Raw genomic sequence first — 103,777 nt, forward strand, 5'->3', positions numbered from 1 at the left:
AATCATACAAAGAACTCAGACAACATCAAAAAACAAACAAACAACCTGATTTAAAAATGGGCATGGACTTCCCTGGTGGTCCAGTGGTAAAGAATCCGCCTTACAATGCAAGGGGTGTGGGTTCAATCCCTGGTCAGGGAACTAAGATCCCATATGCCTCAGGGCAGCTAAGCCCACGTGCCACAACTACTGAGCTTGCGTGCCTCAACTAGAGAGCCTGCATGCCGCAAACTAGAGCCCTCACACTTTGGAGCCTGCACGCCACAACTAGAGAGAAAACCCACATGCCACAACTAGAGAGAACCCCGTGCACCACCATGAAGAGCCCACGTGCTGAAACAAAACATCCCTCACACCTCAATGAAGATCCCACGTGCAGCAACTAAGACCTGATGCAGGTAAAAATAAAAAATTTTTTTAATTTTTTAAATGAGCAGAGGACCTGAATAGACACTTCTCCAAAGAAGACACAGATGGCCAGAACAGACACATGAAAAGATGCTCAACATCACTAATCACCAGGGAAATGCAAATCAAAACCACAATAAGACACCACCTCACACCTGCCAGAATGGCTATCATCAAAAAGACAACGAATAACAATTGTTGGCGAGGATGTGGAGAAAAGGGAACTTTTGTGCACTGTTGGTGGGATTTGGTGCAGCCTCTGTGGAAAACAGTATGGAGTTTCCCCCCAAAATTTAAAACTAGAACTCCCACATGATCCAGCAATTTCACTTCTGGGTAATTTACCCAAAGAAAACAAAAACACCAATTCAAAACAATATATGCACACCAATGTTCATTGCAACATTATTTACAATAACCAAGATACAGAAGCAACTTAAGTGTCCGTCGATAGATGAATGGATAAACACGTGGTGAATGGGATATTACTCAACCAGAAAAACATCTTGCCATCTGTGACAACATGGATGGATCTAGAGGGTATTATGCTAACTGAAATAAGTCAGACAGAGAAAGACAAATACTGTACAATCTCACTTATATGTGGAATCTGAAAAACAAAACAAACAAAACAAAATGGAAACAGACTCATAGGTACAGAGAACAAACTGGTGGCTGCCAGAGGGGAAGGTGGTGAGGGTGAAATAGGTGAAGGGAAGTAAGTGATACAAATCTTTACTTATAAAATAAACAAGCCATGGGATGGAATATACAGCATAAGGAATATGGTCAATAATATTGTAATTACATTGTATGGGGACAGATGGTTACTAGACCTACAATGGTGATCATTTCCTAATGTATGCAAATGTCAGATAATCATGTAGTACACATGAGACTGACAATATTGTACATCAACTATATTTTAATTTTTAAAAAATAATAAAATAAAAAATAAAATTCTGGAAAATGCACTCTTACAGGGACAAGAAGCAGGTCAGTGGTTGCCTATTGGGGAAGAGGTGGGAAGGAGTGGAAGGTTATAAAGTTACATGAGGAAACTTCTGGGAGTGATAGATGTGTTCATTATCTTGATTGTGATGATGGTTTCACAGGTGTATACATGTTAAAACATTAAATTACATACTCTAAATATGTGCAACTTATTGTAGGTCAGTTATACCTAAGTAAAGCTCTTAAGAAAAAATAGAGCATGCAGAGAGAACCAGAAGGCCTTAAGGGAAGTTTTGAAGGAGTCATATAGTAGTCATAGGGCACAGACAGCTGAAGACCAAGACCTGGGTCTGATGGTAAGGATTATAGAACCACAGCACCAGTTGGAATGCACAACCTACCAGGTCTCTCACATTACAGAAAACTGGGAGGGAGGGAGGAGCCCCTGAGATATGGGATGGGGCATTTTAGCATACATAAACCAGGCTAAAAACCTTGAACCTTCTCCACTCTTCTAAGTGTGGGCCGTACATAGTGACTTCCTTCCAAAGAGGACAGTATGGAAAGGGGAGAGGAAAAGAATCGTTTGATGGCAGAGAAACCTGACAAACATGACTCAGCCAGGTGATCCTGGTCAAGATCAACAGTAAAAAGTCATGATGACAGTATGTATCCTTGATATGATGTAATGAGAACAGCACTTTACCTCTGTGGTCTTCCTCCCCCAAATCCACAACTCCAATACAACCAGGAGAAGAACATCAGACACCCCAAATTGAGGGACATTCTAAAAATGTCTGGCCAATACTCCTCAAAACTATCAAGGGCCTCAAAAACAAGAAAAATCTGGGAAACTGTCACAGCCAAGAGGAGCCTAAGGAGGTGTTAAATGCAATGTGGGCTCGTGGAACAAAGAAGGGCATAAGTGAAAAACTGAGGAAATCTTTTAATAACTAAAGGGTGGACTTTAGTTACTAATAATGTATCAACGTTGGTTCATCAACTGCAACCAATGTGCCATACAAATGTATTGGGTTGGCCAAAAAGTTTGATTGGGTTTTTCTGCAATGGAAAAACCCGAATGAACTTTTTGGCCAACACAATAAGTTATTAATTAGAGGGGAAACTGGGTGTGGGGTACATGAAAACTCTCTGTACTATCTTTGCAACTTTTCTGTAAATCTAAAACTATTCTAGGGAATTCCCTGGTGGTCCAGTGGTTAGGACTCTACGCCTCCACTGCAGAGGGCCTGGGTTCGATCCCTGGTCTGGGAACTAAGATCCTGCATGCCACGCAGCATAGCTAAAGAACTAACTAAAGAACTAACTAAATCTATTCTAAAGTAAAAAGTCTGTTTTATGGCCCGGCAGGATGGCTCCTGCAAAGAAGGGTGACAAGAAGAAGAAGGGCCGGTCCGCCATCAACAAGGTGGTAACCAGAGAATACACTATCAACATTCACAAGCACGTCCACGGAGTGGGTTTCAAGAAGGATGCCCCTCCGGCACTCAAAGAAATCTGGAAGGAGATGGGAACTCCAGATGTACGCATTGACGTCAGGCTCAAAGCTGTCTGGACCAAAGGAATAAGGAATGCCCCATACCTTATCCGTGTGCGGTTGTCGAGAAAATGTAATAAAGATTCAAACAAGCTCTGTACATTGGTACCTATGTACCTGTCACCACTTTCAAAAATCTACAGTTAATGTGGATGAGAACTAACTGCTGGTTGTCCAATAAAGTTATAGAACGGTAAAAACATTAGTTTCATTTATTGAAACTAATGTCTCTCTTGGAATTAGTTTGGGCTGGGGACATTTGCAGATTCTAATGTTGTAGGGCGAATAAAGTTTCTTAGTGTCTGAAGTAAACCTCTGAGGCTCCAAATTCCCCTCAATACATCACCTCCAACTTTCCCAACCCTGCTCAATCCCACCTGCCAAGGAGTAAACTTTTCTCTACGTAAAGTCTGTAAGATGGCTGTATCTGCAATAGCTGATTGTCTCACAAGCTGTCTCTTCAGGCTCCACCTCTCTTCGCCTCCAGGCCCAAGATGAGACCCTAAGGTAACCCATTCAGAGAGGAGCAGCCCTATATACATCAAAGAGTTACAAGATCTTGCTAATCTATATTAGCAAGAACCTAGGGGGATACACATGGGAGTGAATTACCAACATGTAGGACTAGAAGGGATGGAATAGAAGGCTTGATCGAGTCAAACTCAGCCACATGGGTGCGGTCACCTAATATTTTGGCTGAAACAAACTCGAGTAGCACTTATCGTTTGTTAAATTGCCTAATTAAAGCCTGGACTTATTGGTGACCTACAGCAGGGGTTCTTAACTTTGAAGTGTGGTCCCTGTACTAACAGTATCAGCAGCACCCTGGAAGTTCTTAGAACTGCAGAGTCTCAAACCCCAACCCAGACCTCCTGAATCAGAAACTATGGGGGCAAGGGCCCAGCAATTTGTGTTTTACAAGCCCTTCAGTTGATTGTGAGAACCACCTGCCTACAGTTAATGAGGTCGAAATGCCAGGTCTTCCCCGGGCATAAGGTCATCAATAAAGGAATCCTGAGGATCCAGGAAATGAATGAATTAGAATGGATCTGTTAGATGCAAGCTGCTCAGCCTTCCCTACCTGTACCACCTGTGAAGGCTAAAAGACGCGCCCTTCACTAAGGTATTAAGAAATGAATTGGTGAGATGAGACGAGCATCCTTGAAGAACTCCATCACAGCTGCTGGAGAAGACAGTGGGGGTGTTGGAACTGGGTTCCCTAAATTCAGTGGGAATAATGGAGACTGAGTGGCAAAGGACAGGTGTTTAACCTTCAGAGACAGGTAAGTGCAGTTACCACAGTGAGCCACAGAGCCTAAAAAGTCATCCAGTGTTTTGAACCATGTGGATCTGTGGCCACAGCTAGATGATCACAGGGTCTCTACTAAGATACTGCAACCTTTTAAAGTGCTGCCTACATAGACTTATGGCCTCAGGGAGTTCCTCATGACCGGGTAATGGAGGACTGTGCCTGTGTCGTAAAGGTCAATTCCAATAGGCCTGGAATCAGCCTGAGGTGTTTAGTGTCCTTTGCATGGCACTGATCCTTGGTCAAAGCATGGAACGGTGACTGCGGACAAAAATATTTTGCCTGCCATTTCAGTAAACAATGAACGTTGCCCACCCACAAGCCATCAGCCACTGTAGCTGGCCTGACCATGTGCCCTGAAGGGAATTCGGGGTGGAGAAAGACAGGCTACTGGCCTGCTGGGCTGCACCCCACAGGCCTGCAAGCCTTGTAGTTGCCCAGCCTCGAGACCAAAGAAAGAACCTGGAGACAATGACAGAGACATCAACGGTTTATGGGATGGGGGCTCTTACACGTCTGAAGCAAAAGGTCCTGGGGCAACACTCCACTGCGAACAGCCGGCAGAGGGCGGAAAGGAGGCTACCATTTATAAGGGGAATTGACGTAATGTTGGCTCGTCAGTTACCAGGGAAACCAGCACCTGGGGCAGGGGGCAAGCATGTAGGTAGTTACTGATTAAGCCCTATGATTAAGAGGACTGGATAGTCACGTGAGTGAAGCAGGGCCTGGTTGAGCAGGGGATGTACAGAGAGCAAGAGAACAGCCATCCTGAATGGCCTGACCGTACACTCCACCCCTACACACCCTGGCTGACCCTTACGATCTTGGTTCCCCCTCTTCTGAGATATTCCTGGGGTCAGGTATGTAGGGGGCCCTGCAACCAGATACCACAAAGGCAGTACAGACACCAGCAGCTAAAGAGTACAAAGAAAAAGCCAGGCACTTACCGGGTTAGTTTTTCATGGAAGTCCAAAAGCAGAGGACAGTGGCGTCTTGCCGTAGACCCAGCAACCGGACTCATTTCTCAGTGAAGCCACTGTCACCCAGTCCATGAACAGATTCCCTCTGCTCAGACGAGGGACAAAATGTAAGATGTTTAACAGGCACAATACAGGGATGACCATGACCATTAAGCAAAATCCAAGCAGTAACAGCACCCTGAGATAACACCGTCCCTGCCTGTGGTTTTCGTCCTGGCCTGAAGTACCACACGGCCTGTCCACTCGGTCCCCACGGCCAGTGCCAAGTGGAGAGGCGCTGTAACAACGGACCCCAGGGTTACTGTAATGGTGCCTTTCTCCCGTAGGGGCCCCGGGTTAATTACCTCTGTAGCCTCAGGCGGGACCGAGAAGGAGACAGGTGTAAGTCCCTTTCTAAAGCTAGTCCCCACAGGGCAGCAAATCCAAACCGCTGGGGACTTACCTGCCAGTTCCAGGGCCATTTTACAATGTATCCTCCTGGGGGTAGGTCCTGTAACAAGGACAAAAGTGAGTTATTGACCTGATCCATGTGTGACAACAGCCCTTCGGTGGTCAGCAGCCGAACCTGGGTTGTGCTGACTAGTTGCCTCCAGGTTAACATAGAGTAAGCACTGGGCTGACCGCTCCTGGGATGGTCAGTTGTAGTCTGTAGGGCTTGAGTTAGCCTCTGGTCCACGAGCTGAGAGTTTCCATCTCAGTTGTTGACTAAGTAGTCCATTCGTCCTTTCAATTAGCCCGGCAGCAATGTGGTTGTAGGGCAGGTGGAAAAGCCAGTGTTCAGCATTTTTAGCAGCCCATTCCTGAACCTCATGGCCGGTAAAGTGGATTCCTTGGTCGTGATTGATGTCCATGGGGGTCCTGTATGTTGCACACAGCCGTTCTAGACCAGAATAGTGGTTTTCTGCATTGCTCGACAACTCGGGTAGGTATTTTGTAAGATCTTCTACCTATTGTGCTGCATTGTAGACGGCATATAGCTGTTGGTCCATCACACTGTATCATTGCTCTGCCCCCTTCCATAGCTGGGACCAGAAGCCCAAGGGTACTCTTATTATTTTGCCATTGCAACAGGCCCCAGCCAAACCCTCCTGGGTAACTGGCCATGTCCAACTTACAAATCTGTACCTGAGCTAATATCACTAAAGCCTGTGTCTGTAATTGTTTAGGGGTTGTGGGTTGGGAGTATGCTTGTATTTTGTAGATAATCGAGGTCCTTGCCAGCCATCCACATGCAGTCAGATGAACCACCAGTATGGGGCTGCTACTTTAAAACTAGACTCCGAGCTTAACAGGATATTATCAATATAATGGAAGAGAAAGACATCTCCCATGGTAGTCAGCTGCCACAGGGCACCATGTACTAGTGGATGGGATTGTCCCCGCAACTTTCCATTCCCCGCCCCTCTTTCCTGACATCTCAGTGCTCAAGGGAGTTTCCTCGGCCTCCTGGCTGACTTGACAATTGTTGGGCTCCACACTGCAGGCTTGCAAGCCTTGTAGTCGCCCAGCTTGGAGATCAAAGAAAGAACCCGGAGACAGTGACAGAGACATCAATGGTTTATTGGATAGGGGATCTTACACGTTTGAAGCAAAAGTCCTGGAGTGACACCCTACTGTGTACAGCAGGCAGGCAGGCAGGCAGGCAGGCAGGCAGGCAGGCAGGCAGGCATGCACGCAGGCAGGCACGCAGGCAGGCAGGCAGGCAGGCAGGCACGCACGCACGCAGGCAGGCACGCAGGCAGGCCATAGCTGTAATCCTCAAGACTCGGGAGGAGAAGGAGGCTACCATTTATAAGGGGAATTGACGTAAGGTTGGCTCATCAGTTACCAGGGAAACCAGAGGCTGGGGCAGGGGGCAAGCATGTAGATACTTACTGATTAAGCCCTATAATTAATAAGATTGGATAGTCATGTGAGTGAAGCAGGGACTGGTCGAGCAGGAGATGTTCAGAGAGCAAGAGAACAACCATCTTGAATGGCCTGACCATACATGACCTTAGATAGTTAAGATGCATAAGTAAGGAATAATTTCCATGAGCCCAGACTCTTGCATCTTCCCATATAGAGAAAAGCACTAAAATCATTAACTTGAGATGGCTGTTTTCTGTGATTAACAGTAATATTTTCATGTTCAACTACATGCTGTTGTTGTTGTTGTCTTTTCAGCAAAAACGCCTATATCTCCCTCATCTCTTCGGAGCAGTTCCTCCGAGCTATCTGAAAGGCTATAGCCCTCAATAAGGTCCCCGAATAAAACATATCTTGCAACTTTTAGGTTGTGCATTTTTCTTCCTTGACATGATTAATTGTGCTGCTTTATGACCATGGTTCTGATGACTTTCTGGGAGGTTTGCGCTGGCTGCCAGCCTTGTTTATTGATTACAGTGAGATTCATGATTTGCACCTGGTCTCATTGAGCACCTGGAAGACTCTGCCTTGATGAGGTGGTGGAATTATCTGCTGAGAGACAGCATCCTCCAAGATTAGGGTGCCGTCCTGCAAGATACAGTATATGCCTTAAACTTGTGGCCAATATATGGGGCCATTTCCCTGTAGTCAAGATGCGTGGGTCCAAGAACCAAGGGTGGAGGTGAGAATGGCCCCTTCCACTATTCTTTTTTTTGGCCTCACCGTGTGGCATGCGGGATCTTAGTTCCCCTACCAGGGGTCAAACCCGTGCCCCCTGCATTGGGAGCACGGAGTCTTAACCACTGGACCGCCAGGGAATTCCCCCTTTTTCTTTCCCCTTTCACTATTATTCTTAATAACCCACTAGAAAAATGTTTGCTTCCTGTCTCCCCACAACCTTGAGATTGGTGAGCCTGGTACACAGAGAAGAAAAGCCATTACCAGGGAACACAGTCATGATTCTGATGAATCAGAAACTGAAACCACCCCATCTCATCTGGGGCTCCACATGCCACTGAACCAACAGGCAAAGAAAGGGGTCACCGTACTGGGTGCAGTGATTGATCCTGGCTACCAGGGTGAAATGGAGTGGCTGTCCCTGTGAATCGGGGCAGGGAGGACAGTGTCTGGAATGAGGGGCACCACTGAAGCACCCCTTCATCCAATAGTCCTAGTCAAGGGAAAACTGTGGCAACCCCCAAAATAAGGTAGCCAGGGACTCAGAATCTGCAAGAATGAAGATTTCGGTCATCACATCAGGTAAAGAACCCTGTCCAGAAAGGTGCCAGCAGAGGTTAAGGAAAACAGAGAATGGAAGGTGTAAGAAGGCAGCTAAGATTACCTTGGCCTTGGGGTCAGCTATAGAGATGGAGATGTAGCAGCCACATTTGATGAACCTCAATTGTTTCTTTTTCTTACCTTATCTGAAGAACACCAGTGATTTCAGCTGGAGCATGATTAGCTGGCATCATCCCATGATGACACAGTAGCTGGTGAGACTTTACAAGTCCCTTGTGTTGGAGAGACGAGCCTTTCCCATGAACAAAGGTCTAGAGTGGATGCTAAGGGCCAAAAGGGTGGAATGTGACATTTACCTTTTGTTTGCTCCTCCAGAACCCCCTACCCACCTCCTGACATTGCCTCTGGCCCAGGAGGCTGATCTGTGTGGTCCACATCCTGTGTCTTGAGTGTCCTGGTGGAGCCCCACAGGAGATCAGAGAGAGAGAGAGAGAGAGAGAGGAGCTGAGGTCAGGTTATTTATTTCCTCTCTGTGAGCTGGCTGTGTCCCTCAACCAATGACCACGTCTTCTCTCCCCGTGGCCTTGAGGCACAACTCTCTCCCTGTGGATGCCAGCAGCTATTCCCCCCAACCTCCCTTCCAGCCTCATGATGGCAATGCTTGGCTGCCGCTAAACTTGGGTTACTGCCTTATCCTTGTGGTTCCCCGACACCCATGTCTTTTTTTGTAAATAAACCCTCCTCAAATTATCCTATTTTGAATGTGCCATCTGTTTCCTGTTGGGAGACTGACTGGTGCAGTGGGTTTTATGCCAAAATTTCTCTGCTAACAGTTTCATGGTTGAACTTCAACTTGTGGTGTCCTGGTATCTTTTCCCCTTAAATAGGAGCTGCTCTGAGCCCCCTAGGAGTGTCTGCACCATGGGAGGCAAAAGGGTGAAATAAGACAATGTAATCACCTAGAACAGTGATTGGTGCAGGCTCAATAAATGCTAGAAGAATCCCTCTCCCCTCCCACTGCCCCGTCACCCTCCCCATCACACCAGACTCCGCACTGCAAACAAGGCTAGTGGGGTTTGAAAAACTTTTGTGTTCCTGCCATGCATGTTAGTGATTTGAGTAGAGAAGGGTTAAACTAGAGAAATTTTGCCCCAAATGACTATTTTATTGAAGTCCTGCTCAATTCTTAAATTTTAATACACCTACAAAAGGCAAGAAAGAAACATATCTCATTTAAGATGTTTGGAAATAAACAAAACTGGACTCTAGGCAGGGCAAACCTAGTCTTGGTCAGCAGCGGAGGATTTCCTGCCAAGTCAATGACACGTAAGCCCAGGGCCCCTCAACAGCTCTGCACCTAGCTTTGTGTTCATAATTTGATTCTTTTTCTTAAAGAAGGACTCCAAATTGTTTAAGCTTCAGGCCCCACAAAATCTGGGGATCCAGCCTGCTGGGAAGTTATTACATTTGGGCTCCTCTCTGGGACAGGTGGAATGCTCTTTGGGGCACCTTACAGGTCAGCTCACACCACTGGAAGTCACATGCGTTCTGGATGAACACAGACAAACCAGGGGCCTCGGGCAGATGTGAACTGTGCTGGGGACAGTGGCGCAGCTGCAGCTGTTGCCACCAAGAGCTCTCAGTCTCAGCTTCGCCCACAACCAAGACACATGAATGTGTGAGACCGTAGACACAAACCCTTCCCCAGCTTCTACGGGGCAGGTCGTGCAACCACAAGCACACACTTTCCAGAGCGTGAGCATTATTTGACTTTCAAGTGAGAACGAATACCTCACCAAGGCCATTACCACCTCTAACCACTGCTGCTTCACTTTATAGCATGAGAATTGTCCTCTGCTATACAGAAGGTCAGTTCATTTGTATCAAAAGCCTAATCTTTTGTGAATTCTTTGACCCTCCAATTCCATGTCGAGGAATTTATTCTGAGGAAATAATACTACTGTTTATAATGATATCAGTACAAAGGCATTCTCTCTAGCATTGTTTGTTATTAAAAAAAAAAAGAATGAACTTAAATGTTTATGTTTATTAAGTGTCTGGTGATAAAGCATTGGTTGAATTAAGTTATGGTACATCCATATAATAGAATGCGGTGAGGCTGTTAACATTACTTGGAAGTAGAATACATAATGACATGGAAGGATAAACACATTGTGGTGGAAAGACCCTAGGGTGGGCCTCATGATTCCTACTCCCTGATGTTTGCACCCTGTGTAATCCACTCCCCTTGAGCAGGTCCTGTGACTTGTTTGTAGCCAATAGCATGTGACAAAGGTGAAGGGATTTTGCAGATGCAATTAAGGTCCCAAATCAGTTGATTTTGAAGTAGTCCAAAGGGAAGTTATCGTGGATGGATGGGCCTAACCTAAACAGTTGAAAGCCTTCGAAAGAGGGTCTAGGCCATCTCAGGGTTGGAGACTCTCTCTCTAGTGCTGGTTTTGAAGCTTCCATGTTGTGAAAGGGCCATGTGGCAAGGACTACCAGGACTCTCGAGGAGCTGAGTGCCACCCAGCTGACAACCAGCAAAAAATGGGGACCCTACAACCATAAGCCAACAACCTGAGGGAGCTTAGAAGGGAATGTTTCTCCAGTTGAGCCTCTGATGAGACCACAGCCCCAGCCAACACCTGAAACAGAGAACACGGATAAGCTGTGTCCAAACTTATGACTTACAGAAACTATGAGATAATGTGTGTTGTTTTAAGCCACGAACTTTGTGGTGCTTTATTACACAGCAGTAGAAAACTAACACACGTCACGTGTTGTTACATGAAAAAAAAAGATTATAAAATAATGAGATCTTGATATCTGCTTAGAAAAAAGCCTGAAAGAACAAATGCCAAAACATTGCCCCAGGGGGCTTCCCTGGTGACGCAGTGGTTAAGAATCCACCTGCCAATGCAGGCGACACGGGTTCGAGCCCTGGTCCGGGAAGATCCCACATGCCACGGAGAAACTAAGCCTGTGCGCCACAACTACTGAGCCTGCGCTCTAGAGCCCGTGAGCCACAACTACTGAAGCCCACGTGCCTAGAGCCTGTGCTCCGCAACAAGAGAAGCCACCGCAATGAGGAGCCTGCACACCGTAATGAAGAGTAGCCCCCGCTCACCGCAACTAGAGAAAGCCTGCAGGCAGCAACGAAGACCCAACGCAGCCAAAATTAAATAAATAAATAAATAAAATTTTTAAAAAAACAAACATTACCCCAAGATAGAAGTATTATAGCATATTTTCATTTTGTTTATTTAAATGTTTCTAAATTTCCTACAATGAACATGTAAGGAGTTACTTCTAAAGAGAAAAAGAACTTCAGTAAATGAAATTAATATTTTTCATTACTTTTAAAAAATGGAATGATAGACAATGGAGTAAAAAAAAATCTAGACTTCTGTTTCTGAAAATATCAAAAACACTCCCACAACAATTGCCTAAAGCTTTGGATAAAATGTAACAAGGATCCTTTTTTATTCCCACTGAGATATAACTGACCTATAGCATTATATTAATTTCAGGTATACAACATAATGAATCAATATATGTATATATTGGGAAATGATCATCACAATAAGTCTAGTTAACGCTCATCACCACTCATAGTTACAATTTTTTTCTTGTGATGAGAACTTTTAAGATCTACTCTCTTAGCAACTTTCAGATATACAGTATTATTAACTATAGTCACTGTGCTATACATTACATCCCCATGACTTATTTATTTTATAACTGGAAGTTCGTACTTTTTTATCCCTTTCACTCATTCTGCCCACTGCCCCTCATCAGATCCCACAGGTTAAGGGCTCAGTCCCACAAGACTGCCCCCACCACACACACACACACACACACACACACACACACACACACACACACATACACACACACTTCAGAGGCAAGTACTTCCAACCAACTGGCTATAGATATGAGCTTCCAATGACCCCCCCCCCCCTTGGGTTTAATTAATTTGCTAAAGAACCTCCCAGTGTGTTCACCAACTGGAAGTTCTCCAAGCCCCCTACTATTGGGATTTTATGGAGGAATACTCATGTAGGAATGATCAACTACTAACTTCATTTCCAGCCCCTGTCTCCTTTCTGGAGAATGATGGTGGGGCTGAAAATTCCAAGCTTCTAATCATTGATTGGTCTTTCTGATGACCAACCCCCATCCAGGAGCCTCCAGGAACCCATTCAGAGGCACTTCAATAGAACAAAAGATGCTTCTAGTGTTTTTATCACTTAGGAAATTACAAAGGTTTTAGGAGCCATGTGCCAAGAACTGGGGGCAGAGATCAATATATAAATTTTCCATGATCTCACAGTGAGGTTTTTGTTTTTGTTTTTAGATTCCACATATAAGTGCAAAGATCCTTTTAAATATATACCCGATCTCATGAGAAAGGAGGATTCACCAAGGGACAGAAACAAAATTACCCTGCAGGGTAGTAATCAATACAACCCAAGGGCTGTGAAGTGGAAAGGTGGAGCTGAGTCCTCACCTAGATCCAGAATCCTCAGAGAGTTACAGCCTCAGTGAAAAGGTGACCTAGGGAAGCATCTTTTCCCTAGCCCAGGTAAATTGCAAAGAAATATGTCTCAGCTTGGGCTCTGGGTAGAAAATGAAATTCTCCCTTTTAGAATTTCTAAACACAGTTCTGTGCTTCATGTTTGGGACTTGAGTTTACACTACTATCATGGTTATTTAAATGGGATCCAGCAGCAAGGGAATAACATAAAAAAAAACTTTTCATAGTGTGTGATACTGTTGGGGTCCTTGAAAGAAGCAATCACAAAATAACTTTGGAATATCATGCTCTCAACCCAGATCACATGGGATTCCAAAGGATAAAGCCCTACTGAACATAAGCTTGCAATCCAAAATTACAAAAAAAAAAAGAAAGAAAAGGAGAAAGGGAGAAAAGAAAGAAAGAAAGGAAGGAAGGAAGCAAGGAAGGAAGAAAGAAAGAAAGAAAGAAAGAAAAGAAGAGGGAGGGAGGAAAAGAAAGAGAGAGAGAAAGAAAGGAAGGAAGGAAGAAAAGAAGGAGGGAGAGAGGAAAAGAGAGAAAGAGAGAGAAAGAAAGGAAGGAAGGAAGGAAGGAAGAAAAGAAGGAGGGAGGGAGGAAAAGAAAGAGAGAGAGAAAGAAAGAAAAGAAGGAGGGAGGGAGGAAAAAGAGAGAGAGAAAGAAAGAAAGAATGAAAGAAAGAAAGAAAGAGAAGGAGGGAGGAAGGAAGGAAGGAGGAAATAAGGCATCATTATGAGCAAGAGTTAGCAGATGTAACCTCAAAATTAGACTCCCAAGAACTTCAGACGTTATATGAAGACTAAAGATATTGTAGAAGAGATACGATTAAAATGCCTGGATGCATGTAAGGCACTGAAAGCATAAGAAAAGAATAAAATACTATGAATAGACATGTGTGGAAAAGAACCAAATAGAACTTCTAAAAATGAAAAAATGGTAACTGAAATGTAAAGTTCAAAAAAAAAGGCTAAACAGCAGATTCAACACAAATGAAGAGACAAAGAGTGAACTGGAACACTGATCTAAGAAAATTACCCAGAGAAAGAAGAAATAGAAATTATGAAAAACAGGTTAAGTGACACAAAGAATAAGATGAGAAGATCCACCATTTGTCTGACAGGAATTTCAGAAGAGAGAATGGCTGAGGCACTATTGAGAGATAATGGTTGAGAATTTTTCAAAATTAATGAAAGATATGCCTCTTCAGGTTCAATAAGCACAGTAACACTTCTAAATTATGTTACTTTGTGTTTTATCCATCTTTGTAAATGGTCTTAAATCTTTTTTGGAACAAGATCAAATAGAAACAAAAAATTAAATGAATTAATTTTAAAATAAACTAAATGAAGATATGAATGTAAAGTTTCACAGAGGAAGGACATCTATGTCAGGCTGGGCTGGGACACATATCAGTTAGTACTCTTTCACTTGTAAATGACATAAAAATCCATTTAAAACTGTCTTAAGAAACAAGGAGCAATCATTGCTAACATTACTGAAAATATAATGAGTAGGGTTGCTTTTAGGTGGGGCATGATGCAGGTTTCAACCATGCATTCAGGATCTGCTTTTCCCGAAGCTCATCTCTGCTCTTCTGCATGCTAGCTTCGTTCTCAGCCTCTGTCCCTCACTTAAATGGGGGACATAGCCTCCCCGTGAGGTTAGAGTCTTTCTCTTTTTTGTTCACTGTTTAGTCCCCGACACTTAGAATAGTATTTAGCACATAATAGGCACTCAAAAATATTTGTAGGAGTAAAAAGGAGGAGAAGGCAGAAGTAGTATCAGCACAATTTCTGAGCAGGAAAAAGAAAAAGGAACCTATACCAGATATGTTTTAGAGAAACTGCAGAACAGTAAAGACAAACAGATTATCTTAAAAGTCACCTGACAGATTACCTACAAAGGAAAACAATTCGTAGCTGACTTCTCAACAGCAGCCACAGAAGAAAGAAGTCAGAGGCATTCTACATTCAAAGTGCTGACAAAAACTAACTCACCCTAGAGTTCAAACTCCCCTAAAATACCACTCAGGAGGGCTCCAGTTACCTATTGCTGCAAAACAAACCTCTCCAAAATGTAGTGGCTTAAAGCAACCACCACTGTATATTTGCTCACAGTTCTGTAATTTGGCAGGGCTGAGTGGGGACGGCTCATTTACGTTCTGTGTGGTGTTGGCTGGGATGGCTCATCTGGGACTGGAGGAAACAAGGTAGCTTCACTCACACGCATGGTCCTCAGCGGAAGGGATGGGAATGGCAGGTGGCTGGTGGGCCTCTCTTGCCCTTGGTCATCTTTCATCCTCCAGGCCCCCTCTTCCTCTGTCCAGTGGGGCAATTGGACTTAGTTTCATGGTGGCTGGACCCATCTGGGTGAAAGTGGAATCAGTCAGGCTTCTTAAGACCTAAGGCTGGACCTGGCACAGGGTCACTTCCACATTCTACTGATCAAAGCAAGTCACGAGGCCAGCCCACATTTAAGGGAAGGGAAAATAAACTCCATCTCGATGGGAGGAGTGACATGTGCATCACAGGGATGGACAGAACTGTTGGTGGCCCCCTTTGCTGACAATCCAACACAACAAGTGAAAGTGAAATAAAGACCATTTCAGATGAAGACTGAAAAGAGTTCACCATAACATCACTGGTGTTAGAGCTGCCAACACATCTATTTTAAGAGAAAGGAAATTGAACTCAGAAGGTGTGAGATGTGCGTGTGTGTGTGTATGTATCTGAATCACTTTGGTGTACACTTGAAACTAACACAACATTATAAATTAACTATACTTCAATTTTAAAAAAAAGCAATGAAGAGCAAACACACTGTAAACCTGTGGGTAAATGGATATAAGCACCAACTGAGGAAAACTGCAACAGTGATGGTGATGAATTGGAGGTGTAGAAACTAAGGCAGACCCGCGATGCTGGATGGAGTTATGGAAGGTGGAGGAGGTAATCAGAGTTAAAGTATTCCAAAGGCCCTGCCTCCATCAGGGGATAATCACATTTCTGATTAATTTTAGAGTTGGCGTACATGTGAAAAAAAGGGGAGAGAAGCCCTAAAGAATAGGAATGAAATCTATAATTTACAAGAAAACAAAGGAATGAAGGAAGGAATGAATACAAGTAGAAAAAATAATAAAAGAGGCTCGGACTTCCCTGGCGGTCCAGTGGTTAAGACTCCGTGCTTCCACTGCAGGGGGCACGGGTTCAATCCCTGGTTGGGGAACTGAGACCCCACATGTCACGCAGCATGGCCAAATAAATAAATAAAATAAAAGAGGCTCACTAAATTTGATAAATATAGGAAACAAGGGAAATATAGGAAACAAAAGAAAAAGTAAAAAGAAAAAACCATGAGGAAATTAAGGAGCACAGAATAAGATGGTAAAAATAAGTTCAAATAATGATAACACTTAAACTTGTAAATTAAAAGATACAGATTCTCTGGGGCTCCCCTGGTGGCGCAGCGGTTGAGAACCTGCCTGCCAATGCAGGGGACACGGGTTCAAGCCCTGGTCTGGGAGGATCCCACATGCCGCAGAGCAACTAGGCCCGTGAGCCACAACTACTGAGCCTGCGCGTCTGGAGCCTGTGCTCCGCAACGAGAGGCCGCGATAGTGATAGGCCCGCGCACCGCAATGAAGAGTGGCCCCCGCTTGCTGCAGCTAGAGAAGGCCCTCGCACAGAAACGAAGACCCAACACAGCCAAAAATTAATTAATTAATTAATTAATTTAAAAAAGATACAGATTCTCAGATTAGATCTATGTATTAACATGGTGGAATCTCAGAAACATACCAGCACCAAAAAAAAGAAAGCATCAAATTGCCAAATGATACAGTACAAATACCCTCCATATACAGTACATAAGATTTTAAAACATTCAGAGCAGTACAGGGGTTCCTGAAACAATTAAACACAGAATTACCATATAATCCAGCTGCACCATACGATCCAGCAATTCCACTTTTGTGTACATCCCCGAAAGAACTGAAAGCACATACTTGAACGGATACTTACACACCCACGTTCACTGCAGCATCATTCACAATAGCCAAAAGGTGGAAAGAACCCAAATGTCCATCAACGGATGAATGAATAAGGAAAACATGGCGTACATATGCAATGAAATATTATTCAGCCTTTAAAAGGAAAGAAATTCTGACAACAACATTGAGGAAATATGTTGTTAAAGCAATTCCTCTACAACATAGAGGAACCTTGAAGATACTATGCTAAGTGAGATAAATCAGACACAAAAGGACAAATATTCTATGACTCTATTTACACAAAGAACCATAAATTCAGAGAGACAGAAAGTAAAACGGTGGTTTCCAGGAGTTGTCGGGTAGGATGGACTAGGGAAGTTATTGACTAATGAGCACAGAGTTTCAGTTTTGGAAGATCAAAAGTTTCTAGAGCTTGGCAGTGGTGATGGTTACACAACAGTGTGAATGTACTCAGTGCCCCTGAACAGTACAATAAAAAATGGTGAAAACGTTAAATGGGAAATTTTATGTTATGTGTGTTTTACCACAATAAAAAATAACATGCAAAGCAATACTACACGTAGTTTGTAAATATATACAGCAAAAGTATGAAGGCGCGCATGAAAGTGAGAAACTGCAAATTCAGGAGAGCAGCTACGCCTCTGAGGGTCAGGAATACAAGCGGGGACCTGTTATGTTTCAGTTCTAAAAACAAAATCTGAAGAAAATAGGACAAAGTCAAGTCGTTAGGCATATGCGTGTTTCTTACCATTACACTCTAAGCTTTTCAATACGCTTTGAGTTTCCCGTAATCTGAAGGACAAGGTACCAGGAACGCCTGCTAAGGAGGAGTCGCGACGCAGCCCCGTCTGCCCCATGCAGCCCCATCACCTCTTCGGAGACTCAACCCTAAGAATAGCCTCCTCCCTCCTCGTGTCCAGAGCAGCCTCTACTGATTTGCCAAGTGTGGAGCAGAGCCTGGAACTTTTTTTTTAATTGAAGTATAGTTGATTTACACTGCTGTGCCAATCTCTGCTGTATTGCAAAATGACTCATACACATATATACATTCTTTTTTAAATATTCTTCTCCATTATGGTTTATCCCAGGAGATCGGATATAGTTCCCTGTGCTATACAGTAAGACCTTGTTGTTTACCCATGCTAAATGTAATAGTTTGCATCTACCAACCCCAAATTCCCAGTTCATCCCTCTCCCTCCCTCCCTCCCCCTTGGTAACCACAAGTCTGATCTCTATGTCTGTGAGTCTGTTTCTGTTTTGTAGATAGTTTCCTTTGTTCCATATTTTAGATTCCACATATAAGTGATATCATCTGGTATTTGTCTTTCTCTTTCTGACTTACTTCACTTAGTATGATAATCTCTAGTTGCATCCATGTTGCTACAAATGGCATTATTTTGTTCTTTTTTATGGCTGAGTAGTATTCCATTATATATATGTACCACATCTTCTTTATCCATTCATCTGTCGATGAACATTTAGCTTGTTTCCTTGTTTTGGCTATTGTGAATAGTGCTGCTATGAATATAGGAGTGCATGTATCTTTTTGAATTATAGTTTTGTCTGGGTATATGCCCAGGAGTGGGATTGCTGGATCATATGGTAATTCTATTTTTAGTTTTCTGAGGAACCTCCATACTGTCTTCCATAGTGGTTGCACCCACTTACATTCCCACCAACAGTGCAGGAGGGTTCGCCTTTCTCCACACCCTCTCCAGCATTTGTTATTTGTAGACTTTTTGATGATGGCCATTCTGACCGGTGTGAGGTGGTACCTCACTGTAGTTTTGATTTGCATTTCTCTAATAATTAGTGATGCTGAGCATCTTTTCATGTGCCTACTGGCCATCTGTATGTCTTCTTTGGTAGAGCCTGGAACCTTCGACGTCAGAAGATCCTTCCAGGCCCATCCTCTCCAGGCTGACCAAACCACGTCCTTCTTGCAGAAAACCCCAGGAGTGGAGGAGCAGAGAGATGGCCTGAGGAATGGAGCTATTAACAAGCCATGCACCTGGGCTGTGGGTGTTGCAGGCAGCCTTCTGTAGGGAATCTGGAAGCTTTCCAGTCCCGGGTCTGCACTGCCCCGTGCTGAGCTGCAGGCCGCTGTGGTTGGCTGGCTCTGAGCAGCCTCTCTTGCCCCGCTTCACTCCACCCAGACTGTGGCGAGGCTCCCAGGACGGTCCTCTTCTGTTGCCTGGAGGCTGGTCTTTGCTTGTCGGACCACCAGTTATCCTTGGAATAACGTTCAGCTGGGCGTCTGCTACCCTCCCTCCAGCTGCAGATTTGTGTCATACAAGACACAAATCTCAGAGCAGGAGGGTCTGGAAGGACAGCCTAGTGGTGAGTGGCTGACGAGGAGGTCCTCCTGGGGAGGCCTGACGGTACCTTAACCGAGCCCTCGGGGACGCTATCATCCAAGTGGCGTGAGGCCTGCGAGGTGGCGCGGAGGGAACCGTCCTGCTCCAGCCCCTCAGCTGCTGGAATGGACTCAACTAGGGTGTCTCTACCCACCAACAAAGCAGCCGCTGCCCTTAGCTGACTCTCTGTGTACCTGAAACACGCCACGTCTAATTCTTACAACAAGCCTCCAGGAGAGATAATAGCCCCAACTTCACAAGTGAGGGCGCTGAGGCTGAAAGAGATCACCTGACCTGCCTGTACTCGTGGAGACCGTGTATGACCAAGACTGCCCCCAGAGGCGGGCACGGCCCCGTGGTCCTGGGAGCTGAGCGGGGCTGTGGGTCACAGGCTCGGTGCTTGGGCCCGAGCCCCGAGTCCCCGCACGTATGAGCAGTACTGACTGAGGAAGGTGCGTGGGCCGTGACAGACAGTGGCAGGCGTCTCAGTGCAGCATGTTAGAGGAGAGTTTGCTCCTTGCCTGCCCTTTCATTTGTTTTTTTAACTTCTCACCACAATAGAAACTGCTGATCTGCAGGTGTGCAGCTATTCTAAGAGAATGAACGGCTCATGTTAGATTCCACGGACGGCACGGGGCCCGCCCGCCCCTGCCCTGCCCCTCGCAGGCAGCATCATGCTGTGGCTCTTCAGGCTGCTGCTGCGGCCGTCTGGCCTCCCCTCCTGTCCAAATGAGCCAAACCAAGCAGGCTGATGGACTCCGAAAATTTCAAATGATTTTATAATGAACTAGGGTGCAACACAGGAACGTCCATAAACTATGCATGACAGTTGAACAGATCACTGTAGGGCAAACACCTTGTAATGGATCATGAAATAGAACATCACCAGCACCCCAGGAGCTTCAAATGTCACTTTCCATGTACAGTCACACACCATCCTGGCTTCACTGCCCATGAGGATGCCAGGAGCTGTTGGCACAAGTGCTGATGAGGACTCTGGGGCTCTGGAGTTGGTTTCCGAAGCTGTGAGGAAGGTGGGCCAGGCACCTGACCCAGATAGATGGATCGATCTGCCTCTCACACCCAGAGCCGGACTGAGGTTAGGCCAGGTGGGCAGGATCACTGCAACATTGCTGGGACATTAGGACACTGTGCTGGGAATGAAGGAAAATGTACTGACCAGAAGGCCTCAGAAGAAGGACCTGCCAGAGACTCCATTCAGCCAAAAGGGACAGAAATCTGAACACCAGTGGTTTAAACAACTAAGGGGTTTGTTTTTTCTCATATAAGGGGAGCCCAGGGCTGTGTGACTCACGGTACCATCGAGGGGCCAGTCTCTCTATCTTTCTGCTCTGCCATCTTAAGCCTGTGGTTTTCAGCCTTGGGTTCATTGCTTTGTGGTTGCAAGGTGGCTTCTGCAGATCCAAGCACTTCATCTGTGCTCAAGGCAAGAAGGAGGGGGAAGGGCAAAGGGCCAAGAGCAAAGCCGGCTGAGTCTTTCCCCTCCTAAGGAGTTTTCCCAGGAGCCTCTTCCAGTGGCTTTCACTTATAGGTGTCAGAACTGGGTCCCCAGCTCACCCTGACCGCAGGGAAGCCTGGGAAATCCACCTTTTTAAAAAGCTGGTCACATTGCTACCCTGAGAATAGATATCGAGAAGGAAACCAGTAGTTTTTCCTCAAAGAAATACTTTGGGTCAAGGCAAGGAGACCCCTCCTCCTCCCACTCACCCCCATCCCCGCCAGCTACCTTCTAAGGATGGGGGGTCCAGCAGGTCTTTTACTGAGTGAGGGTGTAAGTGCGGGCCAGAGCTGACTTACTGAAGACTAAGAGAAGGCTGGGCTGCCTCTCGGGGTCCCCCTCTCAGTCCTTCCCCCACACAGCTGATTTCACAGCTTCACCACGAAACCAAAGCTGAATAAATATTTTAAAGTATTATTGAATATTTTTCCCACCAGTGACACATCTGCTTGTAAATGTGCTAAGAAAGACTAGGCAGACAAGCTAAGTGGTGAGACTTGGGTGAGAACATCTAAGAAAGTCAGGGCACAGACACCCGGAGGCAGGGGGAGCTGTGTCCTTGTGGGCTGAGGCCCAATCCAGATCCAGAAAAAGAACGAACAGAGCATTATATTTATCGACCATCCATAGTTAGTCTGTAGATTTTTTTCAAGCATAACAATATTATTTTTCCTTTTTGATTTGTAAGAGATCTTTACATATTAAGGATCTCAATATGTACAGAGTATCTCACTGCAAAGGGCACCACGTGACTAGGAGTCAGCACCCAGGCTGAGGGCTCATTCAAGGGTGGGGCACTGGACACTGTGGGGAGAAGGGGGCCTTGCAGTGGGGTCAGGTCTCCTCCTCCTCACTCCCCCCTCATACACAGGCATCACTCCTAGATGTACATTCAGAATTTGGGACATTGAGACACTTAAAAATTGGGATACTTCACGTAAAAATATGGATCTCCGCCTACGTTGAAAAGTTGGAAGATCTAGCAAACAAGGAACCCACATTCCCTTACATCAGCCAGCTTCTGCAGCGGACACCCCAGTTACACAAGAATGTGCTTCCCGGTCACCCCAGATCCCACCAAGCATCTTCCCCCTTGCATGGTTAGTTTTCTTATTCTCAACTACGTCCCCCGATTGCATCCTGGAATTTGAGTTTGCAACCCCTAACGGCCAGCAAAGCCTTCAATTGACATACAGATTACCTGGAATGGCAGGGGGAACTGCCCAGGAGCCCACGGCCTCTAATGGCTTCAATCAGGGGCTCCTGGGACCCAGTTCTGATTGAAATCCTCTCTCATGGAGATTTATAAACATCGCTAACGCCATTAATTACAGGGCCTGGGTGGGAGAAAGGGTGTGTGACTTGAGTTGAGGTCACCTGGGAGCCTGTGAATTTTGCTGATCCTGGGCTGTGGCCCTGGAACTCCTGGCCGGGCAGGGAGATGCCCAGTCTTCTGGGTGTGGTGGGAACCCATGTTCTCACGGGGAGAGGAAGCCACCACGGTGGGTGAGGTGAGAACAAGAGGTTGGGCATCCTGGGCGGGCAGAGGTGGCTATAGGCAGCTGCCGCAGGCTGGTGCCTGGCCCAGATGCATCCTCTACGCCCTTTCTGCAAAAATTGCTGTCATGTGCAGAAATGTGCAGTCTGAGAGTGGGCGCTCAGAAGTCCCCCCACCACGTGTGTGCAGGCAGCCCTCGAGTCTCAGCCCCAGCCCCAGCCATGTACATCTTTCAGGCAACTGAGGATTTTTAAAAAGAGGTGTTTTTGATCTACAGGTGGCTGTGGTTTGAGCAGGGTGGTGGGAGGGGCCTTGAGGCACTCTTGTCTTGCTCCAGGCCTGGCCAGGGAGCTGGGCCTGCCTGGCAGGAAGAGACAGTGCTGTGGTGCGCAGGCTGGTGGCCAAGCTGCAAAGGAGCAAGTGCCACAGGGTCTGCCCTCCCGCTGCTGGCCCCTCCTCTCCTGCTGCCGGGACAGAGCTCTCCCACATCTCCCCTCATAGCAGCCCCCATCCCCAACCTCAGTGGTGTTCTGCCTGTTCCCTTTGCCCTCTGGGGTGTCTCCTGCCCCAGGGATGGCCCAGAACAGGGCCTGGACCAGTAGGAGAGGCAGGTGCACGACGGGGCATCCTGGCCGATATGACACAGCCCCCGGAGCACAGATTGGCACCCCTTTCCTGGGAACACAGGGCCCCATGCCCTCAGGATCACCATCTGAGAGGTGGGGCTACATCACTGGCGCTCCTGGCAAGAGGACAAGAGGGGGCCTGGCACTGAGAGGCTCTAGGCCCGCCGTGACCGAGCAGGAGGCCTAGCCACGCTGGCTCAGCTGCCCTGGGGCCCACAGCGCTGGACCGCCCAGGGCTATCAGATCACTAACTGAGAGGTGGGACTAAGTCACCCACCCTCCTGCCCAGGGGAGTCCTGACACTCAAACCAGAGCAAACACACAAGAGATGAGAGGCTGGCCGGGCACGTCCTCACCTGGGTCCCCTGTAAGGGATATAATATCAATTCAGGACGTAGCTCTTTCCCCTGGAGCTCACAGAGATGCTCCTGTTCTTAGTCCAAAAGTCCAACTCCAAGGCCAGGGTCTCGGTGTTGTCCCCGGGGTGGAACCAAGCACCATCTCCCCCCAGGCACCCTGCCCGAGCCCCGTCCTGGGAGGTCTCAGGAACGGGGATGCAGGGCAGCACGGGGAGGGGTGCCCACCGTAGGAAGGCGGTTCTGCAGCATGCCCTTCACCAGCTGGGGCATCTCAGAGAGGAACAGACCCTCCATCAGCCAGTAGGAGTCCCTGGGGGGAGGACAGCTCAGGCATCACACCACCCCACTCAGGACGCCCCGCGGGCCACGGGCTCCCCCCGCGCACCCCCCGCTCCCTGCCCTGAAGCCCCCGGCCGCTCACCAGTAGTAGAACTCAACAAAGCGCCCGCCGGGCACAATGAAGGGGTGTCCTGAGTAGATCAGAGAGAACTGCTCAGGGTGGCTGAGGACCTCTGGCTTCACCTGGAGTCCGGGGAGAGGGCACAGGGGGCCTGGGACCCACGTGGAGTGGGGGCTGTAGGAGGCTGGGAAGCTGGAGGCCCTGGCAGCCGCGGGCTTTGGAGCCAGGCAGCCCGGGCTTGGGTTCTGGCTCTGGGGCTGCTCAGCCGTGTGGCCTTGGTCAAGGCCCGGGCCGTGGGGAGTCCGGTCTGCTGGTCCCCACATGCTGGCCTCTGGCATCCCAGCAAGAGCACGACGGTGTGCAGGAGCCTGGACCGCTCAGCCCAGTGCCTAGCTGGGGGGGACCATTTCCTCTGGCTCCCAGTGCCCCCCGAATCTCGGCTGCCACTGTGAAGCCAGGCCCAGAGGATCAGGGCCCCCCAATTCTGGCCCAGGTGTGGATGAAACCCCAGCACCTTTCCCCAGTGAGGCGGATGTGGACGGACATGGCCAAGGGAGAGCACAGTAGGACCAGAGTGGGGCTTGCTGTGTCCACATCAGGTGTTTTCTCTGTTCATCCCCTCCCAGTTCTACACACGTGAGGTGGTTTTAGTGGGAGAGAGGTCAGCCTGTCAGGGATTCGGAGGGGAGGAGTGGAAGGGGCTCGGCTTTGCTCCCACTGGGTGAGGGGCTGGTGAGGAAGTGGCCCAAGCTGGCACGCGACCCTGGAGCACTGCCCTGTGCCAGTGGGTGCCAGGGCCCTGGGGCCAGGCTGGAGGACAGGTGCTGTGCAGCTGGGGGCAAACTGCTGCCCTCTCTGAGCCTCAGACAAAGGAGAGAAAGTGCGTGATAGAGTGTGCTGAGCACAGGGCTGGGCCACGATCAGCAGTAGCAATTATCATTCCTGAGCAGAGGCCTCACCGCAGGAACGCAGGGATGAGGGATCCCACAGGGGAGTGAACAGTCACCACGTGGTGTAAAGGGCAAGGACGGGGCAGCCTGGGGGTGGAGGACAGGCTCGGTTTGCCTGGGGGAGGCTGGGGAGGGCTCCAGGGAGAAGGTGGGGAGTTAGAAGTAGATGTTCCCGTCCTCCCCCTCAGAAGTTCTTTCTAGAGAGTCCTGTAGGGCCCGAGTAGGGGCTCTGGTTACTCCTTCTAAACCCAGTGCCACCCGGGAGAATGACTCCCAAGCTGTGATGTACTAAAATTTGCAGAAACCAAGCTAGGCCGCGCTGAAGGCTGGCCTGTGAGACAAGGAGAAAGGTGGCTGGTTCAAGTATGGCCTTCAGCGTAAAAGATCTGGAAGTTTACCCCACTTACCACACTCCTCTCTGGGCTGGCGGCTTCTCTGACCCGGGCAACGTGGACAAGGCTCTGAAATACCTGGAGGCGAGGGGGCAGCAGGGCGGGCTGCTACACTGGGGGCAGGGTCACCTGCTCACTCCCTGACTCTGACCTGTGACCTCTGGCAAGCGGCAGCCACACCCCGCTCCGCCCGGGGCCTTAGCCTGCGGGTCCCACTTCTGCCACCAGGGGGCAGCTGTGAGCCAAGAAGAGAAGGCCCCTCAGGGGACACCTGGCTTCAGGAGGGCCCAGCCTCTTGGCTGCCTGTCCAGCCCCCACGTACACTCATGGTAACGTCTGGAACCTTCTAGGACAGCTGGATCCTCACCTACCAGAAGACAGGCCAGCAGTGGGACTTCCCCAACGCCTGGGCCCCCTGCAGGACCTGCTCATCAGAGGTGAGGAGGCGGGGGTGGGGCCTCTCCCAGGGCCTCAGCCCACGGGGGTAGAGGGTCCGCCGGCCTGGCTCTGGGGAGGCATGAACAAATGAGGCAGAGGCCCCTCTCTGGCCCCTCTGCTCTCAGCCTCTCACTCAGCAAACACTTACACCTACCTCCACCTGTCAGGGGAATCGGCCCTCCTCTCTCCACACCCAGGCCTGGATGATCGGGAGCAGGTTGGCCCCTGGCTCCAGGAGGGAGGGCTAAGCGCCCGGGCCTCTTTCCCTCCTTGAGGAGAACAAGGCTCAGGCCTCTGCTCCCCCTGGGATGGGGGCTCTGGAGATTCAGGGTCCTGCCTGGGGTGGGGTCCAGGTCTGGCCAAGTCTCCTTCAGCCAGAGCCCAGGAAGTGGCTTTCCAGCTGGCCCAGAATTGGATCCGAACCAACTGTGACATCTACTCCAAAAAGTCAGCCAAGTATGAGAGGGTGAGCTGCCCCTGAGCCCAGTCCCTCGGGGTCCTCCTCCCCACGGGGAGATGGAGGAATCGTCAGGCTGTGCAAAGCCCAGGCCCACACAACCGGGGACAGTGGCGGCACCTGGTGGCCGTTCTTGGGCACTGCAGGGGTCAGAACTGCTGGCCAGAACAGCTTCTCCCTAAGGGGCTCCCATTTCTGGCTTCCCTAGAGGCCTGGCGTTGGGGGGCTGGGGTAGGGCCTGACCTTAGAGCCCGTCCTCTTGTCCCCAGTATGATGTCAGCAATGGTGGACACCCAGGTGGTGGAGGGGAGTATGAAGTTCAGGTGAGTGGGCCACATCCTCCAGGGAACTTCGGGGCTCTGCTGTCCCTGCAACTGACCATGACCTCCTCTCTCTGGGCCTCAGTTTCTTCCATGGAGGTGGGCCCCAGGGAGGAGGCTGACTGGTGCTCCCTGGTACCCCTGGGGCTATGCAGGGCCAGAGCCTCTAGGTGGGGATCCCATACCCCATAAAAGGACTTGGGGGCCTTCCCCAGAGATCTTGCCCCACTGACCTCACCTCTCTCCAGGAGGGGTTTGGCTGGACCAATGGTGTGGTCCTGATGCTCCTGGACCGCTATGGTGACCGGCTGAGCTCGGGGACCCACACAGCTTTCCTGGAGCCCCACTGCCTTGCAGCTGCCCTTCTCCTTACCCTCCTGCTCAGCCTCCTGCCTCAGTGACGGGCCTTCACTCCCTCATCTGGCTCCAGCTCCTGCCAATTAAACCTCCACATGAGTCCCTGCCTTCTCCTGCCTCTTGATCCTTTATCCCTGGAGAGCCCACCCCCCACCCCCAGGCCGGTCCTTGGTCATAGTGGAGTGGGGGCAGGGTAGGGACCTGGAAGTCACGGTTGGGCCCTGGGTCCCTCCCGGAACATCTAATAAGGTGGAAATGCTGCATTGTGGGGAGACCTAGCTCTCCTACCCCACGTATCCCAACCCCATGTCCCCCACCACCAGGCCTCCCAAAGACATAGTCCAAATGCTTTATTGTTCTGCTGAGATGCTTACAAATACTGAAAAACATCCAGCCTGGACCCAGCAACCATGGCCCAGGGCTGGGAAGGGGGACAGGGAGGTGGGCTTAGTGTTAAGGCGGAAAGGGCTGAGCACAGACAGCTGGAGGCCTGGTCTTCTGCTCTCCATTTCATCCCCCTTCTGAGGCTGCAGGGAGGGCAACCAGACCTCAGGGCCCCCCCCTCTGCTGCTTCCTCTCCTGCTCAGGACTTCCATCAGGGAGAATCTGAACAGCCCTCTGTCTGTCAGAAACTCAGCCCTATAACAGAACCCCAAGGACAGCCCGTCTAGCTTCTTCTCCCATCCAGTGGCTCCTCCTCTGGTCTCTAGTTCCCAGCTTCACCCCTTCTGGCTCTAGGCAAGGCACGAGTGGAAGGGGAAGGGCTGGACAGGGGAGCCAGCAGGCTGTGTATCAGGGCCTGGAGACGCAGGCAGGGGGCAGGGAGAAGGTGTTCAGTCCCTTCCCCCCCAGCAGGAGATGCCCAAGGGCCTGGGCTGGAGAGATGATGGCACATACCCTCAGATGGGTCCCCTGCTGAAGCAGTGGGCTGAGCCATGGAGCCATGGCAATTAGTATGTAACCATGGCGATGAAGCCGTCACTGTGGTGACCATGGTGATGGGTCTGCAAAAAGGTGATAGGGCTGGGACCTCAAGGATGACACTTTCCGTCTCTGGCCCTTCAGCAAAGTAATAAAAAATATAAACGCAGGACAACAATGGGGTAGAGCGGGGTTTGAGAAGTACACCGCCTGAGCTGTTACCCCGCTCTGAACGTGGCTCTGCTCAGCCCCCAAGGCCCCTGCAAAGGGAGCTGAGGCAAGAGGGGATCTTTGGCAGTTTCTGGTACCATGATTTGTCCTTTACAAAAGAGAACACAGGTTGGGGAGCGCAGGTGCCAGGTCAGAGCAGAGGGGCCCCTCTGTGACAGCTGCTCAGCCTGGCTGGGCCTGGGGCAGGACCCTGAAGGGTTATTGCAAGTTCTGGGTTCCCAGGAGGCAGCAAAGCCCCCTCCCCAACTTTTATCTCCTGGCCGGTTCTTTAGGGGGCCGGAGCTCAGAAACTCACAGGACGAGCTCCTTACAGAACATTACAAAGTCACTTCTTGTACAAAACCCCAGTCATGCTCCGCCCTCCAGGGCCTCTGGGAGCACTTGTGTGAGGCCTGAGGCCCAGGGCGTGACTGTCTCCGGGGCGAGTGGAGCAGCAGGCAGTTGGGCATGGGTCCTGGGCCGGCCTGAGGGTCCACGAGGCCCGTTCGGTCAGTTCATGAACTGGGTGTAGCCCTCCGCCCCGGTGACGATGACATCCATCCAGATGCGCATGGCCTCTGCGGACGGGGCCACCATGTAGTACAGCCGGTCGTGGGTCTTTACACAGAAGGTGAGGGCCGGGTTCGGGCTCTGCCGAGGGAGAGAGGAAGGTCTAAGCCAGGGCCCACCCACGAAGGCCAGGAGCATCTTGCATCTGCCTCGCCGTCCGCCCTTCCTCTCTCTGACTCCAGGACGCCCTGGAGCTCGAGGCTGAGCCCTAAATAGGCCCAGAGCCCAATCCCTACCACCAGGTGGGCCCCAAACTGAGACGGTCCCCTCCTCTCAGCTGGGCAGTCCTTGGACCCTGGCAGGGACAGACGCTGCCAGGCGGGGGCACTGCTCCTTGGTACCCGCAGGCACAAAAGGGAAAGACTCAGTCTCAAAGGTCTGTTCCAGTGAGGACCAGAGTCTCTTCTCAGCAAAAGAGGAACAGATGGAAAAAGCTACAAGTGGGATGCTGGTCCCCAGGACCCCAGAAGGGCAGAGATCAGGGATGGAGTGGGCATCTGAGGCTTGGCAGGAGGGAGGCTGACCTGCATGAAGGCAGATGGTCCCAGCCTCAAACGTCTCCTGTTTACCAATCCTCTTGACCAGATCTAGTCTCTGAGGGCCCCCTACTCCCCTTGTAGCCATCCCTTCTGCACTGCCCACCCCCACGGATGGAGACATCCTACCGTCATCTCAGGATTGGGAGGCAAGCAAGCGTACTCACGCCCACAGGGGCTTCCTGCTCTCTGCAACCCACCTGGCTCCCCCCATCAGGCCTGGGGGAAGGAGGGGGGTACTTAGGGGAGAGTCAAGGGTCAGGGGCGAGAAGGGTACAGGAGGCATTAATGTGCAGTAGTTCTGGTTACAGGTATATGGGGAGGGGTACCTCAGTCACCATAGTGAAGCTGAAAAACCTCTTCTGGGAAGGGGAGAGGGAGAGAGGAAGAGAAAGTTTACGAAGAGAACAAGAGATGGGTCCGAGCCTCTGAAGAGGGCAGGCTGGAGGCCTTTGCTCACAGAGCCCTGCTGGGCCCCCTCCTTCCCCAGGGCTGTCCCTCTGCCCCTCACCTTGGCTGCACTGCGCAGGTGGTCATAGTACACTTCCTCGATGGCCTGGAAATAGATGACCCCTTTCAGCTTCGTCTCATGCTTGTCTGCAAAGGAATAAGGGCCAGGCTCGTGGACGTGGCGCGCGTCCTCATGTGGGAAATGGAGTGATTCCCAGGACTCCAAAACACAGCCCAGCAGGGAGCCCGGAAGACATGGTCAGTGTTCAGCCTCACTCAGAATGATAGAGAATGCAAATTAGAACTCCACCGAGATACCACTTCTAACCTATCAGAACGGCAAAAATACACCCAAAATACACAGCACACTTTTGGTAAGTCTGTGGAGAAACAGGCGGTGTAATAAATCTGACAGGTGGGAGTATAAATTGGTAAACCCTTAGGAGTGGTTTGGCTGCATCGACCAAAGTTAGAAAGGTGTTTGCCCCTCGAGCCAATTTTTACACTTAACGAAAATTTATCTTACACATGTACACAACAACAAATTTACAAGCTTCACCACAGCAGTACCTATAGTCATGAAAGATTAGAAACAAGCCAAGTATCCATCAAGTGGAGGTGGCTAAGTAAATTAGAGTGTGCCACATGAGAATACATTCAGCTGTTTAATAGAATGACAGAGAAATATCTGATATAGATACAGATTCAGAAATAAATCTGAGGACTTCCCTGGTGGCTCAGTGGTCCGGGAAGATCCCACATGCCACGAAGCAACTAAGCCCGTGCGCCACAACTACTGAGCCTGCACTCTGGGGCCCATGTGCCGCAACTACTGAGCCCACGTGCCGCAACTACTGAGCCCACGTGCTGCAACTACTGAAACCCACGCAGCTGGAGCCCGTGCTTTGCAACGAGAGAAGCCACCACAATGAGAAGCCCGCGCACCACAACGAAGAGTAGTCCCCGCTCACCACAAGAGAAAGCCCACTCACAGCAACAAATACCCAACACAGCCAAAAAATAAATAAAAGTAAAAAAAAAAAAAGAATCCGCCTGCCAATGCAGGGGACACAGGTTCGAGCCCTGGTCTCTGGTCCAGGAAGATCCCACATGCCACAGAGCAACTAAGCCCGTGTGCCACAACTACTGAGCCTGAGCTCTAGAGCCTGCGAGCCACAACTACTGAAGCCCATGCGCCTAGAGCCCGTGCTCCACAACAAGAGAAGCCACCACAATGAGAAGCCCGTGCACTGCAACGAAGAGTAGCCCCCGCTCGATGCAACTAGAGAAAGCCCGTGCGCAGCAAAGAAGACCCAACGCAGCCAAAAATAAATTAATTAATTAAAAAAAAAGAAATCTATAAAATATGCCTAGATATAGATATATTTGAGATAGAAAGATCTCTAAGATACATTAGCAGGAAAACAAGGAATGTATTGGGTGCTACCTTTTGTGTAAGAAAAGGGGTAAGAATACATGTTTGCATTTGTTTATATTCCCCTAAAGATACTCTAGAAGGATACACAAGAGATTTAAAGGTGGTTACCTGTAGTGAGAGGGGGCGTAATGCTCAATTTAAACCTTTTTATGTGTTTTGAGTTTTGAACTATATGAATGCATTTATCTATTTAACTCCAACAGTAAAAAACAGAAGGAAGCATATAGCATCTGGAGGCAGGGGTGGCAGGAAGGAGGTGGGCAAACTCGCAGAGCAGATGACCGCTCGGGTGGCAGGGACAGGGCGCTGGCAGGGGAAAGCACAGGGCCCGGGCCATCCCGTCTCGGGGCAGACACCGAGCAGGCACCTCAACTGACGTCCTGGGCACTGAGCCCAAGTCACAAAGGAAAGGCCACAAGATCACTAAACTCAGACCGCGATGGCTGGCACCTTCCCCCACCCCCAGTGTCGTTTCAGGCCGAGGCACAGATCCCAGATCACTGCTACAGCCTCCTAATGTGCCCCTGCCCTGCCCCCTGCCCCTCAACTCGCTGGCCCTGATGCCGAGGGGGGAGCTTCCGGAAGCAAATCGAATCCTGCTGCCTCGGCTCACAAGCGTCTCTGCCGGTTCCTTCACTGGAAGCTGCTGCCTCCTTGGCCTGGCAAAGGTCCCTGACAGGCCGGTGCCAACGCGCCCCTCTGGCCTTGCCTCACATCCCTCCCCTGCACCAACCACAAGTTCTCTCTGGCCAGGCTGAGCTTCTCACAGTCCCCTAACAGTACGCTCTGCCGACACTGGAATGGTCTCCAGCCCATTCCCTTGGCAAACTCCTATGTCATCTTCAAGACCCATTGCCATTGTCACCACTGGCGTGCACGGTTGTGCTCTCCTGTGCCCCTACAGCACGGATGTTCCTCTGTACAGCTCTCACGGTGTTGAATCTGAACCCTCCTTTATCTGTTCGTAGGTCTAGCTCTCCAACACTGACTGCTATGTCCTAGCACACGGCAGGTGCTCAATCAATGTTGAATAAATGAGTCCGAGGCACTGGGATCCAAAGAAGTCAGAGACCCTTCTCTTAGGAGCCCACAATTCGGGGGAAAGGAAAGCAGACACACAGCTGCTTATCAGCTGTGTGACTTGGGCATGGTTAGGACTCCAAGAGAACGCCTACGGGTCACTGGCAGTCACGAGTGTTAAGTGAGAGAACACACTCCGACTGTTCAGCACAGTGTCTGGCACAATACACGTGGCATCTGTCATGACATCATTATGCCCCAGGGCTGACACCACATGGCAGAGGGACCCTGTATAACACAGGAGTTAACAACGGAGGGCAGGAACCGCTCCCAGTGAGGTGGGACCAGGAAAGGCTTCACAGAGGTGGTTTCTGATCTGGACCCTGTAGAATGGAGGGGTTTCATGGAGTAGGTGGGAGGAGGGTCCAGACAAGGGCAGGGAGAATGTCAGGTTCAAGGAACAGGCAAGGCACACCCAGGGCCCTGATCCAGCCACAGGCCCACCTCCATCCGGCACTTCCTCCTCGGAACATGGACCCAGCCCCATCCTGGCCCCTGGGCCTGGCCTTCCCTCCAGCCTCTGTTCTCTCCCATCTCTTCCTTTACTGGAAATAGTGACACATTCCTGCCTCTGCTTCCTTACCTCCCACCTACCCTTGACGGATCGCATGCAATCTGGCTCCCACCCCGGTACGTGGTGGAAACCATTCTCTCGTCAAGATCCAGTCCCTGAATCAAATGGCCTTTGGGTCCACATTACTCTTGGCCGTTCTGCAGCATCCATCATCGCTGGTGACACCCCCTGCTTGCACATGTCTGCTCCCTTGGCTGGCCTCCTTCTCCATTTCCGCCCTGCCCTCCCCCTCCCCCGTCTGATTGGGTCTCCTTTTGCTTCATAGACATTAAGGAAGGTCACACGCGCCAAGCACCAGCCCAGCACCTGGCATGTGGCTTCCTGCCTCCTAGCCCCTTTCGCTTTGCTGGTGCCTCCTTCTCCTCCTTCCTCACAAGGGTGGACCTGCCCCAGAGTGCAGCTCTGTTTCTCCCTCTTCTCTGCTCTAAAGTCTAATTGCCCAAGATCGGTCTTAGCTCTGCCTCTTAGCAGCTGAGAGACCTTGGGCAAGTTACTTAACCTCTCTGTGCCTGATTTTCCTCATCTGTAAAATGAGTGTAAAAACAGTGCTTCCCTCACAAGATCACTGTGAAGATTAAATGAGATGAGGCACGTAGAGTGCTTAGCACGGCATCTGGCTCATACAAGTGTTCGGTAAGTATGATCTGCTATCATTAGTATTATCGTTATTATTATTATTCCAACAGCTTCAACTTTCACTCCGCCTCTAACCCTGACCTTTCTCGTAACCCTAGATGCCCCAGGGGCACTTCAACCTCAACCTGCCTAAGATGGAGTTGTCCTCCTGGGTCTGTTCCTCTCAATCCTGACAAAGTCCCTCCCCAGCCTAGGTGGAAACATGGGGACGCACGTGTCTCTCCCTCCCTGTACCCAGGGCCCAGGTGGTCAGGGAGGGCTTCTTGGAAGGGATGGCACTTGGTTGGGGACCAGGTCAGGGGGGAAGCAGGGTGCTCCAGGCCTGCGCGACTCCAGCACCAAACCCTCCGGCCCTCTCCTTCCAGGCTCCCAGCAGGGCCGCTCCTCCCGGCTTTGTGGTTGGGTGGGGCCGGGTGACTGGCAGAACAGACCCACTAGTGACTTGGGGACAGACCCCAGCTGGGGCATTGAACGCCAGTGCCAACCCAATCAGGCTTTTCTTTACCCTCTGCCACCGCAGCCAGCAACGTTCTAGAAAGGCATGCTCTGAAGCCAAGAGAACACTGACACAGAGCAGAGCCCCCGCCAACCCACGACGTACATGGACACGTACCAGGAGTAAGAAGGAAAACGCGGGTTCTGAGCCACTGGGATCTTAGGACAGGTTGCTTCCGCAGCACAGCCTAGCCTGTCCTGACTAGGATATGATACAGCACCCCACGCTCCACGTGGGAACTGTCCAGAGGGAATTCCAGGGATGGGAAACTAAGCTGGAGGCTGGGTGCAGAGGGCTGAGGGAGCAGGATGGGCCAGGGGGCTGTCCTCAGGGCTGCCCTGAGCGCCCCGGGCACTGCTTAGCTGCTTGTGCTGGTGCCTTTGCAGGAACTTGCCCGGAGGGGAATCCACAGGACTCCATGCGCCCCCAGCATCTGGGGTCCCCCACAGCACTCCCATCATTCTTTGTTCACTATCTGCCTCCCTGACAAAAGGCTCCAAGGGAGAGAGAGCTGTGGCCACGTTGCTTATCACCAGAGCCTAGAATAGTGCCCGGAACTTATTAGATGCTCAGTTAATACTGCTGAAAAAATGAATGAGTGAACAAATCAATGGAGGTGAACCAGGTATACTCTGTACATTTTCAGGGACGGGAGGACAAGACCCAGCCCAAGCCCCTGGGCCCCACTTGGAAGTTTCCAGAAGACCCGCTGTCCTGGGTGACAGAGCCCAGGGGTCCTGGTTCTGGGGCAGTCTTGGGGGAACTCACCCACATAATAGGAAAGGGTGCGCTTGAGTCGATCGAAGACAAACCAGCGCTTCTTCCATGATTTAATCTTGCCACCCATCTTGACCAAGTAGCCACGGCAGACCTGGTGGGGATGCAAGGGTGAAGAAAGACCCAAATGTGCGGCCCCTAAACCTTTATTCCCTGAGCAGCAATGTCAGTGCCATCGCCTGTGCCTGTATTCATGGGGGGGGGGGCCTGTCCCCAACATCTCTTCAGGACAGCACACCTGGTCCTGGGACAGAGACCTCTGGTGTTAGGGCAGGAACTGAGGCCACTATTCCGAGGACCCAGGAGGTGCCTCTGAACATGGGGTCCCCACCACGACACCCACCCCGTGCCCCGGGGCCCTGCGTGCCTGTACCTTGCTGCTGAGCACCACATGCAGGCAGGTATCCACTCCGTGGCCCGAGGACTCAATGTGGGTCTTCAGGTCAAAGTCCTCCTTCCGGATCGGCAGGTAGCGGGTCAGGGGTCGTGCCTGGGAGCAGAGGGTAGGATCGGTAGGGGCCCCTCTCTTCCCCTGTCATTCCCTTGCCCGGGCCCCTTGGCTTCAGTCCTGAACCCCCCGAAAGCCTGCTATCACTCCCTCCCCAGCCTCCTGGCTGTCACTCTGGTTTCATGGGGCTTTGGCCAAAGCAGGGACCTGGCACGCCTGTGCTGACTCCACCCAGGCCTGGGCAAACTGCTGAACGGCTCTACGCCTCAGTTTCCCAGACACGGCTGTCCTTGTCCTGTCCCTGCCCCTCCTCCCCCTCCTGGGCTGAACGGAACAAAGCAAAGGACCAGATGTGAACATGCTCTTGGAAGAAAAGCCCAGTAAGAAGCCTGGTCTCTGACTTCCTGTGGGGCCTTGTTTGGGACACAGTCCCTCTCTGGGCCTCCATCTCCTTGTATGTAAACAAGGGCTTTGAACTAGAGAATCTCTAAGGTCTGTTCCACCTCAAAATTTCTGATACTTAACTAGAATTCTCAGTCAACTGGAATTTTTTTCTCCTCTTTATTTCGAGGAAGAACGTAAGAATGACATGAAAAGGAAACATCACAAGTTATTTAAAGAAGAAACAGGGACTTCCCCGGTGGCGCAGTGGTTAGGAATCTGCCTGCCAACGCGGGGGACACGGGTTCGAGCCCTGGCCCGGGAGGATCCCACGTGCCGCGGAGCAGCTAAGCCCCTGCGCCACAACTGCTGAGCAACCCCCGCTCGCCACAACTAGAGAAAGCCCGCACACAGCAATGAAGACCCAATGCAGCCAAACATCAATAAATAAAAATAAATTTATTAAAAAAAAAAAAAAAAAAAAAAGAAGAAGAAGAAGAGACAAAACGCTCAACTTCCCGGAGGTGCCCCCAAGATGAGCTGACTCCATCCACCTCCCCAAAGCTGGTGGCCCCTGCAGCCATTCCTGAGCCCCAGCGCAGGGGGCTAGAGAAGAGAGTCCCAAAGAGACCACTGACAGAGACAGGAGAGGGGAACCAGGCATTTAGCAAAAGATTCCAAACACAGAGGTAAAACCCACAGAGTTTCTAATTATTTCTAAATTCCCAAAAGCCAATCCACCCCTTAGAATTCATGTTGCAGCGTCATTAGGAACCCATGGAGCTATGCTCGCCAGTCACTGCTGGGTAGGACCCCCATGCTGGGGAGGCCTATGGAAACCCCCAGAGGAAGGGACAACCTGTCTGACTCTCACAGGTTCTCCCAGGGGCCCAGGGTCTGGGACCAGACACACGAGTCGATTTCCCTGCCCAACCTAATTCCTCCCTCTCCCTTCAACCGCTCTGCTCAAGTCTCCTGTGTAAGGAAAAAGCCCCAGGGTTGGCTGTTATGTAAGGCTGGATTCTTGTCCCAAGGAGAAACTAGTACATTCTCTTTTGGAGATGTAAACCGCAAGTCAGAGTGAGGCCAGCTGCTGGTGGTGGGGCCTGGAGCCCAAGGGTCTGGTGGAGTGAGGCTCGGACAGCCACAAAGCCAGGAGCAGGAGGGCATCAGGGACCAGGAAGGAGGTGCAGTGCAGACTCACGAGGCAGAGGTGAGGCCCCTGCGAGAGGCCAAGGGTAGCCACCCTGATTCTGACTCAGCTCCCATCACTGGAAGGCCCGTACAGACCCTCTTCTCTAAAAGGTGGCCTGCCGCATCCCCACAACCCAATCAACACAGGCGCGCGCGCGCGCGCGCGCACACGGGCTTGAACAAGCCCCAGTGAGTGGGTCCCTATTCCTTGGGGCCAAACAAGTCCCAGGTAGAATTCTGCTTGTGCAATCCTTTCTGGAGAGAACAGGCTCTACAGCCCAGCAGGGGTAGTACCCTGGGATATCCCGACCCCTCCTCAGCCCTACCCTTAAGCCCACCACCCACTCACCTGCGAGAACTGCTTCTCCCGCATCTTGACCTCCTTCTCCACGAGCTGATGCCTCCGGGCGCTCTCGCCCTGCAGCCTCCGTTCCACCTGCTCCCGCCGCCTCCGCTCCTCCTCCAAGGCCTGCCGCCTCAGCTCCATCTCCCGCTCCTGCCCCCAAAGCCCGGGCTCAGTGCCCACCAGTGCCCTCTTCCCCCCCAAGTCCCCGCCACCTCTCCTCAGGCCGGGGCAGAGCCACAGGAGGCACCCACCTCAGAGGGCAGCCTGGCATGAGGGGCCGTCATCCTCCAAGCCCACCCTCTCTAAGGACCTGGCTGACAAGGGTAAATGCCTTAAAGTGAGACCAACCTGGCTTCAAATCCTGGCTCTACCACCACTATGAGCTCTGGACTCTGACAAACTCCCTAAGCCTCAGTTGCCTCATCTGTAAAATGGGGCCAAGAGTGCCTACTCCTGGGATTGTAGCGAAAATTAAATGAGATCATGTGAGTAAATGCCCATCACTAACCCTGGCAGGAAGGAAGCACTCAATAAAAAAATGGGGCTTTTATAATTTTATCTGAATTCCTAGGACATGGATTGTCTAAACAACCTAATCACTAAGTGAAGGCCCTCTGAAACTCCAAATGAGAAACATTTATAGTTGAACTTCAGATTTTATGGGGAGAAAATGAAGTTACGAAAGCCATTATCAAAACATTTTAAGTCATTAAAACAAATCATTAAATACAGAGCATGTGGGTGATGTTTTATATGTCTTCATCAATGATAACAACCTCCATATTATTAACTCCCATCTGTCATTTCTTCCCAGCTCGAAACTTAGCAGAATCTCCTTTTTCTCCATTTGTCAAGAGATGTTTATAAATCTGCCCTCCTCTGAAGTAAAGAAGACTAAGAGGCCTTCTTTTCTGGTTGATCTCCTGCTCTCCGGGTCCCACTCTTAACTCCAGACATGCAGAGTGCCCGGATGATAGAGACAGACGAGCTTCTGCAGATTCTCTATTTCACCTCCTCCCCAGGCACAGTTTCCTCAGCCTGGCTGTGCCTAAGATGAACCCCTGGCCCCTCTGCTGTGTTCCAGGCCCATCGGTAGGCAACGTGAGGCCCCCGCAGCCAACACCTCTGCTCTGGCTTGGACATCTGCCTTCTCTCTGTCCCCATCCTTCAACCCCAGTTCCTAGCCATCCCCAAGAGGAGTGACCTGGCACTCAGGTAGACAGGAATCAAAATTTCTGTGGTGGCCAAACGTCCACAGAGGTGAACACGCAAAGACTGGAAGCTCCCATATGGGAAATTCACCGTTAGACACTGGGTCCTGCCTCCCCTTTTCCTAAGAGCTGTGAAAGTGGTCATCTCGCCAAGCCTCCGCATCCCCCACTTGAGGAACATAGGCTTTGAAAACACTCTTCCTCAAGGGACTGCTGCGAGGACAACGTGGGTAAAGGGGCCTGGGGAGGAGCGGAGGCCCTTGGCGGGCGGAGGGCAGCCCCGGGGCCCCGCGCCTTCCCCAGCCCCCACCCCCACCCCCCGGCTCCGCTGTGGCCCAGATCTGCCTCACCCTCGACTCCATGAGCCGGCTCTTCTCCGCATGAGCTTCTTTCAGCATCTTCTCCATTTCTTCCGTCTTCCCCACATCCAGGCCGCTGGCACTGGGGAGGCAAGGGGAGGAGGCACGCGGTGGAGGCGGCGGCCCTGGTGTGGGCAGGACAGCGGCGGGCCGTCGGGTGGCGGCCGGGGCGCGGGTACCTGGACATGGTGTCGGGGGAGCAGGCCGAGTTGCCCCCCGTGGAGATGCTGGTCTCCATGCTGTCTGAGCTCTCCAGGCTCAGCGTGTCGTAGGCGTGCTCGCCCTCCTCCCCTTGCTCCCTGGCCACCGGCAGGTGGTGCAGGATGGAGTGATGCAGGAGCGGCGGGAAGCACGAGGGCCCGGCCGGGAAGGGGGCGGCCCCGTGCAGGGCGTCCCACTGGCACTGCGCCTCAGCCGCCGCCTTCTGCTTCAGCTCAGCCAACCGCCGCCGCTGCTCCTCGATCACCTGCTGCCCTGCAGGAGCGACAGGTGGAGTCACGGTGGGCACCCCACCTCCCCAGGGAGGACGCCGGCAGCATCACAGACGGAGGGAGGAGGCGAGCGGGGAGAAGGTAACACGGGCAGCCCCCTTTCCCCCCACCAGCTTCCCTGAAGCCCCCGCAGCTCCAGGTCCGGCTGCCCTGGCAACGCTCCGTCGCCTGCACAACTGGCCACAGCCATGCAGCCTGACTTCAGCGCTCCCACTGTGTCCTGAGCCCACACGCGGCACCGGACCTGCCCAGATGGGGCCCCGGCAGCACGATGGCCAGGTGGCTCCAGCTCACAACCATGGCCTGAACAGGTGGGCAGGGCACATGCACCCACCCTGCTGCTGGGGAAGGGTGAAGGAAGAGGTGCTGGGAGCCCCATGAGCACCCACATCAATGCAGACCCCACGGCGATGCAGAAGCGGGAGTGCCAGTGGCAGGAAAGGAGGGAGGGGAGACGAGGCGGAGCACAGCTGAGGCAGGAGAGAGCTCAGCTGGAGGGGTGAGGCCAGCCCAACACCCCAACCCAACTCAGCCTGGGAGTCTGCCTGCGGCCAGTGGGGGCCTGGGCAGAATACATCATGCGGATGCCCGGGCAGGGGCTGCCTGGCCAAAGCAATGCCCTCAATGACCAACGCTCTACCTGCTGGGTCGTCAGTTGGGAGGGGCTCGGCAGGAAGCGACTCGACTGGTAGGGGGGCCCCCAGGTAGAGACACAGAGGGGACGAGAGGGGAGAAAGGCACAGACTTGGACTTTCAAAACAAACAAAATGCACACGAGCAACCAGGACTCCTGGGTCCCTAGAGCCAGTATCTTAGGGAAGCATTTGTGGAGGTCATCAAGTCCAACCCCCTGCCTCCAGACAGGATAACGTCTATCCCTACTCAGGTCAACAAGCATTTCCCTTATTTGCTGCCGTCTCTAGGAAAGATCTCACATCCACCCCCCACCCCCCCCCCCCCCCCCCCCCGCCGACCCTTAGTCCCCTGCCCTTAGTCTTCTGATAGCCAGGAATCTCTTCTTTAGGTATCTAATCCAAATCCTTTTTGCTCTTGCCTGGATCCCAATTAAAGGAAAAACATCCTGGGAAAGGCGTGGGCATGGATGAGGTAGGGTGGAGAGTGCGTGGCAGATGTCCAGGGCCCCCAGGAGAGCAGGTGGGCTGGCGTTGCAGCCACTCACCCTTCTGCTGGAGGGCCAGCTGGCGCTTGGTCTCAATGTCCTGCAGCGTGGCTGCCAGGTTGCGAGGAAGGCTGCTTGTGCCATTCTGGGCGAGTAGAGTGCTCTGCGGAGGGAAACGGAGCATTGGGACCCGAGGCTCAGAAGGCACCTCCCCCCACCCTCAAGGCTCTCATGGGTGGCTGTGACCTCTCTCCAGTGTGGCTGTGTCCATCCCCCACCATCACCACCCTGCCACGCACACAGCCCTCCCACTGTCCTCAGACCTTTGGGGAGGGGCTACGGCCCAAGGTAGCCACGCTGAGCTGGGAGGAGGAGGAGGAAGAGCCAGAGGAAGAGGGGAGGGGGCCACTGCGGGTCCGGGGCAAGGGGCTAGTGGCCTCACCATCCATCTTGGAGCGGTAAACCTGGAGGGAAGAGACACTGTGTGGTATCCCCGGCTCCCCCACTGGCCACCATCCCCATGGCATCTAGGCTGGCTGTGATCCAAGGTGCTGCCCCAGCACCCGAGGCCTCTGTCTCTAGCTGACAACAGCACTGAGCCTCCTGGGCCAGCCCAATGGACAGATGTTATTGGCAGCTGCCAAGCCTCCTTTCCAGGCTGCTCCTCCTTGGGCCAATCCCTGGTCCAACCCTGCATCTTAGAAAGGACCGTGTAAATCAACCCATGTGAGGAGTTAACACCAATGGGCAGAGCTGTACAGGTGACTGACTGGAGGCCGGGGCTCCCTCTGGTCCCAGCTCTGCTGCTAAGGGGCTGTGACCTTGGGCCACGCACCTCCCCACTCTGGGCCTTGGCTTCCTTATCTGCAAAAGGAGAGGGTAGGGCTAGACTAAATAATCGCCAAGCTCCCTCACAGCGCTAATGTTTGGTGAATACGGTCTTTGGAGTCAAGCACCCTGGCCCTCGGTGTAGCCTCTGCTACTTCCTAGTTGTGTGACCTCGGAGAGATTACTTATCTTCTCTGGGCCCCAGTGTTTGATCTGTAAAACGAGAGTTATCGTTATCTACCTCAAAGGCCTGTGGTAATGATTAAATGAATCAAAACATGTAAAAATCTCAAACCAGCTGGGCACAAAACAGAAATGTCACACAAACTACTCCCAAAGGAAACATGGAATTTTAGCTGAGATCACAGTCTTAGAGGTGCAATGTCTTCACTCAAAGAATGAATCTTGAATGGGGCATTGGGGGGTAAGGGGGTTCAGGCCCTACAGCCGGTCAGTGGAGTGACACTTGGGGCAGAAGACTGCCCGAATACTCTCTCCCCACCCCGTGGTCAGCAGCTTGCTGCAGGCTCGAGCAGGGCCATGCCCCCAATGGCAACTCTGAGGAGTCTTGGGCATGTCCTCAGGGACTTCAGAGCCTTTGTCCCATTCTGTCCTGCCTCCAAGTGTCACCCCTGGGGAGACCAGGAGAACAAAATACTGGCAACTCTCCTAGGACACACAAGTTCCAGAGACAACAGGCTCAAGAGTGCGTCAGGCCAAGACCGAGTGAGAAGCTCTGGGGTTGAGGGCTACCGAGGACAGCATGAGGCACCGCTGCTCCCGAACCTCCTTCCACTGGACAGCCAAGCACGTCGCCCTCGGACTCAGGAGGCTGGCCCTCCACACCCGGAGTGCCAGGATGGCTGCCCAAGAGGAGACCCTCACTCCCCTCTCAGGGTCCAGAGGCCCCTGTTGCCCCGGCTGCATTAACCCCCCACCACCTAAGGCAGCACTGCGGGGCTGACGCATCGGCAGGAGGTCCCCGGAGCAGAGAGGAGCGGGGCCTGGGGAGGGAGGGGTGGGCAGGGGAGGAGGGGTTACCTGCAGCTGACGGGAAGCTTTGGCGGGCAGAGGCGGGGGGGAGGAACGAGGGGAGGCCGCAGCGGGGCCGGTCCCCAGCCCGGCCATCAGCTCCTGGTACCACTGCTCTAAGTCTACAGCGGGGAGCAGCAGCTTCTCCATCTGGAGGGGGCGCGGGGAGGAGGACAGGGGACGGGAGGGGAAGGACAGAGAGGAAAGGTCAAGGAGTGAGGGGAGAGGAAAGGGGAGGAAAAAGGAAGAAAAGGGCAAAGAAACGGGAAGCTTGGAGGAAGGGTAGAGGAAGGCCATTACCAGGGAAACAGACAGGAAGGGAAGGGAAAACAGGAACGAAGGAAGGGAGAAAGGAGAGCATAAGGAGAAGAAAACACAGTGAGAAAACAGTTGCCGTGAACGTGCTAAGGGCAAAGAGAAACAGGGCACAACTCCCAGACCACAGACACGTGCTACGCCAACCACGGTGCCAGCCAGCCGGAGCCACCCCCCCGGCAGGCAGCGCTCCCCCCCGGGGGCCGGCTGAGGGCTGAGACGCCACTGCGCACGGGCAAAGCACACACAGACAGAGCCACGCCACTAGTGGGCTGCGGGTGGCAGGAACACACAGACCACCAACCTGGGCTGAAGGCGGGATAGAAGCGAAGGAGGAGGAAGAGGGCAGCGCAGGAAGAAGGCAGGTGGTAGGAACCAGGTCCTGGGAGGCAGGGGCCCAGGGAGGCAGGCCTGGCGCGGGCGCTGCGGGCACAGGCGAGGTGCCCCACATGGCCTTTAGCTGCTCAAGCGTCACGTACTTGGGGGAAGGCCAGACACAGGAGGGAATACAAGAGGTTAATGGGACCGGAACCCAAGAGATGGCCCTGCCCACGGGCAAGGGAAGGGTAAGAGTAGGACACACAGAGCAGAGTAGGCTTGTAGAGCCCGGGAAAGCCAGGGTCCTCTCAGCAGGATGCCCTCACGCTAGAGCAGAAGGCCTTCCCTCCTTGAGCCATCAGGAGCTGAAGAAAGATCCCGAAGCCCCAGGCAAGAGAACGAACCACTCCCAAGCCCCCTGACGCCAGCTGCCCTTCTCCCTCACTGCTGAAGACAGACCCTGCTGCCCCCCAACCCAGGCCTGAGGGGCAATTGAGGGCATCCATGAGGAGGCCCTTGGGCATAGGTGTGCTCACTCGGTGGCTGGTACCTCACTGTCAGGCAGGGGCTGGGCGAGCGCGCTGGGGGAGGTGGCAGAAGCATAGGGGTCCAAGCAGGAGCACAGCTGGAGAACCTCTGCCAGGCTCACATACTCCTAGGGTGCCCGGTGGGAGGGGGAAGGGTGGGCAGAGAACAGGTTAACAGGATTCAACCAGGTACCTGACATCCACACTCCATGCCAAAGGGCCATCACTCCATTCAATACAAAATCCAGAGCAGGGGTGCGTGGGGAGCTCAGCTGCCCACTGTGGCCTCAGCTGGCTGCCGGGTAGTGGGGTGGGGGGCAGAAAAGGGCAGGCAGAACTGACTGTCTGTAGGCTCTTCTTAACCTTCACTCTTGAGGCTGCCTTGGCATCCGGGCCCTGCCGCGGGCAGACCCTGAAAGCCCATTCCTGGGTTTGCCCTGGGCTAGGGGCAGGTGAAGGAGCCCGAGGAAGGTCTTCCAGGAGTCCACCAGGGACCAGGACCCACCTCCCAGAGAACCTTTCTGTCTCCAACACCTTGGGCATCCCCAATGAGGCACACACATGCATCACTGGGCACCAGTCACAGCATTCCCATGGGTCCCCTCACACCCCATCTGCTGGAGCAGGAGCTGGAAGGAACAGGAACTGCAGGCACCACTAGGGCCTGAGCAAGATGGGCCCTGAGAAAGAGACCTTAGCAGGGAGTAGCTAAAAGCCCAGAGAGAAAAACCAGCCCACTGCCCAAAGGTTAGGACTTGGAAAGATGCTAACACACCAGATCGTGGGTTGGGAAGACAGGGACTGTGGTATTCTCTGAGCACATCCTTAGGATTCTGAGCTTATCTAGGTGTTGGGGACATGGTAGGCATACAAAATGCACGCAGAATCAAAGTACAGGATCCTAAGCCTGCCCTATCCAGGGGAGCCCATCCTGACCTAGCTCCAGAGGGGGACTGTCCTCCAGGGGTCACACAAAAGGAAAATGAGCTAGCAGGTCCAGTGTGTTGTGAGAACTGATGGACGGCATGCAGAATATATGCAAATTTATATGCAAATTGATGCTCTGATTTTGCATGGGATGCCCAGGCACCTAAGGAACAACAAACTCTGGCCAGACAGAGGATTACTGCCATGCGCCCTTCAGCTGGGCCATTGGGAGGAGCTGAGCGCAGAAGCTCAGCAAGCAGGCAGACAGGCAGTGAGTACAGCAGAGCAGGCAGTTAGCTGTGATTACCTCTTGCGCTTTGGGGCAGAGCTGAGTGGAAGCAGGTGGGGTTAAGGGACCAGAGGAGGCCCCAGCCTGAGAAGACCCTGGGAAGGGACCCAGAGCCGCCATCCCCAGCCCCACCTCTGAGGACTCGGAGATGAGCAGTTCAGCCTACAGAGAGGGTACGTGTGAGGGGCCTCACCCCTCACACTCAGCCCAGCCACCCCACCCCAGGCCCAAATTGTTTGCGCAATGAGGCAGGAAACTCGGCACGTCCTGGTTGAGCCTCACACACCAGGCATGCAAAGACTCAGGAAAGAACGAGCCCCAATGCCCACTTCTGAGCCTGTAGCCTAGTTCCAGACAGAAGCCCAGGGAGCTCCAAGATCAGGACCCCTAGATCCCTATGCTGCCCCTTGAGCTGAGTCCACCCAGCCCTGGCCCTCACCAAACCTCTGAGCTGCCATCCTCCCCACCCGTGCCTCCTGAATCCCCCAGATGTGTTCAGTCTCCCGAAATGGTAAGATCAGTGGGCTCCTGGGGGCCAGAAAGGCAGCTGAAAAGCAGCAGCCGGTAGCCATAGAGGATCCAATCCCAGACCTCAGAGCCATTCCTACTCAAATTTCTCCAGTTCAGGAAAATGCCCCCATATTCAACCTCAGCTGTTGGGGTGAAGGCACCATGTGTTCCTCCAGAGCCTCCCAGGAGACCCCTTGGGCCTGAGGCTGGGGCCCAAACCAACCACGTTACCTCTTTGAGAGTCGACGTGGTCTTCGGGAAAGCCCTGCCCCCTGTGAGCGAGTGGTATCTTCTTTCCAACATAGCCAGTTTCTCCTTCTCCTGCAAGCCCAAAGCGGCAGAATCAGAAAGGAGTGGGAGTGGGGCAAGGGGCCCCAAGTAAAGGGGGATCCCACCTGGCTGGCCAGTCTCCACCCCAGCCCTTCTGCACTCACCTCCCACTCCCCCAGCCCCTCGCCAGCCCTCATCCCCCGCCCAACCGGACTGGGGCTACCTTCTGCAGCAGCTGCAGGGAGGCATTCTTATCCCGGGCTAGGCGTTCTGACTCTTGCACAGCCTGGGACCGGATCTGCCCAGCCTGACTGTCCAGGACCACCAGGTGCTCCTGGAGGAGATGGGGGTAGTGGGTCAGACCCTGGGGAGACAGGGCTGAGCCCGAGGTGAGGCTTGGCCGTCTCTGCTGCCCAGAGATCCTGGGCTTGGGTGAAGGGAATCAACTAGTCCTTCTGTTCGGCCTTGTCTCACCCAAGGAAAACGCAGGCTGCTGTGGTCGGCTCCCTCACCCCTCCCTCGACCAGTGACCCCATGCCACCAGGCACACCAGCCAGAACTCAAGTTCCCAAATCTCTCTCCCTGCCCGCCCCAGTCAACGTGTCCGGAATCCCAGAGATGCTGACACGTTCTCCACCTGCCCCCGTGCTTCCACCCCACTGTCACCACCCCAACCCAGGCCCCCTGTTTCCTGGTCTGGACTTCTTCACCAGCCTCCTGCTTCCACTCTCTCAACTTTCTGATCCACTCCTACACTGCCACAGATAGCTTCCTAAAATGGCCTTTGAGGTTTGTTTTTGTTTGCTTGCTTGTCTGAATTTTCTAATCTTTTTAGAATGTATATTACTTGAATAATTTTTTTAAAATCCACGAGTAAGGGTAATCACTCCTCTTCTCAAAATCTTTCAGCAACTCCTCATTACTCACAGGATAAAGCACAAACCCCTCAGCCAGCACTCAAGGGCTCCTGGAACTGGGCCTCCACTTTCCACACTCCCTCCTACCCTGAGCCCTCGGCGGCGTGCGCTCAGCTCTGCCCTATTGTAACGTCAGCGGTGCAGGTGTACACTCCCAGGGCTTTCTTATACGGCTCTCTTTGCCAGGAATGCTGTCCTGTCTTCTCCACCCATCAAGAGTTTATTTATCCTCCAAGACCAGACCCAATGCTATCTTCTCTCCAACATCTTCCTTGATCACCACTCAATTCCTTTGCTCCTTGCTCTGTGCTCAAATTATTCCATATCACCATTTGCCTTGTATTGCTGTTACTTGTGAATATATGTCTCCATCACCACCACCCCGCCCAAGCTGTCCGATCCAAGGGCCGGGCCAGTGTCTTTTTTGTCTCCGTATCCCCAGTAGGGCTTAGCGCAATGCCTGGCTCAACAATCATGTGCTAAAAGGAAATGAAAAGATAATAAGTGAGAGAGAAGGAGAGGGGCTCGGGAAAATGGGCTGGGTTTAGCCAAGGAGGGCTTCCTGAAAGAGGAGGCCTTAAACTATCACCAATAAGAGCAAGACATAGGAGAGAAGGGAAGAAGGGAGCTGTACTAAATCTGGGGTCAGCCCAAGCAGCCTGAAGCAGACCAGGTGGTAATCCTCACAACAAGATCTGCAATTTACTGAGAACCTGTCAGGACCCAAGAACTCTACTAAATGCTTTGCATGTGTTACCTCATTTAACTCTCTTACGAGGCAGATGCCTTTACGCCCATTTCACTGATAGGTAGATGCATTTGTAAGGCAGAGCAGCTCAGGGAGAGAAGCAAGGGATCTGGACTCAGGGGGAAGTCCAGTGGCTCCCCACTTACCACCAAACTCAGGCTAGCCATCAAGCCCCACTTTTTGACGCCTCTCCCCAATCTCACTGCCCTCACCTCCCACCCACTCACTCCAGCCTGGCAAAGTGCACATGCATGCATATGTGTGCACAAACACACAAGTCTCAGCCACAGGTGTGTGGGCCGCCTGGCTCCTCCCCCTTCTCCTCACCCACATCTTCCTAACTCTTGCTTAACACAAGCCTCCTCCCAACTTTACATGCCCGCCCCAATACCCTGTCCTGGTCTGGCTGAGATCAGGAGGAGACATCACAGCATCTGGAGCTCCAGAACCAGCCAGGGTGCGATACCAAATCCCCTTGTTTTACGGCTCAGCTGAGCCAGGGCTGAGCCAAGGCTGGAACCCAGGTGATGCCTTTCTAGTACCCCTGGCAGGCTCTAATATCCAGATCTCAGGTCTTTGTATGTGTCCCAGCACTTCCATCAGAGAGCTCTACAAGGGCAGGAGCAAGTCTCCCCTTCAGCCCCCTCCTCCATCTCCATTTCCCCCTTCCCTGCCCAGCCAGGGCCCAGCTCTGAATGTGAGCCCAATCCACTTTCCACTGGAGGACTGGGGGGAGTCAGAGCTTAATAACAATAGCTATTGTTCGCTGAGTGCTTTCTATGATCATGTCCTATGCTGTCTTCACATACAGCATCTCCTTTAACGCTCACAACAGCCTGTTATTGTTCTTGTTTTACAGATGAGGAAACCGAGGCTCAGCAAGGTGAAGTCTAGCCGGCACTGCGGGCCTCGCGGCAGGGATGGGGGCCGGGTGGGGGGGGGGGGCGCACCTTCCTCTTGGCGATGCTACGCAGCAGCTCGGCCTTGCTCCGGAGCAGCCCTTGGCCAGCCAGCTCGCGCTCCTCCTCCACGCGGCTCTCCCGCTCCAGCTGCTGGAACTCCAAGTCTTCAAAGAGCTTTGTCTCAGTCTCCAGGGCTTCTGCCTCCTTGAACGACAGTGACAAAGGGGATCGGGTGGTGCTCACGATACCGCTCTGCGCCTGGAAGGCCAGGTCACAGAGGTGAGAGTTCTGGGGGCTGGACCCGGGGAAACGGAGGAAGGGACCTGCCCCCACCCCGCCCCCTTTCCTCCGCTCGGCTCTGCCCCTTTGCCGGGCAGCGCTGCCTGCAGTAGCAGAAAGGAGAACCTCCATTGGGGGGAATCCTTCCCCGTCCCCTCCAAGCCACAACACGGACCCTGGCGTCCGGCAGGTACTGCAGGGCCCAGGCGGTCCCGGCCCACCGCTCCTCTCTTCCGGGCGGGCGGCCCTCGGGGGCGGGGAGGGGGCGGGGGCTGGTGAAACTGACCCTTCTCAGCTGCTCCTGTAACTGTTCCCGCACTGACTCGGGGCAGTTATCGAGCTGCGTCTGGAGCTCGGCGTAGAGCGCCTGGCGGGCCTCCAGGTGCCTCCGTCCCGCGGCCAGCTCCGCCCTCTCCTGGTCGCCGGAGGGGGAGGGGGCGGGCACAGGGGAGAAACAGAACACACACTCCTCAACTCCGGCCCGGGGCAGCGGCGGCGCGGGGCGGGGCGCAGGGAAGGGGGGTGGGGTGCGGGGAGAAGAGAAAGAAGGCGGGGAACGAAAGGAGTTTAACCAGGAGAGGAGAGAGCAAACAGAAGAAAGGGAAATTAAGGAGGAAGAGGTGCAGAGTGGGAAAGGCAAAGAGCTGGGGTGTGAGACAGGACTGGAGGTGCAGGCGATGGTGTCACAGGCAGGGGTGTGGGTCCCAGGCAGAAATGTTGGTCTCTTGGAGTCCCTTGAACTAGAAAGGTTTGGGCAAGTCCTGGGAATAGGCCCTCTGTTTTCTCTCCAAACCAGTCAAAGCCAAAGCTGGTTCCACATCACAAACACGGAGCCTCTAGCTGCTGTTCCTCCCCCTCTTCCGCTTCCCAGAGACCAAAATTTAACCCTGGGAAAAGGGTAGAGTTGGTGGGGATTAAATCCAGGGGTTGGGTGTGAGTTGGGAGCCGAGGATGTTTAAGCTACAGCAGTGCAGTGGAGGGGACCCCAACCCAACCCCCTTGGCCTCCCCACCTCCTGCCCAGGGTGGGGGTGGGGTGCTGGCACTGCAGGCTGAACTTCAGTAGGATGAGGGTTGCAATTAGTTCGGCCCGTTGCCATGGTAATAGGAGCCCCAGGAGTGGGTACAGAGAGGAGGTGGATGGCTCTGTCTGGGTCGAGATGACACCTCTGAGGGTGGGAAGGGGGGATGCAGGGAGGAGCTGGTGAGTCACCCCTCCGAAGGACGGGCAGAGGAGAAAGTGTGATTACTGATTCCAAAGCCAGAATGGGGCCATGGGCCGGGCGCTGGGGAGGGAAGCTGAGGGAACCTTCCCCACTGCCGCCACCACCACCGCGCGGCCACCACCATCGCCACCTCCACCTCAAATAACTGGGCCCAGAGAGAAGGCAAAGTCCATGCCTCCAGGCAATGCCAGGTCAATGAGAAATGAGGTTAGACAGGTTCCTGCTGAAATGCTGAGCTTCACCCTGGAGTCCTTGTGCTGAACCCTGCCTCTATCCGCCCTCCACCCCACGCCCCCATCCTCATCCAGGAGAGGAGGGCCTGATCAGGCCAGTTTCTGAGGTCCAAGCACTTCCCCATGCTTGGACTCAGCCTTTGCAATACCCTATGTTCTGAATGGATCAGGGGTGGGAGTGGGGAGAGACCTACCCCTTCCCACCCTCTGGATGGAGTATCTGAAATCGGGAAGCCCCAGAGGAAAGCTAGGAAGGGTAGCCACTGTGTGGCAGAGAGCCCCTGTCCGTGCCCTCCCCGGGCCATGCCACCACCACTGGACCTCCTCATCCCTCCGCTCAGGAGGGAAGACAGGTGATGGCTGGAGGACAGCCCCCCTCTCCTCTGTGCAGGAAACTGCCAACGGTCTGTGGAGGCCGCACCCTGGCTTTTCCAAATGAGAGGAGCTCTTTGGGCCGAGAGGCTCCTCAGCCAAGCATTTCCCCCAATTTTGTACCCCTCCTGCCAATGCCCCACTGAGTAAAGTTGAGCTGTGCCCCCTGCCCACTCCTTTCTGATCAAAACCCTGGGGTCCCACACCAAGAATGGAAGGAGGCAACATTAGAGGGGAGGGGCCAAGGGCACAGGGGTGCCCATGGAGTTAGTGCAAAAGCAGGCATGGCTCAGCCCTGCCTGGGTGGCACTGGCAGTTAGGGACATGCAGAGAGCCCAGGACAGTGATTAGAGGGGGCGTTAGTGCAGGCCTGGTTGGTAAGCGTGGAGTTAATTTGGCACAGAATTTGGGAGTGTGGTTTTGGGGGCCAGAGCCAAAGCTCCAAAAAAAAAGGTGGGAGGGTCAAAGAATTTTTAAGAGCTTCAAAACTGAGGGGCAGGAGGAAGACACTCTCAAAAAATCCAGAAGGAAAATTAATTCTTGGAAAAATACTGTCAAGTCCAGAAATAGGTGGCCCCTCTCCACTTCGGAGCTTTTGGCACGTTGTTGGACATCTTGGGCGTGGCTGACACGGCCCCTGTGGGATGGAGCGGCCCCAGCAGGCTGGCACGAAATCTGAAAGGGTCAGGGGCAGGAGCTGGGACCATCTGGGATGGGAGGCTGCAGATCCTGAAGGCTCAGGGGAAGCAGAGACCTGAGGGCCATCTCCCAAAGACCACATCCTGAGCACTGGAGCCATGCTTGGCGGGGGATGTCCTCCAGATGCAGACACCCAGACCTGAATCACTCCCCAGCACCAGTGCCTTGGGCTGTGCTCACCGCCCAAGAAGGGGCTTCGGCACTTCCTAGAAGGGGCACGAAGGGCCCAGAATGGCAGGCACCCAGATGTAGAACAGAGACCCAGGCAGAGGAGACCCCAGACACCAGCCCAGACCCTGGCAGCGCCCTCCCAGCTGGTACTTTCCACGGAGAGTAAGGCCCCCTGCCCCTGGAGGGGCCCAGAGACCAGCCGGTCTGCAGGATGAACGATGAGGTAAGAGGTTAGGGGCCCCAGAGAAGGCATCTCTCCTCTTCTCCCAGGCCACAGGCGCCCAGCACTGAGCCAGGCCTGGTGTGGGTTACCTTGTCCCTCTCCTTTTGGATGCCCGTCTCCAAGGTCAGCAGCTTCTCCTGCAGCTGGTCCAGCGCGTTCTGCTCCTTCTGCAGCAGCGCGCGCTCTGCTTCCCTCTCCCCCTGCAGCAGTGCCCGCTCCATCTCAGCCTGGAGGCAACAGCAGGGTCCATGTCAAGGCCACTCAAGGCAGCTGGGCTCAGGCCGCTCCGGGGCCGTCACCGTGCCTGGGGAGGAGTCCAGCCAGGGCCCTCGCTCTCACCTCCCGCGCCGACTCCTGCAGCTGCTGCTCCAGCTCCTTCACCCGCACTTTGAGCTGCTCCACTCGCCCCAGCACCTGAGCCCGCTCCTCTTCCAGGGCCAGCACCTCTCCCTGGAGCTTGGCGCTAGGTGCATCTTCGTGCTGGAGGGGAGGGGAGCCATCAGCTAGGGAAGCCTAGAGCCTTCCAGGATGAGACTAAGAAAATGGATCCCCATTCCTCAGGGGGGTGCTCGGAGCAGCTGGACTGAGATAGGAGGAAGTTCCCCTCCCTGCAAGGGGAGCGGTACAGCTTGGCTAAAAGTAACAGACTCGCCGCTGAGTGCCACGCCTGGGTGGGGCTCCCAGGAAAGCCAGGTCATAAAGCGTATTTATAGCTTGGGAAACTCATCAACCCCTCCCCCTCTTCCTTGCCCCCTCTTTTTTTTTTTGGCCCCGCTACTGGATATGGGGGGATCTTAGTTCCCGGAGCAGGGATCGTCGAACGAACCCACACCCCCTGCGCGGAGTCTTAACCAGTGGACTGCCAGGGGAGTCCCACCTACTCACTTCTACACCCTGATGTCGTCCCAAACTTCATATACTTCCCCCTCACTGGGCCTTGGCATCCACCACACACGCGTGCCTCCTCGGCCTCCAGCAGGCCACCCCTCGCCCCACCTCCTGCTGGGTCCCACCTCCTGCTGGGTCCCACCTCCTGCTGGGTGCTCTCAGTGCTACTGCACTCCTCCTTGAGATTCTCCTCGTCCGAGCGCTCCACAGTCTCCCACAGGCGTTGGGTGGCACCTCCAGGCTCCTCGTTGCTCCGCCCAAAGGCCCCAGTGCCCCCCGCAAGGCCTCGTGAGGGCCTCCGGCCGGCCAGAGCCAAGACTGCGGCGGCCTCCCCAATGCTGGGCAGCTCCCCGGCCTCAGGTCCCCCGTCGGCCCGGCTGTACTCGGCACATAAGTTCAGGATGGTCTCCAGGCGCTGGCGTTCCTGGGGAGGGTGGACAGAGCAGGGCGTAAGGGGAGGAGGCTGGGTCCCAGGAGGGCTAGAGCCAGGCATGGTGTCCCGTCAGGAGAGAGGACTAGGACTCTAGGGGCTCGGGGTCAGAATCAAGTCAGGAGAGCCCAGAGCCCAAGGTCTGGGGAGGCAGAGGGAAGGAGGGTGGGTGCCCCAGCGGCGGGCAGGAGGAACCAGGCTGTCGTGCCACCTGCCCACGTGGCCAGCCCCTCCCATCTTCCTGTTTCCTCTCCCTTCTCATTCTGTACCAGGGTGGGCTTCCTCGTGAACACACAGGGAAACACACGCTGGTAAGCAAAGAACACAATGAGACACAGATAAACACGCAGGTGTTCATGCTGACACGGATACACGTAGACCCAAAGACACCGGGGCCCACAGAGACGCCGCCACGTATCAGTACTGACACATGAGGACACAACATGTATCCCGGGCCTGCATTAACAGGCAGCTACACACAAACACACCAGTCCTGACATGCACAAACGCACACTGGCACACACACGGATAAACACAGTCTAGCACACAGACAGGTGGGCACCGACACGGGTAGGGCCGGAACACAGACCCAGGGGCCCACAGGGACCTGACACAGGTTCACACAAAGATGTGCTTAGCGTGTATACACCCTGCCCGAGAGGCCTGGGCCACAGCCCTCCTCATCCCCATCTCAGCTCCACTCACCCTCTGGCAGCCCTCGGCTCCTTCCCAGCAGGGCGGGCTGCTGCCAGCACTTGAATGCCTGGGCCCAGGTGTCAGTGCTCCGTGGCCCAGCTGTTGCATCCGCCCCCTCCCCACACAGCCCACCCAGATATCTCCCAGGGGCCTAAGAAGGTGAAGGAGGGATAGTAGAGGCGTGCTCCGGGTCTGTGCCCCCTCTCCCACTCACAGCACTCCAGACTTGGAGCTTCCCCCAGTCTCTCTCTGGGGTCCCTCAACCTCTGGTGTCTCTCACCAGTTTGGCCAGGACCCCCCAGACACTTACCCAGCTTCCCTCCTGCTGCTTACCCAGTTCCATAGCGAGAAAACCAGGAACAGAGTCTCAGCACCCAGGAGGCTGGGCCAGTGCACCCGCCCCTGCCCCAGGACCCAGATAAGCAGCCCGGTGGAGGTGGGAGGGGCAGGGCAGGCAGCCTCCAAGATTTAAAGTGGCAGGTGGGGCAGGTAAGGGCTGGGGAGGCACGTGGGGCGGGGCGGGGGAGGGGTCAGGAAGGCTGAATGGAGTTGAGGGAGGCTGGCCCCACCACTCTGCCCGTGCCAGGTTCACTGCCCCCTCTCCAGGATGGGACCCCGGCGGCGGGCAAGCACTCTTGTCTAGGCCAGGCAAAAACAGAAGATATAGTAACTTAGAAGACTGGGGGTCCTGCCTCATCCCTCCCGGACCCAACACAGACACGCAGTCCCACACCCTCACCTCACCCAAAGCTGTCCCAACCGCTTCTGAAAGGGCTCCAGGCAAACCTCCTCAGTTCTGATTCTCCTCCTCAAACCAATCCCAGTGTCCCTGGGCCCCCAGGAACCCCGTTCTTCTGCTCGCAAGGGAAAGAGGGCAGAATCTATTTTCCTGTGCATGTGCTCCAGCGTGGACACACCAGCCAGAGCCCCTCAAGCTCCCTGCTCTATCTGGGGAATCCCAGCCCCCACCCAGCTCAGATGCCATCTCCAGGACAGCTGCCCAGAACCACACCCAGCCCCCAAAGGCACCCACACGTGTGCACATGCACACACACACACCAGCACACATAATTACTATCACACAGACTGACCTGGATCAGCCAGGGGCTGCCCATCCTGTTCTCTTCTTCTCCCCTGCCACCCCCATTTCCAGACGATCCAGCATGGGCCAGGATGAGCAGCTCCCACCCATTTATAGAGGCCAAAGAGAAGCAAGAAAGAAGGACCAGAGGCTTTTCTAAAGAATAAGCCTTGGAAAGACAGGAGACGTGGGTTCCAATTCCAGCTCTGCCAGAACTTGCTGTGTGACCTTGCACAAACCCATTCCCCTCTCTGGGCTTCAGCCTTCTAATCATTAAGACCTGCTTCTCAAACTGAGACATACAAAGCTTCATCGTAAATGTGGTGAGTTTTCCTAGAGCTTCATTGTATTCAGATACATAATGTGAAACTTCTTTTATACATGAAAACAAACATTGTGTTATAGAATAAATGCAAAGTGAGCATGAATTTGAAATAAGGCCTTAGAGACTTCAAAGAAAGTTCTTGTTCAGGGCACCAGAGCCTTGAGATACTGGTCACTACGGTGTATCCCGGAAGTGGAGAAGCTTGGGAAGCCCAGGCCCTGTCCACGGGCCCCTCCCTCCCTGCCAGCTGGCCCGCCCACACCCTGGCAGAGCCCCTGTCATGATGCCAGCAGCCTCCCTGGCATCCGCTCACCAGCCTCTCCATCTCCTGCTCCCGAAGCCGCTCTTGGCGCTGCCGCCGGTGGTACTCCAGGAGGTCATCCTCATTGTCACTGATCTCTGTGATGCTATTTTTCCGCTCCCGAGTGACAGGCACTCGCAAGTCCCCGCTGGAGAGCTTCCTCTGGGCACGGGGGCTCTGGCGGGGTGAAGCCCCAGTCAAAGAGCCCAGACTATAAGCCGGGCTCAGCCTGCCACTGAAGCTGCCCTTGCGGGGTGCCAGGGACTCCCCGAGTGTGGGTGAGGGGCTCCGTGTCCTACGGCCCCGTGCCCCCAGCGTCACAGAGAAGTCCTCTGGTGAAGCCCCATGGGCTGCCCAGCGCCGGGGTCGGGGACTCTCTGCCACTTCCCTGGCTAGTTTGGGATCTGGGGTGGTCCGGGCGGGCATGGGGGAGAGAGCCCTTCGGGACAGAGATGGGCTCAAGGGAGGCAGTTCTCTCATACTGTCCAGGCCCCGCCGGCCTAGGCGGGGACTCTCGGGAGGCTGCAGGGTGCGGGTAGCGGACCCATCTGAAAATGTTCGGCCCACCAGCTGGCGCGAGGGGCTGGTTGTCAACACCCGCTCAGCGCCTGGCAGCTCCCGGAAAGGGCTGGGAGGGCGGTCCTGGAGCGTGCCAATCTTGCTTCGAGGAGCAGGGACCGGTGGCTGGAACTTGGGGCTGCCAGGAACGCTGGTGGGTTGGCCACGGGCACCGGAAGCCGGGTATTCACTCAGGCCAATCGCCACCAGGGGCAACTGCCCCGCCGGCCGGGGGCTCTCGGTGGCTCTGCAGGCCACTGCCAAGACAGTGGCTGCAGGGCTGTCTGTCCGCAGACCTCGGAGGCCGGGGCTGGGCGGCCTCTCATGACCCCCCTTCCTGCCCAGCCGGGGGCTCTCAGAGCGGCGAGCACCACTGGGTCGGGACTGTGAGGGCTGCAGGGCCAAATGGTAGCTAGAGGACCGGGCAGGCACCAGGGGGGGCATGGAAGGTGCTGGCTCCTGCCCACTGGGGGAGTGGCTGGCACAGCTTCCACTGCTGGCTGGTGAGGAGAGCGGAGAGAAGGCTGGAGAGGTGTTCTCATAGCTGGAGCCCACGGACATGGCGCCGGGGCTGGTCGGGGGGGACAGCAGGTAGCGGCCACCATTGGCCATCGGTGACAGTGGGGAAGTGGCGGCAGGCTTCTTGCCAGCAGCTCCAGGCTCCTCGAGCACCAGTGAGTCCATGATCTCCTGCAGGTCCTTCTCAATAGAGCTCACCAGGGAACTGTGGCTGCCACAGGCTGAGGGTCCCTGGGTTGCGGGCTGTGGGGTGTGGTTCCCGTTCACCAAGCTTTCTGATTCTGCTGAAGGAAAACGCAAAGAGGCCTCAGGACCTGGTCTTCATCTCCTAGGCCCTAGGGAGCTGCATACGCACAAGAGCGAGCACTCGCCATGTCCTGCCAGCAGAATAGGGCTGGAAAGGCTCTGGAGAAGCAGCCAGGAGATCTGGGTCCCAGTGCCAGCTCCGCCACTAACCTGCTGTGCAACCGCCCCAAGTCACTTGCCCTTGGTTTTGCCTTCTGTAAAGGAGGAGGGCTCTCCTGGCTCTAACATTTTATGACTTAGGACAGAGTTGGCAACAGGGCCAGGCACTTCTAGGCCTCGTTGTTGCCTACTCACCCTAAGACTACGTTCCTCCCTGCCTTGGTTTCCTCAACCTCCTCAAGCTCTACTTCAGGAAGGGCAGGTGGACATTCTGCAAAGGGCATGGAGGCATGCTGGGGAGCGGGCCAGAAGTTCCAGGTGGGGGGGATCCCAGTCTAATAGGACATAAGGGCCTCCCAACACAGCAGCCGAGACCCAGGAAAACACACACACAAAGCCTCCGGGGCTGGCCAAGGGGTGTGTGCAGCACCACTTTATCCAGTCAGAGGCAAGGGAGGGGCCTGGCCCTAAAGGCCAGTTCCTGGAAGCCAGGCTGGGCAGCAACTAGGTGCAGCTCAGTGCCTCCAATTAGCCCATTAAGCCATGCCAGCAAGAGCCTGCCTTTGCCCTGCCCCAGCCCTTGTCAACCAACCAGGAGTCTCTGAAACCACTGCCCCAAACAGCTGAGGGAGTGGCATGACAAGGCCAGGGTGGGAGCAGGGTAAAGCTACCCAGGGAGTGGACTGGGAACCCAAGCTTCTGAGCCTCCAAGGGCCTAGAAAGGAGAAGAAGAAAAAGGCTTTGCAAGACTGAGTCTGGGTCCAAAATTATGGGGACTGTGTGGGACCAAAGGCAGAGGGGTTGCCGTGGATACTGGTGATCCCAGGGACCACCCATCTTTCCTCAGATCCCCAGATGATCCATTGAAGCCACTGATGCCACCCTGCTAGGTGTACCTGACACACATGTCCACCTGTCCCAGTAGCACGTTGACACCTGTCATCCCACAGCCATCTGAATACCCGTGCAAAGTCTGGGGTGGCAGGCCTATAGGCAGCCTCCTGATCTGCACCCGGCCCCCTAGGCAGCTGGGCTGAGGGGGGCTGTGCTGGCTCCCTGGGACAATCACCAACTCTCCTCTGGAGATCAATAATTCACACACAAACTGCAGCTGCTCCACTGAGTCATCAGCTGGCATGGCATGGCCTGGGGGTGGGGCAGGGCCCAAAGACATGATCACAAGCAAGTGGGACCCCCCTCCCCACCCCAGAGCTTACAGCAGCTCAGTTGGATGCTTCCTTCTGCCCCCACAGGCCACCCTCAAGGGTGAGGCTCCCTGGTAGTGACATAAGAGGGTCAGGGTCCCAGACACCGAGGTGGCACCTTCCAGGGCAGTGGGACACAGGCCGGCAGAGCCCCCCATCCCTCAGGCACATGATTCCCCAATTCCAGCCAAGCAGCACTCCTTGGATCTCTTCCAGTGGCCAGACTGCCTGGCACTCTCCACCAGTGGCCCATGGCAGGTGGCAGCAAGCCCAGATCACGGGTATTGTCCTGCCCTGACGCTACAAGTGCGGCTGGAGTGGGCAAGAAGGAGGACTGTCCACGGGGTGCCACCAAACTAGCCACGTGCCCCAAGTGGGTACCTACCCGGGCCAGGACTGTAGGGGGGTCCAGGGGCCCGGCCCCCTGCCGGAATCATGCTCTTCATCCACTTGGCTTCAGCCGGGTGGTTAAAGCGGAGGAAGGTGGACTGACCCAGGCACAACATGCAGCCTGCAGAGAAACCAAACGCTAGGAAGGGCAGGCAGAGCTGAGGCAGCCCTCACCCCGCAGCACCAGCAGGCTCACCCCCGGCTCCAAAGAGTCTTCCCCACCTGCGCTCAACGGCGTCCACTTGGTCCACGCCTGACTCCCCCCGTGCCGGAGGCCCCAGCCCAGCTCCACAGCACAGGGCCGAGGGCAAAGAGCTCTGGTTTGTAAGTCCTAGTCCTAAATTTTCTTCATACTACCTGTGAGATCTTCAGGTAGAGTCACTTCACCTCCTTGAGTCTAGTTCTCTCATCAGAAAAATGAGGACAAAACCACTGACCTTGCAGAGTTAGAAAGACAGTGTATGCCAGTGCTCTGTAAGTGGAGAAGGCTCTCCAGAGAACACAGACACCCATGTGCCTCCCATCATGATCCATCTATCTGCCACTTGGGTGGAAGGGTCAGTTTGAGAGGCAGCAACTTCCAGGATCACAAAAAAGCTCTGAGATAGGGGACAGGGAAACACCATGGATCAGTCAAGATGCCCCTGCGGGGACCAGAATTCGCTTCCTTAAGAGAGCTGCCTCCTTAAGAGAGCTGCCACCCTTTCTGACAGTCGGGAGCCACTGCTACCCTCTTTCTCTCTGTCAAAGCACTCTCTGGCCTGACATCGTCCTGCTCCTTGGTCTCCCCTGGAATGCAGCCAAGCCTAGGCCAGTGGGCCCAGCCTCAACCAAGCACATTCCCAGGCAGTAGACACAAGCTCAGTCCTGCCCAGGAAGTGTGAGCGCATGGAGGGGGGAGGGCATGTGGGAGCCAGAAAATGTAGCCAGGGGCACCGGGAGTGTGCACGGTGACAGGTGTGCCCACCGCGCCTAAGCCTGTCTGGCAGAACTCCTCCTCCCGGCCACACCAGGTGCTAGAGGGCTTCTGCACAAGATGCTCTGTTGGGAGAAGCCAGAGACCTGGTGGTCTCTACCACCCACTCTTCCAATTTGTCCATGCCCTTGGCCCCTGGCCCCAGGCTCCTCTCTACCCAATCTGGTGCCACTTGGCACCCCAAGCTTCATGCCAGCCTGAGCTAAGACTGGCAGGGAAGTCTACATTCCTGGACGCTGAGACAGTTCAGCTCAGGCAGGCCACAAGGGAGGGCATGGGGCATCCCAGGCCACGTGGGTACCTTGGCCGCCCACTGAGGAGCTCAGGAGCCTGTTGGGGGGCCCTGGGCATTGCCACGGATGGGGGGCTAGCAGGCTGAGAAGCCCATAGCAGACAACATAGTAGACAAAACCACCCGCTTCTTCGGCAAACCCACAGGCCCTCCGAGGCAGGCACCAACAATTCTAAAGGCTGATGGGTGGTTAGGAAAGGAGGGAGCCTTCCCTGCCAAGCCACCAATCAGAGGAGCTGATCACAGAGTAATCATAACCGGAATAAATAATAGCCAGCCACACTGTCCATCTAATTACAACCACAGCTGTTTCAGAAAGAACCCTGACATTCCCCTCCCCCTCCTCTCAGCCATTTAACAAGCTAATTAATGATGAGTTTGCAGGGTCTAGACAGACCCACTCAACCCTAGGTTGATGGGGGGCAGGCAGGGAGGGGGGGCGGGGCAGATCAGGAGCCTGACCACATAGTCCAGACTGGGAAGGAGGTGGGCAGTCTGGGTGGATTCCAGCCATGCAGTGCCAGGCCCACCCAAGGAGGCTGTGGGCACCTACGGACCCCTGGCCCTGGCCCCTATAGCTGTGAGTTCCCTGCCCCTTTCTCTGCCCCTCACCCTCCTCTATACAAGGGGTGTGGCTATGCTGCCTCTGGGGCTATAAATAGGTGATGCCAGGCAGCAGAGCTGGATCTGTATTAATAGAGCGGGCAGGAGGGCAGCGGGACTGATTGCAGCTCAGCTCCTGCTCAAATTAACTTTCTATTTGCACTCAGGGGCCCCAGGCATGGCCCCAGCTCTGGTCCCATGCCCCCAGACGCCTGGCAAGCCTACTTCTGCGAAGAAATCTCCTCTCTGCCCACTCCTGCCCCACACCTCCAAAGGTCAGCCCACTCACGAAACCCAAGAACCCCTTCTCATCCAGGCAGAGCTGTGTTTGTGCCCCTCGTCCCCAAAGGGGCTCAGGGCCCAGCTGTGTGCAGGTGGGTGGAGGAGCTGCACGTCTGGAGGGAAAAAAACAAACGGGGCAAAGGAGAGCGTGGATCCTATCTCTGAGAGATGCGGGGGTGGGGGGGGGGAACACCACACGCACACACACTCTCATCCCGGCTCACACACATACACACTCAGAAACACACAGACACACAGATACAGGCACACAGCCTCACACCCAGAGCGACAGTCACTGCCCTGCTGGCCACACAAATAGAATGAACTGGCCAAAAGGAGGCTGGGGCGAAGGGAAGATGGGAGGAGGGGCCTTGGCTCCTTCCAGCCGAGACCCCTCTGAGCCGTAACACAGGCTCCACTCATCCTAACCAGGACCCCTCAACCCCGTCGAGAGGCAGGTCCCACGGAGGGGACCGCCTAGTGCTGGGGAAAATGAAGTCTGCCCCGCTGAGGAGTGGCCCCGAGCCCAGGCGCCCCACTTAGATATGTTCAGGGCTCACACACACGATCGAGCCTCACGGCCTCAAGCTCCCAAGCGGGGCCAGGGACCCGATCCCCCTCCTCGCACGCCTCCCCACCCCCTCCACGCCCCTCCCAGCCCGAGCTGCTCCGCGCCCGGCTGCCGGGGCTGCGGCCGCCCGGGGCTGAGGACTCACCACCGAATCCGGACCTCCGGACCGCTCGCCCCCGCTAGCTCGGGCCCTCCAGGTCCCCGGCCCGCCCCGGGCCTTTGAAGAGGCGGGCCGACCTCCCGCGCCGCCGGCTCCGGCTCGGAGCAGCGAGCGGCGAGGCAGCGAGCAGCCACCAATGCCCGGGGAGGGGCGGGCCGGCCACTGGCGGCGGGGGAAGGGAGCCAGGGAGGGAGGGACAAAGGAGAGGAGGAGGGGAAGAGGAAGTGATGGAGGAGAGGAGCGGAGAGGAGAGGGGAGCGGGATGGAGAGGGCGGGGCGGGGAGCGGGGGATGCGGGGAGGGAGACAGCTCAAAATTCCGGAGCCCGGGTCAGGAGTAGAAGTGGGGCAGGGAGGAAAGGTTCCAGGGAGATGACAGAGAGAAGGAAAGGTGAGAGGTAGATACAGAGACCAGAGAGTGAAGAGCCAGGAGGCAGAAGTGAGGAGAATTGGGGTCTCACTGAGACCCCTCTCTGGCGAGAAGTCACCAGAGGCTTAGGAGGGGGCCGGCCCAGCCCCTGACTGGCTGGTCACTTTGGGCCAGTCACACCCTCTGGCCTTGGGTTCCTTACCAACAGAGTCAGGAGGCTGGCTTGATGACAGCAGAGGTTAAGCTCTGACAGTCCATGGCTCCGTATATTAGAGAGAAGAGTGAAACTCCTGGGAATCCAGCTAAGTCACTGGGTCCAGCTCTGGCCCTCAGTCTGCCACCGTGACAAGTGCAGGCCAAGGCGGTGCTCTGTGCAATGTGAGCAGCACTGAGCCCAGCCCCTGTCTCCACCCTAAACACCTCCTCCTTTGCCCCCCTAACCCCCACCCTCCCAGCAGTTCACCTCGCCCCATGACCCACACTGGACCAAGGCACTGCCTCTTCCAAGCCAGCCCACTTCCCTGGGGCTCCAGAAGCCAACCCACCTCCTCCCAACCACAACCGTGCTAGCCCCGTAAAGAGCTCTCGCACCCCAAGGAGGTACCCTTCCCATCTGGAAACACAGTGCCAGCCGCCTCTGGAGCCCCCAGGACCAGGCTGAGGTTCTGGGCCAGGCAAGTACCTACCACCCAGCCTGGGCCCCAGAAAGTTCCTCTCATTCCAGGGACTGGCCTCTGGACACCAGAACCTTAAGGGACACACTGTGTTCTCTCAGATGTCTTCTGTGTGCTCAGAGCTCACATAGCCCCACACACTCTCTCCCAGGTACACACCAACACCTGCTCGGTCACACAGACACCACTCGGCTGTGCATACTCTGAGTCACACAGACACCCCAGTTAAACACGTCCTGTCTCTCATACACATTTATTCTCAAACACACCACCCCTCAGGCACCAGCCCCTCTCTTGGTTATACCCTCACTCAGGCACAGATAGCCTTTCACTCAGTCCCCAGAGAGACTCTGAAATCAAAAGTCAACCTCCTTAGAGAAATAGTCAAACAATTTTTCCACCCTCACTGAACTCCTACCCACCCAGCCATACTACACACAGACGCACGCACGCGCGCACGCGCGCGCACGCGCATGCACTTACATACTCACATACAGCTTATTCCCCTTCTGAAGGAAAAAGGAAAACCATATAGGGTCAAATGCAAAATAGGGGGAGGGTTTTAAAAAAAAATCTCCTCAGGAAATGTGATTCATCGGTCTGGAAACTGTGACGGCCAGCTGGACAGACCCAGACGGACACAGAGGATACCGCCAGGGAGAAATGGGGCAGGAGGCAGGCACAAAGAATTGGGGAGCTAGGAGCATTTGCTTTTTCTCTCCTTCCTTTGAGCTTTATTAGTCAAGATCTTTATCAGTCTTATAACAGAGGACAGTTGGAGGCGTCACTCCCATTTTACAGAAGGAATAACTGAGAGCTGGGTGGAAGAGGAAGAGGCTCAGTGTCCTGGATCCCAGAGGGAGGCAGCTGGATCGCTCAGGAATCCTGGCTCGCCAGCCACATTCCGGGGAGCCTCTCCTGCTGGCCCTCACAGAAGCCCCTACCCACCAAGGGGGCGCCTGGGGAGTGAAGGAGACTCGGACGAAGGGCTGGCAGTGAATGCTGGGAGAGGATGAGGACCTTCTGTCTAGACAGCCTGGTCCCTGAGCCTCATGGCTTTCCGAGCCCTTCCCTACTTGGTCCCCTCCCAGATCTTTCATGTGGTCTGGCGATGTGGTCTCGGGGCGGGACAGCCTAGACACGGATTGAGATTCCTCCTCATTTCCTTGGTCCTCTTCCTAGCTCCACCTCTTGTTCTGTAGAGAGAGGGCAGCGTGGGATGTGCCAGGATACACGGGGATAGGACTGAAAGCAGGATCTTCCTGGCCCCCATGTCCATAGCTCTAGCTAAAGGTTGGCATCTGTTTCCTGCCTGCTTCCCCCCACCCCTGGCCAGGCATATTCCTGCTGGAAGAGCCTGTCACTGCCACCCTGCTCGTGATGACGTGTGCCTCTCCAATTGCCTATGGCTGGGCCCAGTGCCCAGAATGATGCATCCAAGGCCCGGCCCAGCCAGAGAGGGCTCCTTGTTATTTCTAGGGTAGCCCTCTGTTTTTCAAAGAGGGGGGTCCCCCCTACAAGGCTGGATCGGGGAAACAAGACAGGGAAAATGATCCTCTTGCATATATGCCCACAGATAGGCACGTGGCCAGTGAGTTCTCATATCCTCACAGGCGCACACACGGACACTTCGTCACCATCAGTCCTGAGTTCACCCCTGCCCCCAACTTGAACACTCTGATCCATAAACACAAGGAAAGACACAAACACAAAGATACACAAGCCCAGAGTCACAAACACATCCGGAGATACATAAACACACTCCAGTTACACAGACACACAGAGATAGCACATGCACCCCCGAGCCACCCAGTTTCCAGGGAAACGCACTCCCAAGAATGTCCGGAGTGGGGCCAGGCAGGGCTGGGCTTGGTGCCTTGCTCCAGAGATGAGACAAGGAAACCCTCAGCTCCTGGAGCCCAGGGGAGGGGTAGTGCTGGGGAGAAGAACACCCGTTCCTTTGTGCCTCTGCCTACCCCTCCCCAGGCTGCCAAGCTTCTGAGACAGGCGAGCCTAGACAAGGCAGCTATGGGGGTGGAAGGGAGTGAAAGGGAAGGGGGTTTAGGGTCAGGAGAGAGTGGGAGGGTACATAGTTGGCAGGGTGGGCTTTTGGCTGGGCAAGAGTTGGGGGTCACTTGGGCCACAGGAAATGCCTAAGAATTCCATCTTGGCCCAGGCTCTCCCTCTTCTCAGGGAGCTAAATGCTGCCCTGGGAAGACCGGGCAAGAGAGGCCTCCAGAGAATCGGTTCCTCCACCCTGCTCACACGCACAGGGGAAGAAAGTTCTTGCTCATGAACGTGAGGGATTTGGGGCTGGGCTCTTTCTCCAGCCTTCTTTGAACTCTGCCTCTGCCTCTCCTTGCTGTTCTACTGTCTCCCTTCCACGTACCCAAATCTTGGGGAAGATGCTCTCTTTGAGATGGAAGAGTACGGTCAGGAGCCAGATGGCATCACAGCCAAAGCCTCAATTTATGGGGGTTCCTCCTCTTATCTGGAGTCAGAAAAGCCCTGGAGGAGATGAGGGCCTGCTTGCTGCTGCTCCTGGCAGACCTGTCTCCCTGGAGTCAGTTGTCCCCCCGACACTCCCAAAGGCAGGAAGGTTGGGTCTCCTGGGTCAGCCCTGAAGGGAGAGACCCCGAGAGGTGTGAAGAGAAGGAGAGAGGGAAACAGTGGAGTGAGTGGGATTTCCACCGCAAAGGAGCTTCCAGCCAGTAAGAGGTAAGAGTCCCAAGAAAACACTGCCAGGACATGAGTCCTCCTACTTGGAGCCAGGCTTAGTCCAAAGCTCCATCCTCTACCCCCCACCCAAATCCACTTGTGTCATCCCCCTAATATGGTGCTTCACTGTATACATTGACGTCCAGGGCAAACACACCTGGTTTATCAGAGTGCTACCTGGCCAACCCCTTACCTGCCTGGTCACCATAGTAACCGGAGGCCCAGTTTTTAGAGCTCCCTTACACAACGGAATGGCCTGTTGCTTTGGGAAACAGGGTGGTAACCATATTCATGACCCAAAAGCTACTGTCAACAGTGTTTTAACAGGAGTGAGCGTGTCCTCAGATTTTGCCATCAGATTTTGCCCTTGTCCCATCGCCATTGTCCTCAACAGCTCCCCAACTTCAACAGCTTTTCAGAACAACTCCCTCTTGGCATCAGGGAACCATGCCATTTTTCCCCTCGCTGCTGCTCCAACTGCTCTCCCCTAACAACCATGAGCGACCACTGCACCACTCCCCATGCCCTCTGAGAGCAGGAAGCAGGCCCTCTTCTCTCCCCACGGTGGCAGGGTGGGGGTGACCAGAGAAAAGCAGGTTGAAGACGAGTCTGGATGCTGGAGGGGTTTTGAAATGCACCTGATCCAGATGCACCTGAGCACCCCACTCCCAACTTGGCCACTCTGGCGGTTACCATGGCAACCACCACAGCAGGCTTCCCCTGCACCTGTCATGCACAAGCTTTTAAACAGCTCCCTAGGTTCGGGGCTGTCAGAACTTACCCTGAGTGAGTCGGGTGGGCTGCCGGACCAGGAGCCCATCAATAGTGCAGGCATTGCCGCAGGGGTAGAGGGTGAGGGTGCCCCGCAGGTTCTCGATGTAGCAGTGCTCTGGAGCCAGGCCTGGACCCTGCAGCGAGATGTCCCTGGCTGCAGAGCCAATCACTGTCCTCCCTGAAGACAGGAGGCAAACTGAGTCAGAGGGGTAGTCCAGGCTGAGCTGGCAGAGATGGGGCAAGGAGGGCCACACTGGAAATCTACTGCCACCTCCAACTCCAGGGAGAATCATTGGCCACCCCTTTGGGGCCCCTGAGCCTGGTCGAGACAGTAAGGGGTAGAAGCTCTTCTCAGACCCAGAGATGAAGGCCCGAAGGGCACAGAGGATCCACAGATAGAGTAGGGAAGGGGGACTTCTCTGCAGACCTTCCCTTTGTCCCCCCAGTGCTCCCTCCCTAAGACCTTTTTCTCCTTCGCCATTCTCCCCCATCTTTTCCTCAAACTCTCTCTGCCTCCTTCTTCTCTCCCTCCCTTCTGCCACCTGCAACCCTTGCCCTCCCTCACTCACCTCTCTTCAGTTCAACTCTCCCCGGGCTTCCTCAGGCACAGCCCCTCCCCCTGGCAGAGCCCCTGGGACCGGTATTTGGAGAATGTGGGGAATGTAGTATCACCCAGGCAACAAGTGCAACCTCGAGAGTAGAGAGGAAGGGCAGAAGCTGCAAGGTGGAAGGGGCTGTGCCAGGGCCTAACTAGGAGGTCTGCCCCCACTGCCATCTCTCCATCTCCACCAGCACCTTCTCCCATGCCAGGCATTGCCCTGGAGGGGGCCCCCTTTCTTCTTGGCCACAGTGGTTGCCAGGAGCCGTGTGCTCTCCTGTTTCAGTGCTCTCCTCCTGATTTCTAAACTGACCTTTAATCCCAGTCATGGAGCCAGATTAGTCTGGGCAGGCAGAGACAAGGGAAACAAACTGGTGGGGTAGGGTGGCACGGCCTCCCATCTGGGGGAGGTGAACACCGCCAGCAGGTATCAACAGGGCCCCAGCACATGCCAGGATCCCAGGGCAGGAACGTCTCTGGGGATGGAGGGGTGGCAGGTTAGATGCCCCCCAGACTCACCTTCCTCCAGCGGCAGAAGAGTGATGGCCGTGCTGAGCCGCCCACTGCCCAGGCTCACCAGATGGGGTTTGTCCGTTTGCACTTTCAGCCCTTTGCCTGTTTCAATCAGGTCCAAGGGTCCTTTCTGCAGGTAGTGGAGGTGGGGTATGAGCATCATGAGACTCCTGGCCGGCACCTGACCACCCTAGTCCCCGTCGTCACACCAGCACTCTCTCCAGCACCTGCCCTCTCCAAAGGGCTCTGAGGGTGTAGTGCAAAATCTTGCACAGAGCAGTATTCCACTAAATTGTAATTAGATCTGAATCTAGGCCACTAACTCGTCCCACTGGATTTATCTCAAGTCTTGGTGTAACTGCCCCTTTTGTCTGTTAGGACAGAAACAGGAGAAAGTAAGGGGAGTGGGGAGGTGCTTGGTAAGAGGAGGGGGTACTGGTAGAGGGGACCGATCAAGACTTGGCCCTGTAGACCTGTCCGCGGCAATCCACTTGGCCATTGCTTGCCCCTGTTAAACTAAATTACAAGAGAGGGCAGGGCCTGGATGGAGGAGAGAGATACAGCTCAGGGTCAATCCGCAAACCACTTCCTGACTTTCAAAGGCTATCTTCTGGGTGAGCCAATTAACCTAATTCAGCTAAAGACTTAGCTGTTAATAGGCTTGGGACCTGGGGAAGAGCAGAGGTAGTACCTCTGTCATCCTTGGGCTGGGACCACAGGTAGGTAGAGGAGTCAGCGCATCCTCACCAACAGCCCGCTTGCCCCGCCCCCAACCACACTCACCTGCACCATAGCTGGGGTCTTGCATCCAGGGCCCACTTGGTTCCTGTTGATAGTGTCCATTGTCCTGGGGCTCCAGAGCTCCTGCGGACACAGCAGAAAACAGGTGAGGTGAGAAGGCCAGGGCAGAAAAGGGCAAGGAGTAGGCTCTGTAGCAAGGTTCTCAGGGCAGGGGCAGGCCCGTGTCACCGTGGTTTCCAGCATGCTCCTGCTGAGGGAGAAGTCGAGGCAGCTCAGGAGCTTCGTGGGGGAAGGCGATACCACATTTTCAGCTGTGGCGTGGATGCCACACCGCACCGGTCCTGGCCCTTGCCACACACAGGAAGCCCAAAAAGTCCTATAGGGCCCAACCTGTACTGCTGTACTTTCTTGCCTCTGACACCCAGGACTCAGGCCTTGGCAGCTGAGGACCCTCACACAACTGGAGCCGTAAGCCGGGTGGGGGAAATCTACCTTAGCGGGAGAAGCAAGTCCAAGGAAGTCCCTCCAGGGACACTGGTAGACAGGGGGCCCCAGGTGGGTGGCAGGGCTGAGCAGGAGCTCCCTCCCACAGCCTTTCCCTCTCCTTCTTCTCCCTTTGTCTCTTTTCCCAGGGGTCTCAGAAGGATGTTTTCTTAAAGGAGACACACGGGAAAAACGCAACTATTCCTGCCATCTCTTTGTCTCGATTCCTGCACCCTCTCTTCCCCAGAAAGCAATCTTACCCCCAGACAGTCAGCAAAAAACTAAAAACCCTCCATGACGACTAACACTGGGAATATAGGACTCTGGGGATCTTCACCTGGTTTGGTGCTGTAGGAAGCTGAGGTCCTTAGAACCAGAGGTAAAATACTGATAGATTCCAGAGCCAGAACTTGAACTCTTCCTCACCCAACCCTTTCTCCCTGGCTCACAGTTTTGGCACCGGCAAACTCTGAGGAAGCACCTTTGTGTACTAATATGTGCCTACATGCCCATCCTTGGCCAACTTGCTAAGGTTCATCTGCTGCTGAACAATGTTTCTGGGGAAGTTGAAAAGAGTGTAACTGAAGGTAGGGAGGGAGATGTAGGAAGGCAGGGTGCCCCTCCACTTTCTCTTCCAGCCATCTTCCAAGGGACTTGGAGAAGAAGTGGGGGGAGGAGCCAGCATTCCAAGCAATGTCTGACCCTGGCAGTGGGGCCCAAAGGCCTTAGCCATAGAGTTACTAATTTTACCCTCCCAGCTTCCACCCTTCCGGTCCTGGACTGTATCGGCTCCCTCACCATTTCCACCCAAGCTGGCGGAAGAGAGGCCGGAACAGGGCCTGGGGCCCGCCCCAAGTCTGCCTGGGAAGAGGGAAGGCAAAGGCCATTAACCTACACCAAAGCACAAGCTGGCCTGGCACCTCCCCAGGAGATCTGGCCAGGGGGAAGAATTTCCAGGGACGGAGACTGCTCTACTCAGGGAAATCCCTCAGCATTCTATGAGGGAGGAGAGGCAAGAGAGTGGGTTGGGGATGGAGAGTTTATATAAAAGAGGGGGTAAGAAAAACAAAGTGATAAATAATAGTGAAGGAAAGGCATCATCACTTAGTGGAAAGAGCTTTAGACTGGGGTACAAGAGCCTTAAATTCTAATCCTGACTTTATTATTTATTAGCTGAGAGGTCTTGGACAAGTTACTTAACTTCTCTGAGTGTCAGATCATTCTCTATAAAACTGGAATAATGATTTAAAGAAAAAAGAAAGATTGTTTGGATTACTGCTTGCCTGGGGCTAGGTGTGGAATGGGGAGTGACTATAAATGAGCAGATTTGAGGGAGGGGTGATAGAAATGTTCTAAAACTTATTTGTGATGATGGTTGCACAGATCTGTAAATATACTAAAAATCACTGAATGTACATTTAAATTAAGTGAATTTTATGGTATGAACATCATACCTCAATAAAACTATTAGGGTTTTTTTTTTTTTAAAGATGATTGTCTGGAGATTCAGGTATTACATGAAATGACACTCTGTGAAGTGCAAAGCACTATAAACATGCCAGTTATCAGTATGAGCTTCATGATCTTGAACAAGTCACTTCACCTATCTGGGCTTCAGTTTCTTCATCTGTCAAGTTGTCATTATCACTCTGTGAGGTAGCAGTGGGTGTGCTCATTTATTTACACCAAGGATTTCAAGTGCAGATAAAGATTGTAAAGGAATGAGGTTGATGGGGAACAAGAGTGATCGGAGGGGAGGAGAGAAGGGAATAAGGAGGTGAAAGAAGAAGGAGAGATAAGGAGAGAGGTGTAGGGAGAGACAGAGAAGATAAGAAAAGATGTAGATTGGGAGGCGCTGGGCTGTGGCCCCAGCTCCGAAACCTAATCCAGGTGAAGTGGAAAGGTACACCAGACCAGCGCGTCCCAGCACGCGGGCGGCGCTCTGACCCAGGGGCTGCGCAGAGGCCGGGAGAGCAGCCACGGTCGGGGTGGTGGGGGGGGCGTGGGGGACGGGTCTTGGGGGGGGCGGCGGGGGCGGCGGGGGCGGGGGCGCCCTCTCCTCCCACCCCACCCCCGGCCGGGAGTGCCAAGCAGGCTGCTCCGGGGCGCCTCCCACAGGCCGACCTGCTCCCGTCCCACCGGGCTGCCCACTACCCGGGGCTGTAATTACCCACCCCGCTCGCCCAGCCCGGCCTCCGCGGCCGCTCTGGGAAACCCCGCCCCGCCCGCTGCCAAAAAAAGGCCCCTGCGGTGCGAGTCCAGCTCTCGGGGAGGAGGGACTGGGGGAAGCGCCGCGGTCAGCCTCGGCTCTCAGTAGCCCTCCTGCACCGCGAGCAGAGGTGCCCAAGCTCCTCCTCGGGCTCAGGGTGGCAGAGGCCTGGGTGTCTGGAGGGCCCCTTGTGGGGCGAGGCCGGGGCTCCGGCAGGTGACCCCGCTCCGGCCCCTCCGGCCTCTCGGCCCAGCGCGAACGCCCGGGCATCCAGGCCACGGGGGGTCAGCAGCCCTACCCGGTCCCCAGCTCTCTGCGCCTCGTGGGGCGCCCAGAGTCACCGCTTCGGGGGTCTCGGCACCTTAACCAGGGCGGTGGGGCCCCAGGGAGCGGCCGGAAAGGTCTGGAACCGACAGGCACTGGAGGAAGTCCAGACTCCAAATTAGGCCCCAGAAGAAAGGTCCGAGGCCGGCCCCGGAGCGAAAGCGGTCCCAGCGGAGCCCCCGCACGGGTGCTTCCGCTCCGGCCTCACCTGTGGCCCCGGCGGCCAGCCCAGGCCTCGCCCCGGCCGTCGCATGGCTGTGGCCCGAGGCCTCCGGGGCAGAGTTGGGATCCTCTCGACCCGCCGCCGCCGCCGCCGCCTTCGCCCGCCCGGCGCACATCCGCCCTCGAGGAAGGGCCGCCGGCGGAGGAAGGAGCCGGGAAGGGAAGGAAACTGAGGCTGGGAGCCCAGAGGGCGGGGCGCCGGAGGCGGGCGAGGTCCGGGGAGGGCGTGGGGGAAGCCAGGGACGAAGGGAACTTCGGGAGAAGGAAAACGAGGGGTCTGCGGAGGGACGGGGCGGGTGGGAAGACGAAGGGATTTGGAGGGAAATAAGAAAGAGGGAGACTGAGGGAGGAGGGAAAAGGAGGGCTGGGGAGGTAAGACTGAGGGCAGAGGATTGGGGAGGAGGGGAAGAAGGTGGGAAACCGGATAGAGTCCAGGGGACGCAGAGGTGGGGGGAGACAGGGACGGAAAGGTAGAGGGACTGGGGGACGAAGGAGATGGGGGAGACTGGGGACAGAGGAGTCCTCAAGGAAAGGGGGTGACGGACCGGGGGAGCAGTCGAAGGTACCCAGGGCCGTGGAGGGGGAGACCGGGGTGGGGGCGGGAGGCGGGGCCCTGCAGTAAAAGAGGGGGCCGGAGGGCAGGCCGGGGGACCCAGGAGTGGGGAGAGACCGTAGGCGGGCAGCCGGGGCTGGAGGAGGCGGCGGGACAAGGCGAGAGTGTAGTTCGGGGGTGTGATTTTACTTGTGTGCGGGGTGGAGGTGGGGTGCCGGAAAAGGGCAGCTCTCCGAGGCCGGGGAGGCCGGGGGACTGAGTTGGGTTTCCGCACGGAGGGCTCCCTGCTGCCCCTCGCCGCCCTCCCCAGGGCCGCCAGGTGGGACAAGGCCGCAGTGTTGGGCCGCCTGCCGGGCCGCCCCGCCCGCCGCTGACGCCGGACAAGCGGCCTTTCTTTGGCCGGGCGGGGAGAAGGGGCCGCTTGTTTGCCCGGCGGGGGAAAGGGGCGGCCCCCAGACACCGCCGGCTCCCCGCGGGCGGCGGCGGGAGGGGGGCCGCGTGTGTAGCATTTGTGTGTGGGGGGGGGGGGGGTGCGTGTGTAACAGTCGGCCTGTGTGAGGACTGTGTGATGGGTGTGTGTGAACGGCAGGGTGCGTGGGCCCGGGGAAGGGCGTGAGCGCGAGGGGCCGCAGGTGTGAATGTGGGCTTCCTGGGAGGGCTGCGGGTGCTTGGCGTGTGTGTGGAGTCCTAGGTGTGCGCTGGGTCCCACGCGTGTCACGGCGGAGAGAGACGCAGCTGTCCGCTTGGCGTGTGCGGTGGGAAGGGTGCGTGGGTGATGCCGGGTGGGGCGCCGAGTGTGTCTGCGCGTGGGATGCCTGACGTGGTGGGGAGGTTGGCTTTGAGTGTGACCGGTTCGATGAGTCAGCCTCCGGGACGGCTGAGCTAACGGGTCCAGTATGCAGCCCCGCCCCGGCGCCCTGGGTCCCCCGTCGGGCCGCTCGGTCTCCCGGCCCAGGCTCCCCTCTTGCCCGCCTCGGCGGAAGCGTCCGCGGGCGCCTCGGCCACCCAGCTACCCCAGCCCCCCGCCGCCCCCGGGCGCCCGCGCTTCCCCATCCCGGAGGAGCCCGGAGGACCTGGCTCAGCCCCGGCACCAGGGAACTCCGCAAGGGATTCGAATCTGGACCGTGCGGGCGTGGCAAGAGCGGAGACTCATTGCCTCCAGCTTCCCCCCTCTGGCCTCCCGGACCCCTAAAGACGCGGGGCCTTGGAGAGGGCCGGAGAAGCCTCAGATGTGCCACCCATCTCCTGAACACACGCCAAGAGTCCCTCCCGGACGCCACTGCCTCCAAGCCGGACTCCGCAGCCCTTTCCTGTCCGCCAAGGCGGCCCGGCCCGGGACTGGAGCTGAGATGCCCCGGGGGACACCCCCGCTCCTGGTGCAGGGCTCTCTCAGTCCTTCTGTCGGCGAGAGAGGGGAGGTGTGGGGAGCAGGCGGACGAGACCCCGCGAGTGTCGCCCAGCCGTCTGGGTGCCCGAAGGAGAGTCTTGGGACAAGGATCCGCGTTCCCCCCGGGGGGAGAGCGCAAGGGCCCCCTCTGGCGGCGGCGCGGGCGGCGGCTCGGGAGGGCAGGAGCAAGCAAGCAGCTCTCGGGAAAGCAGCGGAGCCCACTCCGCACAAAGCCTCTCGCGCCCCCACGCACTCACCTGTGGCCCCCCTCCTCCCCTACCGGTTTCTTCGGGGCTCTTCCAGCCCAGAGCTGATCTGAGGGCTCTCTCCAGGTCCCTGGGACTTCCTTTTATCCAGTCGCAGCCGCGCAGCGAGCAGGACCCTCAGGCGTAGTGGGGGAGAGCGTTCTTACCTCGGGGGGAGAGGGGGACACCGGTTCTTTCGCCTGGCTCGGCCGCCGCGGCCCCAGGCTCAGAAGGACACTCTTGCTTTTCCCTGGGAGCCCGCTGAGTAGGAGGAGAGCGAGCGGATCCCGCCTCCCTACCCCACCCCACCCCCCGCTAGTCCCCGCCCCCGTCCCCCGTCCCGTCCGCCTGGCCAGCCAGAGGAGACGCCCTTGTGGGACTGGAGCCCAAGATCCCCCCACCCACCCTTTCCCATAGCAGCACCTCCCCACCCCCCCCCACCCCCCGCCTGCACAGCGCTCGCTTTGTTCATCTCTCTGCAGCTGGGCTCTCCACTACCACCACCACGTACACACCCCTATCCCCACTCACCCTCCCCTTCGGACTCTCCTAGACCACCCTCCACCCCTAGGCTTTAAGGCTCTTCAGAGAGGGCGTTTTTGACAGTTTTTCTCTAAACCCCACCACCACCACCTTTTTTTTTTTTTTTCACTTTAGGTGCCTGAATCCTCCATGAGCTCCCAATGAACTTCATGGTGGCAGCCCTACAACATATTCTCATCACCTCCAAATATCTGCTGAGGGTATCCAGGTCTACTCTCTGTTGCCCCTTCTCCTCATCCTACTCCAAGCCCCTCCACCATGACGACCTGTAAATGGGGTGGATAACTAACTCTGCATATAGGGCGTCACAGATTTTTCTAAGGATAGGTATAAGGAGGCATGCTAAAGTGCCATGCAAACTGTAAAGCACAGGAAAGCTGAATGGAATTATCGTCTTACCCCGTGTAGCTCCACCCCCACCACAACCTGCAGGATTACAGTTGGGAGACAAGCTGTAGGTTTACTGTTGAGCACACCATCCTACAGCAGTTTGGGTCTCTGTAGGAGCGAGGGGTTAATAAGGAAGAAGAGGGGGGCACCGAAAACCTAAGGGAAGCCTAGAAACTGAGCCGGGTTGAAAGTCATTCTCCCCACCCGAAATCCAAGCTGACAGCGGATCCTTACCTTGCAAAGCCAGCTCTCGCCCCAGGAGACTGACAGGGGAGGCCCTAGGGAGCTGAATGCAGCTAGACTGGACCTCTTTAACCAGCACTGGAGGGACCCCTGAGACTCTCCCTCCCTGAAGGAGAGGAAGCAGAAAGCCCTCAAGGCTGGCATAAATTCCAGTGAGGGAAGGATAGCAGAAAATAATTTGTCCTCTTTGGGATGGACAAATCTTGCTCTGATTCAGTGACTTTAGTGTGTACCCTCCCTGCCTAACCCAGGAACAGCAGAAGGTTGAACTGCAGGAATCTTTGGTCACTCATTGACAGGGCCAGCATTAGCAGGGGGACCCCCCACGGCTGGAGGCTGGAGCTGACCGGACTAGAAGCGGGAGGGGGTGGGACGCTCTCTGCAGCTACCTGCTATAGCTAACAGAGGTCAAACTATCAGGCTTCAGCATGTGCTGTGGGCACCAGGAAGCCCCAGGATTTGGCCGGGGGTGGAGGAGCGGTGTTGGGGGTGGAAGCCTCTTATTCTTTCCGTCTTCATACTGTTTGAGGCTCATAAAAGTATTTTAACTCTGACCACCTTTTTATGAGGCAGATCACAACAGTAATTTTTCAGGCTATTCTGTTTAAAAAAGAAAAGAAAGAAAAAGAAACAAACCCCATACTTGTTGTATCTTATGTGCCAAGACCCAGCGTTTGAGGGAAGAGGCTCGGACTGGGGTACCGCAAAGACTTTTCACATAACTCTGTTTCACAATTCCAGCTCTTCCTTACCGTCTTGGTCAGGAGGAATTTCAGGGAATAATCAAGGCTGCCACGGAGGCGGCTGATGCTGAGGCAGGGGGTTGAAACATCACCCAACTGCTCTCTGTCCTCCCAGCCCAGCGGTCAGCTGACCCCATGATATAGGTTCTGTGCAATGTGTCCTCGCTCCTGCTGTGTCGGGGCCTTATGTTCCCACAGTTAGAGCACTCAGGGGACTTCAGACCTACCATCCCCACCCCGCTCCACATCTGGAGCCCATCAAAAAACTCAGTGCTCTCTCACAGTTACGCAAGAGGTTGAGCAGCTGGGAGCTCAGAAAGGGGGAGGAAGAGAGAAGAAAGCAGAAAACAGCTTTCCAAGCATGCTTCAGACTTTCCGAAGTGGAAGCAGGGGGAGAGGGCAAAGGCTGGGTGTGGAAGGAAGAGTGGATTTTTTAAGGCCCTCTGCACTTGGCTATGAATGTCAGGAGTGGACTTCCACACCCAGCCTGCCTTTGCCACGGCACATTTCCCAGCTCTGTCCATCCTCTCAAACTGTACACCCTCCAGCCCCAGAAAGAGGTGATTATTGCTCATTACAGCAAGCAATCCCTGTAGATGCACACCCTATCCCAGGAAGCTAACCTTTCTGGCCTCTTCGGATCCTGAACTCAGGCATCATTAGTGTAGGTGTGGTGGCAGCAATGATGCCAAGTAACTCCTCACTGCATCCAACCTGGGGAAAAAGTTCAAACTTTTCTTCACTAGTTGCAAAAGAGCAGAAGCTCTCTTCTCAGCTTGTCTTAGAAATTGCACAGTTCACACTTCCACCCACAGCTAAGATATGTCCAAGCTGAGTGGGAAATTTGGGTAGGACAGAAGACTGGTCTTATTTACCCTCCGTGGCTCAGGACCTTCCTATGAGCTGAAAAGAACAAGCATTCATTCGGGCAAAAGAATGGGAAAGAGACCTATTTCCATTTCTCATTGCTTTGAATTGGTAACACCTCTTTTTCAAAAAGCTCGTTAACCTGATCACAGATTTACACCTATGGGAACTTCCCAGAATTGGACTAAGCCTTAAATAACCACATAACCCCTGCCCTATGAACAGCAAGGCAAAAAACTTTCCTTTTTGACCACTGAGGGTAGCGGTAGGGGAGTGGCCGAAGCTTCTGAAAACCGCCTGGTTGCTTGACTCTTGTGCTTGAGAGGGGGCAACAGCTCAGTTTGGAAAAGTAGTCTAAACTTCCTACAGGCCTGCCTGCACATCAGTCACTAACTCCCCAGGGTGAGATGTGAAACTGACTCTTGTAGAGATGCTGTCTGCTCTTGGGTCAGGAGCAACACACAGCAACCAACCTACTTGTGGATCTTCTAGGAGTTTCAAAGAAGCTCTACAGCTGCAAACATATTTACCAAATGGGGCAAAAAGAGGGAATGAAGGGAGAGGATGGTTGCAATGAGAGATGTGCATAGTACAGGGGAGTCAATTCTGAGTTTTTGCTTCCTTTTGAGCGATTCCTCTAAAACCTACCAGACCAAAGCTCTATTCCTCACCCTTACTGAGACCCATGTTGAGTATCACTAGTTGCAGTTGACGACGACCTACCTTAGCAAGAAAGCTTTGTAAGGAGGTACAGCCGTTGCTTCCAGTTCGACTTCAATCCTCCTGAGGATGGGGACTCCTCCTATTTTCCTCCTCTCCTCCTCCAATGAGCCCTGCAGTTGTGAACTTTTTTTTTTTTTTGGCCCCGCCTCACAGCATGCAGGATCTTAGTTCCCCGACCAGGGATCAAACGCGCGCCCCCTGCAGTGGAAGCGCAGAGTCTTAACCACTGGACCACCGGGGAAGTCCCGTAAACTTTTAAGAAAAGCTATTCTCTATCAACCCTGGAAATCTCTGAGAGCCTACCCAGTGTGAACAACGTTAAATTAATTGGAGGGCAAAGTTTCCTGTAGAGATGCATGGGTTGATAGATTTGGGGTTTGATAACTGTGAGTAGCTGAATGATAGACCTTTTTTTTTAAAAGGAACTAACCTACCTCCCTACCTCCTCTATGTGGAATTAATTAACCCAGAGCAGGAACCACAAACCTCCTACATTAAACAGAACGCTCAGTCAGATCTAATTATTCTGTTAGTTTCCCTCACAAGAGGCCAACAAAAACTCCCCTTGATGCTGTGGAGGGATCAGCTGCCAGTCAGAGGGTGTGGCGTGGTTTTGGTGTGCTTCATTTCACTGGATTAACGTTACAGCCTCAGAGATCCAAGCCACACTTCAGCAACATTAAAGATACTTGCAATTTCTCTTGCAATTTCTCAAAATCTTGGCTTTCACCATTAAAATAAAAATTTATTCATTCCGGAAACTTACTATTCATCAGAGATTTGCCTTCCAAACAATTTGGTGACATTCAATAGTTTTTCAAGTTAAATAAAAAGAAAGGAAGGAAGAAGCCTTTTCTGAGGGAATTATCAACTTCCAAGGAAGGCCTTCATCACTCATGCCTGCATCACTTACTTACCACTGTTTGTCTAATGGGGAGGAGAATGCTCCAAGATATCACCAACTATGGTTATTCTTTAAAGATGAATCCTCATTTTTCTGACTCTACAACTGGCCCTGACAAAATTAAGATCAAAAGCCCGTAAGTGGCATCAAATTCAAAAGCTACACTGTCAGGAGTGCATGTGTATGTGTATATGCTCAAATGTAGAAAAATACACAAGAAGACACAATACCTGTAATAGGGAGAAAAGGCAATGAATACTCTCAGAGAGAGATTATTTCCTCTTAAAGAAACATATCATTAATTTTTAATCTTAGATCCTGTTACAGCATTCTGAAGACACCAAAGAAGACACCAAAGTATGAGAGAGTCAACAGTCTAAAAAACATTCATTTTATAATACCTTTTATTTGATTAAAGAATCTGCCTTCTTTGTGTACACTGGAATGTTATATTCCCTATGTATTTTACAGGGTTACAAAACTTCTCTCATTTTAAATATTACCCCAAAAGTAATTTTAGAAAAAAAAGTTTTTGTGAAACTAAACTTCACTTTAAAAAAATCATATGGACAAGCAACTCTCAAACAAAACTGAATTAATAAGATTTCTTGTCTACTTAACTACATGACAGATTTTTTGTTCCAGTCCCCTTCTTCAAAAAAACCTTATGTGGAAACCAAGCTAGAGATAAGGATTCTTCCCTGATGCAGTTAAGGGAAAGGGAAAGGCCAGAAATTTCTTTGGCAAACAATTCCATCCATGGCCATTTGTGTGTGACTGCTCTGCTTCAATTACAGTACACTCTTTGCAGGGAAGGCCAGATGTTGTTCAGAGTGGGAGTCGTACTCTCCAACCAGCTGAAAGTGCAGGAGGTCATCTACTGTCATCTGTCTCTTCCCCCTGTCTGTGGCTGCAGCCTGGCAGCAACTCCACCAACTCCCAGTGCAATACTGGGTTAAAAGCCAATGCTGGGCTGGCTGATGTAGTCTTCTCCATTGAAGAAGTAATGGATGAGATGGGGCGGAGAAACAACCATTACATGATGACACTAAACAGAAAAGGCTTAGGGGAGAAAAAGGAAGGATTTCAGACACAGGAACAGAAAGGCTGCTGAAAAAATGCTGGGCAGGCTAGAATGGAGTATATCAATGCCTACACAGCAATATAATCAGCTGGATCTTGAAATGCTAAAAACTTGGTGGTGAAAATGGAGGCTCCTTGATAGTTCAGGACCAATGGGATTGGCACAAAGACTCACTGAACCTACAGCCTCCAAAATCATAACCTCACGTCTGATAGAAAGGAAAAAACTGATGACATAGAGAACATTCAGGAAGAGGGAGGTGGTGAATCTCAGGAATGTGAATGGATTACAAAGACCATTAGCTATCATGTTTTAGCTGAAGTACCCAAAATATGGAGAATGGAAGGCTGGGTAGCACCAGCAGCAGACATGATTACCTGTGGGTGTGAAATCCCTAACTGGACATGACCATTCTCCTCCCAGACACCTTGAAGTGGGGGCTATACCATTTGAAAGCTGCTTCTCAGCTGTCTTTAATATTGACACAAGTGGGATTCACACTAGTGTTCTAAACCAGAGCAACAAGCCTGCAAGGAAAACAGCCTGGCAAAGGAATGGAGGGATGAATAGATATAGGAAAAGGACATAAGACATCCTTATCTTTTAACTTCTAGACCCCCTACCCCTCAAGCAGTTCACCTGCATAGTCCAGAAATCAAGAATGGATTAGATCAACCTGTTCCCGGAGTGCCAAATACAGTGCCTATATGCAGATGATCTCAGTGCTGGATTGGATATATAGAAAGAAAAGAACTGAAGGTAAAGGAAACGAGTATGAAAGATTAAAACCTTCTGCAGAGAAAACTTTTTAAAAACAAAGTACGAAATATATTTAGGGATTAAAATAAAAAACAACTTAGGTGATGGGGGACAAAGTGTTTAACTGGGGGCATTCTCTGGAGAGCTTGCTTTCCTGCTGGCCAGTAAAATCTGCCAAAGAAATCAGCAGCCTTTCCCTTTATGTTTGTGTCATTTCTTTGCCAGAGAATGTCTCTGTGACACTGAAACACTGAGGGTGAGCTGAGGGTCCTTGCGCTCAGAGAATCGTGCACTGTATTTGAAAAAAAGGGTCTCCAATGGCTTGCAGGTTTGGACAAAACTCTTCAGCCACTGTTGGCTTCTTCTTTATTAATTTGAAAATTTTCCTTTTCGGTTCCCTCTTCTTGGTATTACAGAATTTCATACTTATCCACTAGGAAAGTGGTCTCTGTGGAAAACCTTACAGGGCTGTTTCCATCTACCTGGGTCACTTTGGTAACCTAGGAAAACAAACAAAGAGTAAGGTAAAGCAGAAGGACAGCAGGTCTTTAAGGTGCTGGCTAAATTCTCAGTACAGAACAGATCAAATCCCCTAAAGCAGTATTAAAAGTAACTCAGAAAAAAAAAAAAAAAAGTAACTCAGAAATACTAAAAAAGCTCAATTCACAACTGCAGCTCACAGTATCACTCTTCCCTATCAACATGATTAATCCGCTCTCTAGATAGAAAAGACAACTGTTGGGATGACATGTAGAGTGGTATTAATATTAAGTAAAAGGTCCAGAATGAGTGGCCACTGCCCAGGCTCTGCCCTATAAAACCTATGAAAGTCATAGACATTCTATCAGGATGATCAATTAACATTTTGATCCAAAATGCAACATTCTAACAATTCAACATTATTTGTTTAATTTGCTCTCAGTCTAAGTTGTTCTATCATATTCATTTTCTAGATATGGCTGGGTCCTTCTAATGAGATTTCTTTTTATTTATTTTTTATTTAAACGTACTTTTTTTTTTTTTAGTATTTATTTATTTGGCTGCGCTGGGTATTTAGTTGTGGCAGGCGGGCTCCTTAGTTGTGGCATGCGAACTCTTAGTTGTGGCATGCGTGCGGGATATAGTTCCCCGACCAGGGATCAAACCCGGGCCCCCTGCATTGGGAGTTCAGAGTCCTAACCATTGCACCACCAGGGAAGTCCTGAGATTTCTCTTTATTAATAATAACAGATGTCCAATTTAATGAACTACCTGTAACAATGGTGCACATAATGGCACCAACACAAAACTTAAACCATTGATTCATATTTTCTAGTGAGGTTCTGACAAAGCAATTATACTGTCCTGTTCTTCAAATGGTCAGTAACAGGAAAATGTCTTGCGTTCAACAATGTGCTCCCAATACTGACGGGGTTAAGCCAATAACTGAAATGGGGGGGGGGAGGGAGGGAGGGGGAGAGAGGGAGGGAGAGAGGGAGAGAGGGAGGGAGGGGGAACGGCTCTTTGGAATCATCCAGCAGATGCAACTATAACTTCCCAAGCACTTTCAGGAGAGACAGAGACCATCTGGGAAGATAACCAGAGTAACAAGCAAATCAACAAGTCAGAGGGGAAGATAACAGTATAAACTCGGTGCTTATAATGCAATTTGAAAGCTGGAAGAACAACGAGTTAAAAATAATGATCTGAAGGACAGTTCACAGGGAAATCCGTGGCGGTCCAGTAGTTAGCACTCAGCGCTTTCACTGCCATGGGCCTGGGTTCAATCCCTGGTCGGGAAACTAAGATCCCACAAGACGCATGGCACGGAATGAATGAATGAATGCATGAATAAATAAATAAATAAATAAACAGTTCACAGATTTCCCCTGCTTTGCCTGCCTACCTTAAGGACAAGGTTTACAACAGAACTGGCTTATGATTATCCGTATTAATGAAGGGAAGCTATGACATAAAAGAACACAAAAACTGTATCCATTTGTATTAGAATCACCTTTTTTGGCAGTAATTTTGTCTTCCAAATAAACTTTCTTTCATTCCTTGGGATCAAACCAAGGGACAATACAGAAGGCATTACTAAGTCATGTGTTGAGTGTTTTGGCAAATGGATTTTAAGATACATGAGATTATTAAAAAAAACAGGCAACTAAGAGATATGAGTCTTGCACAACCCATAAGTACTTTTATATGTAGTCATTTTCAATTTCTTTACTTCGTTTGATCTAGAGAGGAAAACTGAGATAAAGCAGGTGAAGAACTGACCAAGATTATACAATGAGGCAGCAATGGAATCCACGGGGGACATCAGCTTTTCTGATTTCTGCTCTGACCATGAAGTCATGTTGCCTATCAGGTTATCTGTCCTACCACTTTCCCCATATAAGTTCTCTATTAAACAAGGGTACCTGTATGTTACAGTAATTTTTTTTGGAGATGAAGGAGACTTGAACAGGGAAGAAATCATTGGGCTGCCCAGCAATGCTGAACTCAAGGCTGCCACTCTTATTTTTGGCATCAATCACTGGCAGGCACCACTCCAAGGTATTTCGTCGACTGTCATGTCGATATTCGCCATCAATCTCACCAATCACCGGTGCGCCGACACCAGATCTGTCACAAGAAACATCCGCGTCAAGTTAGCTGTCCAGAGCTAGAAGAACTATGCCAAGGAAAACCAGCCCCAAATTTGATTATGCTCCTCAAATTCTGCCCACTTTTATATAGTCCTAGAAAAAATTAGACTCCCTGATAACTTCAAGGACCCTTACCTTGGCCAAGGGTCTCATTCATTCCTTTTGTAGGTACAGATATATGCAACCATAAGTAATGGGCAAACATAGTCCTGGGCTGCTCCAACTTATGGACTAGATCTGGAGCTGGCAGAGGACTGAGACTGACAAATGTGTAAAGTGGGATGTATTTCCCAAAATACTGCACTAATGGTTTGCTGCCTTGTCATGATGGAATTTTAACATAGTGTAGCTCTCTTCATAGATGCCAATGAGGGGAAAAACAGGTTGATAATAACCGTGGGGGAGAACTTAAACACCATTATGTGGTTATTTAGAATGGAGATGAATCTGGACCTTTGAGAGGAAGTTTTTAAAAGATTTTAGAAGGTTTTAAAACTTATTGTAGTTGATGCCAGTGGGTTTATTTGATTTATAATCCAGTAACTGAACTTTACTTGATAAGTGAAAGCACAATTACCCCTGGGCAAAATGTGAACGTGATGGGAAAGAGAGATTATTACATAGTTGTCCTTAGTCTGCAGGAGAACCAGGGCTAGTCAGGACGCACTGTGCATCCCCGCACACGGCTGACAGGCAGTGCCAGCTACTCCTACACACTCTAAATTTACCATCTTTTAATTCAGCAGTGACATCCAATGTTTGCATTAAAGGCAGGGTAAATAAGGGAGACAAAGAAAACTTTAAGGGTGATATAACACAATTAACTCTTCCCTATCAATTTTATGGTCTCAGCTGTATATATGTTTCTTCCCTTTGCCCTTGTTCCAATTCTGATTCTGAGATCCTCTAATTTGATCAGTTCTAGACAATAGGGTAAAATGCTGTCTAAGGGTCTCTTCTGGAGACTACTGCAAAGTTGAACTAAGACGCAGGAAACCACCATAACCACAATTACAGGGTAGATGGAGAGGCCTAAAACTTGTGGCATCCTAAAAATAGTCTAGTAAAATAAATCTTGACAAAATAAAACCCACACCTGCCACCAACGCCCAAGTCTCACAATGGTTCAAGGCAGCCATCTATTGTTCTGAAATAATAACCAAGCTGTGAAGAATAAGATGATTAGCCCATTAAAGGGGATATTGGTAATAAAGCATATTTTAAAAAATGGAAATAAGAATGACTAAAACCAGACCTGGCCATGTAAAGGCCTGAATCAAACTACAAATAAAAATTAATTAAATTAATTTAATTTTAATTAAATTAAAATTAATTTGAACGAAACTACAGATTAAATTAGAACCATTTTCTCTGTAATAGTAACTGAGAAATTTAATAGTATAGACACACTAAGAATTCACTTACTGGGTATTCATAATTAAGCCCTGTACTTAATCATGGGGGTGCTGAAAGGCAGAGGAGAGAAGCAGGGATTCAATGCTGAAGTAATAATAGTTCAGTCACTAGAAATGCTAGTGAGGAGATAAACTTAAAGTAGAGAGTATTTCCAGATGATCCTAGAAAGTAGGCCATTTAGGCACACATCAAAAACTTACCGGAACTAAACTTCGGGGGTGATGCATAGTTTTGTTATCTTAACTGTGATGATGGTGCACACATGCCAAAACTTATCAAACTTTATAATTTAAACACGTGTAGTTTATCACATGTCAACTATACCTCAATAAAGCTGTTAGAAAATTTACTGAAACTAATGCAGATATCTTGTTTCAGCAAGAATAGTACCCTTGAAAACATAATCTCATCTTTAGTTGAAAATTTAGAGAACAAAGTGAAAAAGAAAAATTCAGTCTGACAGACTCAATTCCTTTAAGAGGTGCAAAACAAAGCAGAGAAAGTCTGACTGAGAATTGGCTCCTCCTTCTGGAAACCTTCATTACTACATGAACAATCTGAAGACCAATAGCTGAAAACACAGCTCTAGAACTATAACCAGCTTTGCTTGTTTGGCTTTAAAATCAGTAATATCCACTCCTTTAAAAGTGTACAGCTCCATGCATTGACAAATGTATCTTGTAAGCACCATTACAATCAAGTCATATAACATTTCCATCATCTCCAAAAGTTCCTTTGTGCTCCTCTGCAATCAAATGCTTCTTCTCTTTGCAATCAAATGCTTGATTTCTGTTGCAAGAGTAATACCTTTTCAGAATGTCTTATAAGTGGCATCATATAGTAAGTATGCAGCCTTTTGTACCTGGCTTCTTTCACAACTGGCCTTTATGAGAAACAAACATCTTAGAATGGATAGCCAGCTAAGTGCTGCCTCCAAAACGAGTTCCAAAACACTAGTTCTAAAAGCTCACTATAGAAAAAATGATTATGTGGGGTACTTACGGGAGTGGGATGGTGATAACCACATCATTCAGTTCTAAATTATCTTCTTGTAGCTCATACTCTATGTTGACATCACAACCATTTCCACTTTCTGAGGGCCAGCAATTAACTGAAGAGAAAAGCAAAGCAGGTGTATTAGAACATTAGAAAAAGAATGGAGGAAAGTTAAGATGGCAAATCAAAACTGACAACTGCAGGCCTTAAACATCCTAGTGTAAACTACTAAAAATAATGGTTTCAAAATTAAAGGTATTTAAAATTTAAGCTACTTATTACCAAAATACACTAAATATAGCACTGAGCCCATTTTGAAAGGTCATTTTGTCAAAAAGAATTGTGGCAATGAAGAATGTACAAGCCAGGGCTATTTCTAGTTCTCAGTGCAGTCTAGCTTAGTAGGATTGGGCAGAGGCACTTACTTGTCAGTGGAATAAAAGACTCCTCTGTGGTTTGTAGTCTCCACTTTAGCACCCCAACGTCACTACTGACTGGAAATGACTTCTCTGGGTTCTTCAAGCCAATTAGAGATTCTGCAGTGAAAAGTTTTTTATCCACATTTGGATGGGTCTGAAATGAGAAGGGAAAGAAAACTTCTGAGGTTCAGACATTATAAGACAGGAAATAAATTCCTTTTGGTCTTACATGGCCCGTAATCTAAACATCTAAAACAGGGTGCCTAAAAAATTCCAATTATTTTTGATTTTGAAGAAAGATTTCCCTTCTTCAAAGACTTTTAAAGATTTAAGACATTTAAAAAATAGTAATAAAGTAATTTCAACTCTAAGCCATTTTGTTTGTAAGTAACAAGTTAGTAACTTTGTAACTGAAAAAGTTAAAAGACCATTAACCAAGTCCTTTACAAAAATACTTCATAGGGAGCAGCCTGATGGTGAGGCTAAGCTTGCCAAATAGAAGACTAGGGTCAGACGTTGATCAGCTGGCTGGGTCACATAACAGTCCTGGCCTTATACTAAGGAGACAGGAGAGGGGAAAAGCTCTGTGGAAAGTTTAGTTGCAATTTTGCCTAGAGAGCTAAAGTTGTGCAAACTCAGGCCAACTAAGATGGACTGATCTTTTTAAAAGAAGTCACATTAGGAGAAAAAAGGAAAAAGAAGTAACTTTTGGAGAGCAGATTACATAGACTTTACGAGCCAGCAAAGCTACTGTCAAATAATATAAGTACTACCTCCAAAAGACAACTGTGCGCTGGTTATGAGTGGAATAAAAAGTAGACAAAACCACTTTCTTCGCTGAAAAGGCTTTGTTCTTGTGACAAGAGATATAAGATCAACCATCTAAATAAACTGTAACAAGAACAACTGTAATAATATAAAGAAGGTCTCTTACATAGCCAGGTAGGTGGAACATACATATTCATTCTTAAGAATTTTACGTACTTTTCAAATATACCATTAGATATTGCCCTTCAGCTAACAAAACAAGCACTGGCAGTTTATATAGTAGCAGCATGAGTAAACTTAGTGTCATAACCTGTTTTAATAAAATACCTCCTGGGCTTCCCTGGTGGCGCAGTGGTTAAGAATCCGCCTGCCAATGCAGGGGACACGGGTTCGAGCCCTGGTCCAGGAAGATCCCACATGCTGCGGAGCAACTAAGCCCGTGTGCCACAACTACTGAGCCTACGCCCTAGAGCCCATGAGCCACCACTACTGAGCCCGCATGCCACACAACTACTGAAGTTCAGGCACCTAGAGCCCATGCTCTGCAACAAGAGAAGCCATCTCAATGAGAAGCCCACGCTCCACAACAAAGAGTAGCCCCACTCACTGCAACTAGAGAAAGCCTGTGTAAAGCAACGAAGACTCAATGCAGCCAAAAATAAAATAAAATAAAGAAATTTAAAAATAAAATAAAATACCACCCTATTAAGTTTTAAAACTTTGTTGTTTTTTAAATTATATTTCAAGCAATATCCTAAATGAATTTACTCTTTGCATAATAGTAACAAATATGCATCTCTTTGTACCTTTGTTAGTGAGTATGAAGTCATTTATTAGATTTCAAAATGACCTTTCACTCAATTCCAGTATTAAAAGGCCATACTAATACAGCTGCTGTCAATCATTCCCAACTGGCTTGGGAAGGCATTTATCAATTCAAGGCTTCCACTGTAGGTAATAAATTAACTTCTTTCCTATGCATCTAGAATGGCACTAGTTATATAAAGTTAAATAATCTTCTGTGTTCTATGGTTCACACAAGGAACTCCAGTTGAGAAAGACTGTGTTAGGTAGACAAAAGCCTTAATACTCCCTTATCAAAAGCCTCTACACACCTGTAGCTGCACCCCTTTCTTGTCTTCATTTTCCACATGAAGACGAATTCGGCCAAATTTATCATCTGAGATCCTAAGCATGATCATGCCATGCAACTCCATATTCTGTAATCCTCCATCTCGTCCACAGGTTAGTGTGATCTTTTCCTCAATCTTCATGTGCACACTGTAGAGAAAGAATGATAAATCTGCTCAGACAGGTAAAAACCAGAACTCCCTTTCTCCAGGGTTTAATGGTGATTAGCCATCAGCAACTTATTTAAAGGTGCTGCAGCCATGTGTATCAAAATTTAAAGCATTATATAAACTATCACATTTAGAATGGATAAACAACAAGGTCCTACCTACTGTATAGCACAAGAAACTATATCCAATCTCCTGGGATAAACCATAATGGAAAAGAATATTAAAAAATAATGTGGGGACTTCCCTGGTGGCACAGTGGTTAAGAATCCGTCTGCCAATGCAGGGGATACGGGTTCGAGCCGTGGTCCGGGAAGATCCCACATGCCGCAGAGCAACTAAGCCCGTGCGCCACAACTACTGAGCCTGCATGCCACAACTACTGAAGCCCACGTGCCTAGAGCTGGGCTCTGCAACAAGAGAAGCCACTGCAATGAGAAGCCCACACACCGCACAACAAAGAGTAGCCAGCCCCCGCTCGCTGCAGCTAGAGAAAGCCTGCGCACAGCAATGAAGACCCAACGCAGCCAAAAATAAACAAATAAAATTTAAAATAAATAAATAAAAATTAAAAAGAATGTGTATATATTATATATATGTATGCATAACTGAGTCACTTTGCTGTACAGCAGAAATTAGCGTAACATTATAAATCAGTTATACTTCAATTAAAAAAAGAAAAAAACCTTTATCCCTAAAAAATAAAATAAAATAAAATAAAATAAAATAAAATAAAAGCATTACACCCTTTGGTTCAGCAAATCCTCATCCTACAGATAAATTCTCACCTGTGCAAAACAATGTAAGTTATTCACTGAAGAATTGTTTGTAATAGCAAAAGTTTAGAAACAAATGTCCGTCAATAGGGGGACTACTTAAATACATAAAAGTATATCCACAAAAATGAATACTGGGCAACTAGAAAAAAAATAAAGAGGAACAACTGAAAAAGCTTTTTATTTGAAAAAAATTTCAAAAATTAAAAAATTAAAATTATAACAGAAATACATGTATACCCTTTTTATGTATTGTTAACATTTTATCCCATTTGTTTTATCATTTGCACACTGTCTCTATATAAATATATTTTACTTTTTTCCCTGAACCATTTACAGGTAGAATATATACACCATGGCCCTTTACCCCTAAACATTTTCAGAGTGTATTTTGTAAGAACAGGATATTCTTTCACATAACCACAGTACTGTTATTAACTTCATAAATTTACATTGATACAATACTTTAATCTACCATTCATATGCCAATTTTGTCAGTTGACCTAATAATGCCCCTTACAGTAGTACAAGGTCCAGTCCAGGGTAAGGTACTGCATTTGGATGTCATGTCTCTATAGCTTCAAATAAGGAAATTCTTGTCTTCAAAATAGTTAAGTGAAAAAAGCAATTGGAAAATGTATCTAGTATGCCACCACTAATGTATAAAAAGGAGAAATACAGAAATTATACCATGTTTTTATTCATCTATACATAGACTACCCCTCTTGGAAGATTCACACAAAAACTAGTTAATACTGAGACTTCCCCGGCATCCAAGTGGTTAAGACTCCGTGCTTCCACCGCAGGGGTGCGAGTTCAATCCCTGGTCGGGGAACTAAGAACCTGCATGCCATGAGGCGTCGCCAAAAAACTTTAAATTTTTTAAAATTTTTTAAAATTAAAAAAAACCTAGTGAATACTAGTTGCCTCCAAAAAGAGAAACCTGCATGGCTGGGCGGGAGGAAGAAGTTTTAGTTCAATACCCTTTGAACCTTTTGAATTTTGAACTACATGAATGTATAATCTAGTTTTCAAAATAAGTAAAATAAAAGGTGCTACTGCTATGGGCAATTACTAAGTACAATCTATCCATATTCCTTACTAAAACTATTTTTAGCTGGGTGAACTGCAGAGGCTTAAAAACACTATTCTGGCATCCTACTTTGTTCTGTTCTAACCTCTAAGACTTCCCAGAAACAAAGGCATGAGACTCAAGACCACAGAGGAATGTATCTTATGACAATGCAGGGTCTCATTTACCTTCACAAGCATTTGCTCCATGCTCAAGAAGTACTTCATCATTCAGAAAAAAGTCTCAAGTCCTCTCTAGTACATGATGGTCTCCAACATCTTACTAAAATAGTGTCAAGCCTCTGTCTCCCTCAAAGCAACTACTAGGAATAGCACAGGAGCTTTAGTGATTAAAGAGATTTACCCTGACGTAACCCTGTTCATTTCATACAGAAGAAGACATACAACATACTCCTCTTTTATGCACACCTGACAGAGGTATCCTCCCAGACTCATCTTTCACTTGACCTCAAAACCATCAGTAACAGTAGAAGGTCTGGGCTTCAAAACAAGAAATCTGAGTCATGAATATGTGAACTTGATAACTACCACTTAAAAATGTTACCAACCAGTACCACAAGTCCTGAGATAAGAGACAAATCAAAATATTCTATACTGGGTTCAAATACTTAAAAGGCAAAAGATAATACATTATTTGCTACTAAAGATATTTATAAATTTTGTCCTCCTTAAAACTTAATTAGAAGGATTTCCCTGGTGGCGCAGTGGTTGAGAATCTGCCTGCCAATGAAGGGGACACGGGTTCAAGCCCTGGTCTGGGAAGATCCCACATGCCACGGAGCAACTAAGCCCGCAAGCCACAACTACTGAGCCTGCGCTCTAGAGCCTGTGAGCCACAACTACTGAGCCTGCATGCCACAACTACTGAAGCCCACGCACCTAGAGCCCATGCTCTGCAACAAGAGAAGCCACCGCAATGAGAAGCCCGCGCACCGCAATGAAGAGTAGCCCCCACTCGCCGCAACTAGAGAAAGCCTGCGCACAGCAACGAAGACCCAATACAGCCAAAAATAAATAAATAAAAACAAATAAGGAGGGAAGGCCTTGAGACATCAACCACCACATACTCAACCGTCTCATAAGGCCCCTGGCCTAGGAGCCAGAATGAAAATATAAACTTATTACGTGTTTTCAGAAGACTCAGACTCCTAGCCTTCCCTAACCAACAATTCCAATCTATAGCTCCTTTTTTTTTTTTTTTTCTAACTTCTTCTGGTTTAGAGACCTTTTCAAAGATGAGAGAGAATGTCAGAGCCCTAGATGAGAGGTGGGTTCTCAGCCCAAGGAAGAGGTGTGTTCCCTTGGATCCTCCTCCTTGCCTCAAGGTTCCTACAGATAGTCCAGGGCAAGTCTGGATCTGAGACTGAGCTCTAATGGCTTAGTAAAACCATGGGCAGGAATGTCTTCTACCTCCCCACCTCTTGGCAGCTTATATGTACACTTCTCCAGTAAAGCCTCAGACTCCTTTCTTAATTATAGAGGAGAGGCATCATAATCTTATTAAACAGCCCAAGGAAGAGACTCTGAAGTTTAACCCTTCATATTCTAAAGAGACGTTAGATGGATTTGCACAGGGTTGAAGAGATAGGGTGTCTTTAAAGATAAACTTGAAGAGTCTCCCAGGAGGATAAAGAGACCTTGATTGAGGCATTTGTCTATCTCCCTGTTTACCATATGCACTACATCTAAATACTGGGTGAGAATTTACATTTACATAGTGCTTATTGATGAATGTGGTATCTTTTGGTTACCATGACCAATTTTCATTCTTAGGAAATTATTTCATTTCCTGAGAAAAGAAATAGCCTCTTCTTATACTTCTTTTTCTTCTTCTTTTTTTTTTTTTTTCCTAGTAAATATTAGGAAGCATGAGGCATAGGAACTGGAGTCCAACCTGCTTAGATCCAAATCCAAGCTTGGCCACTTACTAGCTGTGTGACCTTGGGCAGTTATTTAATTCTCTGTGCCTCAATTATCTTACACGTAAAATGAGAACAATATCTGCCCCATAGGTCTCCCCTGGTGGCGCAGTGGTTAAGAATCTGCCTGCCAATGCAGGGGACACGGGTTCAAGCCCTAGTCCGGGAAGATCCCACATGCCACGGAGCAACTAAGCCCATGTGCCACAACTACTGAGCCTGCAATCTAGAGTCTGCGAGCCACAACTACTGAGCCCATGTGCCACAAATACTGAAGCCCGGGCGCCTAGAGCTCATGCTCCACAACAAGAGAAGCCACCGCAATGAGAAGCCCACGCACGCAAACGAAGAGTAGCCCCCACTCAACGCAACTAGAGGAAGTCCGCGCGCAGCAATGAAGACCCAATGCAACCAAAAATAAATTAAGATTAAAATTAAAAAAAAATTAATTAGAAAAAGACATGCCAAAATATAGTACAGTGCTAATCATAGCTCTAGCCCTCTAATTCCACTCCATTTTAAGAGACAAAGTACACACTAGGCACAAAGAAAAGTTATTTTTGTTTAATTTAGCCACCACACAGTTGATAGAAAGGTAAGTTCTAAACTTAATAGAAAACAGATGGCTGAGAGCCCCCAATCATGTTTAAAGGGGGGAGGGGGGAAGACCTCATGTTAATACCTAGAATGTACTTTTTTAAAAAAAATTTTATTTAAGTATAGCTGATTTACAACGTTGTGCTTAATTGCTGTACAGTAAAGTGACTCAGTTATACATATATATATTCTTTTTCATATTCTTTTCCATTATGGTTTATCACAGGATATTCAATATAGTTCCCTGTGCTATACAGTAGGACCTTGTTTAGAATATACTCTTTAAGTGTTTTAAATCTGGAAAAATTAAGACACAAAAAGAATTTACAGTGCATTGAGATAATTTTTTTTTAACACTCTGTGGTCTGTTCTTACTGAAAGAGTTACTACTTACCTCTCCATATTAATGGGTGGAGCATGCACTTTGGTTGCTTCAGAAGTACGCTTGCCCGTACTGGAGGACATGATAGTTTCACCTTCAGATTTCAATTTGTCAACAAAGTTATCTACTTCCTTTCCTTTGGCTCCCAGTTTCAAAGCCTTGCTAGGGCCTGAAGGCCTAAGTGGAAGAACACACACATACACACAAAAATACACACATGATTAAACAAGTTAAAAACTAATTAATAATTCTCTATCATTGAAGCTTTCCTTGAAGCTGTTCTTTAAGAGGAATGTGAATACCTCAAGGAAAAAACACAAGCTTCCTAGTGTCTAGTGGACAACTAGACTATTCCCTGCCCGAACTGACAGCTGGGTCACAATCAACAAGTAAGCTTCAGGAATTCCCTGGTGGTCCAGTGGTTAGGACTCTGTGCTTCCACTGCAGGGGGGCCACGGCTTCATCCCTGGTCGGGGACTAAGATCACGTATGCCACAGGGGTGCAGCCAGAAACAAAACAAAAAAACAAAACAAAACAAAAAAACCCATATAAGCTTCAAGTACCCAAAGACCAAAGGTATACTTTCATAAGCATGTGTGATCTGACGAAAACTTTGTACCTTCTATCCAGATAAATATACCTGTGTGCAAACGAACTTTTTCACATAATTTCAGGTAGTTCAGATTCTCCCTTAAATCCATTCATGAACACTAGATTAAAAATACATGTTCCTTAAACAGTTAAATATCCCCTCTTCTCCCAAAATAAGGCAACTCTCATAGGAAATTGAGATCATGTTATAATTTGTAAAAGAACTCTCTTTTACACAAAAGGAAAAACACCACATTCAGATTTCTCCTTTATCCCCATATTATGCAGCCAAATTTAATATTACATCTTACTTCATCAAGTCACTCGTTATTTCCAGTTTGCCTAAAAATCAGATATCACTCTGAGATACACACATACAGCCTTCATCTGTCATTATAGGATTGCATTCTGGGTGATACAGTGGATTATACCTGGCTGGTGCAGGTGCCACTTTTGGTTTATCAGTTTCAATGATGGTCTCTGTGATCATAGCAGCTGTGCTACCTCCAGACACTGTGGAACTTCCAAATCCCCCAAATCCTGGTGCTTTTTTGCCCTGTCTCTCTGCATCTCTTCGGGCCTGTTGTAATTCTTTTGCTTTACGCCGCATCTCAGCCTTGGCTTCACGTTCTTGAGTCTACAAGAAGATACATACTTGGATGTAGCTTTGAGTACAGACTAGACTAGCAAATAAAAAAGGGAAAATCAGATAATGAAGCCTAAAAGAAAGATATACAAACCAGCAGCCCCAGAGAAGACCCTATTTACCTCTCTGACTGCTCTGAACACCTTCTCCTCATGAGAATCCATTTCTGTGAAGGTTCTGATCTGTGCCAGGTTAACATTCTCCCGGTATCCCAGGGCAACAATTTCATCAAATGCAAAAATCAAATCAAAACAGTGCTCAGATATTTCATTCTCTTCTAAGGCTCGGCAATATTCAGGAATCTAATCATGGAGAGCAATGGAAAAGAAAGACTTAGAATTTATCAGCAGTTTTGTTTTCCAGTTCTTATCCTTTAAAATACACAAATTTCAATAAGCCTAAATCCCTTTATTAGCTCCTTCTGCTACTCTGTATTTTAAGCAAGTCTGTGGCGTAAAGTCTTTGTATGTGTGTGGCTACATCAACAAATCTTACCTGAAGAATATTATCTAAAAATATGGCCAAACAAGTGTCAGAACCACAAAGGCAGGTTAGAGTAACTGCTAGAGCAATGGGAAACAAAAGGGCAGTTCTCATATTCTCCTTAGTAATACTTACAGTCTAGGATACCCAGTAAGTGTCTGCTGAATGAATAGGAGCTGTAGTAGTAAGATGCTGGGATGAGGGCTGGGGGCATAGAACATGCAAACTGATAAGCATCAGCTGCTTTGGGGGAAAAACAGTTTTACACAAAAAATTTAAAAACAAAAACTGTAACCCGATATTACAGGATTCTTACCACTCTTGAGAAGAGCCTTAGGGTCTCCAGATCTTCTAAGATGTTGCTGTTTTTGGTAGTGATCAGTACCATGTACAGTTTCTCCATAGGCTGGTAAACATATCTGACACTCTCTGTTTCAACAAATGTGTGTTGTTTTCCAGTGTTCATGAGCTTTGGAAAAGCTGCTAACAAGCCCTCAATCCGAGTTCGGGTCATCTCTACAAACTGTCGAGAAACAATAGCCTTTCCTGCTTTTGTGCAGACTGCTGCTGCCAACAGCACCTGCCGGGAACATATAAATAAGTACTAATTAATTATTTCTTTACATGTGTTTTCTCAACATCCTCAGATCTTCTGTAGAATGGTACACTCAGTTATTTAGTGATGTGACTACTATTAGAATGCTGACTTTCAAACTCTACTTCATTGCTCTTTTAATTATAGTATGTCATTCATAAGACAAAGCTAAAGTAGAGGGAAATGAAGCTATTACTCCTGTTTTTCAATAACATACCTAGAGAAAAACTTAGTAAAGAAATAATTTTTTCTAGGTCTACTACACATACATTATGAATGGATCCCGTGACTCAAAACTGGGTTGCCGGGCTTCCCTGGTGGTGCAGTGGTTGAGAATCTGCCTGCCAATGCAGGGGACACAGGTTCGAGCCCTGGTCTGGGAAGATCCCACATGCCGCGGAGCAACTGGGCCCGTGAGCCACAATTGCTGAGCCTGCGCGTCTGGAGCTTGTGCTCCGCAACAAGAGAGGCCGCGATAATGAGAGGCCCGCGCACCGCGATGAAGAGTGGCCCACACTTGCCGCAACTAGAGAAAGCCCTCGCACGGAAACGAAGACCCAACACAGCCATAAAAAAAAAAAAAAAACAAACAAACTGGGTTGCTCTCTGCTTTGGCAGACCCATAAAGAAGAGCTTAAACTTTTTCTAGGGAGAATAGAGATCTCCACAGCCAAAAGGGAGGTCTGATCAGGCAGACTGAAGATTTATACAAGGCCCCTGACCTTTCCTTTCATTTTTACCTAGAATATGGAACCAATCTAGTGAGTCTAAATTTATCTTCTGCTCTTTGATTAACCTTCCCATCCCACACTATCTTACCTCCAGACATGCAAACAATCTGTAAAATGAAAAACTAAATGACTCAATGTTTCACACAGGTTTTGACACTGGGCAATGATCAAGACTAACAGTCTTTTTTTCAGAGTCTGGCATTTCATTAAACAAAATGAATAAAGCATCAAAGAAGATAAGACCAAATGCCATTAGCAGAGTAGTAAGAATATTAAGTACAGTGTTAATGGTCTCTTCAGTACAGGAACCCAAAAGTTCACAAGGACAAGTAACAAAATGACTATTTACACATTTTGGAAGCCTCAATCCTAGGATACAACCTCTGAAATATCAACATCCTACTGGTCAGGCTTCTCAGCTTTACAGAAACCTGTCCTCTACAGGTGAGCAGCTTGAAGAAAAAACAAGTTAGTCAATTTGAATAAATATTCTTATAGTTTCAAAACAGCAATACAGTTTTATAATAATTATAGGAGAACACAATGTCCTTATTCATCAAGGATAGGACATTCGGGTATTTGGGAGATAATTACCATCACGCTTATTTCCAAGCAGCTAGGTAAAAACAATTTATATTGAGAAAGTGTTTGATCTATATCCTGCACAAATAATTTCCCTCTACCAAACAGATCTGTATTTTTACTGATTGATTTGCTTCCAATGAACATCAGGCAAATTTTCTCATGTGAAATCTCAAGAATAATGCTATCAACTGCTCTATTTCCCAAATAACAACTGCAAGTTTAGAAAGAAGCTCATTTAAGGGAGTTATACAATTTTATGTTCCTGAGTCTATAGACTCTATATTGAAACTTACCTTAATTATTCCAGCATAAAGTTACGTTGTATAGAATTAAAAAGTTAAAAAAAAGAAAGTAGTTCTACAGCATAAATAAATACTCTTAGGAAGAATCTTGTTTTGTAAGTTATATCCTTTTAAAAAGACAAGAAAATACTTTAAACATACAGAGAGGTATAGAGTATAAAATTACAGTTGGTTACTTCAAGAGTGGCAAATAAGCTAGCTTAAAAGTCCCAAAACAGTCACTTTCTCCAAAATATTTATAATTTTTTAAATAAATAGTTTGTTTTTTTTAAATAAACAGTTTTGTACTTAAGAAATGTATCTTTCACCATCACCAGCTACTTGGGAGGTTTCTGCTACCACCCAGGCATGAGGCAAGAAGATATACTGAGGGGAGTAAAGGATCCCAGAAAAAGAATAAAAATGCAACAAGGTTATGACCCATTCTTTTCAAAGGAAATCTCCCACCTCATGTCTTTAACTTTACTATTTTGTTGTTGTTGGCCACAGAATTTTATTTAATTCAGCTTTACTGAGGTAAAATTAACATATAAAAATGTGAGATATTTTAAGTGTACATCATGGTGATTCCATGTCTTTTTTTTTTTTTTTTTCTTTTTTTCTTTTTTTTTTTTAAGTTTTTGGCCACACCCCACGGCATATGGGATCTTAGTTCCCCAACCAGGGATTGAACCCACGCCTTCTGCACTGGAAGGCAGAGTCTTAACCACTGGACCGCTGGGGAAGTCCCAGTGAGTCCATGTCTTTAATTTCATTTTTTTCTTCTAGTTTTATTGAAATGTAATTGACATACAGCACTGTAAAAGTTTAACACGTACAGCATAATGATTTGACTTACATACATCATGAAACGATGACCACATAAGTTTGGCGAAAATCAACTGTCATAATGTTATACAAATGGGTTAAAATTTCCAAAAGTATCAATATATGAATTCGAAAAGTGTCAAATATCAAAAAACTCAACGTATAAAAGTTCTAAAAAACTGGTAATTCAAAAAGAAGACCTAGTGATGATGATGATGCTTGTGAAGAATTTGGATAAACTGTTCCATGAACATAAGAACAGAAAAAAGGAATTATTTCTCAATTAAAGATCGTATTTATGTAACTTTAAACAGTATGTATAAGTAAATTATTAAATACTTTAAGAACATATTTTTAACTACTTGTGCTATAGTCCTAAAAGTTTTATATTCTGAAAAGCTTTTCTTCTTAATATTCTCATCAGGTAAATGAGGTATTCCCTTATATTTAGGATCGCCTCACATTGGTTTCTCCTTCTCCCAACGACTACGTGAATTAGAAATAGTGTTCTAAATCTGCGAAGAACCAAGTTAATATACCAGGAAAATTAAATGACTGGAAGTGAGACGATTTGGATCCTGGTTTCTGTTCTTCTATTTACTATCTGTCTGACTTCAGTTACGTTTCAGTCTCTCTTAGCTGCAGTTTCCTCAGAAAACGGAGCATCGTCTGACTACCTCACAAGCTATTATTATGAGGACCAAATGAGTGTAATAAAACTGTAAGCCAAAGCTATACAACCTATGCCACAAAATATGTAAACGTAAAACACACACACAATGTAAAACAGCACCATTATTAATAATAAACTTGCCAAGAAATGCATGTCATTAAAAAATCTGTCACTTCAAGGCAATGGACTTTTACCTTTGTGGGTTTGGCAATATTTTAATACTCAAATAATGCAAACAGACTCCCCACAAAATTTTACATATAATGTCAGAGAATTCATAGATCCTCTAGAGTAGTAATTCTCAAATGACCCACAGAGAATCACTTTATGCAGTGAGAAATATTACTAATAAATAGGAACACATCATAAATTTAACACTTATACAAGCGCTCCTCACCAAAAAAAAAAAAAAAGGGCCGAGAACCACAGTCCTAAGAAGTATGGTACCCCACCTTAGAATTTTATGAGGTTTTGAAGGAACAGAATAAGCCACAGTAAAGATACTAAGCACAGCACAATTTAAACACTCGAAGTCAAAAGTCTACTCAGAGAAAGGACTGCTCAGACCAAACCTTCAGACCTATATAAATATGCTGATTTAATACAAAGCCCATGTCTAACGTACCTAATAATAATAAGCCTGTTAGAAACAGTAAGAAGCCTGTTTGTATGTTTCAGGGTAGTTCTTAGGCAGCTGGAATTTAAAACACCTCCATACCATACGGATAGAGTTTAGGTAAAAATTAACATCAAGGCAACACGAAAGGGAAATTAAAGGCAACCTGTAACCAGAAAGGTGTACGCTATGTAGAGGGGCAATTCACCCACTTTGCTTTATTGATTGGGCGTGGTCAAAGGCTAATTAGAGACAGTGGCAATCTCCATTTTAGCAGTATTATTATAAGAATTAACTAAATAATTATTTATTGGACACCTACTATACACACTAGATGCTCTCTGGGAATACTATGAGGAAATCAGTAAGACTGGCATTCTTCTCTTAAGAAATCTGGTAAGATCTCAAAAGTTCACACCCAAAAAAAATAACTTTTTTTGTAACTATGTATAGTGATGAATGTTACCTAGACTTATTTTGGTGATCATTTCACAATACATACAAATATCAAATTATTATGTTGTACACGTGAAAGTAATATGCTATATGTCGATTATAACTCAAAAAAAAAAGGCAGCAGCAGGCTGATAGGGATAAGACACAAACATAAATAACTAATACTAGGCAGAGTGTGTTAAGTAATGCACTATAGGAATTCAGAGGAAGAAATTACTTCTAGCTCACAAGATCACTGATGACTTGATGGAAGAAACAGCATTTAAATTATGCTTTGATAAATCAGGGAATTTGAGTATGTAAAGATGAAGAAACAGTAGGATAAAATAGTAGGTCCCAAGCAGGAGAACTCTGGGACTCTCTTGAGACATTCCACTATCCAGATATAAGCAGAATAAGGCTCCCAAACTAGGACCAAAGTGCCCAACACTAAGCATGGCTCTAAACCTCAAAACACCCAAGACACCACAATCACAGGATCCACAAAGCTGACACAGGTTTCTATTCACTGTTACCCATGTTAATAACACAGTTATTAACATGGCTGGAAGGCATGGTTAGCTCGAAACAAGATAAATTTAACCTATCCTAAATTAACATTCATCTTAAATGCCTTTAAATAATTATGCTTCCCTTCACATAAATGTTTACCAATTATTAAAAAATAGTTTATATCAAAAGGTAGGTTAATTTTTCCTACTGTAATTTGATCTGATTTTCTTTGGGGAAGAGTGAATAAGTTTGATTCTCTATACAGTTATTTTACTTGTTTTTTACATTTTTGGAAAAGAGCATTTAGACCTCAACCAAACTTTCAAGAGCCCTGGATCGATTTATAGATACAAAAACTGAGGGTCCAGAAGTTACGTAGATGATCTCTTCAGGACTGTTTAAAAAAACAAAATAAAATTTCCCATTAGGTTACACTTTGTCAGACAACTCTTCTCTTAATAATACTTAAAATGCTTTGAATATATTGTCATTTGTTCTTGGATTAAATAACAACACTCTCCTACCCGGCTTTAACTACATGGATCAAAAAGTTCCTTGAGTAAAGAAACCTGGAGAATTAGGTTTCTGTTCTGCCTCTGCCACTAATTACGTTACCTTGGATGTCACTTAATTGTTTCTTGAAATATCCCTAAAATAGAGGTTAGGGACTTCCCTGGTGGCACAGCGGTTAAGAATCTGCCTGCCAATGCAGGGGACACGGGTTCGATCCCTGGTCCGGGAAGATCCCACATGCCGTGGAGCAACTAAGCCTGTGCGCCACAACTACTGAGCCTGTGCTCTAGAGCCCGCGAGCCACAACTACTGAGCCTGCGTGCCCTAGAGCCTGCGCTCCGGAACAAGAGAAGCCACCGCAATGAGAAGCCCGCGCACTGCGATGAAGAGTAGCTCCTCCTTGCCACAACTAGAGAAAGCCCGCGCTGCAACGAATACAAAAGGCAGCCAAAAATAGGGCTTCCCTGGTGACGCAGTGGTTGAGAATCTGTCTGCCAATGCAGGAGACACGGGTTCGAGCCCTGGTCTGGGAAGATCCCACATGCCACGGAGCAACTAGGCCCGTGAGCCACAACTACTGAGCCTGCGCATCTGGAGCCTGTGCTCCGCAATAAGAGAGGCCACGACAGTGAAAGGCCTGCGCACCGCGATGAAGAGTGGCCCCCACTTGCCACAACTAGAGAAAGCCCTCGCACAGAAATGAAGACCCAACACAGCCATAAATAAATAAATTTAAAAATAAAAAATAAAAAAAATTTTAAAAAAGGCAGCCAAAAATAAATTAATTTTAAAAATAAATAAAATAAAATAGGTTAGTTTATGTGAAAATAGAGGTTAGTTTATGTGAAAGTGCCTTTGCATCTTTAAGATTCTATAAGTGTAAGCATCTGAAAACTTTACAGCAACAGAAAATGTGCAATACCTCCATTTCACACCCACTGCTCCAGTGGTTAACTATCAATACTTTGGTTTTTTTGGGTTTTTTATTGGTGCACAGGCTTCTCTCTAGTTGTGGCGTGTGGGTTTTCTCTCTCTAGTTGTGGCACGGGCTCCAGTGAGCCTGGGTTCTGTACTTGTGGCCCGTGGGTTCCACGGCTCATGGGCTCTGTAATTTGTGGCATGCAGACTCTCTACTTGAGGCGCATGAGGTCAGTAGTTGTGGCACATGGGCTTAGTTGCCCTGTGGCATGTGGGATCTTAGCTCCCTGACTAGGGATCGAACCCACATCCCCTGCATTGGAAGGCGGATTCTTACCACTGGACCACCAGGGAAGTCCCACTATCAATACTTTGGAACCATACATTAATATTAAGCTGCCAGAAGGCAAACTGCCTAACCAAAACAAATCATGTGTGTGTATAGTATACGTGTGTCAGATAGCTGCCATATCATCCCTTCACCCCCACTAGTGATAGAGGTCCAAGCATAACAGGTAGTAATTCAGCATAAATACGCATAATTCCCTAAAGAAAAAAGTCAAGGACTTCCTTGAGCCTCTAAATGCTTCAGTATTCCTCACTTCCAGAATTAGCCAGTCACTTTGTTCCTCGTAGTTCACTGTAATGATGATATATATAATAATTCATGATCATATTAAGGCCAGCTTCTACACCTGTCATAGAGGACCATTTCGTCTTTCTTGTATGCATGAAGTGATTACAGATAAAATCAAATCGGGGGAAGATTACAATAAAATACAGAGCACATACAAAACCAAAACCTGAAGTTACTCAGTGAGAGTTTTAAGCTCATCACAAGTTTCTGTTCTAAAACAAAAACCTGTAGAGTATAAAAATAAAAGGACATTGTTCTCAGTTTCTGCAGTGTACCTTCTATTTGGAGAGTAAATAAGATGGTAAGTCAAAAGAAACCCAAGAAAATCATTTTCATCCTTTGCTCTCCTCTCAAACAACAATCAAAAAAAAATACATAAAGAATACAATAGCTGTGCAGCTGCTGTATTGTATATGAAAAAGAAAAAGAAAAAAGAAAAACCAAAACAGTAATAACTCCCTAACTGGGAACTGTTACTACTGTGTAGGATTTCAGTCTCCCCCTACCCCCATCATGTGTAGGCCAGCCATACAAACCCAAATCTAGCTTCCTAATAACTAATGACTCTTGGGAACTGAACATATTGTGATCATTTATATTTAATGTGATCACTACAGTAAATTTACTCATTGCCTATACTTAGTAAATAAGAAGAGAACAGGGGGCTTCCGTGGTGGCGCAGTGGTTAAGAATCCGCCTGTCAATGCAGGGGACACGGGTTCGAGCCCTGGTCTGGGAAGATCCCACATGCCGTGGAGCAGCTGGGCCCGTGAGCCACAATTACTGAGCCTGCGCGTCTGGAGCCTGTGCTCCGCAACAAGAGAGGCCGCGATAGTGAGAGGCCCGCGCACCGCGATGAAGAGTGGCCCCCGCTTGCCACAACTAGAGAAAGCCCCCGCACAGAAATGAAGACACAACACAGCCATAAATAAATAAATAAATAAATAAATAAAAAAGAAGAGAACAGCACTCTGTAGATATAAGTAAAGATTTTACAGATTAGGGCTACCATGAGACTTAATATCAAGTTCATTCAAACATAAGTTTACTAAGAAAAAGAACTGACTATAATGATATCTGACAAGTGTTAAGAAAATAAGAACATGTTCTCATTAATTTGCAGAAAGCTAGAAAAAAAGATCAATCAAAAGATGCTTTTTTTTGTACTTCATTTTATAACAAAGTCACCACAGGCCATTTGTTTTTCCATTTGTTCATTTATTTCTCTAGGAGGACTTTGTAGTGTAGGACATTTTGCGCCAACTCCAGTAACTAAAGCTAAAGGAAATTTATTTTTCAAAAATCAACATTTACATACTGATATCTACAACTTACCTTAAAGCACATTTGAAAAAAAAGATGGCTACAGGGATGAATGGATCATTACATGCGTGATAAAGCAAGAATAGTGAAATGTCAATTACAGAATCTAGCTGTTGGTTACACGGAGTGTTCACTGTAAAGCTCTTTCAACTTTCCTACATGTTTGAAAATTTTATAATAAAATGTTGAGGAAAAATCAACTTTCAGAAGTTTGGATACAACTTTTAGATCCAAGAAATCTTACAAAATGTTACCCCATTTGGACCTTTCTTTGTCCAGGGATCTCTTTGTAAAGGAACAGAACCTGAAAACATTACACAGAAAAATACTTAATAATGTCTTACAGAATGTACTGAGATAAGTTGTTCTCCAGAGTACACAAATCTGTAGGTATCTGGATCATGCCAAGTCCCAAGTAATTCAGAAACATATGCATATTTAAACATGACACAACTGTATGTATATGCACACATGTCCAAATAATAAGCAAAATTTATATTTTTATATTTATCACTCAACACCTAGGGATCTACCATCCCTCTGGTTATCTATGAATTAAAAATCGTAGTAGGAAAAAAAATAGTATGAGGTTCCAAGAACTTTTCAACAAACAAGGTTTTTGTAAATATTAACCTACATTTCATTTATATAATACAAGACTTTAATTTTGCTTTTAATATTACACTATACTCTGAAATGCACTACAGGTACATCCAGGATGTATAAAGGAAGTAGTTTAAAAATCACTACCCAAATACTAAGCCTCCTAGTGGACACGAAGAAAGGAGTTTTGGGAAATTTTATGTCCAACATAAAAGTTTTATGAGGTAAACCTACTTGATGCAATTTATATGCCTGAAGCTGAAGAAAACCTTTCAGTGGTTTAAAGTCCAAGCATGAATGCCCCCCCCCCCACCATCCAAGTTCTCATCTAAAAAGGTCGTGAACAGAACTTAATGATTGGCACCAAATTATACTGTCATCTCTGAAGTGTGTAGGAAGATGCTTGAAATCAAATTAATAATCTATTGACAAAAAGAGAATTTAAAAAAAAGAACGTCCTTCAAAAGACTGAAGGGCATAAAGTGCACTTAAAAAAATTACTAGCTTGTCTGGAACCACAAAATTTCTCCTACTTCATAAATATCCACAAATCGTCGTGAGAAAGCAAGATGTAGTGGAGTGAGCACTGTTTTGTACCATCTCGCACCCACGTTAATTTTAACAATAGATGAGAACACAAAGATAATGCAACTGAAGGCAAGTAACAGGTCCCAGAGTATAAACCCCTCCTCCCTCCTGTGAGATATCTGATTACTATACGCCACATCCACATTTCACTTCACCTGAAGGACAAGCTCCCTGAAGACAGAAAGCCTGTGATATCGATAACTCGGTTCACATTTTCCCAATGCTCTTATACACAGCGTATACTCAATCACACTGACAAATGGACCCACCTAATATCTACAGAAGTAGGTGGCAGGTTTCTGGGACACTTGGGTCCGACAAATTAATGTCAGAAGTTACTCCTTCCTGTTCTATGCCTCCTTTCGAACCTTCCTCTATTTGTCCTTTTCAAACAAACTAAAGAAAAAGTCCTGAACACTAATGGGTTTAGATTTCAAACTTCAACGGCCTACGGAACACCGGGGATGAGAGGTGAGCTGATTACAGAAGGAAGAGAACCCTCGAGAGGCCCAGCTTGCTGCGCCTAGGTGCCCACGGAACCTGCTGGACACTAGCGCCCAGGTGCACAGCGTGGGGTCCAAGGGACATCACTAAGAGGTTCTTGCAGAGCAACAACCCTGGGCCCGTTTTAGGGCCCGGGTCCCGGCAGAGGAGGGTGCCCAGCTGGTTGCGGGGGAGGGGTGTGGGCGCGACCACAGAGGGACTGGAGTCAGGTCCCTCGGATCTCCCGGGAGGTCGGGCACAGGGTGCGGAAGGCCACCCTGCTCCCAGAGCCCCGGGGAAGCGCCCAGCTCCAGGCCCTCGGGGCGGGGCTCCTCTGGCCCCAGCACAGGCCGGCAGCAGGGAGAGCGGTCGAGCAAGGCCGGGAACCGGGAGTTGGGCCCGGCCCGGGTCTTACCATGGCGACGGCGGTGGTGGGGCGCACCCGCGCTCCGGCGCCACTGCAGCTAGGGCTGGGGTCGGGGGAAGGGGAGCACCGGCCGCTCCGGACCTGCTGCCCCCGACAGGAGAACCGGCCACTTCGCCTCTTGCCAAGATGGCGGCCTCGAGCCACGTCTCCAACCGGAAACGGCACGGGTCAAAGGGCGGGGGGCGGGGCGCCGTGGGGTGGGAAGACTGTGCACGCAGGCGGAGACGCGGGTTGTGTCTGGGAGGCTCCGGGACTCGACCACCAGCGTAGAACCGCTGGCTTCTGTGCTTTCCCTGTTCGTCAGAGCCTTCGTTTAATTTGCGATGTCTCTTGCAGTTTATAAAGCTCTCACAGCCACTATATCATTTGATATACAAAATAACTGTTGTTCATAAGGGACTAGTAGCCAGAATATATAAAGAACTCTTAAAATTTAACAATGGAAAGACAAAAAATCCAATTTTAAAATGGCCAAAATAGCCATTTCTCTAAAGAAGATATACAAATGACTAATAAGCACATAAAAAGATGCTCAACATCTTTAATCCTTAGGGAACTGCAAATCAAAACCCTGCTTCATACCCAATAATAAGTGTTGGTGAGAATGTGGAGAAATTAGAACCCTCATACACTGTTGGTGGGAGCGTGAACTAGTGCAGCTGCTT

At 50.4% G+C, this 103,777-nt stretch overlaps 4 protein-coding genes and 1 pseudogene across 18 annotated transcripts; 3 read left to right on the forward strand and 2 right to left on the reverse strand.

Annotated features, from left to right (window-relative positions):
- The first annotated feature begins 2,734 nt into the window (after positions 1-2,734).
- LOC137772127 (large ribosomal subunit protein eL31-like) lies at positions 2,735-3,117 on the forward strand (annotated as a pseudogene).
- Positions 3,118-24,206: 21,089 nt separating this feature from the next.
- Positions 24,207-26,664, forward strand: TREH (trehalase). The gene is given in 8 exon segments (XM_068556039.1): positions 24,207-24,236; positions 24,956-24,999; positions 25,001-25,088; positions 25,355-25,412; positions 25,415-25,441; positions 25,796-25,908; positions 26,169-26,222; positions 26,468-26,664. Coding segments are annotated over 8 exon segments (567 nt in total). The 3' UTR covers positions 26,621-26,664.
- Positions 26,665-26,911: 247 nt separating this feature from the next.
- Positions 26,912-72,356, reverse strand: PHLDB1 (pleckstrin homology like domain family B member 1). 15 transcript variants are annotated; one of them, XM_068554971.1, is made up of 24 exons: positions 72,258-72,356; positions 66,710-66,790; positions 65,933-66,056; positions 64,823-64,993; positions 57,393-57,518; positions 54,333-55,681; positions 51,630-51,911; positions 50,939-51,079; positions 50,689-50,826; positions 47,963-48,091; positions 47,446-47,601; positions 45,054-45,164; positions 44,792-44,881; positions 41,684-41,824; positions 40,138-40,278; positions 39,875-39,977; positions 39,335-39,379; positions 38,383-38,677; positions 38,195-38,285; positions 36,637-36,783; positions 34,638-34,754; positions 34,256-34,358; positions 29,325-29,410; positions 26,912-28,358 (listed from the first exon to the last, which is right to left on the reverse strand). In XM_068554971.1, the coding sequence occupies exons 2-24, from the start codon at positions 66,767-66,769 to the stop codon at positions 28,218-28,220; spliced, it is 4,287 nt and encodes a 1,428-aa protein (XP_068411072.1). In that variant the 5' UTR covers positions 66,770-66,790; positions 72,258-72,356; the 3' UTR covers positions 26,912-28,217. The 15 variants fall into 15 exon arrangements, with proteins under 15 accessions (XP_068411072.1, XP_068411071.1, XP_068411069.1 ...); XM_068554970.1 differs by having other exon boundaries at positions 72,103-72,356; XM_068554968.1 differs by lacking the exon at positions 72,258-72,356 and adding an exon at positions 69,892-70,033 and having other exon boundaries at positions 54,333-55,678.
- LOC137772129 (basic salivary proline-rich protein 1-like) lies at positions 71,355-72,164 on the forward strand. Its single transcript, XM_068556040.1, has one exon. It carries the CDS (start codon positions 71,355-71,357, stop codon positions 72,162-72,164), a length of 810 nt encoding a protein of 269 aa, XP_068412141.1.
- A 4,533-nt stretch (positions 72,357-76,889) lies between the features above and the next one.
- On the reverse strand, positions 76,890-103,260 carry ARCN1 (archain 1). Its single transcript, XM_068556833.1, has 10 exons — positions 103,101-103,260; positions 92,680-92,943; positions 92,003-92,182; positions 91,666-91,871; positions 90,655-90,819; positions 85,694-85,859; positions 83,817-83,964; positions 83,398-83,506; positions 80,752-80,956; positions 76,890-78,846 (listed from the first exon to the last, which is right to left on the reverse strand). The coding sequence occupies exons 1-10, from the start codon at positions 103,101-103,103 to the stop codon at positions 78,757-78,759; spliced, it is 1,536 nt and encodes a 511-aa protein (XP_068412934.1). The 5' UTR covers positions 103,104-103,260; the 3' UTR covers positions 76,890-78,756.
- Between the last annotated feature and the right edge of the window lie 517 nt (positions 103,261-103,777).

Source organism: Eschrichtius robustus, chromosome 11 (genome assembly GCF_028021215.1).
Source record: "Eschrichtius robustus isolate mEscRob2 chromosome 11, mEscRob2.pri, whole genome shotgun sequence".
Taxonomy (NCBI): Eukaryota; Metazoa; Chordata; class Mammalia; order Artiodactyla; family Eschrichtiidae; genus Eschrichtius; species Eschrichtius robustus.

Bases quoted from the DNA above. Each gene is read 5' to 3' on its own strand.
- PHLDB1 (XM_068554967.1), bottom strand. From the start codon at position 69,936: ATGCGACGGCCGGGGCGAGGCCTGGGCTGGCCGCCGGGGCCACAG. The intron at 66,791-69,891 runs GTGAGGCCGGAG...CTGTGTCCGCAG, and splicing joins GCTGGCCGCCGGGGCCACAG to GAGCTCTGGAGCCCCAGGAC. The intron at 55,682-57,392 runs GTAGGTACCCAC...GTTTTCCTTCAG, and splicing joins CCCCTACAGTCCTGGCCCGG to CAGAATCAGAAAGCTTGGTG.
- LOC137772129 (XM_068556040.1), top strand. From the start codon at position 71,355: ATGCAGCCCCGCCCCGGCGCCCTGGGTCCCCCGTCGGGCCGCTCGGTC.
- ARCN1 (XM_068556833.1), bottom strand. The intron at 91,872-92,002 runs GTAAATAGGGTC...ATCTTCTTGTAG, and splicing joins TGTTCAGAGCAGTCAGAGAG to ACTCAAGAACGTGAAGCCAA. The intron at 90,820-91,665 runs GTATAATCCACT...TCTTCCACTTAG, and splicing joins GTGGCACCTGCACCAGCCAG to GCCTTCAGGCCCTAGCAAGG.